Source organism: Labrus bergylta, chromosome 3 (assembly GCF_963930695.1).
Source record: "Labrus bergylta chromosome 3, fLabBer1.1, whole genome shotgun sequence".
Taxonomy (NCBI): Eukaryota; Metazoa; Chordata; class Actinopteri; order Labriformes; family Labridae; genus Labrus; species Labrus bergylta.
This window is the reverse complement of record NC_089197.1, coordinates 29,756,606-29,900,784: the sequence shown is the minus strand read 5'-3', so window position 1 is coordinate 29,900,784 and position 144,179 is coordinate 29,756,606.

Here is a 144,179-nt window from a genome sequence, read left to right as displayed (position 1 = left end):
ATAAGCATAAAACAACATTTCCTTACAAAATAAACAAAACTAATGACATTTCCATTTCAGTGCACCTCCTACTACCAAGGGCACCAAATATGTGTCCTTTAGAGATGCACCAAATATTTTAGAGGAACTAAATCCCCAATGTAGATAATGTCCTTCAACATTTTTATCCATGTTTGCAGAGCTGTATACGAACAAACTTTAAAAATATATATATATTTTGAAGCATTTTCCAGTGACACTAAATGCAAATAGGACTTTAGAAACTCCATGAACAGTAAATTAATCTGTTGGGGCACGTTTAGATTTTTGGGTAATATCTGGGGGCAAAAAAAATAAATCAGAATTTATTTGGCATCACCACATTTGGTTTATGTGGTGATGCCAGATTGCAGGTTGCAAAGTAATTCAGTGAGGCCGAATTAAGTACCATCAAGATTAAAAGCCACAAGGAGCATAATATGACCTGATATACCCCCTCTTACTCATGGCAGTACAAACCTGTTCTGTAGGTTAAAGGTAAAACGATGTGAAATTAAAGAAGTACGTGGTAATAATGCTTTTCTATGAATATTTATACTACAATGGATTATTTAACTAACAAAGAAAGGGTAACTAATGATAATTAAAAAACAACCACAGGGCATGGCTCAGTACTCTATATCCTGACAACCTAACATATCTACACAGGCTGTGTGCTACATGTGCAGCACATTTAATTTTCATTGCTCTCCAGAGCAATCCGAGTGTAATTAGATCGATACTCACATTTGGCTATTTAGCTTTTAATATGAAAAGATTAGAGGTGCCCACAAAAGGATTAAATGTTCATTTGAGGACATCCGGAGTGTGGCCATTAGTCTTGAAAGGATTAAGTAAACTAATTAAGCAGAATTTGCATCCGGAGCTAATTGGGTGTATATATTTAGAGAAGTGGAAGGATCCAGAGGGTCAGGGATTGGTTCTATTCTTCCTCCGTGGCAATCAGAGAGAGTACAAATGTCTGCTTTTAAATGGCAGTGATATGTAGACTAAAAGACGTGTCACCTTCTTACATCAGGTGACAAATCTGGTTAAATGAAGGGATCATGAAGTGTCTGGTCATCTGTAAACAGGCACTGCTATAGAGCAGGATTGTAGCCATATGCACATGGCTGTGTAAGTAGATCCTCATTAGACTGGTGCTAAAGCAGGGAAGCAGAAGCGCTCCAAGGCAAAATCATTTAAGAGACAATTTCTCAACTGCTTCTTTTGCCATGTTGCCCTCAGGCCAAAATACACAAAAAAAATATGTTTACAAGGAATATTCAAGATATGAACAAATCTGTCCAAGAACATGACAGTTGTCAAACCACACACTAACCCTTCTCTTTCAGTATGCCTCTTTAGCCACACATTCCTTTAACTACCAACAGATAAAGGTAATGGCAATGACTCGCTCTTGCATTGCCATTATACCAATGGGACTCCCTTCTATTACATTTCGTTCTGTGATGTTCATGGTCATAACAGGCCGAATGAAATGCACTTGCCATAACAGTCTTACTGTGGTCCATATGTCAGAAGGGGACTCTATGGCCTAGCCAATGCAGAGGGGTCAATCTCTCAACCCTAATGGTACTCTTCGGGTCATGTGACTGCCAAGTACTCTGGAACACTCGTTACAGTAGATAGGAGCAGGAAATGATTATCAGGAGGTCAATTTATGCAAGGGAGAAGCAGAATGACAGAGTGAGAGGTCAGAGCTCGTCCATATCTCTAGGCATTAAAGATTGACATGCAGAATCGGAGAAGGCCCCCACACCGCCTCACTCCACACCACACACACGCACTTCTCCATTTAAATATCTGACAGACGATGAAAGTGCAGCCATTAAAATGTCTGCAGAGCGCTTCAGGAATGAAATGGGGGAGATAAAAGAATTCCCCTGGGTAATCAACGGGGCTATGAATTAGCCGTGAGTTTTAGACGGGGGGTTAAAGGATCGGATGCATGTTTAACTCATTTGTCGTTCCATCCTTCTGAAAACATCAGTTCAGGGAGGATGATATGAACAACTTTATGCTCTCCAAACTGTTTAAAGAAGGAGGTACTGACACTTTGTGGCACCTAAAACTAGGGAAATAGTCGAGGCTGAATGCAAAGAATTATTATTTTCTCTTGTCTTGCTTGTTATTCCCTTCCCATGGGGGAACAGATGTGATGTTTACACTGATTTTCTACTTTCTCTTTGTTTTGGTAAATGTTTGAAACTTAACCAAAAAGTAAGTACTCAACCCCGTGGTTCTCGTTTATTTTTCCAAAACTGTTCGGATCTTCTTTATAGAGCCTGACCGATTTATCGGCCAGTAGATAATATCGGCCGATAGTAGCATTTTAAGTGACTATGGTAATGGCTAATTTTATCACAGATAAACGCCGATATTACTAGATTTATTCACCGGTCAAATAGTGTTTCATTTGAGTATCATTGTATCACACTAGCTGTTCTCTTTCTGGCTGTCACCATCAGTGTGCTATACGGATTACAGCTTTATTACTCAAGTGTATGTTGAGTGTCAAGTGGTGATGCACGTACATGTGCAGCTATTTTCCAGTTGAGTGACCATATTGTCTACCTTGTACTGTACATCTTTTCCATATATGTGAATATCTATGTCTATCTCTAAAGATCTAACATAGATCGAAGAAAGATATCGGTTGATTTATCGGTATCAGATTTTTCTCTGAGATATACTGTTTCAAGGTATACTGTTTATGCATCTCAGTGGCATTGGGGACAATTTGGAGGAAGACCAGTGAGACAACACTTCTAATCTACATGTACTTTTTTTTCAGGGAGGGGGTTAACAGAAAGCGTATGTTGCTGCTTTAGAAAACAGCTGCTAACAGAAAGGCTGCTTGAAGTTCCTCAAGAAGGATCTTCTTCTTTTCAAGCCATGGTTGAGTGAAGCTTCTAAAAATACTTAGTAAAACTTAATGTATTTATAAAATGAATATATATATCTATTAACTTTATAGCCACATTTAATTATACAATTACCAGGAAATGTCATCCTGTCAGCTCCTTCGTTTAATGTTCAAACAGCAACAGCTAATTTAGGTCTGGTCTCCAATCAATTCAAGTCATTGCAGGACCGTGCAAAGGCCTGTTATCTTTTTTTTTTTTTTTTTTTTCAGAATAGCTTTTTAAATACATTTTAACAAAAGTGCAAAAGGCTTTTTGGTTTGCTCTTACTCAAGACCAATTGGAATAACTCAAAAGGACAATGGGTCAAATACTGCTCCTTAACTCAAAGAGAATGCATATCAAGATGACTTCAACATAGCTTCCTGAGGAGGTTTTCTTGGAACATCACAGTGGGAGTCAACTCAAGGACACCAAGCAAAGAAGATGATTGTTTAAGCCCCTCCTAGAATCTCCCAGGAGCTGAAAGATGGGGTATATGAAAGGATGCCTGGGCTACTCTTCTAGCCAGCTACACACGGTCCAGCATTAGCGTAAGGGACATCAATGAATGTTCTGAACCATTTGCAACATTAGTCTCTGTACCCAAAACAGACTTTACATTTTAATTTACTCCAGTTTAAAAAAAAAAAATTATGTTTTGAACAAAATGGAAAACATGAACAAAAGAAGGCTTTAACATGACCAGTACATCATATTGAGGGTTTTGAATGAATATCTTGGCTAATGGCAGAGGGAATTCTCCCATTAATTTATACCCAGACATTAACAGTTGGTGAATGCACATAGAGTCTAGACCAAACAATTCTCTATTGCAAGCCTTGGCAAGAGGACACATACATGAGCACACAGTTCATCCCATTCAAGTTTTTATTTTGGTTTATTTTAGTTTTATGTTTTGACACCATATTTCTGTCCTAATGCATAAAGAGAGCCCCACTTCCATCAGATACAACTGGCTGCAAGGCAATTTAAACCAGACGTGATATAATTCAGCTGCATAAGAATGTACACATTGTGTGCCCCGCGCAGGGGTGCCTTCATGAACAGTTTGCATGGGAACTTGAACACACAGTCGTATCAAAATGATTTTCCTGCTATTTAGAATAAGATGAGATAACAATTTGGCTGGCACGCATAGCAATGTGAGGACATTTTCCTAAGCATCAGTTTAATGTAATGTTTACTAAATTGGTGTTCAACACACTCCTGTGAATCTCCTTAAAGAGCTATGAGAAGTAACAAAGCTCCCAGCTCAAATATAAACATCATTTACTACCAAATGAGTGCTGCTTCATGCAGTGATTGTAAGAGATGTATGATAACCACCAGGTGGAAAAAAACTGCTACTAAAAGTAACATCCGCTCATGCTTTACCTTACACTTCATATATTTTGCAAGGAAACAAAGCTTTTGAAAGGCCAATAAAAACATTAGCAATGCTTCGTTGGAGGTAGTTGTGTGACAGAGGCTGATCTCTATTTATCAAAGGTACAGTCTGTGGCCTACACTCTCACAGACATAAAGTAACACATTCTGTAAGCTATTTAGAAATAAGTACCTTCCATACATTCACCTCTGGCGATATGACCTAGGACTCTCATGTTGACCTCGTCAGTGTCTCACTGTATTGTCACGCTTCATATAAACAGCATAAAAACTAAATGGATGGCATCCTCTTATATTTAATTTTGTAGTGCTTGAATGTAGAGGGAATGGAAATTTAACAAGGACTGAATGTGCACTTTCAGACCCAGAAGAGAAGGTTTTAAAGCGGGAGCTCGTCTCTGGGGTGGGCTGGCCTGATGCTGGCTGAAGAGGATGACTGAGGTGAAGGGGTTAGGAGAGGAGCGAGCACAGCTACAAGGGCCTCTGTCCCAGGCCAGGCTGTGAGCTGCAGCCCTGTGCTGATAAGACTGTAATAGTCCTCCTTAGAGGACCCAGGGCTCCTCTCCCCTTATTAGTCATTTATCACACCTGGCAGCCTCACTGAACCATAATTACTCTTCCCTTATCCCCCCGCACTGTCATGTCCATGAGAGCGAGTGGGGCAGAGGGGGAGGAAGAGAAATAGCTGTGAGAAACAGTGTTCGCAGAGAGTGGACCAAGAGAAGGACAGACGAGTTAGAAGGAGAGGACGAAGAAAGAGAAAGTGCTGGTGAAGAACAGTCATGAAAGGACAGAGTCAAGACACATGAGCAGTATGAAGGAAATATCAGTGGACAGACGTAAAACACAAGATTTTACACATAAACGAGGAGAGGTATTGAGGAGGGAAAAACCTTTTGGAAATACGTTAGTAATGGTCGAAATAAATGTAATCACACAAAAACAACCTTGGCGAGAAACCAGTCATTGTGCTACAAATGAGAACCAGTTGTTCTGACCACAGCTCTTATACTAAATAGGAATAAGGTCTACTGGTCTAGGCAAAAACAACACTTAGTATCATCCAAGAAACCCCAATTTACACCCAGGTACCTGATGTATTGACATGTAGATATGAGCTTAAAGTGCAAATCATTAGTAGTATGTATTTTATAACATGAAAAAGATTTAGGTGGCAGGCAACTAGTAGTACATAAAGCTGGTTAAAGTTACCCAATGTCTTTTTGGTACACTGTATCAAAGTTTATGTTAAGTTGAAAATAAATTTGGGCCTTTGAATGAAGTTACACTATTTTAATAACTGTGCTAGGTGGAAGTGTGAAGTAAATAGAAACTGTCACTGATATCAAATATGGCACCTCATATCTCTGTACTGGCAGCACAAAGTTCTCCTGCTCGTGCCAAAAGTCGTAAAACTTTGCACAACCTCTCCTCCTCCGTCTGTTCTCAAAACAATACTGAACTTGTCGAGATTGCTTGCAACACTAACATTTCTTTCACGAGTGAGTTACTGGGACATATTGTGTGCGAAAGTTTGACTTTGTTGCCACGTGCCAGGCTGTCACGAAGGCGCCCTCCCTGACACGGTGAGCAGAACCAGATGTGAGCCACATGCTTCAAATCCTTAGCTGAGGTTTGCCTACTACACCCCGAACCACCCAAACAACCTCCTTAATGGGAGTCAGGGCTCACACTCCAGTCAGTGGTGTTTCATTAAGAAGAGGGTTTCAAAGATGTGTGGACTAAATGTGCTTGGCTTGATTTTATTAATCATTTATTTTCTACATTCGACTGATAATCCTTAAACAGCATCATAAGTGATTGTATGAGTAAATACTAACTTGTAATTAGGGCCCGACCAATATGGGATTTTTGTGGCTGACACCCATATTAGGGAGAGAAAATCTCTGATAGCGATAAATTGGCCGATGTATCTTTCTTAGGTCTACATTGGATCTATAAAGATGGATGAGATACATTTATTGCGTTGATCCAGCAGTTATCAAACACTGGTGGAAGAGATACATAATCAAGAAGACACTCAACTCGAGTAACTGTGCATGTTTGTACGTGCATTACCGTTTGACACTCTGGAAAGAAATAATACTTTATTGTAATCAATATAGTACACTCTGCTGGTGAAAAAGATCTTCGTAATTCAACAATACTCAAATGAAATGCTATTTGACTTGTGTATAAATCTAGTAAGATTGGCACATATCTGTGATAAAGTAGCCGATAGCGATAGTCACTTGATATGCTAATATCGTACGACCGATTTATCGATGAGATGAGATGAGATGAGATGAGATTCAACTTTATTGTCATTACACATATACAAGTATAGAGTAACGAAATGAGGTTTGGCATCTCACCAGAAGTGCAAATAAGCAGAAAGTGCAAGAGTCTGTGCTATGTACAGTAATTACAAAATTTACAGATGTAGACTAAAAAAAGTGAATTATTAGGTATATCTGGATGGCTGGATTAATGGGATGCTATAAATATAAATAAATGCTATAAATAAGTAATGCTACAAAATAAGTGTATTCTTAGGATTATAATATACAGATTAAGGTGCAGTGAGCATGCTATACTAGTTTACAGATAATATAAAGAATATGGACATAATATGAACATACTATAATACAATAATACAGATGGATGAGAGATGTGTGTGTTTGACCAGGAGGAGTGGTGGGGGGATAATGGGTGTGAGGTGATATGCAGGGGAAAGGGGGGGAGTCAGCAGGGGGCGGAGAGAGAGAGGGAGAGAGAGAGAGAGAGACAGAGTTCAGAGTTCGGGGGGTAGAGTTCAGTAGAGAAACAGCTCTGGGGAAAAAGCTGTTCCTCAGTCTGCTGGTTCTGGTCCGGAGGCTTCTGAACCGCCTGCCGGAGGGCAGGAGGGTAAACAGTATGTGGGCAGGGTGGGAGGAGTCTTTAAGGATGCCATGAGCTCGCCGCAGACAGCGTTTTCTTTGGACATCCTCAATGGCAGGACGTGGACACCTTGTGATGCGCTGGGCAGTTTTTACCACCTGCTGTAGCGCCTTACGGTCTGTGACAGAGCAGTTTCCGTACCAGACTGAGACACTGCTGGTCAGGATGCTCTCGATCACACAGCGGTAGAAGTTCATCAATACAGCTGAAGACAGGTGGTGTCTCTTCAGTGTCCTCAGGAAAAAGAGGCGTTGATGAGCCTTCTTAACCAGACTGGAGGTGTTAGTGGACCAGGAGAGGTCCTCTGTGATGTGGGTCCCCAGGAACTTGAAGCTGGAGACACGTTCAACAGCCATCCCGTTGATGTGAATGGGGTTGTGCGTGCTTCCTCTTTCTCTCCTGAAGTCCATGATGATCTCCTTCGTCTTGCTGGTGTTGAGGAGCAGGTTGTTGTCAGCACACCAGGCGGCCAGATGCTGTACCTCCTCCCTGTAGGCCGTGTCATCGTTGTTGCTGATGAGGCCAATCACCGCCGTATCGTCCACAAACTTGATGATGGTGTTGGATCCATGTACAGGTCTGCAGTCGTGGGTGAAGAGGGAGTAGAGGAATGGGCTCAGCACACAGCCCTGTGGTACGCCTGTGTTGAGTGTGATGGTGGTGAAGCAGGTGTGTCCTGACCTAACATACTGGGGTCTGTTGGTCAGAAAGTCCATTATCCAGTGACGGAGGGAGGTGTTGAAGCCCAGGTCTCCGAGTTTAGTGTTTAACTTGGAGGGGATGACAGAGTTGAATGCTGAGCTAAAATCAACAAACAGCATTCGTGTGTATGTGAGAGAGACGCTGGGCCTCGCGATGCGCTCGCGCCGCCATCTTGGTCAAATGAATGGGGCTGTACTGTAATGTGAAACCTTTACCTTTACACATAGGGTGCAGAAAGTCTATTTTTTGCATTAAAGGCATTTAATCAAATGTGATATTTTTGTATGAAGAATGCAGGATGTGCTAGGTGTTGTTTTAATTGATTTCACTGTTTCACAGTTTCAATCCCAACAGGTTTCGTCATACTTATTTCAGGATGGATAGACAAATCAAATTAATGTAGACATAACTAAATGAGCTGGGAGGAGAGGTTTATGTGCACAGACTCCCTGGATGTCTGTCCAATCCGAGGCCCAGCTAGTTAAGATCCCGCCAACAGTTGTGTCGTCCTTCACAGATGGAGACCACAACAGGGCTCACACAGCACAGTCCAGATGTGTGAAAAGAGGAAGAACAGAGGGACCGGGCAAAGAGAAATGGGATTCAATGAATTTTGCTGTCATTAAAAACCCCGACAGATGTGTGAGTCCCAAAGGAGAGACATCTGGGCTCTCTCTCTCTCTTCCTCTCGCACACACTTTTCATCAACTATGTAAGGTGAGAAAGTGGAGAACGCTCTTGGCTTTTTAAGATCCGTATTGCCGCCTTCCTCCGTTTTAACAGGCGTTTTATGGAGCGGCTTCCTTAATAGCCACTCACTTATAAAACAAAGCTGTAATGACATGCAAATGACTCACAGGGAAACACTGTAAAGTGGATGTGATGTATGGGCCGTCTGTGCACCACAAAAAAAAAAAGAAACACCCACACCCACCCACACCCACCCATCCCCCCACACACACACACACACACACACACACACACACACACAAAACTTTAAAACAGAAACAAAGAAAAAGTACTTGACAGAACAATATAGACACATTTACACACTTTCTTCTTGCCCCGAAATACCAAAAAGAATGAAAAACATAACCTTTTGTTTAATTCTGTAAGATACACTTATTTAGTGCTGTCCATGAAATGTATTTAATTTACGACAGAAAACAAAACAATATCATTTCAACTCATATTTCCTATTAAAAATCGCAGCTGATTGGAGTGCAAAGATACTTTCAGACAATGCTTAATATGTACACCAAATAAGCACAAAGTTGTTTAATAAACTCAATTATAAATGACACATGAAAGTAAATGAAGGTAAAGTTAAATGAGAATTTCTTCAGAAGAAAACTCTGTACCAGTTTGGACCAAGTTACAGGCGGTTGAGTTGTAGGAGAAGCAAAGAAAACGAAGAGCAGCTTCTCTCGTGTAGAATACAGTTGTTTCAATCGGTGAAGTTGTGTCAACATTCAGAGGACAGGTGTTGGTATATTTCTCTGCCTCAGTTGGAATTATTAAATGTATATAAATACGGACAATGCATCTCCCTCTCCTCCTGTAGTACAAAAATAACAAGTACCCATGTGACAGGCTCTGTCATATTTAACTCTAGACATAATTTGGAGCCAGGATCTGGCTGGTGGACAAACAGAATTCCAATCAAACCTTTTCAGCAAACGGAAGCAAACATTTGACTAACCAATAACATGGCAAGGGTCCCTCAGGTTGCTGAAGTCCACAGCAGAATAGATTCTTGTGTAGGTATGAAGCTGACACTCAAGGTTACGGATAGTTAAATGATTCTCGTGTCAGAGTCTTCATTACTTTCCCTCTCACCCTTTCTTCTCTACTCTGCTAATCTGGAAGAGAATACTGCAGGACAACCATGATGTTTTATAAGCTCTAGCTAGCATCAAATAGCTAATGATAAAATAAAGTTCCCCCACATTTGAAAATAAATCAGGATGATAAGAGCTAAGTTTACCGAAACATTGTGATATATTTATTTGACGCTAAACACAAAATACAAAATAAAAGCAAGCCAAAACCTGTTTTGAAACGAAAAATAACTGAATGTCAAAAATGACTTTAAAAATGTGATTCATTGCGATAATCGATATTTAGTGATTAATCTTTATGAAAAAAGTAGTCCTCTGACAGCCCTTATTTTTGTTTTAAAGATTTAATAGAAAACATCTTTAATGTCATTGCTATGACAATGTGACAGAATGTCACTTCTGTTAATATGGAGGAGGCGGAGCTTAAGACCTATACTGAAGTCTGTCAGCAGGATGTGCTTTATTTTGACTTAACATTTTGGGAGTCGTGCCATTCATCTTTTTTAAACAGTCTATGGTTTACACAGGCATGAAGAAATCAGGATAAAGAGTTGTGAGTATTTTGTTAAGATAACGAGATTACAACCTGTCTGTTTCTAGTCAGATGTTGCAGTTGTTTTGTTTTTTTAGAGCTCCATGTATTTCATGTTTATTCCACCAGTTATTAAAGGAATTCTAAGAAGTTGCACATGATGTCCATTGTGATTTTATAGAGGACATGAGAGCCTTTGTTTACATATAAACACTTTTACATGAACACCTAGATTATATCCAAAAATCACCAAAACCCTTTTTTTGTTTTACAGGTACAAATACAAAGATGTTGTGAGTGTCTGTGTGAGATTGCCAGCTACTCTACATAATGCCAGCCTGGATCAGGGCCTGAGTGGGACAGATGATAGGTGGCCTAGTTATGGCTTTATTGGACACACAGGAGCAGTAGCCTCCCCATCATTATGATAAAGAGGTTATCTGATGGTGAGAAGCCTTTTTCAATGTGGTGTAAGGGAGCCAACTGTCTCAGTGGGGTGTAAGCCCAAAGACAAGAGGACCATTACCAGTGTCATGGCTTGTCCAAGGTGAACTGGTTTCTTCATGAAACCATATTTTATCAGAACTAGTTGTAAAACAGACTAAAATAGACATGTATGCTTACAGGATTAAAGAATATCATTAATTGTGATTGATTATTTCTTTGTAGTGCTGATGCCAGAATTCCTTTTTTTTACACTCTGTGGAAAATATTGACAGGAAGTGAACAACAGACATTTTGAAGAAAGTAGGGAGCTTTTTTAACACAGCAAGAGAAAACACTTCTTTGACCACAGGGGCTAACAAACTTGACACAAAAGTTCCTCATGGGAGCTCTACCTAATTTGAAAGATATTTCCTATGGTACTGGCCATGAAATTATGTATTTTGTAACATAAGGGATCATAAGAACTCAATAATTCATACACAAATATCATATACATATACAAAATCATGTTCACCTGCACTAAATTCAAAGAAACATCTCTGCAAATGTAGAAAACATCAGATTCTAATCTTATTTTACCTTCACTACTGACTTCCATGGTTGTTCAATCTCAAAAAGAAGGTGTGTTTATTTACTGCACCGCTCTAGAGCTGCCAGAGCATCTGCATCCTGACTCCAATTAGGAGAACAAACCACAGGGAGGCATACCAACCATCAGGAGTTCAAAGGTCAGCTGACAGGAAGGTAGAGGGGGGAAAAAGCAGCTAGACAGCCAGCCAGTACAGTAAATACAGCAGCAGCAAAGAAAGACTTTTCTTTACAGTAAAACCTGACAGAGCTAATCTGTTAAAGGTTCCCTCTGCCTCGATCTCACGCTCTCGCTTTCACTCTGCGTGTCCCTGTCACCTCTTCAGTCTGTTTCCTCTTCCCGCTGCTCTTCCTTGGTTTTGTTCTATTTATGACTTCCTCTGAAATCTCAGCGTCTCTTGCACACTTATGTGGGTCATAAATCAGCCATTGAAAAGGACAGTGGACATGAGGAGAGAGAGATGGAAAATCATGAGGGGGGGTGGGCTTGACCGTCGTCTGAGCAACCGTTTAAAGGCCCACCTGAGAGCTTTAAAAGTCAAACCTGCTGGAAATATTAGCCAACACAGGCAGACAGGAGGTCCAGCAGCACACAGCGTTAGAAAACGGTGTTGTGACGAGCTACTAGTGTGAAGTCTGCTTTGTGACACAAACGAGCGAGTTATTCATTCTTCTGAAAAGTGATTAAATTGCAGCCTTTTACGACATCTTCATCTTCTTTTTTCCTCTATTGTTTAATGAAAAGCTTTGTCGAGTCCTTGATGTTTCCAGAGTGTGCTCGACCAGAGTGCTTCAACAGATGCATGCAAGAGACTTCTATGGGACTCTGGGGTGATCAATTTTTGAAGTGTGTTGTAAAGAGCTATGAGATCCATAAACAGGAGAATACACAACAGACCATCCCCTGATAGTGATGGTCACATCACAGCTCACAAAGCACTATGGTCACATATAACCACATTCAGGCATGAATGCTAAAGCTAAACAGTTAAAATCAATAATGTATTTTACACATCTGTGCAAATCTGACAGTTATTTAATGGTGTTGCATTAAATCTAAAATGATTTTTACCCTTTTCCACGACTTCAGCTTTGATAGACACACTAACATCTTTGATCAGCCAAGATCATCTTGGGGTTTTTCTGCTGGAAGTTAGAGTACTACATTGTCTCTTGTGTATTTCTTCCTTAAACACTTTACTTACATGTCCCACCAGGGTCTCCTTTAAAAGAAAACAGCGCTCCTTCAAACAATAGACTGCTAATCTCAGGAAGAAAAAGGAACACTTGAAAGCCAAAGGAAAAGAAAAAGAAAAAGAGAGAGGGGCACTGTTGTTTCATTAATATGCCCCTGAGAGTCCGGTGGCAGTCGTAGAAGAATGAGAGGGGGGTTATCAGCTCTCATCTGTGAGGAAAGCTCCCCCTCCTTCCCTCGTCTCTCAGTAGACTGTGCGTCCATCAGGCCTCATTACTCTAATGGTAGTGGCAGTGATTAAGGCTTCCTGGCTGCAGACCCCTTTGTTTGTTCGCTTGCGTTTCCCCTCCATAAAGACGGTGTTCAGGATGCCTGTGGGCCCAGCTCCCCCACCTCCTTTTGCAGGGACGCAGTACTAGCAGACCCCTTTGGACCTCCAAGTTATCACGGGAGGGGGGGTTGGAACAGGTTATCACATTTGAAGGGGAGAAAACCAGGAACCGCTGGGGTCCTGCACACACACTGATAATACGGTCAGTGAAAGTATTTAGCAGCAACAATGCACTTCTTGGTCTCCCCTCCAGACTGCAGCTATTTATTATGTGGCTTGATGCTGTATGTGCTGATGCACTGGCTGCTGCAGTGTACATATGCATACAGCAGCAAATAAACATGCATGGGCATGAAAAAATATACATTCATAAATCAACTCAGATTTAAAATCTGCATGTTTTTCATTTGGTACAAATCACAAAAATGGAAATCATTCCAAAATAAAATGTAATTGTTGTCTTACCGAGGGTGTATAATTGTTTTTGTACATTAAACAAACATAAATAAAGGTCATACCACTACTGGTATTTGCTGCAGGTCACCCTCTGTGCTTCCCATTTCTGTTACCTTCTGTTTTTTATCTGAAAATTCTCTCAAAAAAGAAAAACCAGATCAGCCTTTTTGGTATAATTCTTGTAAAAACACGACTGTAATGGTCAAAAGAGAACCCTCACCATCAGCAGTGCAACAGGAACCAGTACCATCTGACCCCATCTCCATTCACTACATAAGGGGAAAGTGTAGACGTTCATTGTTCTTTGTAAGACACTAAAGCAATCCTGTCTCTGGTCTCAGTCAAGTGTGCCATGATGTGAGGCACTCTGCCTGGCCGTCTTCAGTTTCACTCAATTCAGTGGTCTTTCTCGCTGCTTCATTCATAATGGATAGCTCTTTGGGTTGCTGTCACCAAGAGTCTATCAATGACTGTGGATGTCACAGACAGCAGTTGTCATTTACAGACACCAAATCTACTTGTTGTGGTGTTGGTTATAGGGACAGATTAAGTTAAAAAGTCGACCTTTAATATAAAAGTAAACATTTATAACAAAAGTAACAGGCCTGTACTGTGGAGAGACTTCTTGATACCAAGGAATTTCTCGATTAAACCATGAGAGACATTCAAAAAAAGGTATGGTGTTCACAGAAAAGGATCAACTATATCAACAAGTCAAACTTGAAAAAAACAAGACTATTGTTTTAAGTAGGAACAATAAATTAAATTGATTTAAAAAGGTCCTTTTACGGGACATTGATGGCCTAGCGGTTAGGTCACGCCTCACGAGGCTATAGTCCTCTATTTGGCCCAGGTTCAACGGCTGATTTCAGCGAGCTGCTTGATTTGTGGGTTCACAGCATCACAGGAGATAGTTTTTTTTAAGAATAATTTTTTGGCTCTTTATACCTCCATTGTAGAGATAGGGAACTGTGACAGGGAGAGTGGGGAATGACATGCAGGAAATGAACAAAGGCTGGATCTGTAGCTAACACTAGGCTACCAGCACCCCATTTGGTGCCTGTTTTGACTTTTTGTTGATACAGCAACGTTAAAGATGATCGAGGGTCTGTGGATTGGGTTTATTTTGAAATTCACTGGATGCTATGTGTTCCCTTGTCTGACTTCCTGTGTGGGTCAATCTGCTCTGTTAAGCTTGCAAGTGCTTGAAAATAGACTCGGCACATATTTGGAGTGAAGCGGTGCCGGGTGGTGCTTTTGGCACACACTGGAGAGATGTTGAAACACAAGCATTGATAAGAGTGGGAGCAATCAGCCCCAGAGTAAGAAACACCAAAATACAGCTTAGCACATACATGCAAGAAAGAGCAAGACTTTGTTTGTATACTACTGCTTTTCATGCTGCAGGCTGTGTGCCTCCGTCAGATCAGCAGCTAAACAGCCACAGACTGGTCGGCAGATACAGACTTTTTTAAAGTTCTTTCTGAGTCTCATTAAGATGCAGAAGTTATATTAGTGTTTGCTTCAGACCAACCGAGAACACAGGAGGCAGACAGCAATATCACCTGATCACTTTGTTTACTTTCAGTGAACTGAAAATGAGGCAAGGATTTGTGCAGATACCGACAAAACCACACACTTCAGCTGAATTATGAGTGATAGCTGAGATGGATTTTTTTTTTTCTTAAAGGGTCTATACACTATTTTTGGAAAATCCTTCTCACTATCCCTTTTTGTTATGTAAACAGTATTTCAAATCAGTCAATATTCTCAGCTCCACTTTTACAGTATTACAAAGCATTGTGATATGTGTCATACCGTGCCCCATGTATTTCGATACATTTCGTCTCTTGAGGTCTTTGCCATTCCCTGAAGCAACCCATTTTCACATGCTAAATTCAGAAAGGTAAACTCACAAAAAGTCTGTGACAGTTTGCATACACAAATTAATGTAAATGAAATCACTGTTATTGGGGCGAAAGATGATCTGACTTAACTACATTTGTTTATTCCATCAATTTAATGACGTTGTTCTATGCAATGTGGTGTAAACATGAGATTTAGCCTTATTCTAAAAGCTGCAACCCAGGCGATGTCAAACAGACTAAAGGGAGAAACAAAGCAGTAATAAGGCTCACTTTCCCAACTTTAAGAAAAAGGCATGACAGTTTCAATTAGTCTCTGTTGTTGGGAAAATTATAAGGAAAGTGTTTTGCTGGTGTCTGAACACTCAACCTCCTCACTTTTCAACTATTTGATCACTTAGTTTTAGAAAAAAGAGAACTGATGGGAAAGAAGGCAGTGTTTTTTTAATAGGTTGATCTCTTTAATACCGGCTTTGAAGGAGGTACAGTAAGCTTTACTTTGCATTAGTTGCCATGGCGATTTAAACCGGTAAACAGTGATCTGTTGTTGTAGTACTGGAATCCAGGCGTTATCCCTGAAGTTTTATACGCTTAATACAAATCTTTTTAAGTTGTATTTTTGGGACATTTTCGCCTTTATTAGATACTAGGACAGCTGAAGACAGACAGGAAATGGTGGGAGGAGAGAGTGGAGGATGACATGCAGCAAAGGGCCAAGGTCGAGTTCGCTGAAATAAGGACCATAACCTCTGAACATAGGGCGCGTGACACAACCACTAGGCTATCTGGTGCCACTTAATGCCAAACCATGTTCATAATTCAGGCCTATGGTATTAACCTTTTGAACACAAGTAAGGGATCACAAATTAGCAAAATAAGTTCTTTAAACATATCTTCCATGTGTTGCTGAACACAATTAAAGGATGTACAATACAAAAAGGGAGAAGAATTAATTCTCTCTGAAGAGAACGCTTGATGTGTTGTGTTCAATGGCAGTAGAACTCAAGCACACGAGACATCAGGTGCAGCCTTTCACAATGAGAGGCCTCAAATGTAACTGTCTCTTGGAAATGCTCGTTGTGGCGTGCACCAAACGCACCTCAGGAGGGCCATCAGCTGCCAGACGCCTAAAAACTTCACAAAAACGATGACCATGCAGAACAATGGCCGTCACGGGAGACCATCAAAAACATAACACGTACACAGAAAGCAAGTAGACGAGCACAATACGTACATGTGTAAACAAAGAGCGGTATCTGTTTGTCCCACATCTGAGGGCTGAGCGGCAGAGCTGAGGACCTGTGCACAGCTGTTCTCCCCGTGCTGTCAGTGGGCTTCACCAGGCTGGGCCCGTCCCAGAGGCCTGCACTGGGAGGCCTGCACACAGTCTGACATCTGGACTACACAGAAGGGACGGATCATTCCCACTCCCTGATTTTTTTTCTTTTTTTTTTTTTTACATCCTTACTGCCTCACTTTCCCTCTCACTCCATCTATCTCTGTCTCTGTCTGTAACTCCAGCTCTCTCTTCTCCCTCTCTCTCCTCTCTCCTTCCACGGAGGGGTCCACAGGTCGCAGCCACGAGGGAAGGGATGATGAACAGCTCTACAACTGAGCCAGCTGACTCCTTAGCAGCACGACTGTCCCCTTGTTCCCTTCATCCTTACCTCTTCCTCACTTTCTCCCCTCATTTTCCGTCCTTTTTTCATCGTTTCACCTCTCTCTCGCGGTTCAGTCTGGCAGGAATATTGAGCGGGAGTGCCAAGGGACGCTCTACATGTGCAGCCTCGTAGGAGTGTCGCAATGAAAGGTGACGCATTACGACGACCTTCAGGTCATTAATCAGCGCTTGGTGTCAGAGTTTGTTAATTTCATGAATGAAAAACCCTGTCCATCTGACTAAGAATTAAAGCGATGTGTTTATTTTTTCCCGGTTGTTTCACAGTGAATATAAGGAGCACTTCTACCTTATTAAAGGGAGCAAACCTTCCAACAGAATTGAAGAGCTACATCACAGCTTGGGTTCTCTTTGTAGAGGCACAAACGTGATTAATGATATTCAGATCTTTGTCCTTTATTGACCTCTTTGTAAAGGTGCATAGTCCTCAGCCTACATCTTGGCTCCACCTAATGAGCTCAGCATCCCCGCCTGCACTGACTTTGTTTTCACTCTTATAAGAGACAGAACTTATGCTTGAGCCTCTGAAACGCTTTAAAGAGCTGCCATAACCTTCTGTTATTCTTCTCGTTCTTTGTTCTTGTCTCTCGCTTGATAAGGCATGCCAGCCGCCAAGGTCATGGAGACAGGAGTGAGGAGGAGAAGAAGAAGAGGGGGTGGTGGGGGTGTCGGGAGGTATTTCTCTGGTGTAAATGAATAGGTCTATCTCTCTCTAGATGAAGAGGAAGAACCTCATCAAAATGTTGTCTCTTCCCTTCACAAAATGAGACCACATTCAAGTCAGATGAATGAGAATTGTCACGCGCAAAATCATAATTACAAGCCCACATATTCCCTCCAGCGCAGGAGAAACGACTTTATCAGGCACCCATTGGTCTGTTCTTGTGTGTGAGCGAGGGGAGGATCCTCTAAGCCCTTCTCTTGTCTGCAATCTGCGATTGTTGTATTCCAATGGGGGTATCAGGGCTGAAAGGACCGAATTTAACAAACCTAATTATCATGCCTTAATTAGTATCAGGGGTAAACCTCGGTGGGACACCTGCAGACTTAATTTATATCCTGACAAGCCAGGAACAAGTGTTAATGTGCCGTATTTATGATAATGCCCCAAAGTGTGCAGGAGGAGCAAGAGAAAGCTCACCTCAACTCCTCCAGAACAATGAGAGGCAGGTAATTACAGGAAGAGGGTCTGAGGGGCTGAGGGATCAGCCAGGTCCCACAGTTGATTCACAGCAATAAAACAGCAGAACGTGCATTCTATGGAAAAGAGATGACCTCATAACTGGGCCTTTAGTTATTGTTTTTTTTGGACGTTTAACAAGGTAAGAAAATAAAGATTCCAATTAGTATGTTTGGAAGACAAAAAAACATATATGCATGTTAAATAAATAAAGATTTGATGTTAAAATAAATGTTTGAAAATAAAGAAGAGAAGTGTTATGCAATTATCAGTGCTCAACATTGTGGAAGACCTCAACTGAGAAATGCTAGCCTTCACAGAAAACTATTCCGCTACCACAAATAAATGGGCCGATTGTTGTCCTATTAGTCAAAAATAGATGTGCCGTTTGTCTGTTGTGCTACCACAAGCATACCTTTGTGATCGAAAAAAATAGGTTAGCAGGGCGGGGAAGAAACCTGGAAAATTGTGCATGTTACGTTTAGAGGCTCTATGCACTCATGTAAACCACTAAAGACTTCCGCCAGGCCTCGTCAACGCTCTGCGGGGACAACAAGCCGAAGACATATTTCCTCTCATCGACTATACAGGTCATGCTTTGCTGTGTCAAAATGTGCTTCACATCAGTTGTCTTTTTTTGTATAGAAACATAGGCCTATTGGACAAACACCTTGTAATCATAAAGTTGGAGATAAACTACACACCGCTTTTGCCTCAGGTATAAAATCATTAGAAGGAAGAATTGAACCAATTTTCACCAGTATGTAAACTAAGAAACAAACCTCATTGTAAACCAAAAGATTAACTATTACTCTCTCTTATAGAGTACACAGGATTTGATCTTCTAAAAAAAACCTATGACTGAGTCATATTACAAAATGTGAGCATGAAGACTTTGAAGTGGGCCACGTGTGAGATCTGGTTGTTAATCAGCAGTAGCGTGTCCGTTTGTCACTACTAATGCTCTGACAGTGAGGTTGTCATTAACCTTAAATATGTTTTGAATAACTTGGTGTTTTCCCTTACATATGATCTATGTCACATTTGTGGTGAGAAAGGAAGACTTTGTTTTCCCCTTCTTCACATCTTACTGTGCTCTTATTATCACTTTGTACTCACCACACTGGCTGATGCCTCAACTTTTAACAGGACAACGTAGAAAATGTGTTGTTTTAAGTTTGCACATGCAGTGGTTTGACCTACTTCTCAGATGATCACTTTTTTGGGGGTAAATCAGTATAAAGAAGTACAAATAAAAAGGTGATTCAGTGCACATGTGGAAATACTCAAATCACTTTAGATTTAGATTATGATTCACTTTGTTCAGTTTGACAAGATGCATAACGGAAGAAAAGTGTTTGTGCCATGTTTGAAGTCTTATCTTAATTTCATGTAATTATTTTAAAGGCTTGAATACAAAGCATTTTTTTCTACATTTGACACCAAATTGTTGGCAATTTCAGCTCCCTTTTATTTTAATTGTGTGAAACAAATTTAAGGGAACTCTATGCAAAGGAGTTCCTTCATCACTGTGGTTCTCTGATGTGAAATCAAGAAAAAAACAAAGTCAGTACAGCTGGTCCTAACTGCCCTATAGCTCAAAGTTGGTGTCTCTTTTCTGGGCAGGAAAATAGATGCCCTGCAACTCTGGACGATCCATCATACAATGAAAGCAGAGGTCATCAGAGAGATGATCACAAGTAAGTGTATGTGTGGTGTGGTTCGGTATGTGTGTGGTATTTGTGTGTGTATTTGTGTGTGTTAAGAGTTGGGGGGTAGGAGCAGTGGGTATAGAGGTATTCTGGCTTTCCATATTGTGCAAATATTTTTCTTATTCAAAGCATCTTAACCACCAAATCCCTAAACCAGATTTTGGCTTTGGGTCTCCAACTGTTTTAGAAAATGATGTTATTGCATGTTAAGAGAACATGTTTGTAAGAGCCGGTCTGCATTTCCAAGAGCCAAAATGAATTGACTTTAATTACTGCGAATCAGCAATGTAATTGTGCAGATGGGACCTAAAGATTCTTTTTCCCATGTTTGACTGACGGCTGCCATGTAACAGGCTGTCACTGATTGAGATATTCAGCCTTTTCTTTCAGGTCTTCTGTTAGTTACTGCTTAAGATGACCCCCTTATTTATTTGGTATATTAAATAATAAGTAAGAACTAAGCAACCACACATTTGCAGCAAACAAAAACCGAAAGTCTGCTCAGATTACTTGGAGTTGTAGTTGCAAATTAACATGTATTCAGATGGACAACACACCTCGACCTCTTCCTGAAGATGAAGCCATGAGTGCTGATATATTGCGCATTTGGAGACAGAGTCTGCACAGTTGAGACCATCTGGAAAAGCCAGGGTATTGATGGCACCCCATTTCCGCAAATTAAATTAAGATCCCTCAGATTGGTAAAAGTCCACCGCAGAAAATTTTCCTTTCACCGTTTCTCCTCTACTTTCCTAATTCTGTGCACAAGGCACATTTGTCAACAGAGCTGTCAATCATAGTATTCTATACATTTTTTATAGCATTAAAGAACAAATTAAAGTGTATTTCACATGAATTTAGCTTTTAAAGTCTGGCCCATGTCCCAGGAGGAGGCGGGGTTAAGGACAAATACTGCAGCCAGTCAGCTGGGAGACCCCCAAATCTTCTGGCTTCACTTGAGGTGAGGTGTTTCACTGTCCATTCTGTATACAGCATTTGAGTAAAGTGCAGTGGAAAATAAAAAAAACATTTTTAATTAAACAAAAAAGGCTCCAGGTTAAGTTTGTGATAGCATTTATAAAGATAGACCAAGAACGTCCATATGTTAATCAACTGAGGCTTTAAAGTTTCTGTACTATGACATTCAACCTGTTCCACTGATTGCAGTCTGAGGTTGCTCTACCTAGAAAAGATAAAGCCACACCTCTGTTCACAGAAATTTCCACCTTTAGACACACTACTTTCCTAGGCAGAGGTTTGGTATTGCACACACTCACCAAGCTGGCATCTATGGTGTGGTTTTCTTCTCATGGAGAATGTGTGTGGTCCATTAAGCTATTTGTTTTTTAAGTGTTTCCCCCCTTTTTTTTGTTGAGTTGGATAATCTGTTGCTTGTTATTTCCATAGCAGCATGCTGTGAGTGTCAGTGCAGAAACTTTACTGGTTTTACTGCAGACAACAGCCAACCTTATGCCTTTTCTTTGTTGTTTAGAGCTGAATGTGTTCCTACATGAGATTACACTTCCTGTAACCTTCTGTGCACCGTTGTAGTGCAGCAGCAGCAGCAACAGCAGCAGCGGTGTATTTATGCCAGTATCAGGTATTGACAGGTAGCTGTGAGGCCCGGCCCCGGGAGCTCTTTGGGCAGATTGTGAGCAACAAAAAAAGAAAAAAGAAAGAAGCTGGATTGAGTAATCAGGTTGTTGGCAGGCAGACAGAAGCCCTCCGAGTCCAGCTGAACTGCTTTAAAAGCCCTATCTGCTGTTGTTCCCCTCTGCGCTGGCAGCTTATCACCCAGACAGATTTCAGAGGCCTTGAACCGTGCAGAGAGTCCATGCATGTGTGAGAAAACCCAGGCTCCCACTCAGACAGTATGACCCCCTGCCTCGGAGAGATGGAGATAACTCTGCAACCCACTTCACGGTAAGAAAAACAAAACATCCACATCTCCTCTGTTTCTGTAAGTGTCATCCTCGTCTAAACAGAAGTGTGGACATTTGCAGGGAAGACTTCAGAGGGGAACAGAGCCAAGATCATGATCACTCCTCTACATGGCTGGTTTCATGTCAATAGTGTACACACATGGACCCACACACACACACACACACACAGAGTTTCTCCTTTTCTGTCTCTCTTACACTCTCACAACATGAGTGTACTCTCAACACCTGCCCTCTGAAGGTGCTTTCAGTTAATCTCAACATTAATTATTGACTCGGAGTTTTAATTTGAAAGTCAGACGCACTGTAAGCCAGGGGACACTGCTTTAAATAATGTATACAGCCCATTCAGAGGTAATCATATTGTCATTGATTAATATACATTGGTGCTGTGGAGCATACCTGATGTGTGTGGGAGCCAGGCACAGGGTATAAAACTTGGCGCTGAGAGCCGGTGTCAGAGCGGGGAGCATCTCTAGGGCCCCGTCCTCCTTGTCTGATGTTTCAATCACAGCTTAGGAGCTGTGATGCATGGAGGCATACACTATCAACTGACTGGATAACATGAGGAGCCCCAGAGAGGCAGCACCGCCAAAGGAAAGATTAGAGAGAAAAAAAGGAATGCAGTTGAGCAGACAGAGAGCGATAGAATAAAAGAAAAGAAAAGGTAGCTAGACATCTGGAGTGTCAGAATAATTTGAATACATATTTTATAAGAGCTGTTTTGATACCAGTATCAGGATGTCTCCCATACTGTCTAGAAATACAAGATCAGGTATCAACAAGTACAACAGTCTGTGCAATTATCTGATACTGAGATTTTTTAAGTGAAATTATCTTTTTTTCCCTGGAAGTAGTTACTTCTCTGGTGTTTCAAAAATAAAGCTTACAAAGCAAGCTGCGCTGTACTGCCATCATGAATGTATTTTGGTTGCAACCCCTAACTACTGTTTGATAGCAGCAGAAAAAGCTGATTTCTAGATATTTACGGAATTAAAACATCAATAAAACAACTTATCTGTGCTGGCACGAATAATGAATATTATATTTCTGGGACGATTTGATAAAGAAGCCGGTCCAAAGAGCCGCAAGGTGAGATGTCCCATAACATGATCACATATAGTTTGTTTGTAGGCACTTCTTTTGTTTGGATTAGCAATATCTTTAATTGCTTCAAAAGTTTTATGATAGCTGGATTGAACACAGAAGTCTGCTCCTCTCTGAGTCAACCTGATTAAAACTGCTAAACGGCTGCATAAAACATGCAAAAAATCTCTCAAACACTATAAAGCAGGGGTCATTGACACTGTTGTACAAAGGCCAGCTTTTCTTTCGACAGACACTGGGGGGGGCTGGACTTTCAAATATGATGGCACTTAAGCAGATGTGATGAAGTTGGTGTCACCTAATGCGCTTATTTCCGCTTTGGGATTTTATTTTCATGTTTATTGTTTAATCACCCGAGATTATTGATATTCTGGGGGCCGGATGGGAAGCTCCGGGGGACCTGATGTGGCCCGTGGGCTGCCATTTAATGATCACTACTATAAAGCATTTAAAAGTTTGTAGCCTCTTTTAAATTGCCATTTCAAAATAGGTGATGGTGATAGGGAAGTTGTTTGGCTGCTGAGCCTGCAGATCAGGTTTAGCAACAGAACAAAGGTAAATAGTGTTAGCACTCAAACTTTTTTTTTGTGCCTCTCATGCTTCTACAGGGCCAGAGCACAATGTAAAAGCACACACTGGGACACCATAACACTCTGATGTGGTTAAATGTACATAGCTGAAGTGAACACAGAGATTAGTTTGTTGCGGTTGTAGTTGAAAGAGAGATGTCTGAAATCTTCTCTATTCTGATTAGATATATTCTTTAGATTCAGATTCATTTATGTTCCATTGTTTTGTTTATTCTGTTAGTAGTTAAGGTAAGCTAGCACATACAAGAACAACAGCTACAGTAAAAAACAAATAGAATAGTATCCAGAGCTGACACACTGAATGTAAGAAACCAGGGTGGTAATGAATTCCCACACTCTCAACCTTCTGTTGACACCTAGATGCAGATGCCATGTCACCCTAAGTTTTGTCTAGACGGGCCCGGATCTGCCCAGAGAGGAGCGAGAAAGCCGAGGCTTCTCCTTGCGATGAAAAATTCATACTCTGTTGTTGCCTAGACGCCGTTTCGGAGAGTACAGAGTTCAAAAAACATGAACCAATTACAGTCGGAAATTCAACTGTCTGGGCACAATACATGCATTCTGATAGACAAAAACTTAGACACACTCAAACCAATAAAGAGTTATACTGCACTATCGCTACAACACACAGATACACACTATCTTTATCGGATAGGTAAACAAATCCTGTCCAAGGCTCTCCTCCTTCAGGAGATTGTGAAAGCTTTGGCAAGCTTGAGTGAATATGTTGTTTTTGTTAATACATAAAGATTAGGGAAACAGTCTCTAGGCTCCTCTCTCAGTCTCTCTCTCTCTCCCTCTGTAGCCCCTCTCCTTTCATCCTCCCCCACCTTCTCCATGAGTCTGGCAGGAGAGGTGGTCTTGTCAGACAGCTCCTCTCCCACGTACTGCGGAGCTCTGAGAGGTGTGGAGCAAACACACCGAATGCTTGGAGGTTTCTGTCTCTCTTTCTTAAAACCTTTTGGCTGCTGGAAAATACTCCCTGACAGCAGGCCTATGTGTTCTGCTGTATGTTTGACAGGAGAGGAAGAACAGCCTGCGCCAGATACAAAATAGCACCACAGGCAGATGCTTAGCCCATCTGAGAGAGCCTCACAGGTTGAGTAAGAAACAATATTCTACAACTGAGGAGGGGCAGTCGGTTATACATGGCTTACTTGAGACTGTTTACGGGGCTTTTTCTGCTCTCTGACCGCAGCGATATGATACTGGATAAGTCATGGGGAAATGGTGACTTAACCGAAGGGAGTGGTTAAAAGTGTGCTCTCTTATCTCTATCTTGTGGTATTGCTGGAGTAGAGGCATGTGTAAGGATAGGGTAAATGTAGAGCATAAGACAGGAGGCCTTTTTCCTTTTCATCAGATATATGAGCTTGAAACGCAGCAGCAGAGACAACTGAAGATAAGGGCCGACTAACTTAAGAAAAACAAGAATGTGACCTGATCAGTCTACTTTTTAACTTTTTCTTTAAGAGAAGAAAACAAGCGCAAAATGTTCAAAAACTTTCTTCAACTTACCACCCTTTGTCTTTTAGTGTCTCCCAAACAGATCATAAGTAAATCATTGGGGGAATTTAGTCATGGCTTGTTCCACAATGACATCAACTAAAGTGCCCCCCCCCCCCCGCCCCCCAAAGAACCAGAGCCAGCTCATATTTTGTCTGACAAAAATCTGCACTACTCATTTAACACTGAGCAACACGGGAGCAAAACCAGGTCAGGCTGAAAACCTGAAAAATGAGCACTTATCACGAGATTCTAAACAATTCAGCTTTAAAAAGTTCACTTCATTCTGGGGTCTGTGAGTGCAGCCTCTGCTAGCTTGTTTGGCAGCGCTAAGCTTGTGTATAGATTGGACTTCTGTCAGTGTTTATCTTTGAAGAGGTTTTTTTCAGAGTCAGAATTCTTCAGAGGTTTCCATGTCTCCCAAAACAAACTGACCAGGTGATTTAAACTGGTACAATCAGAGAAAAAAAGCAGTTTTTACATGAACAATCTGTGTCTCTTTTTGAAGAGCCGAGCTGGGCTGTAAGCAGAGCCGTCGCTAACTTGCCGATGGCGCTCACTAGCTGCCTTAAATTCTTCATCCAATGAAATTATTTAGTTAAACAACTGTAAAAGTACTTAAAAAGTAACTTAGAAAGTAGTGTACTGGAAAGATTTATCTGTACATTTGGCCTAGGTGGGATACCATGAATTTAGGCTGTCTGGAAGTTTGATGTGGCGCTAACCTGAATAAATTGTAAAGGTAATCACTGGTCCTTTTTGAATAGTCAAATCTACGACTGACAATAAACCATCGGTAGACCCTGAATGTTACCTCCACCTGTCTGATGAAACAAGGTGCACCACTGGGCAACCATCTCTTCAACTCTTACTAATGCAGTCTTTTGTCTCTAATTTCAACCCACAACAGACCCATGAGCCCCTCCAGTCCGCCCCAAGAGGACAGCTTTTTATCATCCAAATTGAGCAGAAGAGGAAGGCCAAATCACATCAGAGGCAACACCAGCTGCACATAAAGAAGTTCTCCACTGAACAATGGAGCTGCCATGAGCACCACCTCTGTCTCCCAGCTGAGCCACGCAGCCTGAGCTTAACCAATCATTGGGGTCAGAGCAGCCGCATGGATGACCAAAGTGCAGCCAGCGTAATCTAATTGTCATTGTATTGCCTTCCAATGTAAAAGGCATCTCTTTTCAGCATCATGGAGGGATTGCAGTGTGGATGAATAGGTCTGAGGCCGGTGCAGGCGACTTTAAACTGATTTAAAGGAGTCTAGTATGGTATTAAGATGCACTTTGGAGTAGTGCTGGTATTCAGGCTTCACAATGGAGCTCTGATAAAAAATGATGCATCGGGGTAATCAAAGCCCAACATCTCCATCTAATCTCAATTCAACCGCATGTTTACACAAACTAACACAATGCCAAGAATATGCTTAAAAGAGAAAAAAAGCCAATACAAATATAAAAAAAACCTAAGAAAAGTTATCCCTTTTACTCACTTGGAAATTGCTGAGAAAGCACCCCAACAATGTTTAAACACACTAAATACACTAAGTAAGTATAATGGAATATATACAGTATAAACAGAGAAAAAAACCAGAGTATCTTAATTAATGTCAGGTCATGATTCAAGGTCATTTGGGGAAAGCATTGTGTCTATACGCGTCTTGGTTCTTTCTACCTATCCTGAGGTCCTTTTTCTCTTCTCATGAGGAAAGAGGTGAAGTAGGTTTTTTTGTATCTCGATCTGAGCAGTTTGATCACATTTAACCCCTCATATGATTAAATATGAAAGAGGAACATTTCTTCTGTCTAATTTTAACAGGGAGACTTGTGAGACATTCTGAAGTGATTAAATAAGTTCATGATCTTTAAATTGTCTTGGCATTATTGACAGGTCAGACTGTGCACTTCTTAACAAAGCCAAAGCACTTTTTAACTGTGAGTTATTCGATACTTTTAGAAATTCATAAGCGTAATGATTCCTGAAGTGTTTTTTATTATTAATGTTTTGGGTAGAGTGGGCTGCTGGACACTCCATCCATACAATTATTCCTTCATCCACTCATTGGTTTTCTTCCAAACCCTTTTTATTTATGCAGATGGATATTGTTTTATTTACAAGTCAGTAAAGTGCAGTCACATCCTGACAAAGCAGCAGTGTCAGACTACTCTCACATCCCTCGGAAATATGCACACATATTTATAACACCCCCACAGCCATGATGCCAGCATCCATCTACACTTATCCGCAGCCCCCTCCTTCATTAGCCAATGGCACCTTTAGCTTATGGTCCGAGCTGCGGCAGTGTCTGTAGTGTAATGAAATTTACGAAGAAGAGCCACTTGGTATGCCAGCGATGCGGCAGCAGGTCCCCACGCTCAGTGAAAACCACACGCTCGCTTTTATAGATTGCATAATGGCTTGCATGAAAATGGTTTCACACTAACATAAATCAAATGTCAAAATACAACCGGAGCAAGACAATTCCCGTTGTGCGCACATGGACACACACATACACACACACACATTCACACACAGCAGATACACATGCTCAGAGGAGTCAGCCATCCAGAGATCTCACAGTCCTGCTTATGCAGATACATGTAGTGCTTGATAGCATACATAATAATTTATTAAGAAATGTTAAATATTCATCAATATTAAATTAATCATTTATAGCAGATCTTTAAATTAAAGGATGTCCTTGAAGTTTGAGATGTGAGGAGTGTCTTTATCAAAGAGATAATCCCCTGTGGACATTTTAAATCTAGGATGTAGATCATTGAAAAGGCGATTGTTTAATGACTCTTACACTTTGATATTGTCACTCATGAGAGAGAGAGAAAAAACACACACTAACAAATGCTTTTGTGAAAGTAATTAAACGCTAGTGCCAAAATTAATGTTATACCCAAGTCTAGGACATGGGGTCAGACAATAGGCGAGACAATAGGGCACATAGTGTTTGGCAGGAGAACTTACTTTATTGCAAGCACAGTGATTGTCACTCAATGGAGGAAACTGTAAATTGTAATTTGATTAGTTCTACAGGGGGAAAAAAAAAAGAAATGCCAAACTTTGATAACTGCCTATGTGTATTCGGTGACCATGCCTATCGATGCCTTGTGACACATCTACTTTAAGGTGAAGCTTTTATAAATAAAGGCTTTCTATTCTCTGGGATGTTTTGATGAGGATCTTCTGTTTCTTGGCCCATCCATTGACCCTGACGGCCACCTCAAGAGGTGTTTCTCAGTTTGCCTGCGTTGTTAAAAGAAGCAGCTTCTTTGAATGTCTAATATTGCTGCAGTAAGTTAAAAGCCTGACACCAGCACTCAGAGACACTATGTGTAAACCAGAGGCTTTGAACAAGCTGTGGTATTTGACGCCTTAGGGATTAGAATATGCAGTCACTGTTTAGTCCTATGTTGTTCTCATGCTATACCACAAAAACTGGAGCCATTTTTTTATTTTTCTTTGAAGCAGAAATTACACCTTGTCTCAATAATATGTGCTTTACTGAGATTCCTTAGTTCTATAAGAAATGAAAATCATAAGACCCATTTGTACAGTCTTGATCAATACCACCATCCCTGTTCTAAATTAACCACAGCTTGAAAGAATTAAGTCATCACACTTGATACATCGGTGGCAATGAAGGCAGAAGAGGGGAAGGACGCGGCTCCTTGCCAGGGCACACCGGCTGGTGAGACTGCATGGGACACGCTGTTCCACATCAGCTCAGTGCCAACCGCACCTGTGCCCACATAGGCACCGCACTCTCCAGGGCACGCCGAGGTCACCTGGGTGCTCTGCCAGCCGCACCTGTCCTTCTCCTCACCCTCATATAGGCCCTTGTGGAACCCACCCCCACCCCCCCAGATGGAGCAACATACTGTACAGGATACATGCGTGATCTGCCGGTTTGGGAAGGGCACTTGACGCAAAGAACACACAAAAAAAATTCTAAGTCCTCTACATACACAGTATTCTCTTTTGTACAATTCCCGTTATCAGCTGAGGCCCTCGGGCAGGAAAGGAGAGAGTCAGGTCACCCTATCAGTATGAGTAAAGGCAAGGTTCAGCAAGGGGGTTAGACAAAAAGGCGGCTTATAGAAGATTATACTGCCATGATAGCAAATAATCATGAGCTAATTCATTGTGTGGCCCTCTCTCATCGCTCCTTAAGCCTCCCTATTAGAAGGCTTACATCTATATTTGCAGCTGATCGGGGTTCTTCTCCTCTTTTGAATTGAAAGAGTTGAGACTGATGTCAGATTTGTCCCTCATTTCTCCTACATTTATAATATTGAAGTAATAGTAAAAGAATAAAGGCAGATATATGTGCGCTTTAAGGATTGATTTTAATATATCTATATATAAACATATCTGAGTATTTCATCTAGATGTGATTGTATTGATAAGTCCTCAGATAAAAGGCTTGATTCATTCCCCCTGTACATTCCTTCCTCTCAGCACAGGTGACATTATTTTAATTTTTGGTTCATCAAAAGCAGAAGGCAAAAGATGCTAAATATTTCAGAAATAAGACTAATGGGCAAAGATGCATGTTTTACAAACCACAACACTCTATATGTGTCTGGCTCTAATTACTTCTTTTATCATTTCAGTGACAAATTTGAATTGTGTGCCTGGGTTTTTATTTTATTATAGCCATCCATGGATGGATCATACCAGCAGGAAAACCCTCATCTATGGAGCCCAGGCTTCACCATAAATCAGGCTTAATTCCCTAGAAAGAAGAATGCAGGAGGACACTGCACCCAGCACTAAAATAGTATCACCCTGGGCTACTTCTGATTGAATGTTTTATCACAGACAATCCTGAGTGGCGGAAAAAAAGAAACTAATTCATTCATCCTGCTCAAGTAAAGAACTGTAACAACCATGTAATTCCTCGGAGATTTGGCCGTTTCGGAGCACTTTGATTTGTCCTGTTATTCATGTCTTTTCATCCTTCTTTCCTCCTGCACTCAGCTCCACGGTGCGTTGGGTATCGTGTGCTGTAATTCAGCTTTTTATAACCTCCCCCTCGCTCATTCACCTATTGAGTATCTGCCACTGTAGTACCAGGGCCACACGAGTTCATCACTCCGCCTCAGTAAAAGGATACAATAAGTATGTGTCCCGGGCAGCTTAGGAAGGGCATGGATATCCATCAGCAGTGCATATGATGGATCACGGTGGTGTCTTGGATGAATAGACATGCAACAAAAAAAATATAGTGAGGCCCAAACGGGCAGGAATATACATTACATCCATTTAATCATAAGCGCGTGTTAGGAAGGCAAGCAGGCCTTGCTTTCTCTTTTCCTGCCGCCTTCAAAAGCTTTGCATGGATTGATTATGTACGGAGAGGCGGCGAGCATAGCTGCAAAACACCTGCCAAGAATAGGAGGCAGTAAGCTTTTTCACTGATACACAAAAAGCATGCGAGAACCAATGAGCAAAGAAATAATGGATGAGTGCTTAGACACGCAAATAAACTGCCCTGGCATGCAGAGTACTGATTGAAATCTAGCTCTCAAACACTGTAGAAACACGTGTTCTTGTTGTGCTTTCACACATGCACAAAACTCCTGAAAGATTCCTTTAAATGTTCAGGGTGAGCTGCATGTGTGATTGCAGAAGCCAAGGTTTTCGCCCGACTTTACCCAGATTTTTCCCTGTTAGTCCCTGGTAACATTTCTTCAGTAAGTTGGGGTGATAGGATGGGTGAACACAGCAGTGTGATCTCTGTGCATGTCATGAAACTGCTTTATTATGTTTTTGCTCGTCAGTACCTATCTACTCTTTTGCTGAAGTGGTGAATATTTTGAAGTACGCATAGCATTTGTAGAAAGGCAAACATTGTCATCATAGCGTAGGACTCTGTTGCTTTGTCCTCCATTTATATATCATATCCTGCCTCCTTAGCCTCCCAGACCACCACCTCCTGTCCAACACTGCATATGTGAACTATCTCAGGTAGATTTCAGAGACAGCACTACCTGATATTTTCTAGACATTTTAGGAGTGCAAATGTAAAAAACACGGGGTGTGTGGTTTTGTAAACATGTGAGCTCTTGAGTGTAAAGCCTAGACAAAGTGATAGTTTGTTCATTCTTACAGGGCAAAAGTTCAACAGAAAACTGAGGTGAAATGCCACAGGGTATCACAGTTTTCACAGCTGTGAAGTTGAGGATTCCCGATTACTATCCCTTAAAAGGAAACAGGTCATTAGGAAGGGATAGCAAAACATGGAAAACTGATAAGGTGTTCACTGGGTTTAAAATCTCATCATCCTTTCTGAGCACGAACACTCTTGACGCCCCAGGCCTTATTTAACCTCAGAGTTAAAACACTCACACCTTTTACACCCACATGAAACTGGGCCATTAAGGTCATCCTGGATAAATGTATTCATGAAGTGTGATCTGCATGAATGAAAAAAAAAAGAGCCATAAGACAGCCCTGCTGGTGCAGGCGTCTCCTCACTGATGACGTGATTGATGATGATTAGAGATCTTGTATTAAATCGATTTTACAGGACGTGTCATCTGCATTTCATTTACAGAACGCTTTCAGTACTAAAATGTAAACATGTCTCATGTCCTTACATCAAAGAGTGCTATTCCTCATGTCAAGGATTTTACACTACAGGGTGTGTTTGTACCAAACAGACAGCTTTCTTTTTAAGACTGGATTTTAAAGGACATAACAAAACAACAGCATAAAAAGAGAAAACAAGGCAACAGAAAGAGGAGCAACCAGGGAGCAACTTTGAAACACTTGAAAGGACACATTCGATAAAGGGAAGCGCAACTCTTTTTATGTTTCCTTTATGAGAGAATGAAGACATGGGGAGCAGTCCGTTTTTTTCCTATACACACAGAAAGGTTGACTAGCTCTTTCATCCAGATTCAAAGACACTCACAGCTTATGAATATAGATAAGAAACATGCAAATCAAAAACCAATACAGTCATGTTGTTGTTGTTTTTTAACTGGAATCTCTTGTCTTGAATCTCTTTTACTTGACCTACTAACAGATGGGCGAAATGTTTTTGCAACTAAGAGCCTACACGTGAATTTCGAAACCTAAAGATAAACACTAAGCATGTTTTATCTTATTTTAAAACCAGATCATAGCAGACTTCTTTACTGACTGTGGTACGGGTATTTTAACTGGTATGGTATTGGACTTTTCTGACAGCCGGACAAGAGATCCCCTCTCACCTCTGTGTCATCTGGGAAGTCCTGGGGTTAGGCTGAGGGAAGGGAGAGGGCTGAAGGCAGGGCCGGATGAAAAACGAGGGTGTCACAGCATTGTTGCAAGGTTAGCACACCCGCTAATGGAGCTATGCTGGGGCAGGGCGCCCTGAGGATCGACCCCGCCAAGGGGGGCATGTACAAGCCCAAGATAAACTACTGTAGGGGGCATGGCACTGCCCCAAGCCCCTCTACTGCCCGCTAAGCACTCACACAGACACACACAAACCAGAAGGGTTGGCTAGAGATGCACTCTCCACATTTATAGCTGACCATCAGATGCAATACAGAGAGATCCCCTCTGCTCCTCATAAAGCATTGTGTTTGACGCAGCACTATTCCATGTTTAGAAAAAGCTGAGTAACACTGTAACTTTACTCTGAAAGGTTAGGGTTAGAATGGACCACTGCCACTTGTATTAAACAACTTAACCTACCTTTGTGCTCAAATTTCAAAAACAATGTCATCTATTGGCACACTTCTTTCATATTGGAGACAGTCATATTATTTTGATTCTATGCAGCGATAACCACTATCCAACCCAAACCGACGTCTTGCCACAAAAGTAAACCTCTCACGTAAAAGTGGAAAAGAAAATTGAAGGAGCAGATCCTCAGCCTAATGAAGGGACCACACTGAGGTTCATGTTTCAGGATAATCTGCCGAGCTGAGCTGCTCTCCAGACTGTTCATGTAGGCTACACGGAAACATGCTTGTCTTCTGCTTTTTCAGCGGCATAAATGAATTGAACACAGCCAGGTAAACCTGATTATCCTGAGAGCTCAGAGGGCACAACAGACAGCCAGGAGAAAAATGAGAGAAAGTTAAGAATGAGACATATGGCTGACAGGCTCCTGCTGTGCAGGGCTGCTCTGCTGAGCGGTCAGAGGTGGGGAGTTTTAGACAGAAGGGACATGAAGAATGACATGCCTTGGAAGATATCTTGCTCACATGGGACTGGGAGTTGACAAAGAAGGCTCTGTTTGGCAGAGTGGCAGCCATATTAATGACCAGTTCATCACTGTTTGTCAGGGGAGGGGAAAAGGAAAAGACGGGAAGAAGGGAAAAAGGTTTCCCGGCAGGCCTTAAAGGAGACTGACTTCCTGCCAGGACAGGAGAGGAATGCTGACATCTTCCTGTTGGCTGCTCACATGCGCTTTTGATTGGACAACAGGGAATACAGACATGTCAGTAAGCCATGCTTTGATTGGACAGAGGGAATGTGGTAAGGTCAATGTGGGGTCCAGTCAATGTCAGGTCCAGGGTGAAGGTTTAGATGAGAGAGCAGGACCCTTGAAAGGAAAAAGGGAAGGAAGAAGGGCGGCTGAGAGGAGAAAAATGTTAATGGTTTTAAGGGAGAAAATGTGTTTATGTGTGCTGACTTTACATAAGTGAATGAGCTGGTTAAAATACCAATTCACGCCTCCTCTCATATGGTTTGAGTGAGATCTTACCCTGCAGCCTCACACCATGAATCCACTGATCTATTCCAAACTTTTTAGTCAAAACAAAGGAAAAGACTAAAATTACAAACATTTTGGATGGATCCCTATTGAGCTTTGATATGCTGCTAATCAAAAAAGTGTTGTGTAATCCTAAATTGTGTGGCTGTATCTGGTGGTGTGTGCCTGTGTGATCTCTCTGGGTCTGTCAGTGTGAGATGGGAGGTGTAATGGGCTGGTTATAAGCAGGATTGAGCCCACCTAGAATCCAGCAGAGAAAGGCCGGTCCAACAAGCCTCACCAAAGCCTCCGTCGCTGATCTAACAAAGCCCCTCTTATTCGGGGCAGCAGACAGAGGCCCACAGGGAGAAAACCTCAAAGACTTTAACAACACCTCAAACCCCAGCCTCCATGACGGCTCCTTTATTTCATTATGGAGCTCAAACAGGGGCTCTGTGGGTGCCAGTGTGGGCATGCCCGTATTAAAGAGAAAATAAGCCTCTGCCCACACATTATCGCTCACATGGCACCAACACCCACAGGCATTATTGCATGGAATTTTCCAGCACCAGCATCTCATCACCCGGCGTAATATGTTTCCATATGTAGTGGCAATTAGAAAGCCCAAACAGAGAAGTGAGTAACAGAAGCACAGAGGTCACCGTGTCTCTGTAGTCAGGGCAGATATACCTTCTAGGAACATTGTCTAACAACACATGTTTCACATACTAGTCTAGAAACAAGCAGCTCAATGAGGTAGATCCATCGATACCACTATTGATGTTAGACAAAGTAAACTAAAAATACTTATTGGTCTGCCAAAACAATCATAATTTATCAAGTCATTTAGTCAAGAATATGTCAAAAGTTTATGAGAAAAGCATATCCCAATTTTTAAAAAATCCAATGTCACATCTTCATATTGCTCTTTGGAATAGTACTACTCCTTAACACTCTTCATTTAATACCATGAATATCAAAGAAAATATCCTAAGATTAAAGAGGCAGGAACCAGCGAAAAATTGAAATCTTTGCTTGAAAAATTAGTTAAAAGAAATATCAATTATCAAAAATATTTGTTGCTCATTATATCTGAAGTGATCTCAAAAAATGAATATCTATTTCCTCATTCCTCCCAGTGGTTCTCTCTTTGATACTAATGGAGAAATTACTAAAAAGAAATGAAAATACAACATCCCTCTAATTTAATTTAAAATAAATTTGATTTGATCCAAAGAGTTTTACAGTTTCCAGAAATATAAAATGGTCACAATTAACATCTTGTAGACATTGAACTGACAGAACTGAATTGAAAATACACCCTATCTGCTCCAACTGGCCTCCCTACACGTGACACTGAAGATGTAGCGTTGGACCATTGGTACTCAAAAATAACTTTTGAGCAGAAACCAATGTTTCTCCATTCATCCTCCCAATCTCATTTTCTTCTCTGCTTCTCTGATTCTCTTTTTGCTTATTTGAAACATTTTACAAGTGTTTCGTTGGCCGTCTGAAAGGGGTCCTGGAGCATACTCCATGTACTGTATATCCACAGAAACACAAGCCTCTATTCATGCCAATAGTAATTTAGATTACCTTAATAAAAAAGACACACATTTGTATACATGCACCACATGCAGAAATATTTTCCAGCAACTTCTAACGAGATTGCATAAGTTGAACACCCACGGAACCACAAGAGGACACATTGTACTTCCACTTTCTTCAAAGCGTCGCTATTCCGATAATCATCCCACCCACCTGATACCTCGTGGACAGCAATCTATCATCAGTATACAGATTGAGCTGACAGCACTGCACTCCTACTGCTGTGAAAAGCGCACATGTTTAGTCACTGTGTACTTGATACACCCTGCAAACTCTGACCCCCTTCGTACACTGATGGCATGGTGGTGTTTAATCATAGTGAGAGACATTAAATAAACCCAGGTTACATGCAGCAGTATAATATAATGACGGTTCAGAGGTCTGAGGAGAATCTTATTGTGAAGTTTACAACAGGCCAGAGTGGGGAAGAGGGGTGGGTAACAGAGGTAAAGTACATTGAGCTGAAGATGGCAAAAGGGCTATCTGGTGTTATGGTTTTGAGGGACAGTGGCAGAGTGCTTCGGGGACAGTGGGGTTAATAGTCCAGGGAAGACAGGCCTGGCACCAGCATGTTATAATAATACACTTGGCAGCTAGAATGGTGTCAACCCCTTAATTCCCCCTGGGAGAGAAGGACACAGCCTAATCTGTATTCAGTCCTGACATTGTCCACATCTGATATGGAACATTAGCCCCTAACTCTCTCTATAGACTAGTGTCCTTCGGTTTATATTACTTTATGTTAATAGAGAGAGAAAAGTCCATGTGCTGTCGTTTGTCATTGTTAGCAGGGGTGCTCCCTGAGCCTACTTGAAATGCATTTGTTTAGAAGAGAAAAAAAAGGGGGGGAGGGGGTACCTGGTCGCCTCTTCATTTCTATTGATCTTTGATCCAACTAAGGGCTGTCCATGCCACCTTCGCCTCGTGTCCTGTGTTCCGCACTCTCCGCTCTACATCTACAGTATTTTTTCATTCATCTACTGTACAAAGTCAGCTGTGGGCAAGGCTTCAATAAGGTGTTGGCCAGGTGAGGGTAAACAGGTGCTTGATGTAAGGACCAAAGCTTGATTAGGTTTATGCAAAAATAATAAACGTCCAAACAGTATGACAAATAGGTTTCAATTAAATTGTAAATATCTTCATTTAAGTTTCCGTTAACTTAATTTTTGGTGTGGTTAAACTTTGATATTTTTAAAAATGACACAATTCCATAAACAAATGGCATGAAAAGCAACACAGAAACTAAATTTGATTTGCAGTTTAGTTGTGTATGTTGATTTTCTTTTTTTAGCAGCAGGTCTTTAACGGTCAAGTGTCCAGCACTGTGAGTAATCATAGCTTTGAGAACAAATTTAAAGTTAATTTCAACAACAATTACATCAGTATTCTAATGGCTATCGATGATATTTAAATAATTTTGTCACTCAGCAACTGGTGACCAATTGAAATGGATATTTTTCCAAAAGCTGGGCGGCTACTCAGGAGGGGATCTCAGGGGGATGTGGTTGTCCATGGCCACAAAGTCTTGATTCAAAACTATTTTTAAACTAGGTTTCCTGTTTTTATGAATGATTCATTTCACTCAGATGATCATGGGTGCTAATTATGATTATATCTGTATCTGTATCAATCCTCAGCGTCATCATCCAGAATATGACATTGTGCCGAGAAAAAGATTATGTGAATGAAGGAATAAATGACAAAAATTGTGATTTACAGAAGATTACAGAAGGTAGACCTATGGCTGCTGATGGCATGTGGAGAATCTGCTTTATGAGTCTTAACAAGTTTACACAGATAATTATTTACAGTGGAAATGAAAAGCACACCAACATGAATAAATATGTTCGGAGCAGTTGCTCTACAAGAGAAGAGCCACAGTTACATTGCTGCTTAACACAGTCCTATTTGAATAAAATGAAATGAGGGAGCGTCTGGCGGAGCTGGCGGAGGGAATGTTGTTTAAATCTGACAATATTCTCCGACTTCTGTTAGAATTAATTCAGCTAATTGTCTTCAGCCCAATTAGAGTCTATTCCCCTCTGCAGTCTGGTGAAACAGTGCCGAGCTAATTGGATTAAATCTTTATCATTTCCTGGGAAACACGGAGAGAAGGGGGAATATGAAGCAACACCACTGCCTTTTTTTAATTAAATCTAACCTAATGACTGTGCTTTTAATAACATCCAACTTTTTCATGCCTCTATGCTGTAAATACAGCCGGAAATTTCCAAAGTAGAGACTTTTACATGACCAATTTATTGACTGTGAGACCCTCTCTACAGTGATGCGTATATTGGAATCAGCAGAGAACACCTACAGATTATTTTCCTTCACACTGATCATTGTGTGAGCCACTTGTAAGGCAAGAGAAGGCCTCATTGTAAACCTCTGAGTGCACAGGACAGTAAAAAGCATGTCCCTGTGTACCTACCAGCCCTGCTCATCCTCTTAAATGCCAATAATAATTAATGGTATTACAGCAGGATACTTCTGAGCCTCTTAAACTCTGCTTTATTAGTGGCCTTTAGATAGGCCAGGTGGGGCTGGCTCTGTGGAGAAAGCAGCCCTCGCCAAATCATACCGAGGCAAAAAGAGTTTGTGATGTAAAGAAATTAAGTGTAATATTTTTAAGATTTATTTTTTGGCTTTTTGTGCCTTTATTTGAGAGATAGGACAGTGGCTAGAACCGGAAATCAGGGAGAGAGAGAGAGAGAGAGAGTGGGGAATGACAGGCGGGAAAGGAGCCACAGGTTGGACTCAAACCTGGGCCGCCCGCTTGGAGGACTACAGCCTCCATACATGGGGTGCGGGCACTAACCACTGCACCACCAGCGCCCCAGAAAGAAATTAAGTGTTTAATGCAGAAAAAGATTTAAAGAAGTAATTAATCTGCCTGTTTTCTGAATATATCCCCACTTCAAACAAAAAAAGCTCTTAAGTTCAAACGAATCTATCATCCAAAGTCTTACTAAAACTGCTGCAGTGAACTTTGTGGTTTAAAAGTCAAATATTGTGCAAAATACACTTTACCATGTTTTTTCTAACACTCATATGTCCCTAGCTTGTCTACAAAGCCCACTATTATAAGTTAATTTTAACCAAACAACTTGGACCCTATCTGTATTTCACCCCGTCTCAAAGTGACAAACTGTGGTGCTGTAGAACTTGCCACAAAGGTCCAGTCTAGGACTTACTGTAGGGGAATATACTATACTGCAGTTATGCACTCTGCACTGTCAATATGTACAGTGCATGCATCCACTTAACCTCAGTACATAACAACCATATGTGCAACAGTCTTCTGACCACTCAGCTTCTCTGCTTCAGATTGAAGAGCCACTCTATTGATTCAAACAAACCCGACCACCTTCCCCCTCTTCTAAAGAAGCACAGTCGTGTGTCCAGAGCCGCTGTGCTGTAAGAATCGTCTCCTTATAGTCTCAGTGGGAGAGACAGGGCAGAGCATCTGGAAAAACAAACACAAACCAGTGAGAGGAAGCCAGGGATGATATACAGCCAGCAGGGAGTAGTGCAGATCACTGCCATGAGAGTGGATTGGACTGAAGGGCAACAGGGAGCAAGGGGGGAATGGTCCGAGTTATACTGCATGACTCATGAAAATATAATGAACAGGGGCCAACAGACATACATCTACACATGAGGCTATGTGTAGGCATACAAAGGAACACCACACACACGCACGCACGCCTATTTCAAATACAGCATCAATTGTATTGGTCACACAGTCAATTTAAATAAATGTAATACCCGTTTATCTAGAATTTGTACACAATTTTATTATCTTTATCAGATGTTAAAAAAGAATATATGTTTTAATCTTTTGTGTTTTTGCCATTTATTGTATCGTTTTATTTCGTAAGATGAAACAACAACATAACATTTTTTTGATTCTTATCATGACTTTAAAATGCCCTACTACAGAGAAATGTTTTTTTTTTATGTTTATTAATTGAAATTCATTTTTAAAAGAAGTTTGAAATTATTATTAAGAAATATGTTTATGGCAGATACAGAACGGACAGTAAACCCTGCTTGCCAAAAACTACAGATAAAAGCTATAACCTCCTCAATACAAAATCAAAACTCACAGAACAAGAGCATGCCGGTCACACTGGGGTTTACCACAACTAAAGTTACCTGGACTGAGCACAAGAGTTGAGTTCTGCCTTTTTTTCGGGGACTAGATGACAGCAGATGGCAGAGCCTGTGAGTCAGACATGAAGGAAAAAAAAGCAAAAGCTTTAGTCACTCAGGAGCAAAGGACAGTCACGTCTGATGATGTCATTTTAGTGGGACATGAAATATCTAAACCTTGTTATTTCATGCCTGTCTTCACACACACACACTTCACTGCAGACACGTCCCATGTTGACACTCTGAAGAGGATTTCAAGGATCTGTTTTGAGGCTGGGAAAATGCTTCCAACAGTTATTGAAAAAGGAAAATGGATGTCTGAATCTGAGCGCACAAATGACACTGCACAGCGCACAAAGCAGGGGGGAAGCGATCAATGCAGATCATAAACAGAATACAATAAAGTAATCCATTGCCATTACCAGCAAATGGACATTGTATTGAAAGCCTTTGCAGACTGAGAGAAGCATTGCTACAGTTTGCCAAGCGACTTGCATGAATGAATAAAGAAGATTTATTATATAAAGTCTGCCAAATGTGAAGAAAATAAAGCATGGATCTCTTTTTCAAGCCAACACGTTCACAGATATTCTCACAAATGCCTTCATTGAGAGCAATGCTTGAAATAATAAACAAATAAATCACGTGGATACACACTGCAAGTACGTCATCCACACACACACACAACTCATCAGGCAGCATTCACCCGCAAACCCCTCGCATGCGTCTGTGAAACCTGAGTCCTGCTCTGACACACTCCCAACATCTGGATCTGTTAAGAAAATTAACAGCCTGGCTATTCCACTGTCATTTAACCTGCAAGCAATTGAACCATGTGTTGAAAAGTTTTCTTGGATACCCACAGGCCTGCTTGGAAAAGTGCCTCTCTGTCGTAAATCAACAAACTCCCTGTGTGGAGCAGCAGCGTCTCATTGAAATCTACCTCACCAGAGTTTACACCAACACAAACATGACTGCAAAAGACTTTCAAAATGTAACTCATGAGCATTTTGTGATGACAATGCTTGTCAGCAGATATATAATGTCAATAACTACTTTAGTTTTAATGTGATTTTTTAATTGTATTTTAACGAATGAATCATTTTTTTTATGGTAGGCACACAACAAAGCCCTTACAAACCAACAAAAGACAGACGGAATGGGTGTTTTTTTTTTTTAAATCACAAGAAAATGATACACAATAAAACAGTAATGTATCATGTTTCACTGTACTATTTTTGTTTTAAAAATCTCCATGTAGCGCTCTAACAAATACCAATTTAATATGCGTTACCTTGATTTGTTACTTTTGCATGTATCCACTTTGTTTTTTGGAAGTGAATTGTTGTCAAGTGATCGAGGCTCTTACACCTCTGTCCTTGGGATGCTGTGGACACCTACTTAATAATTCAATAAAACAAGAGAGGAGCGGGTAATAGAGCTGAGGCCTAAAGTTACTCAATCAAAGCTTTCTGTCCCATGTCGCCACCCTTATCTGAAGGATTCCGCTTGCCGCTCTCTGAGGTCAAAGGCTGTTTGTTGACCACAAACCACTTTAAATTGGTTGCTCTGTAGCCATGGCCGGGGGAAGACCACAGGGTGGTCAGTGCGAGGAACCGAGTTGCTATATAATCATGTTTCACTCACACGACCACCCACGTGAATAAAGAGAATGAATAGACTTGTGCACAAACCTACGGCACTGTTTGAATGAGGTCATGTGAGGGGAAAGAAGAAGTTGTGTTTCAGTGGTTAGACATTATAAAACACTGTGACATTAACAGTTATTTTCCTTTGACATAATAGAAAGTTCAAAGACACTAAGTAACCACACGGTTCCTGACAGTTTCCTCTGACAGTTTTCAGAATTGGCCCAGAACATGTGAATCACACGCATGACCTTTTTAGTTTTTTTTGTGTTCTTTGAAGTGTGGGAATGTTGTGTTATTACCGATGATTAATACTTTTCAGTGTAAATGTATTTAATCATTGGTTATACGACCACAAGATTAATCGTGCAAGAATGAACGCTTGTGCAACTTGAAATGAAAAAAACATGTAGGTTTCAGACTCTGTAAAAAATCTTTGTCCGACAAGTTCAACTGATCATTTAGCAATCACAGGCCCAAACTGCTGCAGTCAGCTGTATTAAGACTTCTGGGTTGGGGTTTATAAAAATAACGCTGAAGCTTTAGTCCTGGGCATCAACTAATGTTGTTTGACATGTCTGTTGACAGTTTCAAAAGTGACCTGAACAGAAATCTTAATAGCCTGGCTTTACTTAAGGATACCTGGTCATTCATTGCAAGTTTAAGTCAGATTTTTTCAGTTTTTTCAACTTTAATATCAATCTTTTACTTTGTGGATTTATACACATTTTCATGACTTTTAGAGGTGCTCCAAACAACCGGCTGGTGACAGGAATCTGCCAATTTTCAGCAGGTTTTCCTGTGATGGGTGACTGACAATCCTCTCAAATATATCGGGTTCTGTGCCAATCTATGATTAAAGCACACGCGCCGCACGTTTCACGCCATGCACCCAACGACACACACGCAAGTTCACATGTCGACAGTGTAGATGTGAGTTGCCCATCATCAGACAGAAAAAGGATTGACCCACTGGAGGATAACGAGGACCGTTTCCTGGCACTGACTTCACAAGCCTCTTTACCTGAAAGAACCTCTAGCAGTTTTTGTTCAGCATCAGTGAGTGAGCTCACTCCCCCTTAGAGACAAATAGAGACTGTAAGGAGTATCCTAATGAACGAGTAAGTGAAGCAGGATTTACTTTAAATGAGCATGAAAGATGGTCATGTGACCTGCTGCACTTTTGAAGATTTTTTTCTTTGATAAATGTTAGACTAATGAACAGTCAGTGTTTGATTATTAAGCTTAAATTTAATTTAAAAAAGTTATTAAACAAAAGGTTTGTTTTAGCTGTATATTACAGCTCTAAAAAAACAGTCTGCGGGTCAAACATTGGAAAAATCTAAAAACTTAATACATTTAAGAATGTATTCAAGTCAAGAAGAGACAGAAGTGATTAATGATACAATGTGATAAAAGTGAGATATGTGTAAATAGGAATGAGTTCTGAATGACAAGCCTGCTTGTCAATAAATCTATACTAATCAAAGATGTTTCAGAGGGATGTCTTATATTTCTGATACTGAAGGAAAAGTAAACTGAAGGGGTGAGTGAATAGGAGAGAGAAAGCGCGACACAGTATCAGTGAAAGAGAGCGATACAGACTGAGAGCTGGTCTGAGAAACAGAACTGTGATCAATTAGTCTAGCTGTACAATAGCCGGAAGTCTCATATTGGGGTCATGCATTCCTTATCAGCGAATGAATTTTCACATGCCAGAAAATGCCTTTGTGATTAATGGATTTGAATGAATTATGGTGGAGAAGAAGAGTGTTATTTTTACCCTGTGGCAGATGGTAGCACACACAGTTAACCTAAAAAGTGAGGAGCACACTTGAGGGCACTTTCTCAAGTCCTCCCACACATGTTGAAAGATAAAGAGGACCCTATGGTGCACTTACAGCTTTACATTTTTTTCATTGAAATTTTACCAAACTTAAAGGAATACAACAGCAACATACTAAAAAAGAAAAGGCTTGATAGTTAAACTTAAGTACATGAATATCAATTTGTGTGATGCAATAGTTTCCCCTTTGGAACACCTAACGGAAATTGATTTGCAAAAGCAGCACTTGCCTCTATCTTTCAACTGCAAATTTACTGGCAAGCAGTGCCGCAATGCATTGTGGGATTTAGGTGATAGCGACGGCAAACATTCCCCATCCTCATCCTCTTCTCTAAGCAGGTGTTATGTGGGTAAAATGGCACCGGTGGACATGCCACTCTAATTTCATTGACAGGTTTATGACCTTTTATGTGTCCCAGCTGCCGTGTTTATGACGGGCTGACTGTGCGTTCATGTTCAACAACATTAAACATGCATAAGCTGCACAGCGTGGCCCACCACATGGAGCACAACGCTCCCTCAAAGAGCGGTGAACATCCAACATGACAAACATGGATTGGATGGGAGCTATAAAAACAAGCAGGTATTGACACATGGATAGATGGCAGAGCAAGAGACGGAAATAATGGATTTAAAAACTACAAATCTCAGTCATCATGTAGTCTAATTTTATAGGGGTGTTTGTCTCCCAAATGACTGTATGTCCCATTAATCTTCCTTTTCCAAGGTCAGGGGAGGGGAGGTGTTTGGAACTACAGCACTGGGAGCATCAAACCCAAAGACCCAACAGCATTTTGGGTAATTAATAATACCTCTGGGAATTCCCTGCAAAAATATAGGGGATATACTTGTTCCTGGAGTACAGTAGAATAGCCCTCAGAAAGATGCTAAGAAGGGAAGGGAAGGACACAGCCGATGATTTATGTTCCATTGTTGTTTGGACAGTATTTGGCAAGAGTTGCTGTTCTTATCGAGCTTGTAGGCCTCTGTCTTCACCAGGGCTCTCTGACCCTCTCAGTCTTAAATCTTTTTAACTTTCACCACTGAGTAGCAGATCAGACCGACCATTTACAAATGTGTTGGAAATGTTTGAAATTTAGTAAGTGCAGCCTGATCAGAGACTATCTATGAATGTATTTAACATTCAGAATGAATCATCAATATAAAAGCATCTGAAAGGTTATCTGCTGGCTTTAAGCAAACCAGAGATGGACACATTTTATCTTCGTAATTGTAAATAACAGATCAATAACGCTGTTAAATAATCTTCTTAACTTTGAAAAAATGTGGGTCAAAAATACCAAAAACAGTTAATACCAATCTCAAAAATGAGCTTTATAGAGGCCTTACACTCTCTGTGCAACAAAATCAGTTTCATGCTCTGTATCATAACTACCTATACATGAACTGTATCTCTCTGATACATTCAAATTCAAACTTAACTTGGTCTTTAAGGTCATCCAGAACTGTCCAGATACCAAGCAATTTAAGTTTTAGTGGTCAAAAGCCATGAAGAAAGCTATTTGAAAGTGAAAAGCAAAGTGTGGAGCGATAGTGACACAAACAGAGGAAATAACAAGAGAAGAAAAAATAACAAGAGGAGAGAAAAAAAAGCCAGTATCTCTCTCCTGTGATTTGTCAGCGGCATACCCTGAAGCTAGGAGGAGGCATCAGTATCGCAGGCCTAACTAAACATGTCAGGATCATTATCAGGTTAAAGATATGATTAGAGCAGCATCATGCTATGCCCTGCACTCTTCTCTCATAAGGAATGATTTTTGTCCCCCTTTCTACTCGCCTTGTTTTCTTTTAAATGGCGAATATGATTTGGTTGTCTGGAGAGGTGCCAGGAAATAAACTGTTTAGTGTCACAGCCATGCCTGAGCGAGCACGCCGTGGCCCAGGTCCTGCCTAGGGACAGGTGCCAGCACGATGCTCCATTTAACACTGCAGCCATGCACACTCTGTGTACTTTAGCTAGGCTGGACGGCCATGGTAGAGCTGGTGTCGTTGAGATATTTTTTGAAGGAGGGGTATTTTGTAAACAAGTGTGGTGACAACATGGGTAATTAAATTGATTGCTTCCACTTAAATCGACTCACCCTTTAATTGCCCTATTAGAAAAAGAGTATATGAGCTCTGTTTGATAACCAAGAACAAATTCAGAATGAGGAGGAGGAAGGGCAAGGAAAAGATACGAGGAATATCTTCTAGGATGACATTTTCAAAATTTCAATGAAGATTCGAGGTGTGATGAACAAACAGATATGATATGGGGTAAATAAGTGTACCTAGTGTTTATGCCTTTCTGTGGTTTAAAAATGTTGAACACAGCACCTGTGTTTGTAAAATTCAAAAACATTCATGATATTATTATGGTTTATTTTCTTCTACCACAGGGTCTACGTCTTCTCTCCTTCAGCCATTGGCCAGCTAACCTCTTCATCACAACCAAATACACAGCAAATAATCTAATGGCAGCTAATAGTTAGGTCGGCTTCCATCTGTTTGGCCAAACGCTGTTTAAGAATGGCCAATGTATCCACAGCCTTCTCTGATAGGTCCAATTTTTGCACGACGAATGTGAGCTGCATTGCACCTGTATGTAAAATGATTTATTGTTTATTCCGATTTAGGGGATTCTATCTTTATGTGCATGTAGCACATGGTTATTGTAGTTTAATGTGTAGCTTTAGGAATGAAGAAGCTGCAATTTTTATTTAGCCTACACACTGGCATCTACACAAGGCCTCTGTAGGTTTTAAGCTGTACTTTATCTAACGCAAACACAGGGCCAAGAGAACTGATAGAGGAGTGTTGAGACATGAAGCTGTTACCTTTTTTTTATTTGAGTTGTAGGTGCTTTCGAGTCTTTGGATCCCAAGAGCAGAGTTACAGTAAATGAAAGAAGCAGCACTACCAGACTGATTTTGTTTCTGTGCAGGCAGAATCTCTTTAAAGAGAGAATTCTGTATGTGTGTGTTCTTGTTCATTTTTCTCTGTTCAGTTGCCTGCTACAGCTGCACTGGTTTCTTGAGGAGAAATGTACAGAAAATAATGAAAAGGATACTCTGATCAATCATAGAATGTGTCGAGCAGTTATCCTAAATCATCATCTGTTCATAAAAAGAGAAATGGAGCCAAATCGAAAATGTATTGAAGACTGTGTTCCACAAATCACCCAAGGGAACAGAAAATCAATGTTTTCATACAGAACCTCACTTTTTCTTCTAATTGTGAGAATTTTAATGGGTGTCATTCTACTTCTATACGTATAATGTAGAAAAACCTATCTTAAACCAGTGTTTGTCCCTATTACCTTATAGAAACCTAAGCGTTTTTTGCAGAGTAGAAACTTAAATAGCAGCAGCATTGCATTATGACGATGAAAATGAATCCAAATGTAGTGGAACATGTTGCATTTTAATAAGCACACAGTCATAAACAGTGGCAGTCTCAAGAAATTTTATGATTAAATTTCATCTGCTTAATCGCTGTTGCAGCGGTATTCATAACTCAACTACATTAGGACAGCTGGGATGCTGTTCAACTCCGTCTAGGCAGGCGGAAGGAGGACTAAATACCATTTAGTAAAGAGGGAGTCATGGTCCTGTATCTTATTATAAAAATGTACTATGGTTCTCATGTATCATGCTTATTAGAAGAAACATTTCCAGGACTCTCACTGACGAGGCAAATGGAGATAAAGACACTCGTATTGCAGAGGACTGAAAGAGTGGACAAGCAGAGGAGAGCGACCTCAAAGCCGAAGAAAAGAGGTGGAGCAGGAGGTGGAGAAATGCTTTAAGCTGATTTATATCAAACAGTAATAAACTGGGCATCTCACACCCCCCCGCCTGTTTAATATGCGAATATGCAGAGCATCCCACTCCTGACAGCTCCCCATTAATAAAAGCATGGCTGGGAGCGCAGGTAGCCATAGCTCATCTATATGAAAATACATGATGATAGTTTTACACAGAGTCATCTTTTAGAATGGAGCTCATGTGCCAGAGAGGGGCTGATACTGAGGAGTACACACAGCCATAACTCTGCATACGTCTGGGCTTCATTTCTGGGGGTTCTGTCTGAGCTGCAGTGCAGGTGAAAGGAATCACAATGCGGCTCATGCATGACACACTGGGAGATGAAATTCTCACGTGATTGTCAAATTGTCTGCCAAGATGGGACCAGACCATATGGTATGATGCCATTTAACCCTACTAATTAATGAAACAATTCTCTTAAAGCACCAATGATTGATGTCTTTATAGAAGACACATTTATTTCCTAAAGTTTGTACAGTTCGATAAATTAATTAGAATGACAGGAAGCCCTTAAGAACAGAAGAAATGTAAAATTATAAGAGTACCTTCTTTTCATCCAGAAGAGTCATGACAATAAAAGAAGACTTGCTACTAACAGGTCACCTTGTCCCTGTTACAGTGGAAGTTACAGTATTTGAGATGAGGAATGATTCATAAAAATGTATAGACTGGCTCTGGTGAGCACTTTTCTCCTCCCTTGGTATCAGGACCATAGATATCAGACAAAGATACATTTCAAGCCCAATATTCTCATAACTCACATGTATATTACCTTCGCCTGCTTTCTCCCAGCAGACGCCCCCATAAGGAGGAGAGCACAAGGGAAAAAAAGAGGGGAACACAAGGAGACTGTGGACCTGGTGTGTCCAGCCCCTGGAGGCCTGGGTAATACCCACTCTTAGTCCATGTATTTTACATGAACAATCCTCAGAGGGCACAAAGAATAGGGATCTTACACTATTTAAATACAGGATTTGGGACATCAAAGCCAGGCTGATATTGGAATAACAGAAATAATTAGGGATATGGAAGTTGCAGAAATAGCCACATTTCCATAAGATGATAATTAGTCCCAGGGCTAGCTGGGTCAGGAGAAGCTCCTGTTTGTTGAGGCTTTGTATTAGCAGGAGGCCTGTAGCTAGCATTCCAGGTAATTACAGAAGACTGGAATACTTCAGCTGTGATACTGATTGAAAAACAGGTTTCATTTCATTTTATCATAGCGCTTTTTCTTTGATACAAAATCAAAATAAATCATTGTTTCACTTTAAATAATATGTTGGAGCTGGTTATTTGCAAGAGCACTTCACAACAGAAAATATTATAAGACTATTCTTTCAATGACTACAAGGGCTTAACAAACATGCATGCTAAATGATTGCATGAACTGTGAATCACTTGTAAGATCCATAAAAAAACAAAAAAACTGAAACCTCATTTAGCCTAATTTTTGAATGGAGCCGCACCATGAGCCAGCAGCTGCATTGCTCTCTGTGTGCAGCCATTTGCTTTGTCTGGTTCTATTTCCACTTAGGGGTAAACATGGAGGGAGTAAAAATCATTTTATTTTCTCCTGCTGAGAGGGATGTTAAGAGGGGCCAGAGAGTCTGTCTCCTTATCTAATAACCCTGCCACAAGCCTGCCAGCACAGGAGAATCCTGGCAATGAGCAGGGTGGGAGTCACAGAGCCATTTACAATCCAAGCTTGGCTCAGTCAGGGAAATCCACACTGCTACTGGAAGAGTGATGCTGGTGGCTACACGTCTCCCTCCACTTCCTCAGAGGAAGCAGATCTGATGCATCTGGCAGCATCTGGCAGCCGTTTGTGTTTCTTTTGATATTCAATTGCTAAGTATAGTTTATATCACAGCGCTGTGCTGTTAATACACAGACAGTTAAGGCCGAGAAATCTGATTCATTTACGCACATTAAACTCTCCCAGGGGACTCATTCCAGCCCAGAATCTAAAGCAAAGGCGTGTTCAGCTGAAGGAAGAATGGAAAATAGATTGAGGTGAATATTTTTCTTGTTACTCTTCTTCTGTAGAGAATCTATTTTACACAAAGTACAGTACCAAAATCTCGTACTGTATAATATAAATACGTCTTGATTATGTTAACTATCTATAAGAAAGATTGCGTTCATTTTTTGACTGTAAAGCTTATGAGACTATTGTTACGGCTGTAATGTTTCCCTGTGCTGTGCGTTCCTTCTCCACTTCCTGTTGTCTCCAGCTCAGGTGAAGCTACAAATTGAACAACGAGGCACACCTGGCCTCAGAGTTTAAAAGGCCAGTGCTGGTTGCAAAAAGAGAGACATTTTGGCGTTGGGACCGCTGTGCTTCTCAGTCAGGGATTGTCTGTTGTGTTTTGTTGAATTACTTTCTAATCTGATCTTTCTTATCATTAAGTTTAAGTAATTGTAATAAATCCCTTTGTTTTGACTTTTGTTAAGGTGGTTAGTGTCTTTTAATGGGTCAATGTGTGGACTGTTGTTAGCCCCATAGGGCCGCCTTATGGTGGGGCGTAACACTATGCTAACAAGACAAAAGCCTGACTTGCTAGAGGTACTCTATTAGCAGCTCTTTGGGCTGCACAGGAGACCTTTAAACAAATTGCTACAGTAACTTCAGCGTGCTAACCACATGGTGCAAACATGCTTACAGAGCAAAGCATGAGTAGTTTAAATAAAACTCAAAAATGTCAACTTCAATGTTGTCTAATGCAAAAGGAAAAGTCAGTCAAATGGGTCCGAGAATGATTGTCTTGGAGCCATGACGCGCTATACACAAGGGTAGGAGGCAAATTGTATCTAGATCGACAGAGGCACATTGTTGTCACTAGAGCCATGCTGCTTTTTCAGCCAAGGACACGTTTTAAAAAGGAGGACTTACTGTTTGTATTGTATGTGTGATTGTTTCTTTTTTTGATCCCCATATTAAATGACATTAACTGTAAAAAGTTGGATCATTACTCAACTTATTTTTCGAGAGAAGTGATCAGAGCAGTTATCAGAGTGAGTAGTAAATGAGGCCTACTTAATGTTTTGGCAGCTCTTGGGACAGACCCAGCAGCCAGGGAGACAGTGGCCCCTGGTGTTTACAAAGTCTCATCTATACAACATCCCCAGTCTAAACACCAATAGTCTGCTTCCCCACACCATCATCATAAAACTTATTAAGTGCCATATATCCCAGTAGCTGCAGGTCAAACTTGATCAACATTTTCAAATCTAGCCCCTATCATGATGTCCTACACTAGGGCTGGATGGTGGCTGTGTCCAGAATCCAAACAATATGGAACAATTCGATTTTTGGTAAATCTCAGTTTTGAAAATAGCAGAATTGGACCTTCTTGTTGGAGATAGCGATAGCACATTATGCACCAGACATTATTATGAAAGTGAAAAGAGGTAATAAACATCCATCATAAGCTTGGGCTATGATGGTGAGTTCTTCGATAACTCCAAAATTAATTGATTACTCCTGTTTTATTTAAACCCAAGGCTAGAGTGAGATGTGAGTGGTGCAAGTTTTTAGCAACTGAGTCAACCATCACAGCTTGTAAAAAGTCAAATGTCTGTGTCCCATATGTGTTGATGGAAATGTTTGGAACGTATGAAGCTGATTCATCTCTGAATGGACCATTTCCAACCCTGACCCCCTTCTTGTTACAGCACACCTGTTGACTAACAGAGGAGGACTGGTCTATAGATCCCCAGCAGCCCTCTGGGCATTCTGGTCTTTTGTGGATGGAGGAGCACGCCAAGCGCTGGACATTTTAAACTGCTGACTAAACACAATCTTTGTTGCTGTGTGGGTGCATGTGATATCACGTCATCCCCCAGGGGCTGTGTGGGATCTAGGGCAGGCTCAAATTCTTTGTGTGCCAGAGCCAGAGCACCCTGTACACACGTCCTGGATCATCCTGCCATGTCACCTCTATTGTCCTCATGGTCTGGGCACACTACCCTTTCATTCTCAAACTATGAGGTAGTGTGGGAGAAAACTTCTCAGCTTGTCATGGTCCAGAGGTTTTGCAAAAAGAAAAGCATGTTTTGCCTGAGAAACATGGCATCCTGGAAAAACTGTGATAGAACAAATCCTTACTTCCCACTGCATAATTGTCAAATCGTCACGATTTTTCAGTGAGCCCACATTTCAAAGTGTGTATTGTAAAGTTCATAATCTCAACGGTCATTTCTGGAAAGTTTCCTTTATTGCTTTTATGCAGTGTTGAAGTCAAGAGATGTAGTATGTAGAGCAATTTAGTCTGCTTGGAGTGTTATGGGTCAAACAAACTCAGGACAAACCCTGGACTTCAAGAGGTTGGGTTCTCTTTAAAGCTGGGCATACACTGTATGATTTCAGGCTGATTTGACTTTGGCACAAATCATTTTGGAATAAGACTGAATTCCAGTTCGCATGTCAGTAGTCGCTCAGTGAACATGGGGGCCCAATCACTGCCCGATCTGCTGCTCCTGACTAGATGATTTTCTGGCATGTTTGATATTTTGGTTGTGCATCTGCACACACTTGCACAGTGAGAGCAGAGCCACCAACCGATTCCCCAACATCAAGGCTGTTTTACCCTGATTGCACCCAAGCAAACTGTCAGACAGCATCTAAAGCACCATGGCACGAGCAGGTACGCCTGTTTTTTGTGTCTTCCCCTACCATCAGGAAAGATGTGAACATGAGAAATGTTGGCAGGAAATAACTGCAGACCTCCAGGGCTTTCTGACAGGGAATATTTGTTGTGATTTAGCTTGCTAGTGAGCTTGTGTTTGCTTCTGATGCTGTGTGTGTGCTATGAGAGTGTTATTGATGGTGTTCGTATTTGAGCCATGCAAAGGAGTGGCTGAGATACAAATACTATCAACATCCCTCTCGCTTTGAAGCTTAAGCCAACAGACCAAGTTACCAAGCTGTTGTAATTTATAAGTTATGTGATAACATCTTCAATCTTTTTAAAAGCATAACCATCTCGGTAACCTGGGACAATCACTATCCTGCATACTAAATCCTTGGTTTATCCCTAAGTTTGTGGTTTCTGGGGCTATGTTACTCCAGAGGATTAGGTAATTTAGTCTAATTCTGTGGTTACCTAGCATTTATCCTTCCAGTATTTTGTGTCCAAATCATTAAGGAGCAATTTATTTAACCCTACCATCTTCTCCCACTCCATCAGTCCTCCTGTCACATCATTTTTATCTGATCTCAGTAAAACAGCACTTTCCATTCAAAAAAGTGAAAAGACCCTGACCTCTCATTAGATCTTTGAGCATGACATTGAGTTCATTCAATGACGCAGAACATGGAGACCACAGTCAGTGTGCCCTATTAGTGGTGGGCAGGAATGCAATAAGTGGCCCCGTAACGTCTGGCACAGGTTTCCCCTGATGCAACCCTCAGCTCTCCAAGCGCAACAGCACCTAGATAGATCTTCAGAGAAAGAAAAACGGCCTCATCCCTTGCAGTCAGACACATTTGCAACACTCTCCTGACACCAGTCTTTTCCACATGGATGGCCTATCAGCGTCCTATTTTCTTGAATCTGTTATTTTCATAATCCGGCTGGTGCCGTCGCCGAGGGTTAATAGATGAGCCTGAGTGTGTGAGATGGCAGGGCTTTGTAGCCCCTAACGAACAGTGTGCGGTCTGATGAATGACATTTGGGCTACAACCACGTCACTTCTTCCATTAGCAAAACCTGTCCCAACTCCGCCGTATTGAACCATGGCTTTCAGCTATTAGCCTGATGCATGACACAGTCAATTCCAGTTACGCTTTAATAAGTGAATATTTATCTTAGCCTGCTCTCAAAGAAAAAAGGAGCAGAGAGAAAAAAATACAGGACAGATACAAGAATTGTTCTTATCCCTCTGTGCATGAGTGTTCACCTGTGTTTTGGTGTGGCTTTCTTGTTCCTTTCCAGCTTTGCAAGTGAGCGCCTTCAGGCTGCAGTCAGGTCAATCCACCACCAAAAAAAAGCTGGTCTTCTCATAAAAGGTTCAGAGATCACACTGGTGTTTCAGTGTTATGTCATTTTTTCAAATAACTATTGTCTGAAAAGTCCCTGTCTTTACCGACACATGCTGAACAGGGGGAGAATTAATTTAATAATTCATCCGGCTTGATTTTATGAAGGAGAAAGACTATGCATAATCAGGGGTGTCACTGATATGCCTGCAAGCAAGTGTGTTGTAGCTGTTCTCAAGGAGGCCTCAGCTCCACCTCTTTACCTGTTACTCAACTGATCTACAATTAGGCTGAGGGAGCATTTTAAATTTGACAGTCACCATTGTAGGGCTTCTAAACTGCACTTCAGTAACCAATGGGCATCGTCAGACTATATCCATGCGTTATACAGGCTATGGTTGGGAGTGCAATACTCAATATTTATGTAGTATAATAGTATTTGTACCAGTAATTGACCAGACTGATGTAGCAATTTTGACTTGTTGCAAATATATATTATCAGTGAGCACAAAAACTGTTCCAGAAAAATAATGTAACCTTAACAGTAGTTTGTGAACAAGCTGACAGGAGGATTTTTCTACTGCAAAATGTCTCACTCAGGATGTAAACTTGCCCCAACAAAGATATTACATTTGTATCACTCTCAATAACCATCTATATGAAGATTGTACAAAATAATCCACATTGATTGAGCTATAACTGAATCTTTGAAAAAAAAATAGTTCTCTCAGCACATCGAAGGGTCAACAACTAAAAAAAAAACAGCTACCCATTTTTATCTAAGATATGTTTTACTGCGAAACAGCTGAGTCTGTGTGTGTGTGTGTGTGTGTGTGTGTGTGTGTGTGGTGTGTGTGTGTGTGTGTGTGTGTGTGTGGGGGGGGGGGGGGTTGAAAGAAAAAGGGTGTTGATCTGTGTGACCAAGTACAGTTGAGTACCACTCTGACAGGCTATTAGTCATAAGGCTTTAGCCACTCAACCCATATCACTATAGTAATCCATACTCTCAGATGACTGGTCCACACTTCTTAATACATATATTACATACTGACACATTAACACATATGTATAATACTTAGTGAAACTATCACTCCACATGGCATGACACTTGGCGTATAACAAGGTCAATGGATGCAGACAGGTAAAATTATAAGTGAGCATTTCAATTGATCAGTGAAGGTATCAATCACGGGCAGTCTGAGTGTCAGACACAATCCTGTCGCCTTGTCATTTTTGAGACACACCCCCAGTTCACCTCAATTTCATGAACCCAATTCACTTGAAGGATTTGGGGTCAATCATATCAATCATATGAACATAAACATAATCAAGCTGCATTTTCTTTTGACAAACACCAAAATATTCTCCAGAAACAGTGAAAGCTATTTAAAGACACATTATCACAGGGTGTTGTGGAACTCTCAGAGTTGCCGGGAAACTGAGAGCCAATCATTTTCTTCCTCATTGAGCCACGGGGGACTAGTTTGGAGTTAATTGCAGCGAATCCAATTTTTTAATTAAAATGAACATCATGACGATCTGACTGGATTGGGATTTGTTATTGCCATTTCTGTCTCTCCCCCCGTCTCATTTTCTCTCCCCTGCAGGACAGCTTGAAAGAGTCCTGTTGTTTTATTTTAATTGGGGCAGTGATGTAATTGGCCTACTCCATGCTGCTCTGTTCAATTTATATCCTGGCATGTGTGTGTGTGTGTGTCTGGTGTATATGTTTGTGTGTAAAATAAGACACAGAGACAGACAGTGTGAGGTAGTGCAGAATATACAACAATGAAACAAAAGGAAAACAAAGCCCATTTTAAATAGTGCAAAACAATCCAATTGTAAGATGAATTATTGTTGGAAAGCAAGAAAGAGATCAAATTTTTCAGGATAAACAACTCATAAATATTCATCTTCACCTAGCATGGACATCCTTAGATTTCAGATGGTTAAATGTCTAGTACAAGCATCACAAAATATATCCTATACGGACACTAATTCAGCCCTCTTTACAAATAGACTCGTGTCTATGTCAAAAGCTCAGTGTTCCCGTACTTGTAGACTTGCACAATGTTTGCACGATTAAAGTGGAGCCAATAAAAAGTCAACTTTGCTACCCTCATAACTACACGTCTACCTTCAGAATACAGTAGGCATCATCTGTGATCAGTTCACTATGCTCTGATGAAGCACTGCACTTGTGACATTGGATGGACTTTTCTTTAAGTATTGCCATTAAAAAAGAAACAGTCAAGCAATTTTTTGCATCAAACAGCAAACAGTTAGTGCCTGATGTGTTACACGTACTATGCCTGACATCCTACAATTTGACTATTTTGTCTTCCCCCGGAACAGAAAGCTGTTTTTATAAATAAACTTTACTTTCTTACAAAAAGAGAGAATATTAAACGACCTAAAATCTCAAAATCATAAAAAAAAAAATATGATTCTTTATGTATTGGGGGTGCATGGCTTGCAGAAGTGGCAGTGATAAATATTAATGTACTATTTATGCCCTTCAAAATGAATGCATTCCAAAATCACAGGTCAAGAGAGGAGAAGAACTTTGGAAAAAAAAGAGACTCCAGCTAAAACATTTCAAAGCGGCGTTCGCCATCTCTTCCTTTATAAAAAAGAGTGAAGGAGACATAATGGTGACAATGTGACATTTATCGGTCAACCTTCTCACTCACAATCCCCTGATTTGTAGATTCTGTGCAGGAAGAGATAGCATAGCTTCTGACTGAGCACTGACTCCCACTCGTCTAACAATATTGCTGTAATTAGCATATATGCTTTGATTATAAAGGTCACTAACTCGGCCTAACAGAACATCAGAGTAAGTGTACCAGGGGAGGAGGCTTGTTTAAACAGTCTATTTCCATCCCTTTTTATCTGCATTCAACTCTTTAACATGCCAGATTTCCTCATGTCGAGTCGGTGAATGTACTGTAAGACACGCTGCTAACACTGGGGAGGTGTTACTCCACAAGAACCGATCACCTTTAACTGCACAAGGAAAGATGTGCTCAGGAAAATGTGGAACTGGTGAACTAATGTTTTAACAAACATTGTCTTATTCTGTCGCTGTTAAATCTTGGGTACACCTTGTGTTGTGGCTTTAAATTCAGGAATGGTGGTTGGTGGATTCCTTTTAGTGTTTACATCCGCTAAATGTGTGTGAGTGGGACTATAGTGTGTTTTACCTGTTCTTGAGGGCAGCTGTTTGATTATGTATCTGACAACAGAACATTAGAAATAAAATGTTTGCCTCATTATTAGCACACAACTTTTAGAATAGTTAGTTTTGAGTTATTTCGAAGGTTGTTTTGTTGTGAATTGCCATATGCTATATTAAGGATTCAGGATTACCTAAATCATCTTAAAATACTTTGGGTGCCGTTGGCCGACTGGTTGGGGTGAGAGCCCCATGTGCAGAGGCTGTGGTCCTCAAGGTGGACAGCCCAGGTTTGTTTCCGACCTGTGGCTCCTTTCCTGTCCTCTCTCTCTACCCCAGATTTCTGACTCTGTCCTATCTCTACAATAAAAGGCATAAAAAGCCCAAAAATAAATATTAAAAAAAAAAGATACTTTGTGACATTAAGGCATTCTCCTGGACTGTGTCTGAAATCTCTCCCTATTTATTATAATGCACCAAATTCACCATCCACTGTTTTATGGAGTAAAATACAAGCTCACCCCCAATTCACACCCCCAATTGCACTACGTTGTACTTAGCTGCCACTCTAGTCAACCATTGTGTTCACACAGCGTGCGCTGCGGTCCGTCTCTGGCGCGTGCCACAAATGGCACCACGCTCTGCTCCATTTCAAATACGCAGCGAGTCTATTTTCGCCCGAGTGCGCTGCAGGCACGCATCAAGCTGGACAGAATATGACAGCCCGGACAGGAAGTCAGACAAGGACACGCACAGAGCATCCGGTCAATTTCAAAATAAAACACAATATACGGACTCGCGACCGTATTTTTCATCACTTTATCAACATTACGTCAAAACAGGAACCGAATTAACAACAATGCATCCTCAGAAAGACAAAGCAACATGTTGTTTGCATGTTTTTCTCTTTATTCCCGCGGGATCTTGTAGTTCTCCTGTGATGTGTCATGGGTGCGCTCCGCTGCGCTGACGTCCCAGAAACGGATCCAGTGTGAATGGGCGTGAGCCGTCCGACGGAGCAAAATCGGGGCGCTGACGGACCGCGGCGCGCACGGAGTATGTGTGGATTGGGGGTCAGTCTTCTGCTCATCATTAAGTTAATGACTGATTGTTTATAACATAGAAAGTAGTGATTTAATGGACAACAACATTTGTTCTTTGAACACAGCCTTGATAACTCATACATGGACGTAATTTAATCAATCATGGACAACATAGAGGTGGAGGAAAGATCGCAATATTTTATGTAGCGATATTATATCGTCTCATGTGATATATCTATATTTTAGAATAAAAAATTAAGTTCAAGTTCAATAAGACTGAAATACTAACAGTTCAGATTGTGAGGTGCAGCACCAGGGTTTGACTTTGATCACAGTGTTGGTCGGTCTGTGAGCAGAAATAAAAAGACTGAAGGGAGTTGAATAGACTGAGAATCTTCTCTCATTTGACAAAACAGTTCTTGATTTAATTTAATTTTGTTGACATAATATGCGGTTTAAAAACTACAATTGCAGTATTATATTGCAATTCTGAGCATATTTCAAAATGTTTAAAATCACAATAATATCGTATCGTAACTCAAGAATCATGGTAAGATGGTATCGTGGGGCCTCTGGTGATTCCCACCCCTAATATCCACTGGTCCTCTGTAAAATCATTTTCAACCAACATGGTACTCTTTTGTAATAAAATGTGTTTTGTTTTTTTTATGGTGAGGACGTGATGGTCCATATGATCTGCAATGAATTATGAATAGAGACACATTAAAAACCATATTGCCACATTGGCAAGGGCAAAATCTGAAATTGACTCCACTGCTGTCTGTGGCTATTCATGTTCCACTAATTACACATTTTTACACACATGTGCATGCCTATAAATGGAGAAGGTAAATATATTTTTTTTTCATTTTCTTTCCATGGAGAAGATCAAACAACGACAGATGAGAAGCTCTGAATGAATGCTGCTGTTTACAGACGAGTAAAGTAAAGCTGGCTGCTGTGAACAGTCCACCAATAGATGGTGCTCTGCTTGAGCTGGTGGGCTATTTAAAGCCTTCAGTTGCAAACACACTAACAAACAGAGAGAGGGGCCCCCATGGGAGACCGTTGTAAACAAGTGGGTATGATGCACCGAGTACAATCCCACTTTTTGTTTTAGAGAAAATATGCTCCTTTCATCTGAAACAAACAAGTAGATAAAGCAGCGCCTACACTCACACAGCCTGTGTTAATTACCACATTCATTTACAATGTTTAATCTGTGTGCAAACTGAAAATACAACAAACAAACAAAAGGCAGACCAGGATTTTCCTGTTGTTTTGTTTGTTTGTGCAATGCAACATTTAGCAGAGGATTCTTCTCTGCAGAAAATTGGTGCGCACAACGACGTCCTGGTTTTGCCTTCCTCCATCAGCTCTACAGAAGATATTTCTGGCTTAATGATCTGGGTTGCATACAATCAAATAATGTATTAAAAATATCTGGGTTATAAACATATCTGTGAAATTAACAGAGTGAAAACAAAGTTTTAGTTTTCTTTTTTTTTTTTCAGACTTATTCTGATTTTAGGTCAAGTGAAACTGATGCCCAACATCTGATCAAACATTTAAATCTCTGTCCGGGTCAGCAGTCCATGAGAGACTTTGCGGGAATGTTGTAGTGAATTATTCCTCTCATTAAATAAAGAAGAAAGGTTATTACTGAGCTGCAGAACTTTAAAATCACATGTGGCACACTCGTTAAGTGCTCTTGTGTTCACCTAGAAGCCCATCAGGCCTGCATGGTCACCTGAGCTCTCTCCATTTATTATCAAAGCACACAGCACATTTGAACCTGAGGGAAATATGATGCCTGACAGCTTCTGTGTCCAGCCAGAAGAAAGAAAAAAAAAAAGAACTAGCTGAAGTTTCACAATTATTGGTGACCAGGCAGAAACTAAATAAATAAAAAAATCCCTACCTCCTTCTACGTACGGACACGCAACCCTACACCTGCTAGACGTTATAGATCGCTCTGCGGTTGCGGTCAACACGGTATAGCTCAAGGTATGGGAGGGTCTGACCATCACAACGAAGATATTCAACGATTTAGTTTTTCTTATTCTAACAGAGATTCAATGTGGACGTACAAGAAGTATCTCCATGTGATGTAAAGCAATTTTTTATGATTTTATGGTTAAATGTTTCATTTACGGGCAAGGTAGCGTGGGATATCTGCAACTGAAAACATTAGTGCCCACAGTAAAAAGAAGGAGGGGGGCTTCAAAAGATTTCCTTAGTCTGAGAGAAAAGTTTGACATCTAAAGACACATTTGTTGAAAAAGGACAGAGGGCTCTTCAGAAGAGTGGCTGTCCTTTCTCACTTTTGTTTCCTTTTGCTTTGACTTTGTTCTATTTTTAAAGTTTCAATGCTACATGCGGTGAATCCTTCACGTAGTTACAAAACACACACTCGTGATACGAGTATATTACTGCTATGACAGGGTCTCAGTTCTCAGGCTTTGATCAAAGTGCTGGAAGAGAAGATGAAAAGGTTCACATCTGGAGGGAAATCCCCTTCAGCCAGCAACACAGAGACAGGAAGGAGGAAGAGAAAAGCAGAGGACAGAGACACGAGTGACACAACATGTCAATCAAAGTGGCAGAAACATGACACTTCCTCTCTTAAAAAAAAAAAACAAAAGGAGGGACAGAACAGATATAGCCGTTTCTTTTTCTGTCCAAGTTCACAACAAAGTGGATGTAATGAGTAATGACCTTTAACTGACAGGGTTGATAGGTGAAAGATTCAAAGTCCACAAGTTTCCTCACTAAATGTCATTTTGCAACTTTAAACAAGGAAATAAAAATGTCAACTAAAACAATGTATTCAGCTCACGAGAGGATGGAAAATATTTAAATCATCCTTCTTTCATTTAATGTCTAATTCGCCGTCGCTCCCACACCCACACATGTTCAGATTCACATGCAAAGAATGACACATTGTTAGTTTAATGTTTCAGTGAGTGGATCTCCTTGACTTATTTTTGTGTTTGCAAAGAGTAATGTCTCACCTCCACAAAGTAGAAACGTCTATATTAAGATATCCCAATCAAATATTTAACATAAAAAAATGACCTTTAGGAATGTTCCAAACCAGTATAACAGTCAGTATAACATCATGCGATCATTTTTTCAAAAAATCTACTTTGCACACATTTGGATTATGACACGATAATGTTTGAACGCATGTGAACCCTAACCCCCGCCCACGTCGTGCATAGAAAATAATTTACTTAACTTTAACGCAATAATGAGTATAAAATTGACAGCCTGTTAACAATCCCAAAAGAACGTCTCATTTTTTCATTTTACTCACCAGAAACACAAGTCTATGAACTTGATCGGGGTCGAGTGCAGCTCTCTTTTCACTCACACTAGGCCCACTACCTGCTGAGGAGAATACCCATTCAGAGTGTACAGACGTTCCTGGTACACACAAATATTTGTGGGTATGTAGCGACCCTGTGTCTCTCCACCAAAACACTGGATTGATGTCTGAAGAAAGAAGAGTCTCCAACATATAAGTTTGCATCTCCTGAGTCGAGTCGCCATTGCTTTTGCCACAACATTATTGTCATTTACTGAGGTCAAGAGTGCATGAAACGGTCAAGTTACGCTGAGATCACCCCCTGTTGGATCATACTGTTAACTACTTCATGACGGCCCAATGCGCTGATATATATTTTGAATTGGAACAGCTTTCTCCCCCAGGTTTCAATGACTAAAAAATGATAGCAAAACAGTATAGTTGTATATTTAAAGCTCCTGTGAGGATGTTTCTGTTTGTGTCGATTTTTGGCGCCCCCTGTAGACACAGCTGTATTTTGTCTCTTTGCTTATCTTCTCCACTTGTTATGTGTTGTGTTTTCTGAAGAATAATCTTATCCTTCTGTTCTTTAACAGTCAATCATATCACTCACTATCAATCATTGGTGTAGAAAAAGAAGACAAAAAGGCTTTTTTGGCAGGGTGCTGTTAATCAGCTCGTCTGACACAGACCCGGGGGGCGGGCAGTATTTACATGCATCAAAAATATGCATACAGACATAATCAATCTCCACACTGATGGTCTCTTGTGCTTTAGTGGACCATCCAAAGGCTTCAGTAGTAATTTCACTCTGTTTCACAATCCACTAAAACTCCTCACAGGAGCTTTACATGAATGGAAATCCCAGATTGCAAAAAGCGTCTTTAAACTTTAAAACTTTACCATTACCACGACCAACCAAGACCATATTTGAATGTACTTACAGGAAAACCAAAAAGTTTAATTCAGTAAATGATTCTAGTAACGTGTGGATAACAGACCCCTCATTGTGAAAGATAAGCAGCTAAACCCCTGCTGTTTGTTCTGAGCTCTTCATTAGACTCGAAGTGTGCTCACACCTGCACGCTCACAGGCATACACTCACACAGGCTTTCATTACCATAACTACCCCCCTCCTGCTTCAGTTTAGACAGGAAGAGGAGAATCTCTGACACATCTGACAACTACACCCGCAATTTAACAGATATTAGAGATGACCTCCTGCATAGTCTTCCCCGATCTGATACACATTCCCTGATTTTAGAGGATGTATATTTCTTTTGTAGGTTTGCAGAAAAAAAAGAAAAGTCTCCACCCCGATGTGCAGCTCTCCCCCTCTTCACCCACACTTGAATAGCAATTAAATTAATTCTCTCTTCTTCTTTTCTTTTTTTTTTCCCCTCACTGGGTCTTGTAAGGACTTTTGTGTTACAGTTGATGGGCCGTGGAGTGGCACATCTAATCTAGCACAGTGCCGTATCTGGTGGAGGACTTATGAAATGAGAGGAAGGAGGGATCTTTATCAGTGTGGAATTAGTGCTTCTCTGTGCCTCGTGCCTGGAAGTGTACGGAGTGATTCCATTATAGAGAGAGAGAGAGAGAGAGAGAGAGAGGGAGAGAGAGAGAGAGAGGGAGAGAGAGAGAGAGAGAGAGAGAGGGGGGAGCCTTCAAAGAGGCCAGCCCAGCCAGAGGACACCTTGGGAGGAAAGAGAGGACCATGCTGAGGAACGGGATGGAACCTTGCTGAACCAGCACTCTGCAGAGAGAGATCACAATCAGGTATTTGCACGGGGCCTGCACAATTACCTCCCAAATAAAGGTCATTTTCACATCACTCCAACTCTTGCATTGGAAGGGAAAATGGATTGTAGGTATTCAAAGAGTAAATTGAAAGTGGAATGTATTAAGTTCTGGCTGTGAATTTATAAGCAGAAACTCGGATAGTGATTCGTAAGAAAGGAAGTGGAGAACAGGTACCCAGAGACACAGTAAGTATTGGTGACACGTGGTACAGATGGTGAGGATTTATATTATCATGAATTACTGGAGTATAATTAATGAAGCATTAACCACACAAAGTGATATTAAAGGCGAACACAGTTTAAAGTATGTCAGTGTTGAAGGAATGCACAGCATTTTTGCTTTTCATTAACATTGTCTTTGGTTAAAGTCCCTTCAATTTCAATCTGGAGGGGCATTCTCATTGTTGCATGTTCCTCAATGTCCCACTGTTAATGTTTGATTTCTTGACAGGCTTTTGCAAAATCAAACATGTAATTTGATGTAGTTTTAAGAAGCCCTTTGTGTTGTGACCTCCAGATCCTCACCCTTTTAGTCTCTTATTTCAAGACTGAGAGTAAACCACTGGGCTTAACGTATAACGGGGACATTATTGGTCTAACACATCTGCACCATTAGCGGTGCATTATCCTGAGGCTTTCACAGCAACCACTCTCTGTGTGTATCGCTGAACAAGTTAGCAGCTTCACACCTGGGGCCGGGGGTCTATTGAAGTGGGCCCACAGGGGCTCTGAAGTTACTGAGACTGGCATTGTGGTTTAAATGATCTGGCCCTGCGGAAATGTAGAGTTTTACTCATGGCAGTAATTGTAGCTCACAGCTGGAAGGAAGGCATTAAAGACAAAAGAGGAGAACATGTCAGTGTTATACAGCAGCTAATGTTAAAGTTAGAGATAGCTGTTAAATATGTTCTGTATAGTTAATGTATTTCTGTTTAAATACAGTAAGTTCTAGGAGCGCTTGTGGCCTCGTGGATAGTGCGCATGCCCCATGTGCAAAGGCTGTGGATACTTTAATAATAATAATGATACATTTTAACAAGGTAACAATAGATCGATACAATTAACATTAAAAAGACTAATTTACAGTGTATGAAATCATCGTGTATGAGAGAGGATGGATAATGATCAAACACAATATGCCAGTTTAAAAAGATGTGTTTTAAGATGGAATTTAAAAATGGAGAGACAGTCAATCTTGGAGTCAATATGGTTGGAGGGAGTTCCAGAGGTGGAGGGCAGAGCGGCTGAAGGCTCTGGACCCCATGGTGGACAGGCGGCAGGTGGTGCAGTGACCTGCATGTTGATTTCTGACTCTATCCACTGTCCTGTCTCAACATGGCGGCATCAAGGGCCTGAAAATAAACCTTTAAGAAGGATATACTGTCAGTGCTACTGTTGTCATTAGCTCCCTGGGCTTCTCAAATCATTATGTTCATGTTCAGGACTTTCTACCATCTTATAAATACCATTTATAAGATCCAAATACATTTCAATTAAATGTAAATAGGTTTAAATAGTGGTTGAAAAGATTGACTACTCTGGACAAGTATACATTTTACACTACATACCATTAGCTTTCCCCTATAATGAAAGCTAACTTATTGAAGTCCACTGATAGTGTTCACTAGATCATAGAAGCCCAGGAGGCCTTGCCCCAGCAGCAGAGATCTGGCACTATAACCACCTGACGTCCCCGACGCCCAGCCACCACCACCGCTGTCTTCATTCATTCACGGCCTGCTATGACCTCCACCTCAGCAGCAAGGAAGTGTGGACAACCGAAACACGAGGAATACAAAGGAGAAATCCTTCCATCATGTTATCCCATAAGCTCTTTTGTTAAGCATCTCGAGATAACACTTGTCATGAATTGGCGCTATACAAATAATGATTGATTGATTGATAGTGTCATGTTACTGGACTAAAATCATTTTTGTTAAAAAAAAACAAAAAAAAACGTTACTGTAACTGACTTTCAGGCCACTCACAACTCTTTCAACTTGTGATAACTTCTTGAACCCAAGAGAAACCTGCAATAGAAAAAAGTAAACACTCCTCTGATAGGGTGGCCATTCTGCCCAAGATCTAAAACACATCTAAATTAAATATTTGTTTTTTTATATGCCAACTGGAGTGCTTGTAAATTGGGGAGGTTAACGCATGGTTTGGAGTGGACTGCAGCCTTCATGTCTTATTCATGCTGGGGTGTCTATGAGAAGCAAACACAGCAAATGACCGGGCCGAGATTCCCTTTCATATTCTAATCAACTACACTGCAGAGAAAACACAGTTTTCAAATACAGCTCAAACAAGTTTCTGTACGTGTCAACATTGAGGAATATTATCAAAATATGGATTACTGTCTGTACAGGCTATGCAAGTTAAATCTGCTGATATCTGCAGCTACTGATATAGCTTTATAAACGTCATCGCTCTGACATCACAGGCTGCAGATTAAATGGGTTAAAGCTATGGTGTGGGTTTTGTTTAGTTCAAAATGGACCTCTTAACTATGGAAACCATTACTTTCTTCACCCCAAGTTAACTTGAAAAAAATCTTTTGGTAAAAAACTTGAACACAACAACACACACATAAACTCCTCTATCAACAGTATAGGGAACATACAGGATAGAAACTAAAGCTTTAAACTGAATGTGAGAAATACATTCAATCAATACTTGAATTACCACGTCATTTTCCGGCTCTGACTAAGACAATGTTTTGCCTTCATAACAAAGAAAGATGATGAAACATATTTCATTTGTAGCTTTTGCCATTACACATAAAACGACTCAAAGATTGTTTTTGATACTGAGACGGCAGCTCTAGCCACACCCCTCTTAGCCGGGCATTTCCAGTGGTACGTACACAGGGTCAAAAATATGAAATTAAGAGTTATTTTCACACCAGGGGACGTGGCTTCACGGCACCAGGCGAGAGGTACCAGACGAGAAGGCATGAGACGAGAGGTCTCCAGGCGTACACTCTTGAAATCAAAAGTGCCTCAGGCATGAAGACCTGTCCCCGACTACATAGTTGATCCTGATTCGTCAGATATCTCCTGTAGTCGACTGACAGTCGAGAGTTTTTTTTTGTTTTTTTTGCGCTCTATGATCCATATTGTCATTTTAGTTTAACCACATTCTTAAACAATTTTTCTTCTAATCTTAGAATAACTGAGTCTGCATTAATGTGACCTTATAACCATATTGCACATGCCCAATACAGCAGGCACACACACTGACTGCCCTGTGAGTGCAGGTCAGACCAGTGAAGATTGACTGAACTCTCTTGATCATAATAATCCAAACACATTAGATCCTTAACGATCCACTGAACTGTTCAGAAACTATGTCCTTCCGCTGACCCTGTGATGACACTTGATAGCAGCCTATAACAGCCAATGAGAGCCTTTGTTGAAAGGAGGTGCCTCCCCCTGTTCTGACGGCCAATTGCACGCGACCCGATGACTGACATCTCTTGTAGCCAATGAAATTCTGTAAACATTGATATGCTGCTTCCATCAATACTTTGGGGTGATTGATTTAAAGAACAAGTGGTTTCCAGAACTACATTTAAAGTATATAAATGAATTGATATTTGTACCAAGATAGGCTATGAGCCATTCATTATTTGGAGAAATCAGATGAATCTAGGTAAAACTAGGCATTGAAACATCCATAAAACTGGAATGGAATTCTCCTTGTGCCTGACTATGAGACTGGCAGTCGACTGAGACTCTGATGAATGAATCGTCGAGTACTCTTCTATATGGGGTCAGCCCTACAGGCAAATGACAAAAAGGAGAACCATTTATATATTTTTTAAGATGTACTTCTCTTTCCTCAGCATTCATGAATAAAAAGGTCTCCATCTGTTCTTTGTTTTCTTACTCTGTAAAGTCCTATTGTCAGCACACGTGTCATCTAATATTGTTAATGTGGTAAACTAACAAAACTCAGAAAACAGCTGAAGACTGAGCTCTCCTTTCATGTTTTTAAAGGGAGCGTTTCCTCCAGCCAATCTAATGCAGGTTATTAAGAATAAGACATTTAAAAAAAAAACGTAGATGGGAGAGAAAATTAAAAAGAACCATCAAATAAAGACATTTCAGAGATGGAGCCAAAATGAAGCATTTTAAAAATCGATGCAAAAAGATTTCAGTCAAACTCTCATGTATCACTGCCAGAAAGCCATGGTTTTATTACAGTTTTACTGTAAGACAGAACTTTGATACTGCTTCTTTTTTGATTTGTGTTGAGCCATCATTATTATGGTCTAACATTTCTTAGATTCCATTGGATATATGTACATATATAAGAGAGGTTTATCAGACGCTGTGTCAGCACTTTTGTCCATTTAGAGTAGAAATGGAGATGTATCACAATTAAAGAGGTTATCAAGGCTGGGAACCAATAATGATGAAAGAAGTATTTCTATTTTGAAATATTAACAATGATGCCATTTCCCTTCTCATTGTTCTCTCTCTAACCTAAAAGTACTTTCATTGTGAAACCCAGTCAATGGAGGCCCTCTACCATTCTAAAGCATAATGGCAGCTAACAGTATTATTGGCAATAAAAGTCTGGCTGCACCTTCAGAAGGATGAGAGAGCCACTGACGGGGAGAACAAGTGTGTGAGGACGGATGATTGACTGCCAATACTGAGACGGGACGAGGGAGTATGTTTATTGATGGAGGATGGAGAAGTTTTCTCTGCAGTGGCCACATAACCATCGATGCAGGAGAACAGCCGTGGAAGCTTTCACTGCTGTATAAAAGACACACGTTAAAAGATCTCTACACAAAGGCACATGTATGGATATATATTTGTGTGTTTGTGTGTTTATGTGTACAAACTGACAAACACAATTTCCATATTTACTGTTGGGTGAGAAAAGGGAAAGGGAGAGCAAAAACACGCTCATAAATAAATGACAATGCACAGCTTGCCCAGGAAATAGAAGCATTATTTTGTGTTTGTATTATATTCAGGCGGCTAAAATTTAATCTCCCTTTTAATACCCTCCATTGTATAAACAGGAGAGAGGTTGCTGAAATATAAACATTAGGAATGTAACCTTCTGAAAATCGATTTGGCATTGAGAAATATTATCTCTCCCTAGTTGTTTATTAATGTAACTTCAGGAATGTAGCCACTATCAATAGGAAATCCCCCTCATTTTTTTTCTTTATTTAGTATAGGAGAAAAAGCTACAAGAGAAGGCTGTAGAAAATGTGCCATATAACTACTTCAGATAAAAAAGTCAAAATGCAGTATTGTTAGTTTGGTATAACATTTTTGAATTAAGTATCTTCAATAATTCTTAATGATCAAAAGGCTGGAGACAAAGAAATATGTTCTATTTAATTAGTAGCCATTGGGTAAAACAACGTAAATAATACAAGTTGTTGACAAGGGAAAACATTGAGGTAGTGCCTTAATCACTGAATAATTTTTAAGGGTCAGCAGGGGGCGACTCTACCGGTAGCAAAAATATATCAAAACTTTATGTAACCAGATTAAAAAAATCACCCATTTTATTGTTGGATTTATTACTAAAGTAACCATGAAAAGTTTCAAGTGTTCTTTTATAAAGCATAACGATCATTCTGTAGAGAGTTTCACTTCAAAATAGACAATAAATCAGGATGTTTGAGGGCCTGGCAACATGTGATTGAGAAGTTGATGCCTGGCAACATGTGATTGAGAAGTTGATACTACTGCAACCTGAAGACCCGGATATAGACAAAACATAGGCTATCTGCACTTGAATCCAAATATTGGGCCTTTTTCAATCCACCCAACTTCCTCTTTCCTTATAGCTCTGCTCAGTTTGCATGATCACTTTGAGTGTCTTCAGGAAGCCATGAGTCTTGAGTGGAAGAGTGTGGGGTGATTTTTATGCCTTGCTGTTACTTATGTTGCCAATTATTTTATTTGTGTGACGTAAAACCAGTTACACAATGTTTTCACCATTGGAGCTAGTTCTGAAGCTAGCTTGGTCCATTTTTTTAAAAGGCCATAATAACATTCCCCATTTTTTTTTTTTTAAATGGTGTCAGCCAAAGTGCAAAACAGAAGGCTCCAAAACAACAGTGCATGAAGCAATGGAGACCTCATGTTGGCTATGTCCATTGTTTCTATGTAATTATGTGACATATCAAAATAATAAAGAGCAGTAAAATAAAACTATTGGTGATGGTCAGACCACAACTTAAAGCATAAATTGTGATTTTTTTTTTAATCACACATTATGATACACATCTAAGAGACAACTGAATATCAGTGAGCTGAGCTTTTTCCCTCTGTTTTTGGCTAAATATCAGTAATTCCACAGGGGCCAATGGTAAGAACTGGATCTGATCTGCTGTTATATCATACTGTAAATGGTTGAGCCACAGACACCAAACAATTCTGCCAACACACTAATCACTTGGGCTGGTAAACCAATCCTCTGTGGACATGCACCGCAAGTATGAAAGTGTGTCTGCAGCCCCGATTATTTATTCATTTTGTTTGATTCAGGACGATGTTCCTCCCTAGGATTACCGTTTTTCCTATCTGGCGAGAGTGCTGGCACTTTGCCCTCTGTTTAAGATATCAAAGATTTGCGGCATCTCGTTGCCTTGTGTTGCCTCGCCTGGGGAGTTTCACTAAACATGAAATGGATAAAGCCACTCTGATGTACTGGTAGTAGAAAAAAAAAAAAAAAAAGAGCAAGAGAAACGGAAGGAGGGTGGGGGAGGGGGGTTGAAAAATGAAAGGATGTAATGGGGTTCCTCGGTTTCAGGCAGAGAGGTACTGTTGCTGCCTCCAGAAGATGCTGCCTTTACTGGGATGCAAGAGCACGGTGGTCTTAGGACAGCAGGTCTGTGGGAACAAGAAATCACGGGAGAGGACCGAGTGTTTTTGTATATATTAGAACCGGCAGATTATTCATTTTAGCAGCTTTGGTTAATTCTCACCAGTGTGTGATGGAACAAAACAGAAGAACTGTATTTAAGAAGACAAATGCCAATAAATACAGACAGCCTTTTTGGACATATTTTCCTCCTAATTTTAGCTCTAAACCATTGGTGCATTTTCAAACATGGAATAAATCCACTTAATCGTGTGGGCATTTCAACCTGTCACAGTAATCCCAGCTCGATTCTTCCATCTGTTGTTAGTCAGACTCTTAACATTGACCAACACGTCTTGGCATGGATACTGCTCGTCTGAATAACCCTTTGCAACACAGGAAAGCCCCAAAAAGTATTTGTTGCTTCCAGAAGCTATTTCAACATGAGATGATAGTGGCTGGGGTATGAGATTTCATACAAGGGTACTTTTAAAGAATAATAATAAATGCTTCGATGTCATTGTAATTTATCCTCATTATGCAAAGAAGGCTGACTTAAGTAAGTGACTCAGATCAAGTAACTGCTAGTACGAGGATTCAAACACTTAATTATCTCTCCATTTTCCTCTCTAAACACCATACTGCAACTCAAACCAGGTACCTTATGCTCTTATTTAGAAGAACATGCCTGGGCTTGGGTAACAGGAAGAGACACTGGGGCTAATACCACATAAGGTTTCTGATTTCCTCTCTTAATTGGCATAAAGCATCTTGCCTTCAGATGGATTACCTGTCAGTGCATTAAATACAACTTAGACCGCATCTGAAGCCACGAGAGACGCCAGCTTGCTCTTCCAGAGGCGCTTTAAGTGTGGCCTCTTCAAAACCACAGGGCTATTACATCTGCCTGTTAAAAGCTTTGAAGGGAGGCGTCCAGTCAAAGTCAGATTGAGAGGGAGCTGGTACCAAGGTGACTAAACTCATCCTTCTCTTGGTCGCAGTTGTCTCCTGATGGAACTGGGGTCACCATTCTGGTCGTTGGACAAGCTAAGCTACAATGAGTGTCAATTTCATTCACTATCAGAGTCTCAAGCTTTAAGACCCTATGACAGAAAGATGAGTGAGCATCAGAGAGAAAGACCCTGCTTCAGACTGTACAGGCCGGCCTGGAGAATCAAACATACAGGAGGCACATTTGATCGATGGCCTCGATTGAGAGACAATGGATTTCGCATTACAACCACCCTGTTCATTATCGGCCAAGTTAGCGTGTACTCGCTAACTCCTCCTGTGTCCTCTCCTGTTGAGGGGTTGTGATCAATTTAAAAGGGATGCATTCCCCTTCACAAACTCACACAACACACACACACACACACACACATCATAGTACATCACTCCAGAATCAGAAGAGATCATGTACGCTTGAAAGATCTTTGCCGATAGAAAATCACACTGCTTACATGAACAATAGCTCAATTAGAGATGCCCGTTCATGTTATGAGATTGCTTTTCTTATGCTAATCTGTACACTTAACTAAATGCTCCACAGTAAGAGGTTTGTGCTCTCAAGTTAGCTCAACATTTCATTATGTAGTCACGTGTAAGCGGTGCTACGCATTGACTGCCTTCGTAAATCATGTTCATGGAAGGAGGGATAAAAGTGCCTTGCTGATATGTAAGTGGATTTCAGGGATCGTTTTCCTATCCTTGTATCGGTAAAAGCTTCATTAATCTCTTCCAGTTGATGGTGCAGCTGTGTGATTTTTTTTTTGACTGTACCCGCATGTACAAGACTTTTGCCTAAACCATCACAAAGAAAATTCTTTAAAATTTCACCATTCAACACTTAAATGTTCTCTTGTCTCCCCTTCACTCACCTCTGCCTTATCTCTTGTGTTTTTGCTCCATTTCATCAACTCTGCATGCATTTTCAAACCTTCCTTTCTCCTGCAGACATATCTTTATTTATCTGTTCAGCTTTTCCTATGCTTCAGCCTCTGTTTTCTCTCTTTATATCAGGCCACAACCGATTCAACACATTGGAGTTTTCAGTGGCCACACTGACCCTCTGGGAAAGAAAAATATTTGGACTTGCCAAACACTGAATCATCACATTTACAAAATATTATAAAAGAGGGAAAGGAAAGAAAAAGGTTTTATTCTTAATACAAACCGATGGTATGACTTTTAATACTGTTATAAATATAAACTCTACTTCTTCTGTTAAACTGACTCAAATATAATGTATTGAGGTGAGGGGTTTTAGAACACAGCATGTGCCAGCAGGGGTCAGGTCCTATGTAGATCCCGGTTGTGGCCACTAGGACTGCACTGTCGAAGAGACAAAAACGCAGATCGAGACAGAGCCCTAAACCGGCCGAGCTAACACCAGAGTGGAGGAGGGAGATTTTTTCAAATCTTTCCTTTTTCATGAGGTCATAATCGTGCATTTACAGAAAACGGTGGTATATTGTTCCGTAAATAAACCTTGCCGAGTGCTCTTTTGATTGAAAGAGTCCTATATTAAAGTTAAAGAGTGACCAGTGGAGTCGAGCAGAGAGCTTGCAAGCTAGGGGTTTCAAAACTTTCACTGCAGGCTGAGAGCTCAACTTCTGCACTGTGGCTTGGAGAGCAAACTGCAAAAAGTGAAAACAAACTGAAGAGTCACAGCTGCATAGAAACTGCAAGTTGTTGATGTTACTGAACACAATCGAAATCGTCACACAGGAAGACAGTTTTTTTTTCTCTCTGAGAGAGCTTCAAAAACAGGGGTTTTAGGGTAAATGAAACACGTTTGCCATTGTTGTGATATGAGGACTGAAAAAACCTCTGCATCTGTGCTTCAAGAGCAGCACCCGAGCCAATCTTCAGCACAGTTGGAAACACAGTCACACCACAACGCTCCCAACTAAAAACCTAAAGAATGTAGATATGCTTATCTTCTAGGCAATTAACCTCAATGATTAGAGTGAGTTATTTGTTATTATTGCATAATGTCTTGTATTGTATTATTTGCATTATGTTATTTGAAACAGAAATTGTAGAGTGTCCTTAATTGATATAAAAGCAAAATAGAAAATTAAGTTAATTTATGAGAACAGGAAAGTTAGCCAAAGCAAAGCCCCTATGTAGTGTTCATGAGTTAGGTTTAATGAATCTACAAGTTGTTTTTTATATACTGTACATGCTTTACTGATACACTAGTGGAAAACATTAATAGAAAAACCATAATACCTTTGATGATTTCATTTTATGAAACGTGTTAATGGCTGATTGAATGCTTGGTAATGAACTAAGTCTATAACCATATTTTCTGCATGTATCCAGCACTGCTATAGTTAGGGCTGAATCGGTTTCTTTATTTTTTTGAAGGAACAATCTGAGAGCTGAAGCATTCAGTTTGCAAAATGTGTCTCATTTTTGACACATTGAAAACAGACTTAAAGATGGCAGTTCTATGAATAATGAAGCAAAATGAAATGCTAATTCACTATGAGTGTCATGAAAACTCATAACAGTCTAAATAGCTTATTTTTTGGAGCACATGACCCACAGTATAGGAGGTGACTGCTTCTTGCTCTGAAGTTGAGACTGTCACTGAGTCAGAGTTGTCATGGGGGCATTCGTGAAATATTTCATGTATTTAAATTTGAGGTACAAAGAATTTGGCTGGCTTTAAAAAAAAAGAGAGAGAAAAAAGTGTTTGGAGTTTCTTCTTTTTTTTAATTAATGAGACACCATTCAATCACAATTCACCTCCTTCTAATGGAACAATCCATCTGACTATAGCTGGGAATTGAATGTCATGTCCACACTTAGTATGCTAATTAGGTAGTCTGTGTAAACAGCACACTGTGATTTCATGCACACACATTGACATTGTGAGTGACATGTTGTGTATGATGAGTTAAAGCAAATATGGCTATTATTATTTTTGTTAATAAATGTCAAAATGTTTTATAGTGAAATGGCAATGGTCAAAAGCAGTTTCTACACAGTTTTTTTAAGTTCTGAGAAAATACTTCTACTCATTTTATCAAATGCGTCTTGCAGTATCTCAGCAGAACACCCCCATCACCTTCTGCAAATGAACAGCGCAGAGAAAAGGATTAACTAAGCATACATTAAGTGCTATGGAAAAATAGACATGTCCACAGATTCATTGGCATTTATTACGGTTGGTCCTGTTTTAAGTGTAAACCCCCTCTAAACTGCATCATTGAATAGGCTGTTGCCCTGCCTCACACAAACCATTAGAGAGAGAATTTATGCTTTTAATACATTAGAATAGAAAATGAATTTAAGAAGAAAACGCCATGAGGGAACACATTATCTTCGCTGTTGGCAGTTTTCTGGTTCAACATTTGGCAGCCTCGTCAGTAAATGAAAGAATTATTTCAATTATTGTAGGGCATTAAATTACAGTTTGTGGAAAAGTGGTGACAGGTCTGCAGAGCTATAACACTTCCCCCTGCCTCTGGCTTCTCTGTCAGTTTTAATGAAGAAACCACTCCACACCACACAGGCAGTGAGAGACAGTGGGGAGGTGTTGTTCACCGATTCTTAATCTTGTTGCAATGTGACTTTGTTTAAAAAATACAAAAACACTATTGAAGGTCAAACAGGAGCTGCAGGGGTTTCCACTGTCCCAAAATCTGGAGACTGGAAGCAGAAGAGGGTACAAAATAAACAGCTAAAATTAATTGAATCTATTTCCTACTGTTGAACTTACTTACAGTATGTCATCCCATTAATATCACCAATGTCTTACTGTGCAACGGTTTGCCAAAGGGTTCGAGGCTCAAACCTGACTTGCTCTTGCAGATATTCCCTCAACTAGCATTAAGGGGTGTCATGTGTGGAAATATATTACGATTATACCTGCTAAGAAAAACACCTAGGGGCAGGTGTATCCTCCTTATGCTCACATTAGCTCCCTGCTAGCTGACCTGTCCTTCTGCACGGAATGCCCTCTATAAATAGAGTATTAAAACGCCAGGCATACCTAAGCCAATGGTTCCCATCAGCCATTGCATTCCTATCCCATCCACACAGATATCAAACTCCTGATCCCTGCAGCATTTAACCAAATTAAATACCACCTTCATTAGCAAGCCAACACCCATCGCAGGCAGACAAAATACCCCCCAGCCCCAAGGACATGGCGCTAAATGGGCTGGCAGAGCTTAAAAAAATAAGTCTGCAAGCCACAAAGACCTGCCTTCATTTGTATGTTCCTAATGTGCCAGCTTCACTCAGCGTACATGGCCCGCTGCTCCCAACACATGGTGAGTAATTGCCAACACTCGACCTCCATACTGCACTTAATCAACGTGGTAACACCATGGGGATAAATTCACGAACAATACAGCCAGAATAATTCATATGTTGGTCAACAGAACCAATGTGCAAAGTGGTGTGTAGCGTCAAGATGTCAAATGATTCACAGCCAAGGTTATCGTATGTTAGGAGGGGAAAATACCAATAGAGGCGAGGAAGAAGTAGAAGAGGACACCTATGACCCAAAGACAAAGGCTGATCATTTGCTTTTTCTGTATTTCAACTAATGATGGATCTTAATAATGGAACATACATCTTAAATACAAGCACTGTACTTCAGCCTTTTCTTTTTCTGAAGCGTTTTCCATACATTTCTTATATTATATAATCTATTTGAACCATTTTTATTCATGTTCTCTCTATTTTCCTCCAGACACAGAGGGCCAGACTGCTGGGATCCATGTACAGGATGTATGTTTCCTGGTTCAGAACACCTTGTTCATCATTGTACAGTTGGCCCATTTGTCTCCATTCTCACCTTTGACCTGCAGGCAAATGGTGATAAAAGCACCCTTCATTGCATTTGACAATAAAAGCAATAGGCAGTTGTGGAGTCAAGCAGCACAGTAAACAAACATAAATAAAAGAGAGTGGGGATCAATGAAAGAGGAAGCGTGGAAAAGTAGCACACAGACCCAGAAGCACAGACACGGACACTGATCTGTACAAACCAGTACAACAAAGAACCATACACTAATGTGCAGAGAAATGAGTTAAAAGCTGTCTGCGCATATTTAAATTCTTACATTGACATTTCTTTCTTCTTACTCTTATCTTAGGGTACATTTAATATTAGGTTTGTATTTATATCAAATGTGTTTTGCCCTCTAAATTAATTTAGTTTTTGCAACTGACAACTTCAATTTGCTCAATTTATTCACGCACGTGAACAGACACAAACACCAGGAGTACGCCTCATGTTATGAAAAGTTCCACTTGATATTCAGGTATTTATACAAAAATGTATTCAAAAGCTTCAGTTTTGAACGGAGCCGTGAGGAGACAGAGAGAGAGAGAGAGAGAGAGCAACCGGGGGGAGAGATAGAGAGTGCGCACGAGAGAATGCAGGCGCGATAGCTGGTCGGCCAGGTATCGTCTATGTGTGGGAAACACTTTGAAAACATTGGCGACATAAAAAAACAAACTGACAGTTTGTTAAGCCACATGACTTTAACAGCCAAAGCTACATCTTAGTTGCTAGGTAGGTGAAAAAAACATTACTCCTAAATCAAGGTGGAGTATCAGAGGTTGCAAATATGTTCATGCCTAAATCAAAGGAGCAGGTTCACGTTGGTTGAACATTTCAGGAGCTAACAATATCAATTTGTCTTCTCTACAATTTGGCCAGATGGCTGCCAGTTCCATGTCTGACAGTTATGGTATGTGACATTGAGGGTGGGGTGGGGGAGCAGGGGGGACAAAGAGAGCAAAGGGCCAGCTTTAGATTTATTGATATTCTCTTATAGAGGATGTAAAAGGATTGCTCAGTTGTTGACATTCAAAAGAAGGTATTTCAAGTAAGATTACTAATGCTGGGGCGCCAGTGGCCTAGTTGTAAGTTTTTGAGTCGTCAAAGTGGGCAGTCTGGGTTCAAACTGAACGTTTGCTGCTTTTCCGCATGTCATTCCAAACTCTCTCTCTCTGCTGACTCTATCCACTGTCATGTCTCTCTAATAAAGGCATAAAAAGCCTAAAACATTCTTTAAAAAAGACTGCTGCTAATGCTTATCTCCACGGAACATGGCAGGATACAGACAAAGTGAGGTTTGAGGGGCTTGTCTGAGGGGAAATACAATGATAGTGCATGATTTTAATGCATTAAAATTGTCTCTATGCTCTTGGACCTTTGTAGCGTAAAAAGCAGTCAACTTTATGTCTCCGTTGAACTCTTATGGTGCATTATTCACATCTATTAGATACTCGATGTATATTGGATGTCTTCACAACTTCTGACATGGAAAATAAAAACAGTCGAGCTTGACCTTCCGCTTCTATCATCTTCCCTTCCCTCCCCCCCACTGCTCCGAGCATCCACCCCATAACAGATTAGCTCAGAGGAAGACCCATTTCCTCCCTGAGGCTGCTAAAATATTAATCAAAACACAGAGGAGTGTGCAGCGGCTCCCAGGATGCATGTCTTCTAATGGTAATACATGGGGAAGGCAGAGAGGGAGGAGTGCTGCCTGTAATAGCTTCACAGAGGGGGAGGAGAGGGGGAGGGCCAGAGGTGACAGGGGGCTTTCACAAGGGACAAAGAGAATGAAAAAAGAGGGATGGATAGGCAGGGAGAGAGGTGGAGCGAGAGGCATGAGGTGTGTGTGGAGAATCGACGAGGAGGCTGCACTAATACAGAGCGCTTTAGAGGGATCCAGCACAGAGAAGATCAAAGGAGCATCATTGCTGCTCACTACCCATTTTGTGCTCTTACAAGGGTTGAAGATAGCCTCATGTGAAACTTACAAGTATGAATAATAGATACCAAACCATACAAATTGCTTAATAATTTTCTTAGCTTATCAGTAGAGCCAAATATTTGTCTTGGTCTGTAAGTGTGTGTGAGAGACAGAAAAAAGACAGGGATGTTCCTGTTTTTACAAACACTTTTTGAACTGTTCTTTAGACAGAACGTATGATGCCAGGCGGTCTGTATGAGCAGTGAGAAGCATCTCTCTCACTGGCCATATCCAAGCCTGACTTTGGCACTGAGCCACTGCCAGTGGGGAAAAATGATTGGAGTATCCATGTTGGCGACACCCTAATCATGTAACTAAGCTTTGTTGCGGTGAGGGGAGACTAAAAGGGTTATTTTGGCAAATTTTCCATGCCTGCCTACAAGCCTTTCTGTTACTTGAACATTGACAGTTATCATGTTTTATGGGCAAATATGGGAAGCAAAACTGTGAAATTGAGGCACGCACATAAGAGGCAGGGAGCCTTCTGCTTCCTCTAAAGACACACTCTGACAGTCTAAAGCTGACAACCACTGAGGGTTCTCTGTAAAGAACAACAAGCTGATTTTATGGGGAATGCAAAAACATGTACATCCTCAGGGGTCATCTTCGACTAACCCGCAGACAGCTGTGACCGTGTTCCACTACCTGGTAATTAGGGAAATGTGGAGCCCCCATGGGTGACAAACTCACAGTGTGCTGCCTCACTCCTCCTTCTTCATCCAACAGGCTCCCGCGAGAGATGGCCGTTTCGTGAGAGGTGACACAAATCAGTGACCTCTGTCTACCTGACCATGTCGATAATGAGATGCAACGGGAGCTTCGTTGTATTAAAATGAGGGCTGAGCGTGACAGTAATGTAGACGAGATACAAGCATAGAAAGACTGACAAGAACTTCTCTGAGTATAATAAATACAGAAGTGTAAAATGGGTGAAGAAAGAGTCTCTGAATAGATATGGTACACATTGTTTTGTCCACCATGCTCTTTGTGTATGTAAAGATGGATGGGTAGGGGTTAAAGTGGTCTGTCCCAGTCCTGGGCCTTTGTCTATTGTGTTGCTTTGCTTAATGTAAACCGATAAAGCTGGCTAACCTTGTGGACCCAATCAATGCTTATTTAGAATACCATTGATTAACAGTTCTGATTATTGATTATGTCATCCCACTCAAGATATGCCAATGGTTCTGATAAGAGGTTACCCTGGAGCAGAGAGGCCTGCCCACCGGCTGCTGGACACACACACAGTTTGGTCCTGCTCTTACATTGGATTCATACTGTAATGTCTTTCTCACACACACAGTATGTACATCCATGTGTATTCATTTATTAACCCACAAATGCTGAAGACAGTACTCTGTTTTTGCATAAGGTATTGTCTGCTCACCTGACACTTAAAGACATTTAAACCAGCACAAAAGCTGTTGCTGAAGGCTGCCCCTGAATTTCACAGTAACAGTATAACATAAACACGCTGTTTATCCTAAACTCATTAGTATGCTGTCTTGTTGTCCTATTTGGTAAAAGTAACTATCCAGTGGGTAAAAACAATGATCAAAAATTCCCCAAAACAAAACCTACAGGGTTTATGGTCGACACATATTTTGTTAATTATCCAACAAGTCTAAGCAGTGTCACTCTGAGATGTGAGAGTTACATGGTATTCATCTAAAGGTCTTTGAAGAATGTGGTTTTGTACATTTTTGCCAAGAGTTTGTGGCGTTTTATTACACAAGTAATGAACAGCTACTGCTTTTGTAACATTATTGCAAAATTCCTATAAAACATTTACCATCTTGTTGTAATTGAACACGGGACACCAACGCAGATAACCGCAAAGGTCTGTCATAAATACATATGTATAAATGCAACATGCTAATAAAAAAAAAAGACACAGTTTGAGGATATTTTCTAACCCAGCAATGCTCTTCAGCCTGTGGGGTCGTTGTCCAGCGCTTTAAAGCTCGATAGTAAAAATGTTTACAGCAGGGCCTTTATTAAAGAGAGAGTGAGTCAATCAAAAGTGTCAATAACACAGTATTCATGACTTATGGCTACCAGAGCCACCACTTACACACCAGAAAATGTCTTTTGGATTTTATAGTCAGAGTGGGGAGATTTAAATGTAAAGGGGAAAATGAACAGTGTCAAGAAATGACAGTGATTCGTTTTTTTTAATCAGGGTTTTTTGACAAACTATTTATAGTCATCAGGCAACCAGCAATGACATCAGGACGTTTCTGGTTTATGCAAAGGAATATATTTTTTAATGACAATAACGTATTATTTACAGTACAACCCAACAACCCTAAAAATGACAAATTACATTTTCACAGTTTCATTTTTACACAAGTTCAATAAGAGATTACATGTTTTTAGTAAGCTTAAGTAATTCAACAAATGGCTAGCTGTTTTCCCATTTTCAGGCTGCATTCTAATCTAATAGAGCTTTCATAGTTTACAGAAATCTCCTGAAAAACTGAGGATATGACCATGAGGAGCTGTATATGTGTCGTGAGTTTCTCCTGACAGACCCCTAGTCATTTTTCTGCAGCAAGTCCAAGTGAGCTGATGTGACAACACAGGTTATTCTACGGAGAATTCACCTCGGGCCAATAGGAGGGGGAGTGACGTTCATGTTCTGTGACTGCGACACGGTGCATAGAATGTATACACGCGACCGCCAAGATCTCAGTGCATGTAATTAAATGGCTGCATTACGTTTTCTGTTTCCAAGTATGTTGTTCTCCGCTCTTTTGTTGATCCTGTGATTCTGTTGGACTACACGTAGTATTGATAGAAAGGCAAATATTCTCATTATAGCGTTGTATAGTGTATAGTGTAGTATACTGTTGCTTCGTCCTCTACTTCTGCGTTGTTTTTTTTACGTCACGTCTTACCTCAGGAGACCCCCCGCCCCCCTCCCGTCTGACAGCGATAGTCTCCCGCTGTTGGGAGCATGTGAACAGCAAGGTAAGGAGAATATCCGGAGCAGTCCTCCTGACATTTTCTAGTTATTTTCAGGAGTGCATATGTGAAAATGGCTTATGATAGCTTCCTGCTGTCTGTGGCTTCAAGCATACCAACATGTATTCAACTTCTCATAGGAGAAGCAGAAAAAGCCAATAAGGGTAATTCTACTATGGCCCAGAGATCAATTGCACTACAGCTTTTATATATATATATATATATATATATATATATATATATATATATATATATATATATAAAAAAAGGCAAACAGGCTACGCAACCATGGGGAAAATACAAGGACAGTATGAATTTGACAACATCTGCGCTGCCTTTTGGAGAGAAAAAAAAAGTCCTGCGAGGTGTATGCAGTTAGTTTTTGCACATTTGCAGCATGGAGCGTAGCAGAAATCAGGGATCCACAACATAAACAGATGAGACATGAACTGACTTCAGTTTGTAAATGGGTCACCTAACTATGACAACAAGAGCCATGTCCAGCAACGTTCAGCACTTTTTAGTGTCCTCTGGGAAGGCTTGCATTCTTGTTTTGCAGATTTTGTTGTTGCATTTGAATATGCAGTGCATTTCAATATTTGCAGATTTGGTTTTTGATGTGGTGCAGGTGAGATGGGGATGATATCTTTATTTGATTCTTTTGTCTGTTTGCATTTCTGTAGTTGAAGGGTTCTGAACAGGGCCAACCCCTAAAAGGTTCAAATGTATTTTAAACTTTGTTAAAGATAGGGAAGCTAATGTATGAATATTTTACTAGTATCTATAATACCTGGGAAAAAAAGCCTCCTGACTCAGATCTCTGTATGCATGCCTGGTCATCTTAACTCGCAGAGCAGCAGCTGCTGGCTTGTGCTGATGAAGGAACCGGGACACTGCTGGAGCTGTGTTTTTTGGGGGACAGGAGGGGACGGCCCTGTTGTCTTATTGTTGGGTCAGCAGTGCTAGGCCAGCCTCTGTCAGCTAGCCAGTGTTAAGCTCTGCACTTTGCATAAGGGGGCTCTTCCGTAATGAGCCGCTATGTATGGGTATCATGTGAGATATCTGAGCTAGCGCTTACTGTTCCATAGACAAGGTCAAAGCCTGCCCACCCCACCGCCGTCTCCCCCACCCGATCCATCACCTGAGAACACCGACCGCAGCTAAGCTCGCATTACAACCCCTCTGGACATCCTCACACTCGTTTGTGAGGACTGTATTTATATGGTGATCACTGTTTGTTATATATGTCAATACCCTTTAATATTCAAACAAATGTTCTCAAATTCCTATTCAAAGTTGTCAGATTGATTTAAAAATGATGGCTTAACATCTTTAAAAAAAAAAAGACAGATATCTCAGTCTACCTATAAAAAGAATGGTGCAGGAGTGTCCAGTCTGTATGTGTCATTAAAAGATTATTCAGGCTAATTGTTTGTAGTGAAACACAATAGTCCCTTCATCTTCTCCTTCCTGCACGATGTTTGCCCTTTCCCAATAAGAATTTCCTATCAACATGTCAAATGTGTACTCCTTATGTGGCTACGTAAGAAAGACAGATGCTTAAGTGTACAGAAACCTGGAACAATCTGTCCACACACCACCATACCACCGCTTAAGTCCCCACAGTAATCAATAAACTGCCCTCTCCAAGATCACATATCAACTGCTTTCTCAACTCATGGGTACAATCAAAAAATAAAGTGTGCCTAAAAAAGAAATGCCCTCTGATGTATTCATGTCTTCATAAACATCAAGTCTAAGTAACAATTCTTTTCTCATATTCAAATACAGAAAAATATCTTAAATGGTGAAATTAAATTTGTAATTATTAATTGATTTAATTTTGTGTTAGTTTTATTAATCAACAGTGAATCTTGTGGTTTCAAGAAGATTTTAGGCCTCCTCAAGAAAGCTTGATTTTGTCTCTGATTCGTCATTCAGTTGGTCTGAAGGAGTTTCTAACACTTTCGGAGGGGACTGTTTGGAAACAGACACATTTCTTGATTAATCTGAAATAATTCTGGATCCAAATCTGCCAAGAAAGCAGCATATTAATACTCCATTTACATCTAAATGTTTTCCCCCATTAAGGCATTGACACTTAGCCGTACACAGTAAACCTTTATGTTTTTCTGTGTTATCTACATTTTGAAATCAACCCTATGTGCTCTTTAGATGTAACTGGACGAAGAAGGATACGATTTTAAGTATGACTGGACTGTGTGGAAAACCTCACAGTGAGAGAACATAAAAAAAGAGAAATGGGTAAGGAGAGATGGATTTCCTGCCGTTTGTGATCTATGACCAATCGTCTGTCTATCTTCAGATTCGCTGTTAATGGCTATCGGTCGAGATTTAAATCCTTTTCTGTCGTGCTTTCTCCTAAATCAATAAATTGACATCCATTTGATTGAATGCTCATCCATTGTGTTGAAATGAGGCTGAATGAGTTTTGTCCTTTTGACCAATGAGTTTGTTTTTCAGAACAATGGAAAAGTACAGTTAAGGCATCCATCTATGAAAAACACGTCAAACATTGATGTCAGTATTGAATTTGAACCGAAAAGTTGAAAAAACAATCTCAAAATCAACTTTTGTATCCCTGAGTCTTATAATTTTATCATAATGGGCATGCCCTTTTCCCAACTTTCCATAGCACACACATGATCAATATGTATTAAGCTATATGAATGATTATATATCCAAACTGCAGTGATATAGTGAAGACAGACTGCTCTTAAAAGGGCAAACAGAAGATAATTATGAAAAAAAATGTCAGAGAGAAAGAAAAAAAAAAGGTGAAACTTCAGAGATGAACAGCAGAACCATAAATCTGATGATAAAACATCTTAATTGATGTGTTCCCTTTTAAAACATAATTCTATCACCCTGATCCTACCACTGATCTATTGCAGGTTTTGCAATGATAAACGGTCAGGTAGTTGGATGTCTTTGATAAACAACCGTATTCTTACATCTTCTATGTGTAATTGCTAAAACAAACAACGAACTAAACAGTTATACAGGCAGGAAAATTGTTTTTATATGAACTTGAACTGTTTGTGTGCAAACTCAGAGATGCAAACTTTCATTTTATTAAGGGCACACAATGAAGATAACAGAAATCTTAAATCTGTTTTGCGATTATTATTTTTTTTTTTTCACCTGAGAGAAGCAGGCAAGTTTAAAAAGGAAGTTCCTTTCTGCACTCCAAAACTAATCCAATCTTTAGACTGACATCTGCAGAGCTGGTTATATTATTCCTTTCAGTGTTTCAGTCAAATGGCAATAAAAAGAAAATGCATATTCACAATCAAATCATTTCTAAAAGGCAGGAAGTTTACTTATTTACATACTTAAGCAAAATATCACCATGGGAAAATGCGGAGGGAAACCATATTTCAGTTATTCCCTTTAGGAGAATTGGCTGCAGCTTGATGAAATGAATCCCTTTAATTTGCATCGCATATAAAACATAAGATGGAGTCATTTAAACTGGTGTAAGAAAAATCAAAAGATTGAGTGTGTTTAGCCGTTGCATTTGCTGAAAGAATGTAAAAAAAAAAAAAAGGTGACATTGATACATTGATGCTTTAAATTAGTATTCAAACAAAACCATCAAATTCAGGCTCTCAGTAAAGACTTCAATAAAAACAAAAGCAGCCATGGATACCTTAATAAACAAAGAACCTGCTCCTCGGGCCTGCAGTTAAACAACAATGCCCTCTATTGGTGTGACACTGCACCTGTTCTCCACAACAAAGGCCATTGCACTAAGAGCAGACTGATGTGTTTTCCAGCACACTCAGCAGAAATATCACATTGAAGTGCAATCACCTCGAACCTCAAAGACTGTCCTTATTAACCTACTAACCACCACAGAATGCTTTACCATTCATTTACAAACCTTATTCAACTATTACACTCATTGCAGCCATAATCAGGGTCCTGATGAGGACTTAAAACCTGTTAATTAGGACAATCATGAATGAAACCATTGTATGTAAGTGCAAGTGTAACCAGCAGGCCTGCAGCATTAGAGCTCTGCAGACTCACAAACGGCTTCTCAGAGGTAAGAGCCCTCTTTGTGTGTGTGTGTGTGTGTGTGTGTGTGTGTGTGTGTGTGTGTGTGTGTGTGTGTGTGTGTGTGTGTGTGTGTGTGTGTGTGTGTGTGTGTGTGTGTGTGTGTGTGTGTGTGTGTGTGTGTGTGTGAGAGGGTGGTTTACAGGATCAGTGAAGGAGTTCTTGACAGGAATGCACATTGAGCCTCTCGTCTCCCTGTTGCTCTCTCTACTGAACCGGAACAGTGGTGTAGACAAACAGGGGCGCCCCGGAGAGTGTGGCAAACTAAGTGAGTGAGCACAGAGGTTTAATATGACAGCTACACTCCTCCACTGCTGGTTCAGGGTGAAGAAAATGTCCTACACTGTACATCAGCTGTAGCATCACGCAAGATCAAACACATGCCACTTAGAAATACTCAACTGGATTCTAGACAGGTGAGGGAGGTTTGAATAAGGAGTGCTTAGCGTGCTGTTGTTGATGGTTTTTCATCAGCCTAAAGCATTATTAATTGTAGCTTGCAGGTGCATGGCAACATGGGGCAGTTCGGAAAATCTTGAGATGCAGGGTAATTCAGGTCACAGACAGAAGGAGAGAGGGCAACCTGTGCTTAAAAACTCTGTTGAGAAAAAGTTAAAACCATCTTTAGAACATTGAGTTTCATTCTAAATGTGTCATTTGGAGTTTGGGTCAAAACTTAAAAAACTTAGTACTGTAAGTAAGCTCAAGTTAATAACTGTATGATCCAAATGTTCCCAATTTGACAACAAATACATGATCCAACACATTTGGACCGAGGTCGCATTCGAACCCACAGCCACTACGTCGCGGGCTATAGCCTCCGTACATGATACGCACAACTTAACCTCCAGGCCATCTGGTGCCCCTTTTATGCTTTCTTTTAGACTTAACATTCAGAGTCTAAAAATAAAAACATCCTTCAGTGCAATTCTGGGATTTTAAAATAGTTATACAAAAAAGGCCAAAACTTAATTTCACCCATGTTAATAAAAAAAACAACATATTAATGTGGTAGTTTGTAACATCTGTGAGATGTTGAGAATAATTAGCAGAATAATGAAAGAGGCCCGAGCCCGATCAGTCCTTTTCTCCAGACTCTATACTGCACCCTGCTCCATGATTAAATGATTAACTAAGTTAATAAAGTTGGGATTGGTATAAATAAAAAAAACTGTATTATGGAGAAATTCTCCACATCTCTGGTGTTCGCTTTTAAACTATTTATTTTCATTGCAGGGATAAAAAAGTTATATTTTGGTGGACTTCAACCATCCTGGCTAACCACCAACCTCGCACCTCCCTTGACCATAAAACACAAGTAGGGGGTTGGAAGGGGGCAACAAGGCAAAAGCAAGAACAGAAAGAGTAAAATATAATGTAATGTAATAGCTGCGCAATGTTAAATGGGATAACAGCAAAGATTTGCAGCTCCTGCGTTCTTTTCTCTCTTTTTTTCCGCAGCTCCTGTTTTAAAATGGTTTAACAAACCTGGAAGAGGATTATTTGCCAATAAAGGAAAGCAAGCCTCTGTTGACAATGTTCATGAATAATTTTGTTACACTTCATTTAAACACTGGGAGGAACATTATAGGAGGTATCTTTCATTGCCACTTTAAAAGCCATAAGAGAGAAAAAATGGAAAGTAGCCCAAAGACATTATGATCTATACCTGAGTGTAGTTATTAGCCTGAGTCTCTTCCCCATTTTTATTTCAATTAAAGCTCTCTCTTTGATTCAGAGGCTCAAAATCTTAAATGTCTTTGATCTCCTAACCAGAAGACAAACGGGGAAATAAGAGTTTCTTTAAAAGGCTGGAAAAGAAAGAGGACATGACTACTTTTAGGTTTTAAGTGAAACATGAGTTAAAAGGCCTCACGCTATGCTTTGGTAGTAGAGGAAAAAAATAATCTTAAAAGGAATTTAAATTCACCACCATTTTTTTTTTTTTAAATGCACACGTAGAGGACAGAAAACTCTGCGTCAAAAGTCAAGTTAGTTTGTGTTCCCTGATTAAATGATTCACCAAGTAAAATAAAGAAAGAATTTTCAGATTTTAAAAAGTGTTTTTGAGGGACAGCCGATATTGCAATCGGAAAAAAATCGGAAATAGGAAAAAAAATCTTCAAAATTAGGACAAGCATGCACATATCCTCCATATCCCAAAATATTTGACATAAAGTTTGTTTTTTTATTGTCTTTTACTTTAATAACTAAAGGAAGTGTGCTGCCTTGTTTTAAAATCACTTCTCAGTTGGAGAATTCAAAGTTAGCCCGAACATTTAGTTTACATTTATAAATCTGTGCAACTTCCTTGCAAGGAAAAAAAATGTCCTCATGAGTGCACATTTTAAATGTTGTGGCTGATCATAAAATTACATTTTATTTTATTTTAAACAACTGTCTCTGAATACCCCTAAACTCTTATGCCATCTCAGATTAAGTGTCTGATTCTTCAACTGATTCTTGAGACTATACTTAAATCTCACAGCTCAATCTTTGAGCTTTGCTACCATACTCACTTTGATCCCCTCTACTGCCCACCAGAGCATGCAAGAACAGCTACATTACAGCCACAGTGTGAGAGATTCTGGGTGTTTTCTGCACTCAGAGTGAAGGATTATGGGCTGCTAACTGCTTTTGAATGAAAGAGAACCCACCAGTGAGCGCCGTGTTGGAGCCACAGCGGACAACAGTCGCATGCTGGAAGCCTGGATATTCTTTGATGTGCTGCTGAGCGGTGCAGGGCCACACAGAGTAATAGAGTACAATCAGACATCTGTTAGAAAGAGACTAGCGGGCCTCAGTATCAGACGAGGGTCACTCAACATGGGCCACATACATAGGAAGGGTGGACCAGACACACACTTTCATTCTTCATCAGTCCCCTCATGTCTACCTTCCTTTACTTTCCTCTCCTTAAAGCTGTTTATTTAACAGTTGTTAACCTCCTTGTGCATAAAGAAAAAATAACACATCATTTTGATCATTTTGTTTTGTCTGTTGTGACTAATATTAATCTGTTTAATCAGTGGTCTGTGACTCCACTGGATCTCTAAACATTTTCACAGCTTTTCTCTTAGCGCTTTATTTGATGCACGCATGCATATTAAAGGGAGGCAGCCAGCTGTGAAAACAGCTTAATTAGTGGTAATCACTTCTGATGGAACATGTTTCCACTATTTGCCTCCATTAGGGACGCCTTATTTCTCTTATTCTATCCACCAACTGCTGCCACTCTTTGCCAGGTGGAGCTGGTGGAGTAATGGCTTCGTGTGTGTGTGTGTGTGTGTGTGTGTGTGTGTGTGTGTGTGTGTGTGTGTGTGTGTGTGTGTGTGTGTGTGTGTGTGTGTGTGTGTGTGTGTGTGTGTGTGTGTGTGTGTGTGTGTGTGTGTGTGTGTGTGTGTGTGTATGTGTGTGTGTGTGTGTGTGTCAGAGGTATCATCCAAAACCCATCTTCAAAACATACACTTGACACTCTTCATATGTACAGGTTTACATCAACCCCTAATGTCTGTGGTCTCAAACACAATCAAGTTACCTCAAAATTCTCTCAGTGATTTTTTAGATGTCTTGAGTGAGTTTTTAGGGTTTTCCAGCATTGTGTTGCTTCATTTTCAAGATGTTTTGGTACTTGTGTAGATTAATGTCAATTGTATTTATATAAAGGCTTACAATACGACTTTCACAGCCGAATTTCAGATCAAAACAAATCATCTCTTCACAGTTCCCACCCTCCCCTCTTCTCTCCACACTTCCCCTGCACCTCCCATCCTGTCACAGTAGCAGGGACAGAGACAGCAGTGGAAGAGTGCCAATAAACCTCTGAAAACACACCAAGACGCAGCTCCTCTGAACGGGCAGGGCTGTCGCTGTTCTCCCACGTGGTGGCAGGACTAACAGTTGGACAGGGAGGGCATCATCCGAAAGAAACATGCACGAAACATGTTTGAGACTCTGAAAAATACATAAACAGCTAATCCAGAGGAAGTTTTCAATCACTCTGTTTTAGGATGTCTTCACTGATTTTTGCAACATTACTATTCAGAAAGCTGCATATTTCCTTTTTTTTTCTTTTTTGGTTTTTAAAAGTCAATAAAAGTGAACTAACGTTTCACAGCATTCATGGCAAAGCTAAGCAAACCAAGGCAACATGTTTGTTATGCCTTAATGACAAATTTAATACTTTTTGTATGAAAACAATGGGTGCTATCATAACATCATCCACAGGCTACTTCTTTCCAAAAATCATATTTAATGTAATCTTGTTTTAAGTCAGTCTGTGTAAAAAAATGAAGTGGGGAGTTTTGCAGTTGCAGGCAGGGAGGGCAACACTAGAACATTAGACCAAGTATCGGACAAAGAAGCAGTGATAACAACTAAAGACACAACTCAAAGGAATGATACTTCAGCTGTCCAAGTTGCATTGATCAGATGTGACGCAAGTTGCCTGCCAGCTGTTGTATCCTCCTCCACAGGAAATCAAATAGGAAAGCTCAGTGTCACTTGCGCCCTCCACTGCACCAGGAGGAAACACTGATCAATGCTCAGCAATCAGGAGATTGATCACACGTGATATCACCAGCCAAAGCAAGACAGATAACGTACTTACCTTCATTTGTCAATATTCTGCTAAGCCAACAGGTGTTTTTATACACCTCTAATAATTAGATATAGAAACTGATTATAGATTATACACAAACATTTAATCGTGACTTGTAGGTCCTGCAGTGTTTGTGAGGTGTTACTGTTTAACAAGGAGTGAGTTTCTAATTATAAGCTGCCAGGGATAGCTCCAAAGAATTCCTTTTGTGAAAGTGCTGGCTAAAAAGGAACATAGCCAAGATAATTTAGCAAATGAATTCCATGATAATTCTATTTTCTTTTCCTACTATCTCTTCCTTTCACTCTCCTCTGTGCTGGTTCTCAAAGTCCTGCCTTGCGGCCAGTAAGTATATGCACCATGAACACATTTAATTTTCCCTGTTAGTCCACAGTGCGGCCAGAGGTGAGCTTTAATAAGGATCAATGGCACTTTATCTGGGACAGGACCTACTCCCATGCATGCAAATCACAACAGCAGCAATGGATTCAATTAAAAAGAGACCCTCCAACCACCGGCACTGGAAATTCAATTAAAGGATTTATGCAAAGGTTCGCTGGCTTTTTTGTGTTGCTGTTCCTGTTTATGTAATGAGCTTTTCATATCAAGAATCAATACGTAATCTGGAGTGGGGCCATGGGCAGGGTGCTGGGCTGCTTTCTCATATGCATTTTGGATATATTTCAAGAATAAGCAGTTCTATGGAGTAGTTAGCAGGATATCTGACCACATTACTTCAACTATGAGGAGGTGGAGTCTGTTCACCCTGTGCTGATCCCTTGGAAGGCGTATTTCCCATATCCACATATGAAGTTATTTATCGAGAGGAGGACACACTTTGAAGAACAGTGATCCTCAGGAAAAACCCTTACAGACGACACCCCCCCCCCCCCCCTTTGAATTAGCCCAGCAAATAGGCTAAAAGGCTGGAGGCCTGCCGTAACCCCAGTGTGCACCATGAGGTGTGTGTTTTAGTCTAATGAAATGGGATCTCAATAGACCTAATCCTTGTAACAAGATTGAACGGGGACACCCATGTCAATGTTAGCAAATAGGATTTTGTGTTTGTGCACACACACATACACACATGTGCTTTCGGGATGCTGTCATACCAGTGCGCCCATTTGCTGAAAAGTGCTCTCTTGTTTCTTCTGCACCTAGGTTTCTAAGTAGAGTGTGTTCTGGCTGCACCTAAAGGCCGTGGGTGGGGACCCATAACATTTTCCCACACCTACAGGATCAGAGGATATAAATTCCTTAGAAGTTTTGGATTAATCTGCCATGGATGAGCCAAGAAGGGTTGTTTCTGAAATGGAGGTGTTGAACAAAAAAAAAAAAAACAGATGCTGTGTCGACAGAAAAGAGGTGCATGAAATAAAAGCTGTACAGTAAATATCAGGCCAGTTAATAAAGAGGTGCACAGACATTAGCTGCCCCACTACTTGGCAAGCCTATAATAACTGCCAGACTGGCAGTCTTGGAGCATCTAGGATCACAGTCCAGTCTGGTGGCACTAAAGTGTTCGTTACCTTTACTTAGATGTTCTCTGTCACAACTTTACTTTTAAGGGTCTGGAAAAACCCAAGTTGAAAAGACAGAAGCCGTGCAGTAAATAAAAGAAGAAATGGAACACTTAATCAAATCACAATACACCTCTGCTTGATAACTAAATGAAATGGAGCCTTTTTGAATGATTGCATTACATTAAAAGTCGTTTTTGATATTTTGTTAACCTTGTTTGCACTGGAAGCCTTTTACACCATGATAGAATTTGATATAATCTGCCAAAAAAAAAACTGCTTACTAGGTTTTCCGGGCAGCCTTGTTGCACAGAAATGTATTAATATATTAACTTAATCCAAAAATAATCTTAGTACATTAATAACTTATTCACACGGAATACTATTAAGGGGCTGTGTTCACTGTTTTATCCTAGAATTCATCAGCACTCTCGGTGAAGGAGATGGTGAAGATGTGGAGCAACAGAAGACTAAAATTACTGTCTGTATGAAAAGTGAAACTAGACAGTCTATTCACATCCTGGCCCAGCTATAAATAGGGTAACACACACAGCTAATGTGGTGGATTAGTAGCAGGAAGCAGACAGGCAGTCATCACAGTCCTTGTCCTCCATAACCCACCAGGCCCTGGATCCCAGCAGACGTCACCCTATCTACCAAATCAGTATCAGCCCGGGGGCCTCGTCCATTCACAAAAGCAGCTCCATACAACTCTCAGCCCCATCGAGTCATTCACAAACAAGGGGATGGGTCCTGTTTCAGCAGTTGATATTCTGTCAGGATGTTACATCCCCTCTCCTCTTCATTGCACCATATAAAGTGAGCATGTAAGACTATCCACACCTAAGGGCCCTTTCTTCATATTTATATAGCCATTGATGGTAAAAGATCAGAGATAGTGCCTTTTCCCCCTTCTTATATATATATATATATATGTGATGCTGCACCTCACCATTAGGTTTGTCTAATTGATGTCCTTTCACATTTCTCTAAGCCCTAAATTCCACTGAATGTGTGTTTGGTTCACATACGCTACGTCCCGGCAGCAGAGCAGATAGATTTTTACTTTATTCAATGTGTGTGCTACCAATAGCTCCGCCACGCTGCGTCTCAGCTCCATACCAGCTCAGGCAGTCCGGAGCCCTCGGCAGCAGATACGCAATGCCTCTATTTTAGTTAGGCCCCAGCCTCATAAATAAATAGATTTTTAGACAGTATCGGAAGGGCATAAAATATAACAGAACCCCCCCCCCCCCCCCCCCCCAATTCATGTTTATAAGTCCATAGTTGTACATTTCCTTATGTTTTTATGCAGCTAGTGCGGTCAACACAGACACATCTGCATTAAAAAAAACAGTATTTGCTATTTTGTTTCACTGAAACATTGAATACAGCAGCACTAGGCTTCATTCTACTAACAGCAGACTGCCAGTAGACACTCCCTCACCTTTCCCACTCTCCTAATCACCAATTAGGAATCCATTAGTCTGGCCTGGCAGCTCATTTGCTCTGGAGGAGTCTGAGGGGGCCTGGTGTGCAAGACCTCTGCCCATGATGTTCCGCACCAGCGACCACAGCACCACACGGCTGTCACGGCAACACCGCCACCACAAGTGAAAGTCCCTCTCCGTCTCCCTAACCACTTCTGCTTTACAAGGCTTTGCCGGGAAATCTTCTCCCACACTGGCAGGCTGCGCACAGAGACAGAGACTCTACCTCTGAGGATGGAGGCAGGAGATGTGAGGGGAGCTCGATGAGAGAGGAGTATCTAGAGGACAGTCAATGCAAGACTGTGGAGCCACTTGTTAGGTACTTCATTAAATGTCTATCCCCATGGTGAACAGGTGAAGAGGGACCCTTATTAACAGAGTAGGGAGACATCCTTCAAGAGCTGGGAGGTGGCTTACAGCCCCAGTGCCAGCTGCCTGTGAAAGCTTGTGGGGAACAGGGGAGAAACATGCAGGGAAAGCTAGAAGTAGAGTGATGGTGGGGAGCTGGGGAAGGAGTGTGATGAGAAGGGGAGCAGGGACTGAGTCACATTCAAAGCTCTAAACAGCCCCTTAGCAACAGTGTGAAATTACCCCGCCGGCACACAAGACAAGGGCCCAAAGCTCTCAGGAACTTGTTAAAGCGTCTGTCTCCCTCTCCCCCTTCCTCAGCTCCCTTTTGGCTAATGTCACACCAGTGGGCCTTGGTCAAAAGTTCAGCATGTGCATATGTAAAAAGGTAAGTAAGTGCCAAAGGCAAAAGACAAGGAATGCAATGGGGACAGTGCAGGATGCCGTTGAACAAATTGGTGCATGCATTTGTGCGTGCACACATAAACTTGTGTCTACAAGGCTGGCAAGGTTTGCTTGTTTTTATGTGTTTGAAAGCCCGATGAAGGAAGGAGATATTTTGCTTATATTTCAACCTGTTAAACTGAGGGCACTAAGTGACTATTTGAATCAGTGACTGCCTTTTTAAGAGCAATGTCAGCTCTGTTTTTCTGCAATATTCTCTTTACTACCCAGCTATCATGTTACTTGGTCAATCAAGAAGAAACAAACGACTTGCTGTCACAGTTAAAAGTCTATTTGTTACTTTACCAGCACAAAATTATACTAGGCTTGACTGACTACCATTTCTGAATGCATTAAGGATTTACAATCACTGTAAGCAATTTTGTCAATTGAGTGCAAAACAAATCAAATATCACTAATGTATATTTTGGCTTACTTTAGTTCCATTTTGTTATCCCATTTCCAATATGCTGGCATCTGCAGTCTGAAATCTGTGTGGATCCCAGGAGCATGTACAAGCAATTAAAACAATAGCATCTTTACACCCCTGCAACCAATAAACAAGCTAATGTCACTGCTCTATAAAGACACTTGGCGTCTGGGGCAATACCCCCAGCTGGATAAGAACACAGCGCTGCGTTTAATACCCCACCATAAAGAAGGTTTAAAGAAATGCATGCACTTTATTAAAGAGACTCTGAGGAAATAATATCAAATACATAACAGAGACAACACGCTGGACTTAGAGTGTAAATTCAGAGATAAAACCATTTAAATTGAAGTTCATTTATCAACACTCATTCTGCATTGTTGGTGTCTTGGGACAGTCTTTAAAGCAAAGTTTTTTTTTTAAATGAATCTTAAAGGTAGTTAAATTCTACCTCTTAATTAACCAGAGAACACTTCAAAATAAGTGCAATTTTACTCACTTTTCTTTTTCAGTCCACTGCCATACAGAGTAGATATCAAGCCATCTTAATTTTGGATGGAGGCTTATATAACAGCTGATGGTCAAAGTGAGGTATATGACCAATTCTTACAGGGACTTTCAGCTGTAAAATCCATTTGAGCCTGAGGCCTAGATTATTACCAAAATTGGCTCTTGAATCTTTTGTGGTGCTGACTGGGCATTGGCAAGGGAATCTCCAGCTCTAACCCCGGATGGGGAGCAAGAGAGCAAAGGGATCCCACACAGACACAGCTGCCATCCGAGTCTGAACCTGAAAACTTCCCTCTGCCTGACCACACCACAGGTCCAAGGGCGAGGAAGTCCTTTCCATGAATCAGGACATTTTTCCTACTATATCCTGACAATAAGAGGAGAAAGGCAATGGGGGGGAGAGAACACGTACAGGGTGTATGTTATGGAAGAGGGAGAAATTGAGAGTGTACTGGCGTTGGTGAGAGCAGAGAGACTAGAAGTTTGCAGGACCACATCTCAGGTTCCTAATATGCTGCTTTCATTGGCCTTACCCCAAAGGTTTAACAGTGCTGTCCTGGGAGCGGCCCAGTACCTTGAGTTCCCTCTATATCCAACAGACCATGATTTGCCCTCACACCGTTCTCACTTTCCTTTTCAGATTACATTTTATTCAGTGTTTCACGAAAGGTCTGATGGGACTTTCCTTTACCCCAGATAAATAAGCCATGCAGCTGGGCAAACAGAACCCCAACCTAGTGCCGGGGTCAGTATAAAATTGGGTAAGAGGAGAATGTAAGACTGACTTAGAGAGGGAGTGTTGGAAAAATAAAAAGTAGTAAATGTGAAATTTACCACGCACAATGTTCCAGGTTCGACTCTGGGCTAAGAGACAAACTCAAAAGCCTCCAAGGCTATGTTATGCAATCTAATGCTAAAGGGAAAGGAAGAGCTGGCCAAACTGAGCTCTAAAGGATCCTCAGGAGATAAACAATACAGAGATACTTATTCAAAGACTGTCAAGAGGAACTTCCAACATCATGTTCAAAATAGTTTGTAACTTCCTTGTTGTTTTTCTTTTGTGTTTTTATGTACAAGTTAACAGTAATAGTGCTACTTTGCTCACTAGCTTTATTTATTTTAATCTTTAAATATTTTAATATGAAGTAATGGAATCCCTTAGGCTAAAAATACTTTATGTTACAAGCAGAGTTGCTTTATCAAATATTCTTTGTCTCTGGTGGAATTTTTTGAACAATGATGGAAAAAACTGCAGGCTGTCCATCATTTGACAGAGCAGAATAGTGAGTGTGATCCCATTATGTCTCACACTTATAAGAATCCCACTCAATGTACATGTATGTAATTATTTCATGTGACACACAGCAAACATTTGCACAGCTGTTCACAGAACATACTGGCCCGAAATGCTGCATCAGTCTTGATCACGTGTGTGTTTGCCAAGCACTTAAGTGTCATCTTTGGATCCGAGTTTAAGGGAGTATCATTATCTTCTGTCTAAAACGTTCCAGTTTCAGTGGCTCAGAGACCATATTGAGCTAGTTATGCATGTGCTAAAGGTAACCAGTTAGTAAGTGGGCCACGAGGACATAAATAGTTGTAAGAAAAGGCCAGTCACTGACAAAAAGAGGTGGAGGAGAACATCCACAGCTTTACAGGAGAATGGACTGTTTGACTTTGAACATCACAGTTACAAGGAGGTGGACAGGTCTACAGGGTCCACCACTTTCAGGGTAAAGACTGTTCAGGGCAAAGAATGAATTAAAGTAACAAATACGAGAGCACAGGTGGAGAGCTGGCACACCATCAAAGGGAGCATTGGGAAGGGCTCAGCTTTTCCCTCAAAGAACTCAACAGCGGTCGAGTCCTGTTCCTCACACTCTGTTTACAGGGAAAATATTTTTATTACCAATGACAGATGTAGTACATGGAGCCCTGCTTTACTCTTCTGAGTTTACTTAGTTTGCCATCGGTACAATTCAAGGCCTCTTTTCAAAGGTCATCTGAAACATGACTGTAGAGGTAGATAAAAAGGTGAGAAGAACCCTTTACATGAAATGTTTGCTTACAATTAAAAAGTAAGAAAAGAAAGAAATCACTGGATGTACTATGAAACTATAAGAAAACAAGATTCAAGATTCAAAGCACTTTATAGTAATATACAAGTACCTTTGGTTAGAGGCTCAAATAACGTTAAAAAAACAAACACCATTAGACTCACATAAAAATCATAGCAATACATAAAAACGCAGAATTGTGTTTGGTATATTTTCTTTCCCCCTGGAACAAATTGTATCTCCTTTTTCCCTTGCTTGGAGTTAAGCACCAAGCCACAGATGCCAGACAGCTGGGAATCTGTTTTTCCTCATTTTATTTTATTATATTTTTAAGGTCTAAAACTGCCTTTTTGATTTGTAAAGAGAGACCCCTACTGATGTGGTAGAGGTGCCAATGCATAGGGCTTCAAGAGTACATAATAAAGGATGCCTAATGCTATTTCAATTATGAAGCATTTTGAGGCAATCTATGATTTTTTTCGTTGTTTTCTTTGGTCAAAACATTTGACGGGGGAATATTCCAGAAAGAAAAACTAGAGTTGTTTTTCTCAAACTAGAGTTGAGAAAAGCTAAATGGTCTTTGCAGTACAAAGTGACATCATCCAACAATGCCAAGCTTTGGCAGAACATGTTAAAGATTTTCTTTTTTCCAGATAAAATGAGTAAACTATCATCAAGACTGACATTTTGTAAAATGTCTACAGTTAATCTCCCTCTTGTGTAAAATACTGTTTAGGGTTTAAACACTGTTTTACTCATACAATGAAAACAGTCCATACTGTATCATCATTCATAGTGCTGCTTTTACAGAGTGGTCATGACCCTGATGAAGGCCACGAGCCGAAACGCGTCAGTCTAAATTGTTAATAAAGTTGATCTTCTTACTATAAGTGTTGCTGGAGCATTTTGACCTCTTCTAAGCCTTTCACTCTTCATGCACCTTGTCAATTGGTGAAGTTTGTGCCAGAAAACCCTTTTTTTTTTTTAACAGAGTGGTCGTCATATCTGAAGGTCACTTTTCCACGTTTGTGGATTCTCTAATCTTTTATTAATTTCACACTTTGCTTTCTTAGGACTAAGACATTATTTCAGATTTGGAAAGATATGTTCTTCTATCCTGTACTAGTACAGTGAAACTTAATAAGGATAATTCATTATCATTTTTAGACACATGTTCCGTTTTAAACTAACAACACTGAGGTTTGTTTTTAATGTATTGACATTTAAACATGACCAGTACTTCTGTGACAGACAACCACTCGACAGACTTGTGTAAGGCCCAAATATAAAACAGAACTCTCAGTGTATATGCAACAGATGGATCTGTTTAACAGCTCTCGGTCTGATCATCTGTTCGCTGTTGCTTCTGTGTGTGTGGATAAAGAAATATAAAACAGAGATAAACACAAGCCCCGCAGGCACACGAGTGAAGAGGAACCAGAGCCAGACAGAGTGAGAGTTAGCGTTGGCAGAGCGTAGGGATGTTTTCACAGCACATTTTGTTTGAGTACACATCAAACATGCCACGCGCGACTCTGTGATTGTCTCTGGTGAAGCTGCTTTCTGACAGGTGTTTGACGAAGTCTCTGGGTAGACAGACGAGCATGCTGTAAATACACACACATAATAACATATCACGCACTTGGCAAGTAAAGAGATGATGGGGGGGGGGGGCTCCCTGATGATGTTTATATTGAGGCAAAGTTTGTGAAGGCAACACAATTGATATGCCAGTTACACTGTAATCTGATAATTGTTAAAATATAATGTGTCAGGCACAGAATGAGCACACTTGTTAGCAGCTGAGTTCCCCTGAGATGAAAACCTTTGAGTGAATCTCGCTACAAACCCGGCATGGTTGAGAAAAACACTGGCTGTATATTGGATAAGTAACTCTTCCTCTTTTAGTCGGCCTCGCTGCTTCACTACATCAACAGTAAGAGCCAAAACCTGTTTAAGATCGATTTCAAGAGAGCTCGTTTACACAAAACAGACGCACTACAGAACTAACAGAGCAGACCACATATATTGAGTCTATTTTTCTGAGTCCGTTATTACTCCATTCAATAAATCTCGTCTCTCTGCGCCTGTTTCCATTCCCTCATCATCCCAGACCACAGTGAAGTAGATATTAGACAATCTTCTAATTAACAGTAAGACCACAGTCTAGTGGTCACATGTGTAATTTCTCCATAGGACACGTTCTACCACCCCCCTCCCACCCCTCCCCCTGTTCTGTCTGTGTGGAAGCTATGGGCTTTAATCGCATTGCCCCTTACGCTAGAATAACTGTGAGTACTTTCTTGGCAAAGGCGATCCAGGCTGAGGGGTTACTGCATGGTCGATCCTCCAGCGAGGACCTTTCCATTCTGATTCAATCAATCTTTATTCCATCCTCTGCCAAAATCAATTGCACTCCGCCTGGGATGCTTGGTTAAAATGTGGGGAGGCACAGAGTCAATCAGGGGACTCCATGCTTATCCCCACACTCTGAGAGGGTTCCCTTCCTAAGTAGACAGAGTATAATGTGTAAAACCAACTCTAAACAACTCTGATCAGACATTCAAACTCGATTTGTGTGGTACTTTGTGTTGCTGTCACAGCAAAATGCTTGTTATTATCAATGATTTTTTTTTTTTACATTTTCAGGTGCTTTTTTCTTAGTAAAATATGTTCTTACTACAACACCACAATATCTGATGTGCTTCCTGAACGAGGGTTGGCTTTTTTTACGTTTATATACTGTGACTCCAGTGGCTTTCCCTCAATTTGATCAATATTTATGCACAATTTGAAGGTTTTCTGCACCACTTTAAATTATGATTTAGTAATGTGCCCTCTTTTTGTGTCTTCATGTACCTTTTCACACAGTGATGCATTCAGTTGAAAACATGTAGACTTCAAGTTCTTGTGCTTCTGTGCTATAGTCCTTCAACTGTAGCTTCATACATTTGTTTATAGGCTGTTTTTTTATGACATTATTGGACTAACTTCAGTTATTTTTTTCTATATAATCAAACATAATACAGAATGTGTTCATTCTGTGACACATAATCAAAGTAAGTTTTACTGAAAGAAGAGTTTAATTCATAGAGGGGGCGGGACATCGTTGATTGACAGACAGACAGACAGACAGTCACTATGGTTACTCACTCGCACCTGACCGCTGCACACTGAACAAGGGGAAAAACAGAAATAGCATCATCAAATACATTTTTTTAAAGTTCTAATTACTTTGTTTCTATGTTTTTGTAATTGAGCACAATAAAAGTGTATTCAGTGAACATATGAAGTTGTACCGACTATCATTATACTCAAATAAGCGGTTAAAATGTGATTAGTGATATTTGTGTCAATTCAGCATTTTGATGTGAGATCAGAACAAGATAAGCGTCTTAAGTTATACTGGCTTCTATATTAGGCTTAAATGGTGCAACCAATCCCAAATCATGGTCGAATGGAGTTTGGTAATTCATTCCACCACTAGGGGACTGAACTGAGGCAGCTGAGCTGGCATCCATGGGCCCTGATATAAACTGGGCCCCTGAAAGCTTTCCCCCCCCCCCCCCCCCCCCCCCTTATGGGCAGACCTGCATCCCAGTCCACGGCTGTGGTCAGGCACCTGGCAGCTGGATAAATATGAGACTGACTTAATAAGTTCTTTAAGAGAGCTGGAAGTGGCTGGTGTTCACGCTCCAATGCCCAGGGTTATGATATAACCATTCAGCCACAGGGCCTCCCACCACAGGCTGCAGCTCTGAGCCTGGACTGAGGCTGAAACTAACAAAGGCATGAAAAAAGACTAAGCAGCTGCCTGGACAAACAAACACTTGCACAACACTCTTGAAAACTTCAGAGGTTTTGCAGTGAGCAGAATGTGTGAACGCTATCAGCCTAAGTTTTAACTCTGACTTCATCTGGAGTTCCTCTTGCCAGCCCACCAGTTTTTAAGCATGAAGTTAGGCCTGGGTGATAAAACGATAACGATAATTATCGCGATATAAATTTTGTCAATATAAATATTTAAAATGTTTGATAAAAGTTTGATAGATTTCAACCTGTAATTACACCATCCAACTACTGGGAAACGAGGGGGCGCTAATGCACCTACAACCCTAGTTGCAAACCGATAATAAAGAGGAGAAGAAAAGGACGATGAACAGCCAATCACGTCGCAGGGATATGGGTAGGCAGGATTACAGACATTTGGAGCGGAATGAAAACTCAGCCGAAGTAGCGATTGCAGCACTGAAGGAAACGCTGAGCATACCGGCTTGAAGCAGGACAAAACATTGTCGACAAGAAGACAAGAAGGGGCGTTCAACTTCCAGAGTTTAGACATATTTTGGCTATTTACAGTCCAACAAAAACAGAGTAAAGTGCTCTGATAACTGTGCTGAAGACAATTGCAGCTAAAACAGCTAACACTCACTTTTCCCCCATTTGATAGAGTATGACCCCTTAAAACACAGCGAAATAAGTTAGTATGGTAGTTTTTTAATACTGTTAGTATGGACCCTATTGTAAATAATATAAACAGTCTATGGTGTTGAACCTCAGTAAGCAGCGGGCCAGTAAGTGTGACTCCCCAGCAGCAAACTGTCAGTGTTTCCAGCTCCGTGCTCTGAGCTTATGATGGTGAAATGTTCCTATTAAATTATAATTTGTCATGTTCTGACAATAAAGAATAATTAAACCATAATCAACCATCTGGTTTCTTCAACTTTCACTCAGGAACAAAAATCAGCTTTTAAATGTGAAAGAAATAATGATTGATAATTATCGTGATAATTATCGATAGACTTCTATGAATTGTTTTTATCGTGATAACATTTTTTGTCATATTGCCCAGGCCTACATGAAGGCCAAGTGAGATGATGCTAGAATACGGCTGATATAATCAGGAGAATTCACCTCTAGTGAGTGGGAGGGGGCGCTGACATTTCTTCACTGCAAAAGCATGCGACCAGTACGTAATTAAACTGCTGCATTATGTTTTCTGTTCGCCAGTATGTTCCCCTCATCTCTTTTGTTGATTTTATGCAATGAATGGAAGGTAAATATTGTCCTTACTCTGTTGCTTTGTCAGCCACTTCTATGTCATATCTTGCCTAATTTCCTTGCTCTAATTTCTGCGTATATTTGCTATTTGTCTCTAAATCTTTGACGGTTGATGAAATGAGGAGTAGGAAGGAGAAATCTCTTTGAGGAAAGGTAATGACTGCCACTGAGTTAGCCACTTTCCAGCAACCATCCCATAAGGGAAAGAAGGGCAGATAGAAGAGGCTATTGGACCAAATCCAAAACAAACATGGCCTTGAATCCTTAGCACAGAGCTATCTGCCAAAACACTGGTTCTGTGTGAAGGCAGAAAAAAGGCAGAAAGGAAGGAAGGAGGAGAGGAGACTTGATTAGGAAACCTTAATGGGACTACCCTGTCACATTGCATGGGTGTCTGGGCCAGTGTCCAACGCATTACTGACACTGCACTAAAGTAACAGAGAGAAGGTGAGGATCATACAGCTGCTGCACTAAGAGACTTCCCAAAACTCAATTTCTCACTTGCTCTCCGTGTGAATAATACAATTAGACTGAGGCAATTAGTCTTTCAAATAAGTGCAGGTGAGACAGCACTAACCTGTACAATACAGATGTTCCAAGTGAGGTGTACTGTGCCAAAAGAAGGGCTGTATCAAATTTAAGCCATCTATCAGATGCTCTACCTAAAGGCCTTCTTTAAACATTATTTTTACTCCACAGAAAGTGACTGTGTGGGCTGAAGAAAAAAAAGATTGGTACAATATCAAAAGAGGAATTTAAACCACTTGAAATATAATCTCTGTGCCACACGCTCAAACAATTACAAAACTATTTCAAGAGTGGGCATGTAGATGGCTAATTTGGTCACTTTGATTTTCCTTTTCCTGAGTTTGAGTCTAAATGCAGAATGCTCCAGCGATCAGATGAAATGCATGAGGTGCCTGGGCGGCCTGGTGCAGGTTCACTGACAGCTGGGAATGATGAAGGCTAAGGTGTGGCCTCACAGCCCTGAGCACTGACACACAAGACTCAAAAATCAAACAGGCTAGCAAACAATGTTTTTTCTGTTCTAGACAGGAAAGGCAAAATACATAACACATTTTCACTACCACATATTCAAAGAGGGATACATTTTTCAAAGGTTTGACTGTTTGGACTTTTTGGCTCAGAAAGGCACCTTCCCCTTAAAGCAAACTGAGATACAAGACAAATAGAGTTAAATGAAAAAGGTTGAAAAGAGCGCAACTCAGACCATGGTAATTGCTCATTTGTAACCCAAAGCCTGGCTCCCCTGGTGGGTGCACTGGAGAGAGTGATGGGGTATACTAGCTGGGGCCCCCTTGTGATTGGGTGCTCTGAGCCAGTACCCCCTCACTGGGCTCCCATGTATGGTTTTCCCTGAATTGAAGAGTGACCTTGAGTGAGACAGCGCTTCTCTTTCGTTCATGTTCTCCTCCCTGAAAACCATCTTTTTCTTCCCTCTGTCAAGGGAATGAAAGCTTTGCCAAGCCACCGTCAACACAAGGGCTTCAGAGGAATTACAAGCTGCCCAAAGCAGGGCTGTTTCGATGAATGAGGCTAGTGTCCTCACTCCTACAGAGTCTTTATGACCCCCCAATCCTCTCTCATCCTGCTCCAGCACTGTGTTCAACATCTAGAAGCAGGAAAACACAGAGAGATCAGCACAAAAAAATGTCTCTCTGGGATATGATGTTTCTTTTGATGACATATTATGTCTGTGCCAATGTGTTGGCCCCTTTCAGCTCGAAGGCATGATGCATGTTAGAGGGCGTGTTATGATACTGTCTTTAACTCCAGGGGCATTGAATATTCCAGTGTATGACCGCATATGCAACAATTGTTTTACATTATGAAAGCAAATGTTTCTTAATCATATTTTTGTTTATTTTTGCAATTAATTCAAGCGAGAAAGTAACTTACTGTCTACTATTGTTAGAATTGTTCTCCCCAACAAGGTTAAAGCCCCTGTCAGAGTCAGAGACAGAGCCAGCTTCAAGGGAAACAGTGACTGTGGGGATGAAGAGGAAGACTTCCCCAGCCCCTTGTCAAACAGTAAAGATGTTCAGGGTGCCGGTATCCTAATGGTTAGTGTGCACACCTCATGTAAGGAGGCCATAGTCCGCCAAGCAGGCCGCCTGGGTTCAAATCCAACCTGTGGGTGATTTTCTACATGTCAATCCCCACTCTCTCTCTCTCTCTCTCTCTCTCTCTCTCTCTCTCTTTCCACTGATTTGACACAATTCACTGTCCTCTCTCTAAAACTAAAGGCATAAAAAGGCCCAATAATGTCAATTCCTGAACTAGAAAAATAATCAGCCAATAAGTCACCAGTACAATACTTAGAATAAGAACAGCTGTATACTATTAGTCCTGTACAGATTTAATATGATTGCTATCATATTTGTATTGACTGGCTCAGAAAATGTTTATCAGTCATAACTGCAGAAACTTAAAAAAAAAAAACTGGTAGTAAATAATGATTGAGTGTTGAATCGATTTGTAAGATACACCTCTCTTGCTTGTGTCTGATTTCAATTGTTGTAGAGACAGTGATTTGGAATGGGGTGAATACATGTATTGAATTAGATCAGTGCACTGACTGATACTTGATCCTGTATTTGATGCTGTTCTGCAGCTGGAATTGGTAATGGATCAACTCTATAAAATGATGAACTTCAGACATTTAATGAGGATTTTCCACAAGTATTAATCCCTCTTAACTGTGTGACAAATACAAAATTGTGTTTAAAACTACATTCTTGTGAACATGTTACTCTGAGCCCTTCCACTTCAATAGCATAAATCCTTATTCCAATGCAGCCTTTCCCTAATTAGAGACAATTACTGAATAAAGGGTGCCAAGAGACCAAAGGAAGCAGCCAAAAAGTGAAAAAGAGCTGCAACCCATAGAAATACAGTAATACCAAGTCCAGTAATGAAGAGTTCAGATAACTAATTGATGGAACAACCGTAGACATTGGAAACATATGGTTCTGAAATGACAAAATAATCTCAGGATGACAAAATAATACTAGGAAAGAGGAATCACCCTGAGCTGTCCTTAAAGCTCCCTACATTTACCCCATCACTTCTTTTTAACATGTGCAAAGTGCAATAAGCAGCAGAAGGAGCAATTTCCACTGCTTTGAGTCCTGTCTGGGTTTACATGAGGATTAAGGTTTGGCTGTCGAGTCAGAATCCAATGTGGAGCCTTCTGTAACAAACTGAAGTAATTAACAGCTCACTTCTAAGGCTTACCCCTTTCATTTAGAGTCCTACAGAGCTGCCTCTTCCCAGGAGTGAAGACCTTAACAAATGGCTTTAATAGGCAGGCCTTCATAATGTAAACCCTGTAGTCTTGTGGGACAGCTCACAGCTTTGACCACAGAGCAAATATGAGTAATTTGTATACACGTCTGCTGGGAGCCATAACAACCGCACTGGGAGGAATTACTTTATGTAATTACTTGAGAAAATATCTTGGTAAGACACACGCAGGGCTATGTCATGCCATGAAAGAGGAAAAACAGAGAGAGGGAAAGAGAAAAAGAGAGAGCGATAATCGTGATCTATTCCTATGGTGGTTAGGGTGCTCGCTGGAGAGGCTATGAGGCAATCACAAAGGCTCCTCAAATGCACCCGGCAAATTTACTCACATGGAAAATTAAGCAGGGCCGGTATTCTGTCCCCCTAAAGACTTTAAGATATATGGCTGCTTTTGTAATTATCACGGGTCACGTCCTAAATGGAGATATGTTCATATACCAGTGATTTCAGCGTAAATCTTCCTCAGTCTGAGATGATTCTTTCAACAGCATACTTGCATGTGTGTGTGCTTTTCACTTTGCATTCTCTGTTTTATATACACACATATATGTATGTATGTGTGTGTGTGTGTGTGTTATGTGTGTGTGTGTAAGCATCTGTGTGTACATGCAGTGGGTGATATATGAGTTGCGGTAGGATTGAGAGAGCGCTGTCGACAGCTGCTGGCTGCCATTCACACCTGAGAGGACCCATGTCCTGATGAGAATTAATGTACTCTGACATCCTCTGGGACTCTGGCAGCCCCCAGAGGGCCTAATGAAGAAATACAACCTTGCCAAGAGAGAAGGGGGCATATCAAAAGGCTCCCTCAGGCCCCAGGAGAGGGCATTCAGAGAGGGCATATAGAGAGGGCATGGATAGGCAGAGGACACTTAGAACAACAAGAGTATTAGGGAAAGAGAAGGTAAAGACTGAGATTATCCTTGTGCTAGTACATGTTTGTTGCTGTTGTTTTCTTCTGAGGCACAGATGCTCATCATTATGTGGATCTAGCTCACTGTGTTAATTAAACATGCAGAAAGTGTCATCACCGTATGCTACAAAGTCCTCACCTGCTCATTAAAATCCTAATAATCAATCATATTATTTTAGAACTGTTGAGAATAAACCAATTGCCTGCAGGTTACATTTTGCTGACCTCCCAGTAAGCCTGTATGGGGAAGGGCTCTGAGGGTCTGGAGGGTTAAAGGATCAGCCTCTTTGGGTCAGCTGTGACCAAGAGAAGGTCACGTATGGCTGTATCTCATAAGGGCATGTGTTTGAGATTTAAGTCGGTCATTATGCAAAAAATCTATTTGGGTCCCATGTGATGTATCATCCAAGTAGCAATTAAATTCCCTCTCTTTAAATCCAGGGTGACTTGTGCATCTCTAAAGGGACAGATGGTAAAGCATAATGGTATATTTGTCCAGCCCAGCTCTCTCTGGACCACAAAGTCAGGGCAGGAGGTAAAAACTATTCCAATACTTCAGCCTTGGCCCTCTTGCTCCCCAAATCATTCATTTGCTCATCAGTTTTCTTCCCTCACGTATCCATCCTTTAAGCCTTCTCCATTAAGCAAAAAGCATCACTTTCGATTTTTTAGTGCTCCAACACTCTTGGCAAACAGTGTGACTTTCACGAGCAGAGAATCTAATCTCAGAGGAGAGCAACATTTTAAAAAATAAAGACCTAACATCAAGAAGAGAAAGGAAAGAAAAGCAGCCAGAACAATAGCAGTGATGTTAATAAGTAGGCAGGAGTGTTTCAGAATAAAGATGTCTGCTTGTAACATCCAGTTGTTGATCCAGGTCTTTGGCACCAGTATTTGGACATTTTGGGGTTGCATGGGGCCTGTAAAGTTTGGGTCCCCTCATAGATTCAGTAGAGGACCCAGGCAGAGAACAGAATACAATGGGACCCCTTCCAGGAGGACCAGCAGCCTCTGGATCCCCTCATGATGTCGACTAGCCGTCCATAAACCACCAGGAAATGGCGGTAAGAGCTGACCCAGACGGAATTCCAGGCGTGTGACCATGTGACGTCAGTGCAACCAAAAGCTATCATTAGCATATCCACAAGCTCTACCCGCATGTCCTTCTGTCCGGTCTCTATAGTAGGACAGTAATGAAGCTTTTAGTCTGACACTTTGTCAAAGTTACCTGACGCCTGCCTTTTTTCTACTGCAGAATACTTAATTTTGAGTTCATATCAACTGCTTTTTTAACAGCTGCTCAGTTGTCTCAGAGCAACTCTTTCTGCCAGGATAATACAGTCTGAATTCGGCTCTGCAACTAATCCCTGAAAATTACAGTGTAACTGCATCCATGGAAAGTCACGGTGGCCACTCAGGCCGTCCTGTTCACTCCCAGTGAAAAAAGACCAGAAATACACACATTTTAACTGAGCCTATGGAGAAATATATTTCCAAGGTTTGATTAAATTTTCTGCTCCCAAGCTACAGTCGTCCTTTTGTAAAATTAGGTTTGCATTTCAGCCAAGTTTTCAACTGGGATTTCTTTCTTGATTCATTTTAAAACAAACCGTTGTCACTCACAGCCCTCAGAAATACTCTGCTGCATGTGAAGGAAGAAAAACAAACTTCTGCAGATACAGATGAAATCATAAAAGCTGAGAGGAGTAGATCCAATTCACTTCTTCTATGCAATCTATTCCTTAAAAACATGTTTGACCCTTGCCATCGTCTTTTACACATTTTTTCTTTGTGTAAAAAACTAAACATGGACAGTAGAACTGTGACGTGAAACGGTAAGGAGATGCTTTCTTCTTACGTTTCAGTGTTTGGATAGCAATCACTCTTTCATCCTCCATTAACATTCCCCACATAGTTCTGTCAAAACAATCCCTTCAAAGTCGCCTGTCAAACATGTATGCAGATGAGAAACACTCTTAGCCAGTCATCCTGTGGGCAAACATTACTACCAGCTGAGCAAACATGCCCAGACAGAACAAGCTATACATGAGCAGAGGCTCCGGTTTCTTGCTGAATAATTGTCAAACTCTGTACAGTATTAATACTCCACTGTGTACCTCTTTCATGTTACAGCCTCCAGACTTAAACTTGTTTTTCATAAGCTCTTCACTAACAGGTTTGGTTTATGTAGATTCAAAAAAACATACAGGATGAGACGGAGAAGATTGATGAGCTACAATATGAGCTACTAAATGTCATTTTTATAATATTAAACAATGGTTAAAATAAATCAGTTTGAATTAATACATATTTGCAACCCAAAAAAGCAGAAAAAGGGCACAAGCACTGCTTCATATGATAAATTGCATATGCGTGGGGCTATTGTTTAGGCACTCATATACAGAGTTGATTAATCACTTAAACTACATAAAGATCTCGGTGGCCCTCCTGTGAAGCCACTCAGAAAATCCTGTACCTGACTGCTAGATGAGCACAATTGGTGGAAGCTCACAGTACATGTACAAAACAACCACAGTAGAACTGTTCTATACTGTGCAGGGCCCTCATATGGCTCTTTGTCACAGACCTTTCCAATAAATTCTTCATTGTTTGTGGTTGAGGTTTTTTCTTTTTGTTTTTAGCCGTGAACAAAAGTAGTCAGAGCTTATTTGTAGGTTATTATGATGTATGTGCTGGTCTCTATATGAATTTAAAAACCCGGGAAGTAAATAAAGAGTATATTTTTTAGATGATTTCTCTTCTTTAGCTCTCATTAAAAGAGAGAAACCATAATCAAGCCTTTGTCTTAATTGGCTTAAGTGAGGGTTTATGGAAAAGTCAATGATGCTAGTTTGATGTGATCATTGTGCATCTGCAGGTCAGATGAACTCTAACCTCACATCCCTACATGATGATAGTGAGGGCAGGCCTTTGGCCTCTCTCTGAGGATCATATTGGTCACAATGGCCATATACAATGTCCACTGTGACCAATAACTGACAAAGTATTTGAAGCCTCTCTTATTTATTGAAATGCATCAATTTAATGAGTGTGTGTTTGCATTTATGTGTCTTTGGGTGAGGGCGAGGCAAAATATTCTAGAAATAACCCATACAACGTTATTGATTCCCCTTGGTCACTGCAGCCTGATGCAAACCACCAAAGCACAGTTTTTCATACGGGGCCGGAAGTGAAAATTCCCACTCACTAATGTGGGGTTTTATCTGATCCTGCAAAGAAAGTTTACTCTACAGTAAACCATAAAATGCTGTCAATATTCACATTTTTAAATCATCTTTAACATTATGCAGGATCTGCTTTACGATGACCTCTGATTGAGAGAAGAAGATGCTATCAGACTCTGTAGAGCTTCTGAACAGATTATATCACCAGATGCACAAAGGCAGGTTGATCTGAAATCAGTAAAGGCTACTGCAAGCCAGCAAGAAACTAAAGCACCATAACTTCTATACTGCTCCAAAATCTATGTATACAAAATGTTGGAATGCAATGGAGATCTTTGTGTTCTAGCTTTAGAGAGTCACAAAAAGTTTAATTAAATGGCTGTGATGTACATGAAGTAAAAAAAAAAAATATATACAGCATCATGTCCGTGGTATTTTCATTGGTGAGGTTAGTGATCTAGTTTAACTTTGTATTCTTTTTAAAGAAGAAGAAAGAAGACAGAGGCCAACTATGAGGATGTTTTGGGACTATGAATAAGATTCTGTGGAGTGGTGCTTGCAATCGTGAGAGTGGGTCTGGGAGAGTTATGGCTTTAGCTAGCCTGTAGTTTATGTGCACTCTGGGTAAAATGCAGAGCACTTTGAGGACATTTATCATAAAACACAGAGAAGGGACCGGGATGTAAAAATGGCTGCTCTGCTCAGCCTCAGTATCTGCAATCTGATATAAACTCCAGCTAAATAATGCATGGCTGCGCAGTTGAAAAAATGTCAAAGTGCCTCTTATTTCTTACACTGACAATTATAATGCTTTGTAAGGTTTTTGTTTTGCTCTGTTTTTCATTTGGGAAAACTCCACTTCACTTTTATCGTTCTCAGAGACAGCATGGTTTTCATTGTGCCAATATGAACTTCAACATACCTAAGAACCTTATCATGTGATAACACTGCACAGACCTGTAAACATTGTTGTTATGTGTTTTAATATACATTAGGTAAGGGATCAAAAAGACAAGAGACTAGCACAGCAGAGGAATAGATCATGTTTAAAGCTTGCAACATTCATGTAATACTTTATACACTTTGGAAGGTAGTGTTACACATCTGAAGTTTGCCTGACTAGTCCAGGAGGATTTTTACCTGTGAGAGCATATTTTGCCCTACAAGGGAAGAAATTGTGAGCAATCAATCAGAAAATCCCAGTTTATAGGTGAAATCTAAAGATACAATTCCTTTTCAATATTGCTAAATATGACGTTTTCTTCAATTTACAGATTATCTGTTTGCTAGGGGTGGAATCACCAGAGGTCCTACTATACCATATCACAATACTTGAGTCACAACATGATATTATTACAATTTTAAACATTTTGCGATATGCTGAGAATTGTGATACAATGTATTGCGATTTCACTTTTTAAACTGCAAATTATGTGAATCATTAAACTAAATCAAGAACTGTTTTGTCAAATAAGAAATAATTCTCAGTCTATTCATCTCACTTCTTTCTTTTTATTTCTACACAAGGGGAGTCAAGCCCACTGACCGACTAACACTGATCAAAGTCAAACCCTGTAAAAAGCTGCACGCACCTCACAATCTGAACTGATGGCATTTCAGTCTGATCTAACTTAACTGAACAGAAACATACATGGACGACTGTATAACTGCAGTCATTTTTAACAATGCAACTTGTTCAAAAGGAATTGTGCAAACCCTACAACAATTACAAATTTAAAAAGCATATTTGCTATTAAGTTAATAAAATATTGCTACATGGCGATCTAAAATGGATATATCGGCCACGCAAAATATTGTATTACTCAGCTGTATCAATTTCTTCCCCCACCTCTACTGTTTACCCTACAAAACAAGATATAGGACAAAAGATAATCAAAATGGTTGAAACCACTTATTGGCTCGATAAACAGGTCCAAGAATTAAAGACAACACATAGAAATGTAGACTGAACATTTTTTGTAAACGTAATCATCAATAAATCATCTTGTTGTCCCAGCAGCTCTCAAACTCTCGCATTCCCCGTTCTTCTACACCTTTCCAAACAGACATAAATGAAACCTATATCTGCTCTTTCTAAAGGAGCGGGGACTCCATGTACGTTGGCAGCATTTAGCAGGTGACAAATGGAGTTTCCCAGGCTGGACCAGCCCAGAAGGCTCACTCAGATAGGTTGATGAATGTAGAAGTGAGCCTCGACAGGCAGGTTTATTTTTATTACGCCTGTCACTGTACCTTTGCAATGTGCCCACAGCAAACACACTTACACATAATATGCCGTACCTGGGGAGGAAGTGGTCTTGAATCACAGTGAAGAAACACACTTACAACTGCTGGCTTTAAACTTTTCATAAACATTGTGCTTTGCAATATGCGCCATAGCATTCTTTGCATCTCTAAACAGAAAAAGCCTTGAGGAAAGGCGTAATATTAATAATGTACTTAAGAAAATAAAAGGCAATTTCAGACAAACACAAAGAACCAGAAGTTCATCATGCTGAGAAAGATGCCTGTCAGAGTGAGTCTTCTGTGCACCAATCTACTGACTGGATACTAAAACAAAACAGGGGGAGCGTAAAAGCAGCAGGAAAATAAAATCCCCCATCATCTCATTCCCTTTCACTCCCAAAGTGAGAAACACATGATGGCAGGGAAAACACAGTTTCTTTATTTGGCTGCACACACAGTACTTTATCTATTTGACAGAGGATGTGAAATCACAGAAGAGGAGAGTGGAGAAATGGGGGTGGGGTGGGGGGGTGTATTCTTTTTAAGAAAATGATTCATGGGCAAGAGGCTGTGCAACTCATGAGTCAACAATGTACTGTGGGTGTCTTTGGGGGTGTGTTCGGCGAGGGTGTGTATCAATAGGTAATAAATCTCAGAGCATTCCCAGGATGAGGACAGACTCACAGGTGTCTCCGTCTTAACACAGCAGCTTCAGCAGAACACACGGGTCACGGAAATGTTGTGACTCAGTGTAGAACACCAGTGAGTGTGGAACGTGCCTGTTTTTGAGGTATATGTGGTGAAACTCAATAAAAAACACATTGAAATGATATTCTCTCTTGCAGTGAGAGTTGATATTGTAGGGAGGTTTGTCATAGTCATTGATAGATTTAATGTCTTACATTTTCCTAATTTTTAAACATTCGATAATGAAAATACACTGACATTGTTCTCAATATGTATATGCTAATGTTGCATATTAAAACCACATTGGTGGGAAAGAGCCACAGTTTAATTCATTATCCATAAATTTACAGGGATATCTTAACTTGAAGTAGGTTGTAATAAAGGTATCAAAGTAAAAGGTAATGGCTCCTATGAAGCTTCTTTACCTGTTTCTATACCATTTAAAGGCAATAAAAAGCACTGAAAACTTTAACAACAAAGACACAAAAGAGACACAACCACCAATGGTATTGACTGAACATTTGGACACCCACTTTCTTTCACCTTGTCTCAAGTCAAGCTTCACAATATAACTCAATCAAATTAAGAGCGGCCAAGCTGAGACCCACTCAAATGAGCAAGGACAGCCACTCTGACCCGTTTAATGGTGATAAAATGGTCTTTATTAAGACTGGCTTGATACAGGTTTAATGTAGTGACTTAATGCTGAGGTCTCTCACCTCTCCCTAAGGCTCCTGGGAAAGCTACTGTTTTGTGATCAAACGCCCCTGTCTTCTGTGGGGCTGGCTGGAGACCCTGTATAATCAAGGTCAGCATGGGCCTCTGGAAAACACAGGGTTGCTGCTGACCATCATTTATGATTTGAAACCGTTAAAGGGGAAAGAAATGCCGAACTTCCATCAGAAGTACAAGTTGCTCAGTGACATTAATGACAGGGTGTTGGCTTTCTTACTTTGTTTAAAATCAATTTAATGACATTAATAAATCCTAACAGGTCAGCATTGTTCTTGCAAAATTCAAGAATGATGTCGTAGGGGGCACAGAGACTTTTTCAGCACATGGAATTACTTTAATTTTTTTTTTAATTTGACTGGTAATGCCTTTTGATGGGCTTTATCATAGTTAGTTACATCAAATAGTTAAAGTAGCTCATCTAGCTAAAGTGTGATGTTGAAACTAGAAATATCCAAAAACCTTCTCTAAAGACAGCCTTTCAGTAACGTAGGGTAATTCCTATGTGGCAAAGCATACAAGATGACATACTGTTCAAGCATTTGCATTACTAGTTATTTACATCACTAAAACATTTTAAAGATCTTAAAACAAAACAAGTATCCTGTGCTAGGTGACAAATGAATATGTCATGTTTTTTTTAGCTCATTATGATTTTATTGACACCCACTCAGCCAGTTTTTACTCAAAGTACTTGTTTTATCGAAAAGCAGAACTCTCTACAAGCACAGTCATTTCATGTGTTGACCTGAGGTCAGAAGTCTGAGTGACTATCTTTTGAACTGGATAAATACAGCTGCAAAACATTAAGAGGCTTCCCTCTATCTGACCCACAGTTACGTTAAGACTGAGTTTCAAAGAGTCATTCCATGCAGTTCCACATTGAAGAAGCACCGTTTCATAGCAGCACAATCTGTTCCCTGATAGCAATCTATCATAAATCTGAATTTCTCAGTGACGTCTCTAAACTCATCTATCTATTGTGTCATTTGTGTTTCTTGGAGCCAGAGGAGCTTATAGTCTCCAGTTCATCCAGAGTTCAAATGGAGCATCAGGGATTGTTCACCCTGACAGTGTGTGCGAGGTGTCTGGTAAGCAGCGGCCAGGGAGGGATCCTTTCAATTAGAGTGATTTATGAGAGACCTTATTGAGCTTCTTACGCATGGGCTAAGACTGGGGGTATTCTGCTCAGTACAGAGGGTCATTTATGTGTTGATTACATGAAGAAGAATTGGAAGCTTCATAAATATTCCTTAGAGTATCAAATCTACTCCTGACTGTCATTAATCTAAGATAACTTGCACTCCATTAGTCATAATGAACTTCATCTACCCAACAATTTCCACCACATTTTCCAGTTTCTTCTACTAACAACAAAACAGACAGAATGTGTTTTCAAACAAAGTCGTCCTCCCGTGGAAATTAAGAACCATCTCTCTGCTTCTTTCAGATTTGCAAATAATGCATATTTCTGCAGTTACACCTTCTCTAAGGATTGTCTAATGGTGGCACTAATATTGTTATCGTTCAATGGATCTGTGCTGCAAAGTAAGCTTTTAAATCTCAAACTATTATGTAGACCTCATTATGCAATTCAGCAAAGACGTTTAACCGTAATGCCTTAACTTGAAAAAGATAGAAAAAACAAATCTCCAGCACAGTTAAAAAGGTATACACATGGGTTATTTTCCCCTTGTCTTAAAAAAAAAAAGGAACAAGTTAATGACAATTGTGTATTTTTAAAAGTCAGCAGAAAGGTGTTATTAACAGAAAGAGAATCACCACCATTATTGTTAGTCCAAAAATCAGCACAGACTTTTTTTGGCATCGAGCTTGAGAAAACAAAGAATTGGAGGATGTTTTTTAGCAACCATAAACTGTGAGAATGTGACAGGAATGACTGAAAAGAGATAATTGTACAAGATAATCATGTGTTATCACTGAATATTTGGAATTTAATCAGTAAAGTGACTTTTAAATTATGTCTAATTTGCACAAAGTTTGAATAAGATGATGATAGAAATTTACAGAAAAAAAGGTGTCTGGCAGGAGAAGCAGCATATTCACTGAGAAGTGTTTAAGGGGAAAGGGTCTTTAATGTTTTATCAGGCCAAGAAAGTTCGTCTTTGCAGGCAAGGGCACAGTAGGCAACAATACAGCGATCCTGGAGCTGTGTGAAAGCCCCTCAGTCACTGCTGATGAGAAACACGACTCTCCTCTATATTTAATAAAACTTGTTAAGGAGGCATGCCATATCATTAGAGATAAAATAAATCCTATCTGACAGCTTTCATTGAGGTTGTCGTCAGAGATATGGAATCTATGCTCTTGTTCTTCCACAATAGAAACATTGGTTCATTTCCTGTCTACACGGATGAGCTGTCCAATTTTACGCCAGCCTTTGAAGGTAATTTTACATTGCCGAGGCCTCTCTGATTTTAACTTTGTATGCATTATTTACAGAGAGAAAAGGGGGGGTGGGGGGGGGGCAGGTCTATGGAAACACTCCTTGCCCCAGGTAATTATCCAGAAGTCTTAGTCCAGCCCCGCTGATGAAATGTGCTCATGTTTATGCACATGAAGGGGATTACGCATTCAGACAGTCAGACCACTATTTCACTTCCTCACTGTGTAATTATAAACGGATTAGACTGTATTCAAAATGCAAAGACGCCCCTTATTTTGAACCATATCCTGTTCCAAATAACATTGTGTGTATAAATGCATGTGCTTGTCGTATCTCTGGTTATTTCATGTGAAAGGTGTTTGGAGTGTACAAAGAGAGAAAAAAAACACACACAAAACGGCAAGACAATCATTTCTATTTTAAATCCACTGGGCCACTGGGCACAGTGTTAAAGTCATAATGGGCTTCAGGCAATAAGAGGAACGACATGGTGAATTAATTAGCCTGGCAAATAGAGAGACACCCTGTATTGACCTCTCAGTGTGGTTTTCTCCCCTCGCCTCTGCCAGCCACACAATCAGTGTCACTAATTAAGAAATACCAGCTCAGTTTCTGTCCTTTGTTACTACGAGCAGACACACCCCTGAATTAAAATTGCAAGTGGTGCACACTTGCATGGTGACGGAAACGAGCACAGACTAACTGCTTGTGAAAACCACTCTTTCTCTGATTTATTTGTAGATTTTGTGTTCCGTGATGGAGTAGATTGGCTATATACTAAGCTTCTTTCATGGAAGAATAGCATACATAACATATAGTGTTACTGTTTACACACACATACACACACAAACACACACACACACTATAATAACATTGCCAGCGGAGCAGAGGGTGATAATAAAAGCTGGTAATCCATTTGGTGCTTAGACATCCATATAGAGTTCAAAGGTGACACTATAGCTGGAGCTGGAACATTCCGACAGAAACAGATTGATGCATTCACTGACACACAGAAACTGCTTCTATGTTGTCTGTATTTATTCTATAAACCAACGTATTTGGACTTAATTTGAATTACAATGTAAAGTCTATACAGATAATGAAAATGGTTTAAAATGTATCATGTTCATCCAATGCAGGGTGGTAAACACATTCATAATAATGTATAAGCTTATATGTGTTTTGTACGGTTTTTTTTTCCTCCTGAATCAAGTATCTCTCTAATATCTGAAAATAATATTGTAGAAAGAAAAGACGACTTTTAACCGAGATAACATGGGAAATCTTAAATACCTTAAAATGTCTTAAGACACCATGTAGCTTTATTTCAGTATTTTAAATTTGGAAAGACAAATCCAGTTGAAGTTTTCTAGTAAACGTACAGTAATACTGAAAGTTTCACTGCTGTTGGTGTGCATTAGACCACAGCATCACTTCTTTCTTTCTTTTTCCTTTAATCAGGAAGAAGTCCCGCTGCACACTGCTGTAATGCTTGCGGACGGGCAATATTACAGCTAAGGGAGCCATCTGGCACATTAGAGGGGTGGAGGTTGAGAGAGCAGGCCCTAGTCATTCCAACAATAAGGAAGAGTCACACCAGAGACAGAAACAATAACTGCACTTCCTCTACAATGGTGCCCCCATGCACCCAAATGCAGAAAAATGACAGGAGGTGACGTTCCCCGCTGCATTACTTTTGAGTTACGGCGGCGATTTGCAATTCAAAGAGTGTGAGGAGTGCTGACCACAACACTAACGCCTCCACGGGCCCACCGAGGCAAATAAGACCAGGGGCAATTTGCAGCCCCTTTTGCTTGGAAACACACTTTTAGGCCACGTCATGTAAAAAAAAAAAGTATGATAAATACCTAAAATAATGAGGCTAAATTTTGTTTTCTAAACTGAAAAAGGAGGCGGGCGTTAGGAGTTAACTTTGTGTCAAGGCCACATTTTCTTGGAGCAACTTTGATAGAGTTGGCCTTGGCAATGTTGCAACGTAGCGTACATGTTCCTCTTTTAAATGAATACTTTGCATATCTGCTTAACTGGTGAAATTACCAGTAAAAGTCTTACTTAGGGTAATTGTATACATATACTGGATTTGCATTTGTTTGAAGGAAGAAGAGTTCAAAAAGTGAACTTGTGGTTAAGCATTTCTCTTAAAATAAAAAGCTGTTATTTGAAAAATATTTCAATTATGACTGCCACAGTCTGAAACATTCTTACCTGAACTATTAATCATAGATTGTGACTTCTGTGCTGCCATATGGAGCAGCAGCATGTGAAGAGCACAGAACTTGCTGATCCTCTGTAACTGGGCCCAATTAATCCTGCCGGCTGCATCATACACATCAGGTCTGGAGTGTGCCGTGCTCCAGCCACGGAGAAATACGAGTACTGTGTTTCTCCCAGCAGTCTGTCCAGTCAGGACCAGGAGAACTCAAAGCACCCGTGATTAATGATAGAGGGGTAGATCACTATAGATAATTTGAGATGACATGGGGAAACAAGTGGAAAGGGATTGACCTTTAAAACAATGATGGTATAACAGGGTATGAAAAATCGAAAATTAAGTTTTATACATTAAAATTAAACGTAATTGACAACACAATTGTTGGTAGGGATGTTTAGTTTTAAAGCATATGCTCAGTATGTGAACATGAAACTTCAGCCTGATATATGACAAAATACCCGCACTTCAAAACATTTGGCAAAGATAGCATCCTAATTGGACGGACAAATGTTAAAAAAAGAGAAAGAGAAAAAACGTTGATATCTGTGAACAATAATGGAATGTGAGTCGGGGCTTTGAGATATACATTCAGGTTTTGCTGGTATTTGGTCATGAAGTAAACATGGGTCACATAAAATGTTCCTTTATTAATAGATATTCATATTTTAATGGACTGCTACCAGCCAGGAACCAAACTGTGAATGGTAAATAAAAGACCAAAGTATTTAGAGATATTTGATAAATTAGGTGAAAACTTTGACTTCTGCAGAAAATCAGATAATGATCAAATTTAGATTGCAAAGATGTTTCAGTATAAGAAAAAATGAAAAGTAAAATGTCTGATTGTGAGCTCACCAAGGTCAGGATGATGTATGGTCTGGGACCATGAATGTCTTCCCAAAATTTTAAAACAGATGCTGCCATACTTTTCTCATACTATTCCCAGAAAATGAAGCTCAACCCTTGCAAGATTTTGAAGAGCTACAAGCATAATACCAGCAGTCCTGAGGCCCAAATTGCATCTATTTGAGCTGTTATTCAAGATGTGATAAGTTGATACAAAGAAAGGAAGACCAGGGGGTAGTCAACAAACCAGTTGTGCTCAGGCATCAACCCAAGAAAAGGTTGAAGAGTAGTATTTAAAGTTGCACTTTGACCTTTTATTTGATATTACTGTGTAGAACCTTACAAATCTCTGACAGAAAAATCCCTTTGCAATTGTATATTTAGTTAAGAATCATTCTGAAAATGTTGGGTTGTACTTATCAAGTGAAAGTCACAGAAACCTGACTGTACTGGACAATTATCAGGATATTTGTCCAATAGTTCTTTGTTCCCTAACTGTTTTTCAAACATGTAAAAAAAAAAACCACAAGAGTACATGTGTACTTTTTCTGATGAGACTACCTGCACAACCAATTGATTGATAGATTGATTGACCTCTGCAGTGTGAGGAGTCAAAAGCCACTTTCTCATGCAAAACAATCAATCTGTACTAGAAGGAGAATCTATGGATACTAATCTGTTGCTGCCAAGTCAAGGAGAAGAGCTATGTATCAGATTGTAAGCACATGAGCTTCTGTAGGTAGACAAACCCAGCTAGTTTGTGTTATTACAGAGATGTAATGTAGATGACCAATGTCATATTCTCCACCCACTCCTGGTCATGGTGCAATTTAACCTCCTTTTTATAAAAGGACTGTACGGAAAGTGAGCAAGAATAAAATGGAACACCTCTTGATGTTACAGGAGATGAAATGAAAAACTACAGCAGAGAACTGAGTGAGTCTAACTTCACTTTTGAGTCAGAATTGGAAAGATAATTGGTTCATTGTATTAAGAAATTAAACATTTTAGAAAGCCTGTATCTGCATTTCCTTTATGTTAGCTCTATGTTATCGAGACAAAAATAGATTTAAGTACATAACACTAGGGCTGTCCACAAAACAAATTATGTGGCAATATATTGCTGTGGGCTCCTTGCAAATACTTAAAGATGCAGATGTTACAGAATCGATATGGCTGCAAAGCTGTGAGGACAGTTTTGAAAGACAATTGATCGATGGTGCAGTTCACTATAACACCATAGCCATAGCTCCAGGATTAAAATATTTTAATGTTTTTCATGGATCTCTGAGGATCTGAATTTAAGTGTTTTAAGTGGTAGGATCATTATGCCTCTGTTGTAGTGAATTCTGTGTAAGACATGGTCATTATCCAAAATCAATGATATTTATCGTATTGTGGCCTCTGCATCGTGTTGTATATCGTATCTTGGGGTTGTGGAAAATATCCAGCCCTACATAACACCAGTAGAGCATACAGTGAACCTTTTTTTAGACTAAGAGTGTATGAGTTACTAAAATAAAAACACAATTTTTTGATGGAGGTAAATAATTCACTCAGTACCTGGTGCAGGTCCTGTTAAGCTGATTGGCATTTGCTCAAACTTGTTTGACTTTGTAAGTAACAGCTGATTTTATTATATTTTCAGGTTTCAAGGTCTCAAACAATGTGATGGTGAGCTACAAACGTTTTCACTAAACAGATCAAATGTATCTGAAACCCAACATGTTCACAACACAAGTTCATTTTAAGCTGCAGTAGCATTAAACAGGCTGATGGAAACATTTAGAGATCAGAAATAGAAAGATTCAAGAAATGTAATTTTTAAATAGTTTGTATCAGATTATGCTGTTTCGGTGAGGGAATCAGTGTGTGTGAGGGGCTCAATAGCGCGGGGTGCGGTATTAGGTCGTCCGTCTGAACATAAGGTCCAGTGAAGTGATTTCCCGTGCGGTTATGGCAGTTGTTGCTGTTCACTGTGGTTGGCTTGTTTTTACTGTGTTTATTCATTTTTTGTGCTTACCGCGACTGACCTAGTATCAGAGAACATATCAATGTAACTAATCTGAGAAAATCATTTCAGCACCAACCAGTGTAGTATTTCAGACAGCCATCAAAATTATATTTCCTTTGTTATTTGATTTGATTTCTTCTTCTTTTTAGTGTATGCATGTGACTGTTGGATTAGAGTAGATTCATATATAGTATTCAAGTTGGGAAATAAAATGAGTAAATGCACAGATCAGAAAACAACATTTTTTTAAATGCCTGAAAGCTGAAAAGCAAGCAAGTCAACCACATAACTGTAGATAATTATCACAACATGTATAGCATTCAGCAACTCAGCATCTCATTATAGTCCAGCACATATTTTATTTAAAGTCACTTTGATTGTGTTTGACTTGAGCAATAACTGTGCCTGTTGGACCAGAGTCTATCTACGTTTGCCTATAACTCAAACCAACACAGCACACACTCCATGCAGCATCTGGCTTTCACATTACATTTGAGGCAGAGATTTGAGGAGCCTCTGAAATGTGGTGGAATTAAATTAAAATGTGCGTACTGCCTGGGCAAACTGGACATTTTCCAAGAGTGCATTTCACACACCATAAACACTACAGAAATCTTTAAACATGTAACCTAAAAGGGCACTGCTGAGCCTTAAAGATTTGTCAGGCCGCATACGATTAGAAATCTCAAAAAAATAACAAGCTGATTTGCATTTGAAAGAAAGAAGGAGGCACTACATTCCTCTGAATTTATGGTTCATGAAATCAAAGTTTCTCTTTTCTCTTGTTTTTAAATCTTAATATTTCAGACTTCCAGATATCTGTAGCTGTGAGGGAGGTAAAAGCGGAGATACAATGGAATATATCACTCTGAATAATGACTGCAATGATTAAAACAAATGTGTACATCTTAACATGAAACTGATGTGGAAACAAAAGTAAAATCAATTTAAAATCAATCGTCTTCCTCCATTTCCTACTATCTGAAAGTCATGATGATTGCCATAATCTTTCCTTTGAATTAACACAATAGCTCAAGTAATGAAGATCACATTATTACATCTTTGCAGCTTGTTTATCTCTATTATTTAATCTAAAAACTGAAGTAAGGAGGAGAAAGAAACCAAGATCAAGATGACAGCTTCCACAATATCACTGCAAGAGTTCAAGGTATATGCATGCATGAAGGAAGTAAACAGGAAAAAGCTTTGAACCTCAAAGGGAAGATATTTTTAACTTCTGTTCTCAATACAGGGACCCAGACCGCTCAGAAACACACCCCTTAATGCAATCCTTTACTAGTTATCAAATTTAGGTCCACATATGGTACAGCTTCTGCCAAATCCTAAAAACAAACTGTTACTAAGACCCAAAATCTATGCCAAATAACCATCATCAGTACCACAGGCGATTTACAGGAAAACCAAAGTCTCGTTAGCAGCTTTAGCAAAACTCCTGCACGATATGGAAACAGATATGATTATATAACATAATACAATAACAAATCTGGTTAAAGCTAGCAGGAGGGACACAGACTCCATTCAGAATCTCAACCCCTTCTTATTATTCCTTTCAAAATCTAATCCTGTCAGACAATAAACGACATAAATGCATCTAATAGGATTATGGCCAGAGAAAATATGTTGGTGTTAAGAGGGATAGAGACATGGGGATGAGGGACGGAGGGAGAGAGAGAGGGTGAGATAAGTAGGGTACCTTTACTACTCCCAAACACACAAAAGAAAGCATGAATCTAAGGTCAAGACGTGTGAAGGACTACAAGTTTCCCAAACTGTGGATCAGAGCTAATTCCTCCTGGCCCATGGCTGAGTGCTGGGTCTAGCCTTCAAACAGCAGTACGTTTATTTAGTGGGTCTCTGGAACATTCCTCAGGTCTCAGCTGAGGCCGTACAAAAAGATGTCTGGTGACTGAATGAACTTTGTCCTCCCTTTTTCAATTTCTGTGTGCAAAAAAGTTCTCTAAAATTACCACGTCTGGTTGTTTATAAGCTGGATTGAAATTCCTTGATTCTATTAGGTGCAAATTTGTGCAACAACAGTTAATTATCCATCCATGCCATTGCCATTTAACATTAGCACTGGTCTTACACTGGTTTAACCACGTTTGCGTTGGCCTGCAACCTGCGTCTGCCTACACGGTTATGAGGCTCAGTGGAGGGATGTCGATCTGCTGACATCTAGAGTAAGGCAGCAGTTATATTTACACAAACTGGCACTGAGACAGAAAGAACTCTTTACAACAAAGAGCTCTGCATGAGAGTAGGAAAAATAACAGACAGAAAATAAGAACATAATTGTGTCTGTCAGTCTAGAGTAGTAAGAAAATCACTCTTGATGCATACACACCTCTACACAAGCCTTTTCTCTAATGGACTTTTGCTGTGTGATAAACAGTCCCGTGCCTGCTCTGGACCACCTACCCAGCAGGAAAATCAGGTCATGCACCTGGAAATGGTCAGAGCCACAAACACAAACAAACTGAATGTGATTAAGGTGGGCTATTACTCAGGACCTTGGCCCACACCAGAGCCAGACAGAGGTGTAGATAGGGAGAGCTGTGAGCTGGCACAGGAGCGTTAGTCTAAAGACACTATCAGGAGAGAGGAATTATTAATACAAGCAAAGAACCGAATTCAACTCAGAAAGCTCAGACAAGATTACCTCAGAATTCAGGACTTTTCTCCAAAATACACAGACACAGTCACATGGGGTGTTAACATAAGCAAGCACAGGTGCTGGGAAACAGATGGGCCTAAAAACATTTGATCAGCAGCATTGTTATTAGGGATGTTAATGGTTAATCATTAATTGATGTTAAGAATTTAACTGATTAAAAGTTACTATGGGCCTGATTTACTAAAAGTTTGCGTGTCTTAAAACGTGTGCAAACTTGATACCACTCGCAAAAAATGTGCTATCTACAAACGGCGTGCAGTGAGGATTGAGTCTTTCATACGAGCAAAACAACACGCATTGTCCATTTAGTACGTTTGCCTCAATGAATATGCAATATGGGTCGTTTCTGCCCAAGCATGCAAAATACAGGGAGGGGAGAATGCCTAGACGTTAAGTTAGTACAAACATTGCAATTTACCAAACCTGACAAAAACTGTGGTGATTATGACGGTGTCTGTATAAACACCTTTGAAAGGAAGGTGCTAATCAACCAGTGTTACGTAAAACAGGCTGCTGTTATTGTAGTTAGGAGGAGACATAGGCACAATTAAAGACGGTTTAAAGATCGTGTTATTCCCCACACATGTTAATATGTTTGGAATGACAGCATGAAACACCATGACTAAACTACATTGTTGCCTATTTTGACAAAATTTAACATTCACAGTCTGTGCATTCAAAAGAATTTCAACATTGACATTTTTTTCTTCCCAGTTCCCTCATTTCGCCAACATTTCATTTTAAACTGGGGATTTCCTTTTTCTTGGGTTGCGGGTCTCTCCCACAGCTCATTGGTGGACCTCACCACTGTTTGTACCCCCGTCTTCGATACCCCTTGCCAGGGCATTTATGTCCTATCAGACACAGCGCTGGCCAGCTGTCTGGTGCGCAACAATGGCCAGAGTGTCACGCTTGAGGCCCCGTGCCACAACTCGCACTTCCTGCGCAATGTATGACAATTCATTCAAAAGATGGAGGAAGAAAAGAGAGGCCCTGTTTAATGCCGAGGTTTTCTTATAAGCCGAATTTTCTTTTTGTAATATTCAGATTTATCTTCTATAACTTGAAAATACTGTACGTTTATTTGCCTCTTCCACTGATACCTATTTTGTGCTTGCAGTCATCCTGCTTTACGTCCAAATTCTCCATGATGTAAACCAGTAGAACACGCAAAAGCCTTAAAAAATGAAATACCACTGCCTCCACAACGTTTGGGCCTGTTGTCATTCACGCAAATTTTCTTAGTAGCTCATCCGCAGATCGCACACAAACCAAACGTGCAATTTTGGGAAGTGAACTTGCAATTTATAACAATTTATTTAGGATCTTAGCAGATCAGGACCATTGTGCGCATGCGTGAGAGGAAACAACTCTCCATGCCGGCGGTGGTTGTCCATTGTTACAAGACGACCATTTTCACACCGCTGTCATGCACCACAGAAAAGAAGAGGTGGTGGTGACAAATAAGGAGAAACCGCACTAATGAGTGAAAGCATAGATACTAAAGCGACAGGCTCAAGGGGCTTTCCCGAACCAGTGTCGAGTGCTGGAACTAAATGAAACCTCCAAACAGCCAATCAGAGAGATTCCTGGGCACCAACCGCTGACGCCGATTCAACATGTCAAATCAGCCAAAAAAAGGCAGACGGGGGGCAACGGAGCCGAACACACCGCGAAAACGAGGGCGATGACCGCTCACCAACGTACCAACTACAACTAGAGACAATCTCCTTGGTGTGTCAGGGCCTTTAAAGAAGGAGCTGTACGGAGAAAAGTGAGGAGAAAATTGAGCGGTCAGCAGAGAGTGTTTTCTGCAGCTGGACTTATTGTGAATAGACTGTGCACACCACTCAGCCCTGATCACTTAGATGTGCTCATCTTTCAAAAAAGAAGAAAAGAAAAACAAAAGACTGGGTTGTACTCCTGAACGTGTAGAAATGCTAATTTGCCTCCAAAAATGGTGGCTCAAATGGTTAATTTTACTTTAATACAGAACTTTGTGTTGATTTAAAAAAGGAGTTTCATTTGGTCAGCCTTGTTAGTCTAGAAACGGCAGTAGCGCCCAATTAGCATTGTTTTGGTAGTAGCACCGTTAAATAAGGACAGTCATACGTTTAAAAGAGAGAGAGCCTTATTGTCTTATTTGTTCAAACTGTATTTAATTAATTGACGTTTCAAGTAACTACTGTGCTGTTTAGATGGTTTCAAAAAAATGTAACCTGAGAAAAAGACATGCATTTTGTAGTTCATTCATTAATAATTAATCGATAATTGATCGTTAAGGTGTTCAACTATCCATTAAGAAAAATTACTGAAATTGGCAACCCTAGTTGTCATAGACCAGTTCCACCTGAGCACAACAAACCTAGTACTTTTTTTATGATCAAGGTATGAAACTTGTGTAATCACTACACCTCTGTTACAGCTTAAAAACGTTTCTAAGACAGCTTTTACTATTGGTCGGGAGGAGGTAACAATTCAGAGAAACACAACCAAGGCTTAGCCATGGTTTAGCAGCCCCATTTTAAAAAAGTCTGGCTTAAACTGTCTGTTAAACTAATGCACTTGCAAGCACAGCATGTGGCCAATGGGACAGAAGAGGCAACATGTGAAGGACAGGGACCCAGGTAAATGTCAGACAACTTGTCAAGGATTACAATCTTCCATTCATCAATCTCATTAACACTGGGCAGCCACTCCAAATGACTGTCAGGGGAAACGCTGAGATTTTAAACGTCCCAAAAAGAAGGTCTTCTTGACTCTGAACTTTCTTCAGACACACAATGAATGGAGAGCACGATTCTTTTAGGGATTAATTCCATCTTGACCACAAATAAAAATATTAAACAATGTTAATCTTCACATAACCACCGGAACAAGTGATCAATTGAAACAGCTGCTTGACCAATGACCTTTTACATAAAATACATTTGGTTCCATGGACCTCCACCAATTACAAAATGTCAAAGAAATCTTAATAAGCAAAAAATATCCTCATAATTCCTGCCACCTGAACAAACAGTGACTATTGACATTATGGCTGCACGATATTGGGAAAAAATGACATTGCTATATTTTTGTTTCCTGCGATATATATTGCAATATTTTTTAAAGTTTACTGCTTCTCTCTGTTCAGCTGAATTCTCCCTGAAATGATGATTAAAGACTCTCACCTGTCTGCCTCTGTCTCTCTCTGCCTCCGTGAATGCTATTTCCGTTTGCAAAGACTCTTAATCATGTTGATGATCTGTTAATTATCGATATTGATCTACAATATTTCCTGCAAGTGATTTTTCTCACATCAGGTCAGACTTTTTAATAACACGCTCATGCACTGAGGTTCCATCATTTAAGTTTCCCTCCACGACCAAATAATATTACAGGGATATTTATTAAATATGTTAACGTGCTGCGCCCCTCCAGCCTGCGCACGCGCTCGAGAGAGAGACACACAGCTGGAGCGCGCACATACACACAGGCTGAGCAGATGCGCAATGGCTCACAAAGTTTGTCCTCCTCCTGCGTTTTGCTTTTTTTGGAGGCTGCCAGAGATGTGAATCAATGAAAAGTAATGTTTAGAGACATTTCTAGAACAAGCACAATGCATTTTGTGAAGATGGTCCGCCTTGGAAAGAGAAAAAGCGCGATTTCTGCAGGAAGCAAAACAAACTTTAAGCAACGGATTACTTCGACATTAAACTACGACTGTTTCAAGTTTTATGGCAGCTCATGAAATCATAAGGCGTGGGAAGGAGGACGTGAAATAAATAATAAAATGTGCTATCAGAAGTTCGAAACTTAGACCTCAAAAACAAAACTGAGAGCCCGTTCTGACTGAAGACATAGTTGAACGCACAGATCTGGAAGCCGCTGCCTTTAACCCCGTCAGTGTTAAATATAGCCCCTTATGTGATGTTAACTATAAGCAAACTGTCAGATTGTATAAACCCCTGCTCTGCTCCGCTCACATTCACCGCTCCCTCTCTCTCAGTCGCTTGACCACTCTCGCTGCATGTCGCTCTGCCCGACCCTGATAACAGCAGGTGAGATGACAGAGCACTCAGAAGGTGTTCTAACTATGCAAGTTGTCGCATAATGTAGTAAAATATATAAATGGACGCTCATTTAGATCTATTAGTAATGTGAATGGGCGTAGACAGGCTACATAAACTTAACTGAAAGGCTCAAATGTATTTTTTGGCTCCACATAGATTTTTTTTTTCTTCACACCGCATGTCCTTGCGGTGTGACTAATGCGCACATCGCGATGACGATGCTGAAACGATATATCGTGCAGCCCTAATTGACATTCTATATCTTGATCTTTTTTCTTTCTTGTTTTTTAAGAATTATCTATATTTATTTTAATGCTTTCTACCTACTACTAAAAAATAACATAACATACACCTTAGTTTACACTATTCAAGAGTGTAATCAGGGTCAAGAGACATTTAATCAATACATAACACACAAAGGAAAAAAAGGTAAAAAAAACTAACAACAATAAAAAAGAGACATGTAAATAGATGTTCATTCATCTTACACAAACCACATCCCTCACATCCCAACCCCCAACCCTCTATAACATCAACATACACACACACCTTACATAAGTCCCGGTCCTGTATTCTCCACTGCCTACCCTCGTTCCTCCACCAGCCATGTCACAGCTCGTTTCGTAGATTTCATAATGCTTCATAAATAAACTTCCATACTTAATTACCTTGTTGTTTTTTTCAGACAATGTCTTTTCGATAATCAGATAAGATCTCATCAATTCTTTCCATATGTAAAGAAGGAATCCACTTTGTTTTTCCAGTGTTTTAAAATCAACTTCTTATACATGAGGGTAGAGATCATTGTTTTCCGTGAAGGTTCTGTTCTCGAGGACATTATAAAGCTAAAACACTTCTTCAGGTCTGGATGGAGAAGGAAGTTTTTGGACAGCCGACAAACATCCTTCCAGTTGTTTTTACTGTAAATCACATTATGCCCCAGAACGCCCTCCAACAAACCTTTCTTCTACTAACACCTCCTACTGTGACACATTAATTATAACTTCCTGTATACGGCCTATCCCAAGCCATGAATACGTAATGCCCCAGAATGAGTCATATTCAACTAGCAGACGCCCAGCAGTGAATAAATACAACCTATCCATCACACACTGCCCAGAGAAAGATTATTGAAGGCCCACAGAGACAAACACACAGCCAGGCCTTGCCAAAGGGAAGAGTGGAAATTATTATACTTTATCTAAAAAAATAAAAAGTGAATTAGAACAGCCTTCACAATGTCCTCATTATGTCTTCTATGCCAAACAAAACCTGATCACCTGAGAGCTGACAGCCTCAGTAAAAAAAAAACATGTCAGATTCAGAGGGTAACTAGCAGGTGTTCTTTTAAATTCTGACTTCATATCATTTTAGTTCAAACAAGGTTCAAACATGGGTTCTGACTTAATTTGTCTCACTCCTGAAAGCCATCTCTGTCTTTCCTCAGGATGGTGAAAAATGCAGCGAAAACTGGCAGGTCATTCGTCTCTGTTGTCCCAGTGGGTGGTGTTGGCCACAGGTTGACTAATGGTCCTGTTGAAATGCTTCAGATGTCTGAGTAATGACAAGCTATAAAAGCTAAGCTGAGTATAAAGTCATCAAATCTGAAATTTACTGTTTTCCAGTGATGAGAGAGGAAATATCAGAAAAAGATATAAAACTTGGGCAAAAGAGTTTGTTCAGGGCACTTATTTAGTAGTCCACTGGTAATGAGAATGAAACACTACACTTAAGTATTTCTGAAACACATGAACAAAATCTGAATGTTTGAGTTGTGATAATTTTCAACAATAGTTAAATGTGATAAAAGGTTAAAAGACAACAAGAGATTATAATTAATACAAGTTTCTTTACATGTTTCCCAAGATTTTAGAATTGCATATTTAAGCACAGGGTTGAGTCAAAACTTATAAAGAAAAGCAAGTAAGAAAGGGTAACTTCAGGATGTATCCTGAGTCAAAGCATCCATGGGCCCATACCTACTTTCCTTACCCCACTTAGCCCCCCCTCCTTGTTATTGCTCCTTCTGCTCCTCATGTCTGTTAAGTCAGCATGACATTTTATGATGCCTGGATATTAAAAAGCAGTTTCTATTATGTGTGAGAGGGAAGTGGAAACAGCCAAGCTCATGCTAGGTAATTAGGGGAAGCAGGCGAGGGGATATGTTTATGAATGCAGGGGAAGGCTGGGGGGAGACCAGGGGAATTGGTGTGTAATGTCCTGCTGTCAGTAACAGTTTTCTCTTTAACTCTGTACTGAACACTGTTAAGGGTGGAAATTGTTTTGAATCTCATCTATGATCCACCATTCCTCTGAATCATTTGGTTCATTTGTCCTTTGTGGTACGTCAAACTGAACAATACCCTCTGCAGCAATAATGAAAGTAGCATGAAAAACTTTTAGAAAATTGGGCCACAGCAGGAAAGACTTGATTACACATGCCCAGACAAACTCACATAAGGTAATACAGTTAAATTGTTAGGGATGTCGACTAGAGGCCCTTTTTCTTAAGGCCTCCTCACTTTAACATTTCTCCATTACTGCAAATCCAAAGGATCCTGTTTGTGCATGTGTGTCTATATGTGGCCTTTGTGTGTATCATGTCTGAAAACCTACCGTTTCATATGCCAAACAAGGGAGTCCTGTTACAATGCTCTAAATTTGTTTGAATTCCTGTAACATTGACATAGGAATGTTCAAGTTGCGAAACATTACAAGTCTCAACATAAAGTTTCTTACCCTTCACATTGAATTTCAAATTAAAGTTGGCAAGGTCAGGCATCCTGAGCTCATATTAATTAGGGGATCATTTCTGGATGTCACAGATGGTAGTAATACTCATGAGTTTCATTTCATCAATGTTAGAATTTCTTTACACTTACTTGTTTTTAATTGTTGGATTTAAAATAAGTATCCATCAGTGCATACAAACTTGCATTCTATTGTTCAATATAATCATAAGCTTTACCTTTGTATGAAATTTTCTATGCATGCAACCACAACTCTCCTTCGGATATCTGAGGATAATCTTAGAGTCTGACTGTATTTTCTTATTATTCTTATTGTTTCATTCTGCTTTATCTGATAATAACCAAAACACAGTGGTACTTTCAAAATAAATGAATATTTACTAAACTTACAAAAAAATACATATATATAAAGATCTAGTTATATCCACTCTATTTAAGGACTCCTTGTGATTTTTCTTGCAGAGATTGCATGGCGCCACTTGCAACATATTTCACAGATCTCCCCAGCAGATATACTTCTAAACAACTTTGTGTTTCTCTCCTGATGTGGTCAGCATATCCGTTTCAGATACCGGCTTGAGAACTTTGATCAGCTCACAGTCCACAAACCTAAAAAGTCATTTTTATGGAAACCAAAGTTAAAATAAGTTTACTTAATCTGACTTGAAAGCCAATGTTGTCTGTTAAACAGCAACATCAAAAACAGTTTCTTTTTAAAAGGGAGTCTTGGGGAAACAATTGTTGATCAATGTTTAGTTTTTTCAGTTACACTCTGTGGCCTCAAACACACCTGCAGCTACTCACAGTGTGAATAGCATCCGTTACCTTAAACAATCAGGGTTGTGGCTTTTGGCCCTGAGCAGCTGTACTGTATCTTGCTTTTCTCTGTTCGGAAACATTAAACAATATTTCCAGGCAGCCCCTCCAGGCCCCCAGCTCAATAACAGTTAGAGGCTGTGAGAGAGGTGAGCGGAGGTGGTTCAGACACCTTGGGGCCTTGGGGGCAGCTATGGACTCTCCCTGGAACCACAAACCAGCACAGGTCACACTCAAGTTTGTTGCTTTTCGTTTTCTCCCCAGCTCAGGGACAAAATGAAGCCTTAACCTCGTAATCTACCCAACGTGTCCCCAGGTAGCACTTCTGGATTTAGAGCCGGGATATTGCACTTCAGGCCAGAGAGGTGAGGAGGGAGATATGCGATTGTGAGCATAGCCGATGAAAGATGGCAGGTAAGATCAGTGAACCACAAGACCAGGGTACATCTTTTCAGTTTTCATCCTAATGTTTCATACAGGATAATCATTACACCATCAGATATTTAAGTTAGCAGTAAAGTTAAAGTAAAGATGATCAACATCAGTGTTTTTTTGTTATTTGACCTTATCTCAGGTGGGGGGGGGGGGAGAGAGAGATATTATGTGACAGCAGTCTCTGTGCCACCTGCCAGTGTGGCTTCGGACAAAACATTCTGTCCCACCTTCTCCCCAGAGCCGGTTAGGGCCATCCAGCCCACTCAGTCTGCTGTACAATCAGTCCTCTGTTCCTGACTCAGGGTGGGTCTCGCTCCTTCCACCCGCATTACTGTGAAAACAACTCAATCTCAAACACACTCTCACTCTGGCATACCCATGTGTAAACACACACTCCCGGGCCCAAAACTTTTTGCCCACCACGCTGCAGCAGGAAACCCATTTCTGCCACTTACTATTATACACTTGCCAGTCAAGCTCATAGAAAACACATGCATGTGTGTGAACTTGTGTGCTTAACACATAGATGCATGTAAATGTTATTCTGCAGAGGTCCTCTTACAGTAACTGTGGGTGTGACCATCCACACAGAAGTGAAACCCTGCACATGTGGTTACTGCAGTTAAACATCGAACTAGTATTTCCGGGAAATGCAAGACTAACGACAGATACCTTACACTGCACACTAGTACCAACGCCTTTTGTTTTGTAATGTGCTCTCACTATTTGGAGTAATGTGTCCCTAGTTACCTGCTAGCTGGTATGAAGCAGTTTTTTATTGCAGTAATCCGGCTCGTTGTGCACCTGTTAGCAGTGTTAGCAGAGAAACTACAACAGCAATATGTAAAGTTATAAGACCAGCTTGGCAAAAGAAAAGGTTCTAGTGATGAGAAGGACAATTCTCTCGATTCAACGAGCTGGATACAAATACTCAGAACTAAACAAATCATTGAACCAGAAGATGTTGTCATGTCCTGTGATGTTTTGCTATTGTTGAATTGGATGGATACGGTGAGTTACAATAGCATCACAATTTTCGTTTGTACATATCGAATTTGTTTGTTCCCTCTACATTAATATAGCAGGCTGTGAGATGACGTTGCTATTGTTAAGTTAGCAGCAGACACAGTGAGAGGGAACAGAGGAAAGTCGAACCGACCGTTTGACCAGGTCGCATGTTATTCCGACTCTGTCCGTACCTAATATGTACAGTATATGGTCTGTACGGATCACGGATCAACTTTGTGCTGTTGCACTAAAAGCAAAAAGGTGCACGTGGTGGCTGGCACTCCAGTGTGTGTGTGTGTGCGTTTGTGCAGCAATGTACTGGATTCTGGTGCAGCTCAGCGTGCCCCGCGATGCTTACAGTCATGACAGCAGAGAGAGGAGCAGGGAAAAGTAGCTGCAGCTTCATCTAACACGCTTCATACTCATAGCGCGCCTGCACTCTCTTGCGCGCTCTCTCTCCCCCGCTCTCTCTCGTGCATGCAGCAATTTTACGAATACAAAGAATTTATCCGTGGCGGTCCTTGTCAATAATGTGGCAGGCCGCCACAGATTAATCAATGTATGGGAAACACTGCCTTGTGCAATGATTCTTTCATGCCAAAGAGTTCAGCATATTCTTTACATTTTGGCCATTAACCAAGAGGGCAACTAGACTACATCATTTGGATGGATTAAAATGGTATTTTTGGATCTATCATGCATTTGTACTTACTCCAGTATGAACATTGACCTTCCTTTACCATGCTCCCTATATTCTCCATCGTTCCATCCACCCAAAAAAAACATAGTTTTAGGCTCTTCAGACAGAGAGCTCTCCTTCAGCCTGTGTTCCCTTGAAAAAAGGGCCCTTTCAGTCAAATATGAAAAAAGTGCATTTATTTATTTATTTATATGAAACTCAAGGAGACATTGGGAGCATGGGGTTGGCCCATGTGTCTGACTTAGACCACACACATGCAGACAGAAATAATCATAATACATACATACAATAACATTCACACATAAACACATGGTTACATGCTCACTCAGAAAAACTTAACACCAAACAACATAAACTCAAAACCACAGGCCAAGACACAGGCTGTTGCTATATTCTAGCGACAGAGAAGCAAATGAGCCACAACATTTTCCACGCCTGGGTGCAACAGTTAAACACCCTCAGAAGTGATGTGTCTTTGATGAGCTGTGGGAAGTGATAAAATAATCACTCTGCTAGTACTGCTACACCTTTAGCGGAACACTTGCCCAAACAGCTCCATCAGCTTAATGTTCTCAGGGTAGACTACAAATATACACACACCATTTCTAAATGAGGAGACTGGTAATGGGAGTTAGACCTGACAGATCAACCTCCTCCCCATGACCACCTCCACTCTCTCTCTAAAATGTTTATCCATGTTAACATTCCTCAATCCCAACAGTGCTAAGATCATTGCTGGAGGCAGGATTTTAGTTTATACTTCCACAAACCAAGGCCGTCATTCTGTGATGAGAGAACACTAGGAGGCTTAGTGTTACTGGAGCTAAGGGTTGAACATGGATTGGATGAGCTTTCCCTATTACACACACACACACACACACACACACAACACTCCAATTGACCATTTCTGCAGCCAATGCATTGGTTTCCCAATAACTCACAATGAGACTACAGCCATGAAAGGCAGTGATAAACTGGCTTAACTTTGAGACAATAAAGTAGATGGGCAATTTTGTAAAAATCATAATTTTGTCCTATAGGCCTACAGGCCACTTCATCAACTCCAATTTTGTCAAATGACATCACCAATACCTGCTGAAAGCAATCTCTACTTTTGTCTCCAAGACTGGTCTCAAACACTCTGTGAGCTCGAAGACAGATATCTTTTGATTTTCACAGCACACTCAGCACATGGAGAACAATACATGTTTCTGTTTTCTCCAAAAAATGAATGGCTCATAGCTTATCTTGGTAAATATTAGAGGGGTGACTTCTAAACATTTAAATGCTAAACATTTAGAAAAACACTAAACATTTACTAAAATTGCCAACCGTTTAACGTTAATTAGAAGGGCAGGCTATTGTCCACAACCTCACAATTCAATTCGATTTTGATTATTTGGGTCACGATTTGATTCAATATCGATTCAATATTGATCAATATGCTTCGATTTTGATTCAATATTACACATAGATGAGAGAAATACCCAGTTAATAGTACCTTCTGATATTTGTTAAATAATTATGTGTTTGTATTTGTTTAAAACAAACTGACTCAAATGTATTTTATAGTTGCTCATTTCTTTAATAAACAAAGAATAAAACAGTACAGTATGATCTAAAGTGCCTGACCTAAATTCACAGCATCCACAGTGCCCCCAGTGGAAAGGTGTGTCATTACAATGAAAATTCACAGCGCCCAGTGGAGAGGGGTGTCATTACAATGGGAAAAAAAATTGATCTCAGGATTTCCCAGATTCGATATTGAATTGGGAAAATAATAATTACAATGCATTGATGAATCAATTTTTTTAACCTGCCCTTTTAATTGCTTTTTTTGTTTTGCATACACTGCACAAAGCTCTCTCTCTCTCTCTGTAAATATTTAATAAAAACAGGTCGGAAATATACCTCGGTGGTCCGTCCAGGTATCGTCTGGGTACCACTGCATTTATTTAACTAGCCGATTAATTGGAAAGAAGGGCTCACAAACACATGTTCTCAGGATGCACATGATGCGAGATTAATTTGGTTTAAAAAACCTTGAACGAGAACCACATTCGCTTTGGTTTAGGACTTCATTCCCACCAAAACCAGTCAGGTGGTCAAGACATTTGTCCCTACCGACACATGAAAACAGAAATGTGAGTTCAAATTCCCAAAACTATAAATTCCATTGTATAGATGAAATTCAACATTTCAAATGTACCTCTGATGCATAGCAGGCATATTGAGGGCTTTCATAGCCTTTGAAATAATTTAAAAGCTACATTGTTTGCACACGTCTACAAGCTGCCATTTTTCTCTACTATCGTGACTTTTTGTTACTCCTTCCATTGAGTTACTTTAACTTACAGGATATTTTGAATAACTATGTGCATTTTCCTGAGAGATTTAGTCTCACCACTAAATCTTACTGAGTTGAACAGTTAGGTACTTGTGACAAGCTTGGTTTCTTTACTATCTGAATATTGCTAAGGATGGTATAGATAACTTGTTGATTAAATGCGAAAAATTGAGGAAAAGTATTAATACATTCATCTTGACCCTATTTGTACTAAAAGGCTATAAAATATTACTAATAGTTTATAGTCACAGTTTAGTCTGTATATTCCTTGTAACTCACATACTCACAAACCAAAGACTTTGATGGAACTTAGAGTTGCTTATGAACTCAGCTGAAGTGTGTGCTGATGCGATACCAGACAAATAAATATGATTTGGTCCATCATTCTCAATATTGACATATCCACTGAGACTTCAACCCCTTAGCTTCTCTTACTCACTTGCCATCCTTATTTCCTGCCTGGTAATAAGCACCTGAATATATAAAAGATGTTGCTCAAGTCCTTCCTGTTTATATTAATGTTTTATTTAGTGTTTTGTATTATCATAATCAAAGTTCCAATAAAAATAACAAAGTAGAATAAAATATACATATCAAGTGACAGCCTAGTTCCGTAACCTGTACTGCGCTGAATCTTGATGTTATGTTAACAAACAAATTAGCATTTAAATGAGTCCTGCATTTTATCCTTCAAGGTTATGTTGTTATGGATATTAAATTAGAGTGTGTGGATTTGCTTGTGTGTGCACTTGTGTTTGTGTGATTCTGAAAGAGTGTGTGCATATGCCTGTGTGGTCCATAAGCTGCCAACCGACAAGTCCCCCAGAGAGGTGTTAGAGCAGGTTTGTTTAGGATTGGTTTGGGAGAGAGTAGGGGGGGGTGATGTGTACTGTTCAGTGTGTGTGGTTTTCAGTCTGCACAAGTTGACTTGAGGTAGTTCAGGCTCTTTCTAACAAGACTGAATATACATTTCTCCTAATGGATAAAACAATTGTTGTTGAGTTTTTTTGTCTTTTCACAGGAAAAGGTATACAGTAAACACACAGCTAAGGTTTGTCCATGAGCTACCCTGCTTTAAACTGTTATAAATTGGATGGGGTCCTCAAACAGAAGTCACACCAATGAGAGTATGTGGACCGTTATGACAGAGGTGCTATATTATTACAGTTGGACCAGCAAACTTCTTTGACACTGCCAAATTATAAAGTATATTCCTAAAAGGTGGACTTGAAACTTGGTCAGCTGTGCTCTTACCATTAGGGAGAAACTAGACTTCCGGGTCTTGATGCTGCAAGATGATCTACACTGGCATTCCATATTTCTCAGTTTGGTGAGAATTACTGTTTAACCCAGGTGTAACAGCTCATTGAAAAAGTATCATTCGTCATCTATAATAAGGTCCATCTGAAAAAGTACAACACCTGGAAATGTGTCAAACATCAATGCGTCTGAAGCGACTCATCGTCTCCCCTGGTTTCTCCTTGTGGTATGTGTTTAAACATTGAACTAGTATTTCTAGGATATATGCAAGTTTTACGCACTAATATCGGACTGCACGATAATGTTGTCTTTTGTTTTGTTCTTGTAATGTGCTCTCGTCTTTTGGGGTCATGTGTCCCGAGAGTTACTGTAGTTACTACAAAGCAGTTGTTGCCGCCGAAATCCTGCACGCTGTGCACGTGTATATCTGAATAAAGCTGAAGCCGTGGCTGAAGAAGTAATACCTCTGTGTACTGTTTATTATTTTCTTACAAAGTATATCCAGTTCAGCAAAACCAGAAAGCTCAGTCATACATGTAACGCTAACTAAGTTGAAAAACTGTATCACAACGTGTGCACAGGTGCGGGAGTACTGAATCACTACTTGAATAGTAATGCAAACAACAAGTACTCGAGTACTCATACCTATCCCTACAGCAAACATGTTTTTGCTTACAGTAATAAACTAGGTGTTTTAGGAAGTAGAAACATTAGGTTTAACTAACCCTAGGCACATTTAAAATTAGCAGATGATATTGTAGCGAGTCCACACTTAATCTCTAAGCCAAACTAATCTCCCCTTTAATATAGTTGATTCACCAACCTGCTCAAAAACATGTTTTTAATCTACCCCTCGCCGGCTCAGCAGCTATAATAAAATGTGGATTAACTTGTAAGCTGGGCGATATGTGGAGTTTTTTGTTTTTTTCACTGATTCTTATGGCATAGCGTCTCATTCAGTCTGCAACAGTAAATATGTATGCTAATACAGTAGCTCATAAAGTCCTTAAAAACACCTCCCTGTGATATTATTACAGGCAGAAAAGCTCACATATTCAAACACATCCATACACACTCCACATGCTCATTCACACAAACAGGCAGTGATGACTTTGCCGGAGGCCCTTTATATTTACAATCAAATATATTTATGCAGTTTTTGCATTAACTCAAGCTTTCAATCCTTAAGATAATGTCCAGTCAAATCAATAAGGAAACGCTGCAGGTGTTTACAACTGATTGTATCCTCTGACCATAATTTGACAGCTTTAATACAACGTCACTTCTTTGACAAAAAAAAATGCTCATTTGACGATACAGTTTTGGATGGATTTCAGAAGTTTTAAATTAATGCAAGTTTTTCTATAAGGTATAGTTGAAGTTTTTAGATATGTTGTGCTCCTTTTGATTGTTTTAACCTTCCTCAAAGTCAAATTTTGGTTTTATTTGGATTAAGATTTTTCTTTTTCCAAAATAGTTTTCGAGTGTATCACACACAATACACAAGAGGAAATTTAGGTAGACAACAAACATTGACATAAGATGGATAACATAAGACATTTCTGTTTATTTGTTTTATAAACATGTGACATTTTATCCAGCTGTTGACTACACGTTTTTAAATGAAGGGGCCAAGTTAAATTAAGCAAAGTAGATCAAGAGATATTTACAAGGACTGAGCAAACAGCCTTGTTGTTGTGGCTCACAATTTAAAAAGTCTAATGTGATAATACGAACAACCAATAGCTAGTCTGTAGTTTATCCAGACCCTTTAAGTCCAGAGACTTGATATAGCATGCATTAATTATTAGAACCATATGGACATGGTTACAGATGTGCAAGTTATTTTTTTCCTGTCTGTAACTAGAGCTATACTTCAAATCACCAGTTGGGCATTTTGAGACGCTCTGATCCATCACAGGGAATGTCAACCTGGAAGCACTCAGAGCCCCAAGCAAACTATTTCCTGAAGCCCTCCCTCCAGCAATTGCCCACGCCAGACATTTATTTATTCAGCACCGCTGTCCAGTGTAGTTTAGAGTATTGAAAAAACTAATTTGGGGAATTTGGGGAGCCTGGTTTCAAACACAGGCTCCATAGTGGAGTGTGTGATATGTTCTTGTGGGTTTGTGACAGGAAATAAAGATTTGGAATTCCCTTTAAGACATGCCAGTGATAGGTGGGGTGGTGTTATTCCAAAGTCAGAAAATTCCACCCCCGCCCCAGAATCACATATCCTGTTAGTCCACATCCACAAGACATATCAATGTGGATAGTCTTCCTCAAAGGGATTGTATTACCGTGTATTTGAAAAGAGTTTAAGAATGATGAAAAAAATAAATTGTTTCCAAAAAAAAAGAGCAAATATCTCTGTCTTCCACGGAATGAAAGATCAGTGTATATGTTAGCTACAAAGAAAATAACCCAAGACCACAACTTGGGGACTAACTCTTAAAATATGAATCTGTATAAAAGTACAGTCAATTTACTATGGACAGTTCAGAGTCAATGTAATAAAAAAAAAATCATGACAATCCACGGCACGATATTTGTTGTGATATTTAAAAGAAGAAAAGAAAAGATTTGTGAACAAAAAAAACTACTCACAGTAAAACATCTATCCTTTTTTTCTGACCCTCTCTATGCTACTACCTTCCTACTGCGTAGATTAGGACTATGCTTCCTTTAGAGTCTTTGGCATGGCTGGACTTTTTCCCCTGCGTCTTTGCAGGGACAATTTTCCAGGTGGTTTCTCATATAACTCGAATTCCCAGATGTGGAGTTAGCGGTACCACAGTCTGGCAGTATATGCAGTGTAGCTTTGTACTCCCTTAAAACTAATGCCGTTTCCACCATTTTCCCTGTACTGAGGCAGTGCGTGGAGGGCAGGAGATGATGGAGGTCTCTGTAGTTCCCACTTCCCTCTGCTCTGTTCCACCGCAGCTAAAACAGAACTACAGTTTTTGCCCAGAAGACCTATCATTCCATAGTGTCACAGGTCCACGTCGTTATCAAGACATTTTCTATCTCGTGATATTGTGAAATTGACTATACTGTTTAGGGCTGTCAAAGAATGTTCAAAATTAGAATATATAATCAAATTTTATAATTAAAAGAACATTCGGATGTGGAAATTAAAATTCCGGGGAAAATATAGCACTTGGACAAATGCAATCCTATCCTCAATATTCCGCATATTTAATTACAATAGGTACAGGACATTCTTAAAACTTAGTAAGTAGTAACCACAGAAGTGCTACAGCTTTTTATATTACAGTCAGATGAAGTCTAATTTTTAAAAGATCTTTCTAAAATAAAAGGGAGTTCAGATTTATCTAACTACTTGTGTTATTGTTTTTTCTTTTTTAAATGGGATTTATTTTGTGCACATGTTACTTACTTGTTATTTTGTATTTATTTTGTTTTTTTTATTTACCCCCCCAGCCAACAAGGCAGCTACCACCTTAACTGGCGAATAGCCTGCAGGAAACATGCTCCCTACTATAACAAGGAGGCTCATCCTTAGTCGTTCTTAAGTGCATGATGTGTTATTTGGTGCAAATAACTTCTAAAACGGAAGTCAACAATCATAAAGGGCAGAGCAGATCAGAGGATGAATCATCACTTTGCACTACAGAAAGCTGCGGTTTAACGGCTGGTCAGCAGCTGCTCAGACCTTCCTTTCATTACTGACATGCATGGAACCTTTGTCAATGCATTGGTAGCGGAGGGAAAAGGCAAACTAAAGGTGCTTTAGCTCTTTCCCCGTCCCTGTTTTATCTATCACATCCTCCTTCTGTTTCCCCCTCCCTTTCTCCTTCCCTCTCACTCTCTCTCTAACACACAGACACATGCACACACACGCATACACACAAAAGTAAAAGGGGACTTGAAAGACCTGTTTCAGGTGTTTGAACTCATCATTACCAACTCAAGCCTGGGGATCTGCTCAACCTGACAGCCTTGTTGATAGATTGTAATTGTGTGCTCACAATTGATTGGCTGAGCCACACTCAATCTAATATGCATTTGTTGGAGGTTACAGGTAAAGGGGAAAGGCAATAATGACTTCCCTCCTTGTCCTTTGGCAAATGACCCTGTGCAAACTCTGATGGACACTTTACCATATCGAAGGGAGAGAGGATACTTTTTGCATTTTACTGTGGATATTCTGCTTAGCAGCAAAAGAAGGTTCTTTCCCTTTTAATCAAATTTCAATTATTCCAATGGAGGAGAGGAAACGTGTACGTTTTGTAGTAGTCTCTCTGTGTGTTCTTTAAAACCTGTATTTTCCTGCAGCAGCTCCAGGTAATTAATCATCCATACATGTTTTAAAACATCAGCGACTCTCACCGCACCGTTCTCTTAGTCAGTACTTTGCCTCTGTTGTCCCAATGTGTGTGTGATTGCCACCAGACCAAATATATTACATATTCCTAAGTGTGGAAAATACACATATGGTCTTTGAAACTGAATTTTATTTGAAGCAGAAAAGAAAAAAGCTGGCTTAATGGAGTGTGACTTCCAATGTACAGGTGCAGCTAACAAAGTTGTCAAAAAGGAAAGAGGAAGTATACAGTAGCAGGTCAACATTTTCACTTTTTTAATAAGCCAAGAGTGAAAGAAAAACACTTTCTTTGCAATGCTCTGTGAATAAGCCACCAAACTGCTTGCTGGGAAATACACTGGCTGTATTCAACCAATGTACTTTTCATACTTTATGGTATTTCTTGGTGGTGGTGACTTCAAAACAAATCTTAAAATCATTATTGTTCTGAACAGGAGCCACTCTAGTTCTACTTTGCCAAGGCTTGGGCCTTGCACAGACTCTTTACCCTCACGTGTCCAGGCACTTTTCTGGACTACGGCAAAAGATTTGCATGTTTTTGGCCTATTGGGATTGACAAATAATCCCCCTGTATAGCTATATAAAGTTCAATGCACCCTATAAACAATAACGTTTTTTTTAAGCAAATACTGCGACCAAAACAGGATAACCGTAGTTAATGGATGTACTGATGGTATTCTTGTGCTGTATCCTAGCTGTCAAGTTGTCGAGCTGCATCCAAACTCTCCCCTTCAGACCTTCCACTTGTCTCCACTCCTTCAATTTCAATGCTACCATGGAGGATAGGGTGTATTCTTTCTTTTAAGGATCAAGGGGGGTGGTTATCTAGCAATTTCCACATAACCTGGGAGTGCTGCTTTCCCACAGTGTCACGGTTTTGCTCCGTTCAACGGCCCCGTCCTACCCCACTGGGTCAGTTTCTAGAGCAAGAGCACATCCATGAGCAGCTGTTCACATGAGTTCACAACTACAAGATCACATTGGAATAAAGAGAAAAACGTCCTGAGAATGTGTTGCTTTGTCTTTTCATGGTTGATTTTCAGTTCATTCAGTGCCTGTTTTGACATAATGTTGCTAAAGTGATGAAATACAAGTCTTATTGTGTTTTATTTTGGAAATCAACCGGATGCTCTTCACACTCCCTTGTCTAACTTCCTGTCCGGTCGATTTACTCTGTTCAGCTTGAGGCGTGCTTAGACTCGGAGTATTTTTGGAACGGAGTAGAGAGGAGTGCCGCTGCTGGCACTCTCCAGAGACGGACCGAGGCGCATGCTGTCGAAACAGGAGCATTGACTTGAGTGGCAGAGAACGACGCCGTAGTGCTCAGCGCGGATGGACCACAGCGCACACAGACTATGTGGAAATTGCGGGCAAACCTTTAAATGGCCCTTGAGAAGAAGACTCCAAACAAAGTGGTAGCAGGAAATTCCCAGAATGCTTTACAAACTAAGGCACCATATGCTGGAATTTTCTATCACTGTGGGCAAAGAAGCCCACATATATATATATATATATATATAGATATTAAAAAGTTCTGAAAAAAACTTAAACTTAGAACAAAATGAAACTCACACTTTCCAGCAGAAATGTTTATGAGTCAAGATTTTGTTGCAACCAAACCACCCCAATACGATCAAAATTAAGATATTTTCTGTTTTATGAGTGGGACAAAGAGCATGTCAATTTTTTCTTTGATGGACGAAACAATTCCCACAATATACTACCATTTACTTGCTATACTATACTATATGACTTAATTATCATTTTGTACATCATTACAAAACACTGCTAAAATAAAATGGCTGGTTAAAAAAGGAATTTTAATCCAACAGTGGCAGGTAGGCTAAGAAGTTAATTTCCAACCCTGGGTGAGACATGAGCAGACAGTAACACACACACACACACACACACACACACACACACACACACACACACACACACACACACACACACACACACACACACACACACACACACACACACACAATGTATACTGACACATGTGTATTGTATGAATGTAGTCACACAGGTCAGTAAAAGTCATGGCATGAGAGGCTACATTTAACCACTTTAGTGCTCACCAACGCTATGCTCCTTGAATAGGAAGAAAAAGGTTCAACAACAGATTGTATGACATGGACACACACACAGGTGCAGACACATGGCTCCCTCTCAGTGACATTCGCATACTTTGCACACAACTTCCTGTTTCTAACAATAAAGCCATGAGTCTTCTGTTTCATTGAGCAAGGTTGTGAAGCAGAGTGGATCTAAATCAAGCTCCTAAAAGCTGGATATGAGTCTGAGATGTTTCCTGGGTTATCTGACAAAGACAGAGGACATAATGAGAGACAGATCAGTTTCACTTCCATCTATTTCTCCCCTTCCTCCCATCTCAGTGCTCTCCCATTCTGAGATACAGAACATATATCGAGGCCTATCTTAGAGCACAACCTGATCATACCAGGCCAGTCTTTAAGGAAATAGAGGAGTGCTGGAAGAAGACTCCTGTTTGCTGACGTCACCTTAAAGAGAGCAGGGACGCAGGGGAGTAGATTACGGGTCTCTAAAAATACAATTGAAATATGGCTTCTGTTCCGCAACCTCCTTTATTGTCTCTCTGTTTGTTTTTTGCGTTGAGGGTTTTTCTCTATGTACGCTATCTCTATTGATATACAGCTAACACATTGTCAGGTGTGTTGACCTAATAATAAAGTCTGAAAGTGTTGACCATGATCCATGTTTAATAATATATATTTACATACACAATTTATTTAGGTGTGGCCTGTTTGCACATTATTGTTTTAAGCCTCGGCCTCTTGCTCAGTTTTACTGGTCCCAGAGGACGGCGGGCATTGAGTACTAATTGGTTCCAGAGCGAACTATAACACAGACTCCACCAACGAGTGTCCGCCTTCATCACCACAGGACCGTAACGAGTGTTTTGCAAACAACACAGAGGGGCTGATAAGAGGCCAGGTGGGTAATTGATGTGGTTACTAAGTGGCTAATTTGCATTCTTTACACATATCAAACTAAGCGGAGGAAGAGATAGGGGCAAATTGGACAGGGTTGGGGGGTATTAGGGTCATAAATGACTACATGAACTCAAAATTCAGTCTTAAGTGCCCAGCACCGATAGCGTTGAGTGAAAGGGCTCAGCAGTAAGGCAATATGTTGTAACTGTCGATGAATATACAAAATGTTCATGATATAATTGAAGTTAGTGTTTCTGTCCAAATGTCTTTTCTAAGTTTCTTGTATTGGTTCAATAGAAAAATGTCATTCAACCAAATCCATTATAAAAACGTAAATAAGGTTTTTACATTACTTCGTAATAAATACATTCAAATTACGGGTGTAAAATGATTGCAAGAAGGAAGTTTCATTTTCTGCTCACAAAGACTATTAGGTCAAATGTAGTGATACTTTATCTGTCATTGAATTAGTGTGCAGGCTTTTCCTCCTTTTCTTGGTGCTGTTTTATGATTGCCCTGCAACTTCATGGATCGTGTATAACCACCCTCCTTCAAATACTAAAATCATCCCATTTCTTAAAATATGCATTCTCCTGAGCCTGGTTTTTGTCATGGCACTGAGTGGGCTTGCTATCCCCTCCCTAGGATCACATCTGCTTCTTTAATGAATCACCAGAGTAAATGGAGGTCTCAGCACAGGCCACAGCTGCACCTGCAGATCCGTCCAAAAGAGAGGTCCAACATTTAGGCTGTAAAAGCAACTGATGACGTAAATATCTCTTCTGTCTAAACACTAAAATCACAGAATGAGGCTAGCAAAAGTCACCCTGCACATATGGTAAAGTGGTGCTCAAGGTTAGGAACAGACTGTGATAAAAATGCAAAGATCAGAAAGAGGTTATGGAAATAAGGGGTAAACCGATAGAAGAAAGAAGTAGAAATTAAAATAAGAGTAAAATCAGAAGAAATACTGAAAGCAGTGTCTTCCTGTCAGTTCCTCTTCATGTAAAAAGGATCCCTGAGACCACCTGCTCCAGATGCTGGCTGGGATTATTAGACGTGTGCCTAAAGGAGAGAAAGTAGATCTGTATACCAAGCCCTCTGTCCAGGGATAAGAATCTCCAGGGGACTCTTAAGCTTAAAAGCAGGGACTGCTGAGCCCCCCTCTTAAAGAGATGAGGCTAAATAAAACAAAACAAAGGCTTTTTATCAGTGTAGCAGCTACTAGACTTGTCAATCTTTGCCCTGCCTCCTCTCCGTTCAACCATTTATTCACTTCTATCAGCACCATAGACTGTAAATATTAATGGACGAAGCCTGAGTGACGTCAGCCATCTGATAAGGCAGGAGGCTCCAGAGATTCATCCGCAGCAGCCACCATGCAGGAAATCCTGTCCCAACCTAACTTTTAGTCAACCTAACGACAGGCTGAAAGCTGTATCTGAGGCAGGTTTTAAGCCTCTTGACAAACCGTTATCGCGCCCACCTATCAATCATGTCAGCTATGTGCCTAACTATGGATAACACGTATCGTTTTCAAAATTAACATAGGCGTTTTTTTTTTTTTAATTCACCCCCCGTACAGTGTGTGCCAGATGAGAATAACTAATCAGACCAATATTCGTTTATTTTGTCAGGCTGTAGACATGTTAATTAATGCTTTAAAAACTGCTTTTTTTGCCAGTTGTGTGTATGTGACATCCAGTCTTCCTGGAGCCAGCCTCAAGCGGACACTCGACGAACTGCAGGATTTTGCACTCTCGCATTGGCTTAATTTTTCAAGACTGGAGGTTGCCGCTTGATCAGCGCACACAATCATCGGATGCATGAATCAGAACCACCTTAAGAATCCTAAATGTACGTCTCCCACTGTCAGGGGACAAATTAATATATAGAGTGGAGCAACACAAGAGAGATTACTTTCATTGCACTTTGGACTATGTTGAAACACACAAACTTTTAAAG